The 130,312-nt window shown below is 43.9% G+C and overlaps 6 protein-coding genes across 12 annotated transcripts; 4 read left to right on the top strand and 2 right to left on the bottom strand.

The window, feature by feature from the left end:
• Positions 1-2,786: 2,786 nt before the first annotated feature.
• On the top strand, positions 2,787-10,671 carry LOC107228057 (cadherin-23). Of its 2 annotated transcripts, none has more exons than XM_046736949.1 (25): positions 2,787-3,285; positions 3,372-3,523; positions 3,600-3,980; positions 4,058-4,187; positions 4,262-4,629; positions 4,701-4,839; positions 4,924-5,179; positions 5,252-5,526; positions 5,607-5,932; positions 6,015-6,326; positions 6,408-6,681; positions 6,767-7,067; positions 7,144-7,339; positions 7,414-7,571; positions 7,653-7,834; positions 7,908-8,131; positions 8,212-8,400; positions 8,502-8,795; positions 8,874-9,113; positions 9,185-9,370; positions 9,442-9,578; positions 9,660-10,051; positions 10,112-10,244; positions 10,340-10,462; positions 10,530-10,671. In XM_046736949.1, the coding sequence occupies exons 1-25, from the start codon at positions 3,084-3,086 to the stop codon at positions 10,651-10,653; spliced, it is 5,694 nt and encodes a 1,897-aa protein (XP_046592905.1). In that variant the 5' UTR covers positions 2,787-3,083; the 3' UTR covers positions 10,654-10,671. The 2 variants fall into 2 exon arrangements, with proteins under 2 accessions (XP_046592905.1, XP_015524888.1); XM_015669402.2 differs by having other exon boundaries at positions 2,789-3,285; positions 10,325-10,462.
• A 498-nt stretch (positions 10,672-11,169) lies between these two features.
• On the bottom strand, positions 11,170-12,302 carry LOC124293966 (zinc metalloproteinase nas-14-like). Its single transcript, XM_046737102.1, has 4 exons — positions 12,105-12,302; positions 11,786-12,015; positions 11,560-11,720; positions 11,170-11,428 (listed from the first exon to the last, which is right to left on the bottom strand). The coding sequence occupies exons 1-4, from the start codon at positions 12,267-12,269 to the stop codon at positions 11,172-11,174; spliced, it is 813 nt and encodes a 270-aa protein (XP_046593058.1). The 5' UTR covers positions 12,270-12,302; the 3' UTR covers positions 11,170-11,171.
• A 2,391-nt stretch (positions 12,303-14,693) lies between these two features.
• On the top strand, positions 14,694-30,669 carry LOC124294153. Its single transcript, XM_046738308.1, has 16 exons — positions 14,694-14,815; positions 18,536-18,741; positions 18,837-19,078; positions 19,150-19,233; positions 19,317-19,442; positions 19,518-19,658; positions 19,733-19,856; positions 21,111-21,303; positions 21,376-21,619; positions 21,686-21,844; positions 21,921-22,250; positions 22,331-22,649; positions 22,720-22,939; positions 23,034-24,039; positions 24,156-24,378; positions 24,529-30,669. Exons 2-16 carry the CDS (start codon positions 18,537-18,539, stop codon positions 30,138-30,140), a joined length of 9,228 nt encoding a protein of 3,075 aa, XP_046594264.1. The 5' UTR covers positions 14,694-14,815; position 18,536; the 3' UTR covers positions 30,141-30,669.
• A 5,580-nt stretch (positions 30,670-36,249) lies between these two features.
• On the top strand, positions 36,250-44,294 carry LOC124293962 (odorant receptor 83a-like). 6 transcript variants are annotated; one of them, XR_006903823.1, is made up of 8 exons: positions 36,369-37,295; positions 37,354-37,822; positions 38,074-38,185; positions 38,249-38,356; positions 38,432-38,617; positions 38,702-39,267; positions 39,677-39,810; positions 39,925-41,207. XR_006903823.1 is itself a non-coding variant. In XM_046737066.1 (7 exons), the coding sequence occupies exons 2-7, from the start codon at positions 36,854-36,856 to the stop codon at positions 38,756-38,758; spliced, it is 1,374 nt and encodes a 457-aa protein (XP_046593022.1). In that variant the 5' UTR covers positions 36,250-36,353; positions 36,417-36,853; the 3' UTR covers positions 38,759-39,633. The 6 variants fall into 6 exon arrangements, 1 of the variants encoding a protein (XP_046593022.1); XR_006903820.1 differs by having other exon boundaries at positions 39,920-41,207; XM_046737066.1 differs by lacking the exons at positions 39,677-39,810; positions 39,925-41,207 and adding an exon at positions 36,250-36,353 and having other exon boundaries at positions 36,417-37,295; positions 38,702-39,633.
• On the bottom strand, positions 41,168-129,157 carry LOC107228056 (protein timeless homolog). The gene is made up of 27 exons (XM_015669401.2): positions 128,666-129,157; positions 128,438-128,591; positions 128,080-128,260; positions 127,852-127,986; positions 127,641-127,736; positions 127,237-127,400; positions 124,431-124,545; positions 124,008-124,270; positions 123,551-123,683; positions 123,316-123,470; positions 122,361-122,488; positions 122,115-122,271; positions 121,803-121,883; positions 117,846-117,946; positions 49,514-49,582; positions 49,289-49,376; positions 48,985-49,183; positions 48,672-48,909; positions 48,160-48,260; positions 47,124-47,223; positions 46,919-47,053; positions 42,753-42,965; positions 42,389-42,676; positions 42,176-42,295; positions 41,941-42,072; positions 41,526-41,630; positions 41,168-41,385 (listed from the first exon to the last, which is right to left on the bottom strand). The coding sequence occupies exons 1-27, from the start codon at positions 128,757-128,759 to the stop codon at positions 41,231-41,233; spliced, it is 3,900 nt and encodes a 1,299-aa protein (XP_015524887.1). The 5' UTR covers positions 128,760-129,157; the 3' UTR covers positions 41,168-41,230.
• LOC124293940 (nyctalopin-like) lies at positions 89,530-92,989 on the top strand. The gene has a single exon (XM_046736992.1). It carries the CDS (start codon positions 89,946-89,948, stop codon positions 92,349-92,351), a length of 2,406 nt encoding a protein of 801 aa, XP_046592948.1. The 5' UTR covers positions 89,530-89,945; the 3' UTR covers positions 92,352-92,989.
• Positions 129,158-130,312: the final 1,155 nt, after the last annotated feature.

Raw genomic sequence — 130,312 nt, 5'->3', positions numbered from 1 at the left:
TCGATAGCTACGCGTGTCATTGTATCCAGGTGAGAGCACCGTGCCTCGCCGTTCCCCGAGGGGCGATATTGGACACCTGCGGGCTGCAAGGCTTGCCTGTGTAGAGGAACATGCAGACATACCGCAAATCGATTTACGTACACATGCGCAGCGGCAACTGCTCATTCGCACGAAATTGAAGAGAGAAGAAGCGAATCGGAGCCGGCAGTCCTGCAAATACGGTGAAAATTAATTAAAATAAAACGGATTGGTGCTATTAGCATACGACGCAGGAGGAGGAAAAGGACGGACAATTGAGTGCGGTTGTTGAACCAACGACTGTTCCTGGAGTCCGCCTTCGGAAACGACCGTTCCTCGTCATCCGCAGCGCCGTGGAGCTCGAGCTCCCCTGCCGTTGTGGTCGAGGGAGCGCACCGAGTGGTGGTCAGTCGTCTGCAAGGCCGACGTCCGGAAGTCAGATAATTGTATAAGATTATAAACGGCATAAATTCAATGCTGGCTAATGGCCGTTCGGGCACTACAGTCATATATCTTGTTGTATGAGTATAGCAATCGACTCGTTATACGAATTCTTTCTATGCTCCATGATTCTACGTAAAAGTGAAATATTTGCATTGTATCGTTCGTTGATTTTTTCGCAATTTCTGCCCAACAAAATCTTACGAGTCGCATGGTCTCGAGCTGTATCGTCTTTTTAACTAGGTCGTGATTAAAGGAACGAGACAAAATATCATAAATTACTGCAGCTGGATTATGAGCGGTGAATGGGTTCGCAGTAGTTTTTGAAGTGCCAATTTGTAGTTGAAGGCTATATTCACGCATTCGAGTGTACGTATACCAGATAACAGATGGCTCCTTCGCACTCTTCGCAGGTCGTTCTGCTTGTGCACGAACTGTATCCGCTACGCCCTGCCTGCCTTATAACGTCGACCTTAAATTGTTCCAAACCGTTTTTGGCCACACGTATGTGTATACGTGAAAGACCTGCTTCCCCGTTCACGTCGTGAGCGTTAATTGTTTTGAGTCGCTCTCTGCTTGGAAAAACAAGCTGATTAATTAGGCAGAATTTTCGACCACGAGACGCCGTAATTACAGTACGCTCGAGGAATATTTACTCAAGGCTAATTGTAAGCAAATGATCAACCGATTATTTATCAAGGGTCGATTGTCTTTTCTCATCAGCCTTGTATTCTTATTTTTATACTTTTTTTTATACATTTGCTGTTCAACATTCTATCATGGTAATTTCAGGCAGCGTTGGATCTGCTGGACTGCGCGTGACGCATAATTACAATATAATACCGTTGATATAAAAACGTTACGTTACGCTTTTAACGTTGAACTAACCGGTCTTGACCGTAGCTTTACGGTTTGGGTTCAGCGTCGAAGTCGGAGTTGCACGCTCGTATTTCGCCTCCTCCTTAATCGTGGCGAAAGTCAGCACACCGGATTGCCAGGGTCTGAATTTTGCAAATGGGTAGTTAAGCTTGATGGACACAAGCAGGGAATGAGAGTAGCCATGGTAATTCCGGAGTGGAAATCACATCGTATCGGTATAGAAGCGTAGAAAATGTTGCGGTTTGAGGTCATACGGGGAGAGAAAGCAGACCAGATGCGTCCGTACGCGTGAGCACCAGTCCTTGAACATAAATTCAACATTCCAAATATACGTGTAACGATGTAGGAGGAAAATCCTTCCTGCAGAACTCCAACAGCAGCTTCTGCGCACGATGGTTGAGTTACACCAATATTATGTAGCTCGAGGACAGGTAACTCGCGTAACTATGGGAAGAGGATTTCTTCCTTCTCATCACTGCAAGGTGGAACTTTCACTCGCCTCATTGCTACTATGCATCGGATAGTCATTACGTCAACGTGCGACATTGTAAGTCCATCGTGTTTATTCGCCTGGTGTTTCGATGCTCGGGAGAAAGTCTCTCGTACTATATCCAAGGTCAAGGAGAGCCGAGGAAATAATGTCTCGGTGATGAACGCTGGGGAAAACGGGACGAAGACCAAGTTGGACACGCTTTTCGAGCCTGGGTGCGCGGCCACGAGCGCAGGCGTGCGCCGAGTACCAGGAGATCATGATCTTCAGAGGATCATACAGAGGGACTTAGGAACTTTGGTGCTCCATACGTCAAATGCGCTACGTGCTAAATTGTTATATACGCGGCTATTGCCCAAACGAAAAGAATAATGATAATTGATCCTGCAATATTAAGAACTGGAGTTTGTCCTACTTTCGTCAGGAATGCGCTCGAGTTATAATTCTGCTGACGCTTCACGATTATAACAGTTTTACCTAATGGCACACAGCTGACGAGTTCAGTTTGAAACATTCGGCCACTGTTAATCGTGGAATCAGCAGAAACAGACAGAATAGGTTCCATTCTGACTTCAACGTTTTCACGTAGTGTTTAGTGGTAGACTGTTTAGGTACTCTGTGCTTACATCGCGATCGTGGATAATCGCCTGGCTAAGTGAAATGTTCCGTGAAGTGAAGATGAACAGGATCGGTGACTGAAAGATTTATCTTTGTCCAATTCTAACTAGATTCTCGTATTTTTCAATCTCGGGCCCTCGCGGTAACGGAGATATTAACTTCAAGAAATAGCTATCCTTAGAGCTATAGTTTTTCAAAAGCACGTATACTCGCATCCGGTGCGATATTGAAGAAAAAATTTGATCATTTAAACGGAGCGGGTCATTTTATAATGGTTTAAGATTCGCTGAACCGAGGCGAATGATCGTGAGAATCAGTTCCGTTCCATCGGCTGCTGTGAACTAATTCATCGTCAGTTTGAAGGTGTCGGAAAAAACCGTATAGAAATTTACCGTCTCGTCTAACTTTCTTTTTCATACAATTGCAGCTTGCACAGATCCTGAGAATTTGACGGTGCTAATTGAGTTCGCGCAAAGTGGCCATTAATTCACACGAGTTGAATTCAGACTACGAATAGACATTCGAAAATAGTGAGAAAGTGATTTTCCCCGGGCCGCGTTCATGGTAGTCATCAAAGAGACGAGAGAACGGAAAGAGTTATGTCAACGAGTGATCACGGACTTGAATCTAAATCGCGATGACGACAGCCGGTGCAGTGAAAATAATTCACCCTTGCCATACATTCAAAAGAACAAGAATCAAGAGATTACGGCTACTGATCTGTACTCTGTTATTACTTTTTCCTTCGTGCTCGGCGAGCAATAATCCGCCGAGATTTCTTATCGACGGACAGACAGAAATCGTGGTGAGACTGAAGGAAGGCCCGGCAACACCGGTCGGTGAGTAGAACAATACGTCGAATAGACTGGAAAACCGCTTAACTTCTGCTAAACGAAAAAATAAATTCATCTTACACCGCGTGCAGGTAGTTTAATATACAGGCTGCGTGCGGTGGACCCGGACGGCGATGTGCTTTCTTTTGGGCTCCGCGAACAGCCGGGAAGCGATGTGATACGTGTAGAGAGGATAACTTCTAATGAGGCGAATGTGTACCTGAACAAGGAGCTCGACAGAGAGGTAAGCTATTCCCGAGGCTGTGTCCTGAGCTCGTGGTTCCAGATTCTGAATGTCGGGGTGTTGCTCTGTCTTTCAGACTAGGGATGAGTACCCTCTAGTCCTGACGTTGACTGACGGTCGGCTAGGCGATGGAAATTACATAACCCAGAGCCTGCTCCTCCTCGTCGAAGACACGAATGACAACGCGCCAATTTTTCGGCCGCATCCGACGACCCTCACCATCCGCGAGGACTCTGGACCCGGTGTTTTGACCACCGTCGAAGCAACCGACGCTGACGAAGGGGCTCACGGTCAAGTCGTCTACTACCTCCAAGAGCTTGACGGCGACGACGGCACCTTTAGTATTACGACGGTGAACGGAAAGGGAATTATTCGGCTGGTCGGCCCTCTTGACTACGAAAGGAAGTATCTGTACCAGTTGAGAATTCTCGCTGTGGATCGTGCCATAAATGAAAAGGTATGAATATTTCTCTTCTCCTTATCATTAGTTTCATGTGCGGTGAGAATAGTGCTAATCGCCGTTATTGATCATAGGTCAACACGGGGACATCGGCAATTCTGGTAAAAGTTCAGGACGTGGAAGACCAGCCTCCGGAATTCATATTCGTTCCACCAGTCACTAGAATTAGCGAAAACGTGCCTATCAGTACACCTGTTCTTCGAGGTATGCCAGAAATGTTTCACGATTAAATTCCTTTTAACTACAAATCACAAGGAAAAATGTATGCCTTTTTATAGTTCGAGCCATCGATGGTGACAGAGGTATAAACAATAAGGTTACCTACCGAATTACGAAGGGGCCCAGCCAGCTGATGGATATCGACGCTAGGTCCGGCTACGTTTTCACCAGGGCTCATTTAGATCGAGAAGCGGAGTATAACAGCCAGGGTGCTTTCATATTAGAGATCACTGCGACGGAAATTTCAAAGATCGTTCCAGCGCCGTCGGTGACTACCGAGGTCACTGTCATTCTGACGGACGTGAACGACGAGACACCGACGTTTCGCAGTACTTCGTACATGGCTGAGATAAACGAAAACGCACCTCTTAACACGCCTGTTACGATACTTGGAGAAGCGATCCCGGAAGTCTATGATCATGATTTGGTAAGATACGATCCGAATGTGATGCAGACCGAAAAAATTACAGCGCGTTTGATCCTACTTTCGCTGTGCAGGGAACCAACGGTACCTTTAAAATGTTCATCGACGATGACCAGGGGATATTCGAAGTGACACCATCTCGCGGTATTAATGAAGCGACATTTCTCGTTCGGGTCAAAGATTCCTCGAAGCTGGATTTCGAAGAACGAACAGGTCAGTCAGTCAGTCTATCGGCGAATCTCAACTTGCTTATACCATAAAGAATTCCAACGATGAATTAATGACTTTCAATTGCAGTTGTGAACTTGACCCTTGTCGCCAAAGAGGTTCTGACTTCCGGAGCCAAGTACAGCGTTGTTCCAGTGACTGTTTTCATTCGAGATCAAAACGACAACTATCCCGAGTTCACCAACGCGACTTACGAGGTCTCGGTACCGGAGAACTGTGAGGTGGGCACAACCGTTGCTTGGGTTCAAGCTATGGATCAAGATAATGGCAATTTCGGGACGAAGGGTGTCCGTTATACGAATCTAGGAGGAAGCATTGCGCATATGTAAGAACTGCTGCATTGATACCGCAATACTGCGCTGTTAGAAACTGGGCTGTTACTATAAATTTTTTCCAGGCTGACCATTAATCCCGTAACCGGTGTGATTACGGTGAAACAGACAGGTCCAAGTTTCGACCGAGAATTAGTGTCCAGACACTTTCTCACTGTGGAAGCCCGGGACGACCTCGGCAGGGGCAACAGAAACAGCGCACAACTAATAGTCAGCATAGATGATATCAACGACAACCCTCCCGTATTTCTGCAGAACAAATACGAAGCTGTGTTGCTTGAAAATGAAGATAGCTTCGAGTCTCCCCTTATCGTGGAAGCTTTTGACATTGACTTGAACGGTTAGTATTGTTCGAGATCTTTGGTGATAGAATTTTACAGGATAGAATAGCAGAAACGAACGTCTCTATACCTATTGCAGGCACGCGAAACAGCGAAATCATCTATGCCCTTGTGGCGGGCGAATTTTCATCCAATTTTACAATTGACTCGAAACGAGGAGTGATCACACCTGCGCATCCTATGGACTATGAAGCGTTGCCCATCAGCCAGGGACACCGAGAAACGGCGATACGATCTCTTCGCTTGACGGTCAGAGCCCGGGATATGGGAACTCCCAGCCTTAGTTCAGACGCTCCATTGACCGTTTATCTCAAGGACGTAAATGATAACACCCCAGCTTTCGAGAGGGCGCTCTACAAGAAAAATGTGCCGGAAGATGTGCCCGGTGGTACATCGATATTGCAGGTACTATACAGGCGACGTTATTCTAAACTGCTTCACTCATTGATGCCAAGTTATATGTCAATAACCTCTTATGACGGGATAGGTGAAGGCTTGGGATAAGGATCTCTCGGCTCCAAACAATAAGATAGTTTATCGTATCCAAAGCGGTGCTGGGGACAAATTTATAATAGGTCCCGAGAATGGGGTCATCAGTGTGGCACCAGGGTCGAATTTGGATCCGGATTTGACGTCACCGAAAACGATGCGATATACGTTAGACGTAATTGCTATTGACAGTGGAACTGAGGTTCAGCAAACCGCCGATGTTTTGGTGAACATTACAATTATTGACGTCAACAACAAGCCTCCGGTTTTTATCGACCCAGGAACTGTAATTGTTAGGGAAAACACTCAGGCAAGCGATTCAATCGAGTTATGAATATAAATAACAGTAAAATGACTCGTGACGATCCAAATATTGAATTCTTGTATACAGGTTGGTGCCTATGTGCATCGCATTGTTGCTAACGACCCAGATATTGCACCGGTTTTACGCTACCGAGTTGATCCAAACTCTTCAGAGGCCAGGAACGAGGAGGGAACTCTGATCCGTGTTCAAGAGTACGACTACTTGGCCGCCTTCGAGCTGAACGCGTTAGACGGTCTCTTGAGGGTTGTGCGAATCCTGGACAGAGAAAGAGTGGAGCTGATTCGACTCGGCCTGGTCGTGGAGGATCTGGCTTCAATAAAAGGACCGCAAACTGCTTCTGGTGAGTATTGTAAAACTGGAGTGGCATTTGGGATTATGAATCTATTCGGATCTCACTTGTCTTATAATGAAGTTTTCTTTCACAGGAACTCTAACGATTGTAATCGAGGACGAAAATGATAACAACCCGAAGTTTCGGAGACCATTCTACAGGCGATCGGTTACTGAGAACAGTAAAAACGGAGTCGGTATAGCGAATATTGTTGCCGATGATGCAGATAAGAATCGAAGTATTAGTTACTCATTAGAAGGGCCTAAAGAGATAATCGAACTAGTACACCTTGATGCTGAAACCGGAGAGGTGGTTGTAGCTAACAAAATCGACCGCGAGCTCTACTCCTGGTTAAATCTTACCGTCAAAGCTACAGACTCCGGCATACCACCAAGGTAAAGATTTCAAGATGATACCTCCGCAGTGAATATCATCTACTTGGACAGTGGTAAAACTATTTGTAATTCACAGATCTAGCCTGGCTGAAGTGTATGTTCAAGTACTAGACGAAAACGATAACAATCCTTACTTTGTGAGTGAAGTAAATAATTTGACGGTCCGTGAAGATGCGGCAGTGGGGACGGAAATTGCCGTCATTGATGCGATGGATTCAGACAGTGGAGATTTTGGCAGAGTAACATATTTGCTCGATCGCATGTCTTCACAGGTGAGCATTTTCTACCATTGAATAAATGCCTTATCATTCTGACTGGAAACTCATTTTCGGTTGTCATCGAACAGGGAAAGTTTGCTATTAACTCTGAGACTGGATCGCTCACCGTAGCCGATGCTCTGGATTGGGAAACACGGAGTTCCTATTCACTGGTGATCGAAGCCTGGGACAACTATCAATTTGGTTACACAGCCGGAGAATCTAGAAACGCCTTCAAGCAGATCCAGTAAGATTTCTTTCATTGCTGCCTGCGCAGCATCGATGTGATATCTTTTCGTATCTCGAATGAAATATACTCTTTATACAGCGTTAGTGTACTTGACGTAAACGACAATTCTCCAACCGTTGAAGTACCCGAGAGCTGCGTAAGTATCTCTGAATTTCACGAGATCCGGGATGCAGTTACCGTTATTAAAGCCAAAGACGCCGACGATCCAACGACGCCTAACGGTCGCGTGACGTTCAAGATTCTATCTGGCAACGAAATGAGTGCGTAGCTCTGAAAACCACGCTTACCGTGAACTAATTATTACAGTAATTGAGATTTCATCTTCGGCTGTAGGCTTCTTCAACTTGGAACAGACGGATTTCTGGACCGCCAGAGTTACAGCACGACGATCATTGAAGGGACGTTTTGGAAATTACAGTCTGCATCTCGAGGCACGAGACTCGGGGAGTCCAGTCAACAAGGTTGAAGCAACTCTTCACATCTGTGTTTTGGACTACAACGACAACGCCCCCGTATTCATTAATCCTCAGCATAATACCACTGTTCGAGTTGCTGAGGTAAATAGAGTTTGTCATTTCCACGTTAATATAAGCCTCATAATAGGAGTGAATATTTACGAAGCTTTCGATACTTTCAGAACGTCACCGTAGGATCGATCGTTGTCCAGGTTGAAGCAACGGACAGTGACACGGGTCTGAACGGAGAAGTGCATTATAGGTTGAAACAAGATCACGCTGGTCATTGGCGGACGTTTTTGATCGACGACAAAACCGGTGTCGTATCGTTGAGGCTTCCGCTTGATAGAGAAACCCAGAAGATTTACGAGGTACGGTAATTTTCAAAACCCCCATATGCGAAAGAATGAGATTCTCTAATTCTCAAGTGGTTTCATATTCTAAACGTTCCATTAACACAATACCTTCATAGATTCGTGTCGAAGCTTATGATCTGGGAATACCTACACCGCTCAGCTCCGATCTGGACTTAATAATCTATGTCAGGAACATCAACGATTACGAGCCACAGTTTCTGATCGATGTATTCAATGTTCATTTCACCGAGGAGATTGCTGCTGGCTCGGAAAGCGTTGTTTTACCGGAGACTATCGATAGGGATGAGGTTGACGATCTAGACGATCCCCCGAGCCAAGTCTGCTATTTCATAGTCGGCGGTAACGACGACGAAACGTTCAATCTGGATCACTATTCTCACGAATTAACAGTAGGACGGAATTGAATCTTTTATTTCCCCGTGAACATGATCGAAAGAAAAAAAAACATTTCGCTGACTGATTTACAGGCTGCTAAAAAACTTGACCGCGAAGTGCAAGAGGAGCATCTATTGCTAATCAAAGCCACAGAAGACTGTAACACGATACCCGCTAACGAGAGTTTCTTCGACGCGGCTGACGACACGTTGCTAAAAGTGGTCGTCGGGGTCAACGACATCAACGATAACCCGCCGAGATTTATCAGACGAGTTTTTACCGGCGGAGTAACAACGGAAGCAGATTTTGGAACGCAGTTTATGCAAGTCAAGGTAATTAGTAGAAGTTGATTTATTGTAAAAGTGGTACGAAGAGTGATTTAAGAACGTATTGATTTTTCCAGGCTGTAGATTTGGACGCAGGTGACAACGCAGCAGTCAGCTACTATCAGATTGGTAAAATTCAAATGACACTGTCCGAGGGTCTTGATGATGTGAAAAATCAACCTTTTTTGGTCGACAGAATCACCGGCGCAGTAAGCCTCAACTTCGATCCTCAGCGCGGGATGAAAGGATACTTTGATTTCGTGGTAATTTCATTGTGTTAATAGCACATACCGATGGAACTTATTGATTACAATAATAATTCTGTAATTGACAGGTACTAGCAAACGACACGGACGGCCTGAATGACGTAGCGCGAGTTTTCATATACTTATTAAGAGAAGATCAGCGCGTTCGATTCGTTTTACGACAGCATCCACCGGAAATTCGTCAGGGTATTGAAACATTCCGCGAGTGAGTAAATAACCAATTGTATAGATGCAAATGTCACATATGATATCGAATCATTTGAAACGGTTTGTCAATCTTCCGCAGAGTTTTGGGTAACGTGACAGGCGCCATAGTTAACGTTGACGACTACAAGATCCACGAAAACCAAGACGGGTCAGTGGATAGAACTAGAACTGATCTCTATATCCATCTGGTCAATCGTCAGGATAATTCGATTCTCGAGGTATCTGACGTCTTGGCACTGGTGGATCGCAACATTGAGAAGCTGGATAGTCTCTTCAAGGAGTTCAACGTTCTTGACACTCAGCCAGCCCAGGCGCAGGCCGTTGTACAAGTAGAACAGGCCGGAACGACGCTCTGGCTCTTGGCTTTGACTCTGTTCCTCGGGGCGTTGTTAATACTCTGCATAGCATTGTGCCTATCACAGAGAGCATCGTTCCGACGACAGCTGAAAGCAGCGAAAGCATTGCCGTTCAGTAAGTCTCTTTTCTCTGATCTGCGGTTTTTATAATGTGAATTAAAATGCTGATCTTTAGGTGCTACCGATTCCGAGTTCATCCGCGGTCCTGGACGGGTACCAAACACGAATAAGCACAGCATGGAAGGATCTAACCCGATATGGATGCACGCTTATGAAAATGAGTGGTTTAAGAATGACGAATCCTTCAGGTGAGTACGAACGCGGTCACATGATCTTGTGAGCAAGTTTTACTGACGTTGAGAAATAAAATTCTGACGCTTTATCACAGTCACATGTCCGACAGAGATTCTCTCGATGAAAACGCTCTGAACAACGAAGATATTATGAACGAATCGAACCTCAACGAAGGGCAACGGCGTGATAGCAAACCTTATTACATTCAGCCAAGGACTGGTTCTCTGGCAAGGTGAGAATAAATTCAAACATACCTAAATACTGTAAGGGAAGGTTTCTGATTGTACTTTATTTTTCAGCAGCAGCATAGACAGCGGTACCGAAGAACAGAACGACCTTAGCAGAGAACCAGGCCAATTTCGGGCCCATAACCCAGTGGTTAATAATCCGCTAGGCAAGAAATTAGAAACTACCGAATTGTAGTTTTCGTACGAAATATATTTCACGAGTATAGCGAGTGTGGCTTAACGATCGTATTTTACGGTCTTCATTGAAATTTACTATGCTTGATTATACCAAATTCTCGACGGTGTGTACGGTTAGCGATTATGGATATTTATTAATTTAAGGTTACCTACCCCAATGTAAATAGCTGGCATCGTTATATTATTACTGTTTTATTTATTTATTAGAAAGAACTGTATCTATAATTCTTTACGAACGTTTCGTACGAAATCATTACGTTTTTGTTTCTCTTTCTTTTTTACAGTTGTTACAGTAGCGCCAAAGAGAAATCCCGTTTGTTATTTTTTTAAATGTAAACCAAGTATAAGTAAAAGCCAGGTAAATTCTTTTTGTATGAATTCCGTAAAGAAAACAGCAAAAGAAAAAAAGACTTCTGTAATATGACATCGACTTTACGATTAGAATAACGAATAGCTTATACGCATCCACGTTGTAGATAATATTTTGTACTTTAAATAATGGTAATAAAAAATAAACTACGCTTCAAGCTCGTATCCCTTGTAATACCGATTATCGCATTCGTAAAGACGATTAAGTTTAGCAATATCGAGTTTACTGACTCGAAATCTTTGTCCCATATTCTCGTTCAATGGAGAATTTTTTGGGGTCAACGTCGGGCTTTCATTCTTGCTGAAGGCCTTCTTACCATAGTGCATGACGCTATTAAGGTCGTAGGGCATTCCGAGAGTGACGGTATCCTCCCACGTCCTTGGTTCGAAGTTACTTTCCGAACCTAAAAATACATTGATTGTCTAGAAACGTATTGAAGAGTCTCTCCGTATGCCCTTCTTAACTAGAGAGTGATTGAGGAAGATCTTACAGAGCAATGGAACATTATCGCAACTCCCGACGAAGGAACCTTACCCGGACGAATATTTTCCCAATGAACGGTGACATATTCATTTCTATCAGGACGAGCATGCTCGTGCCAAAAACCTAACGAATGCAACACTTCGTGTTGAATCTGCCCTCTCATCACACATCCGGGAGCTGACACGTAAATTGGCATTTCACCTCCGAGATTTCTGATGAAATAAAGGAACACGAATCATTCCGTTGATTTCGAGGTACGACGAATATGATCACTCACTTTAGGTCTGCGTAGCCGACTGCTGAGGCGCAAATCTTCGCGTAGTTCTTGAAAACAACGTAGGTAGGCTCGTTGGTTCTCTCCCGAAATGTGACGCACGTTTGAAACGCCAAATCTCGCAAAGCGGTTTCGACGTTGAACTTTTGCAGATCGTCGAAATCCTTGCTGAACGTGTAAGGGAATACTTTGTTTGGCCAGAGCTGTGACGGTTTGCGAACAAGATTCTTGGACTGGAACATGTTGTCCGCAGCAACAGGATACATTTTTAGACGCATATGTGACTGGAGAGTGATCACGTGGCAGATAGGTCAATACTTACATGGATACTTTTCAACGAGATGATGTCTCCTTCAACAAGAATTCCTTCATCAACGTGGTTACTAGTTCGAAGTCCGGCCGTCATATCCATATCCAAGTCCAAGGGTAGGCATCTAGCGAAGCCAATTATACACAGAGGTACGAAGTGCAGAACAATGGAATTCATGGCTTAGCCCGCTTGGATAACGATGTTGACCGAAAGACGAGGGATTGAGAAAAGAAGGAGAGAATAACTGACAACCTCTTTATATAAAAGGGAGCCTACTTTCCGTTCACAGCACGTTTTTCCTCCCTGCCTTCCGCATTCGATAAGCTAATTAGAGTAGATATTTACAAACGCGTTGATGAAAAACTAACGACGAATTCAAACTGCTACGATTAGTCATGTGACTTGCGTTAGCTGGTACGATATGTCACACCTACGATGTGTCGACTATAGCAGAATCATTAGTGATGAATATTGTAATACGATAGCACGTGCAAACACAACGATTGCTAATGAATTCGGAATTGAGATCATACCTTAAAAGTGGACCAAGGCGATTAGCGGCGAATGAATGTGCTGCGGTTCTCCAGCAAGGCAGAAAAAACACGTAGATACGCCTTCCAATGGCCTAGAGGCAATTCAAAAAGATTCGGGCTAATCTGCTGTTCGATATATACATATAGTCTCCGAAGTGACTACTAGGCGTCTTTCAAAACCGTTCAAAATTTAACCAAGAATCAATACAAATTAACTTTATTTTTGTAGGGATTTTTAGGGAGCGAAAGCTTTTTTCGTAGAATCGATCTTTCTTCCTTATACTAGTTGACATTTGAAAACTTGTAAACTCGCAGCCAAAATATAGTCTGATTTTTTGACAGTTAAAGAACTACAAAAAATGTACCGTTTGGCCACTGTGAATAATTCTGAACCATTGATCTGATGACTAGCTACCCAACGAGTAAGTTTCTGGATGTAAAACGACGATAAAAAGTAAAAATGGCTTGAGCCAGATCGCGGTGGAGGTAACTGGAGTGTTCAGTGGATTGCGGTACGTGGTCGAACAAAGGGATTAGCATAGTGTGCCACGCAATGCTGACGTTCAGGAAGAAGATAAGCCTTCCAACTTCTCACCCCTAACGCCAGCCTTACGTAGTTGCGAAATATTCGCCGCCCCCAGAAGCATTATTCTGAATTTATCTCGCGTCAGTTATCCTACGGCCAGAAAGAATATGCTTGCAACGGAACAGAAACAAAGCGAGCATTGGTATTTTGTGAAGTACGTGCAATTGGATATGAAGTTTTGTACAACATGTACTTAAAATTGCAGTACTAAATAAAAGATTTGATATCGAGCCTTGTATTCTGATTCCTATTTTCTGCGCAATGGCGTATCCAGAAAATAACTTATTGTTAATCTGTAAAATGTTCTTATCTTGATAATGTAGAGCTATCGTTTCTCAATCCTATTATACAGTTCGCCAGGTATATCTACTCTCTTTTCAGCGAGTCATTGGATACTACGGGGTAAGTTTTACAAATTGACTGTGCAACACAAAGAATGTCGGAACCCTACCGATTCGGGATATAGCGTCAAGTTTCATTCTATCTAATGACCCACGTTCTGACTCACCGCTCTACGCAAGCGTTTGTATTATATCGATATCTAACTTCCCACGTGTTCGGCGACCTGCGAAAGCAATAAGTTCACTAGTTTAGTCGAACGTGGTTCACGGGTCAGAAACGTCAGGCTCTGATAAGCATGTTTTTTTATTAAAAACCAAGAAACTCCTGGCACTTTAATATTTGAAGCCAAAGGATTCATGGCAATATACTCGAAGTTTAGCGTAGAAATGGTTACAGTATTTATGTGAAAATTCTAACGATCGGACGATCGATTCATAAGTTTCACGAAATACTTACTTCTTCTGACAGTTTATAAATTGAGTTTTAAAAAAGTGTGTGTAATTGAAAGTAGAGCAAACCGGCGAGCTATTATCCGATATACATCGTGACTTACGAGTTTCGGAGTGAGAGAAATAAAGCGAAACACGCTTCGATACATACAATACGTCGGTTTGCTGGGGGTAACGTACGATTGGTCAGTCGGGTAGTGTGACGTCGGTCAGAGGGATGGAGGGTTGGGTTTAGCGGGAACGTATCGGCGGGGTTGAATCCGGTGACAAGGGTTAGCGGTCTTTCACATGCCTCGGAACGGCGACCGAGGCGACTGTTCGAATACGAAAATGTCCGACCTGGACTACGGCTGACGGTGATTAGACGCGTGTGCAATTTTATCCTGTCGGGACATTGAAGAAAAAATCTCTCATGACGTGCACCAAGATCAGCACCGGTTCAACCAAAGGAGCCTGAACCCCGTGCCATCGTAACTGATAATCAAAGTGACACAAAAGTGATACTAGTTGCAATAGGCTACTTTTATAAGAGGATTTTTTAATAATAATACTATTGCACAAATTTTATGGTTAAGAAAAATTAGCCTTTTGTCTTACTTTTGTTTTTTATGAATGTATTACACCGAAAAAAGATTAACACTGAAAAAAACTTTGGCAAAGTGATCTGTACCAGCTGGATTGAGATTCTAAATTTTCGACTTCTTAATAAGTTTGAGTTTCCATGTTCGATAATGTCTACGTGTAAGGCTGTTTCTAGTAAATTTCGAATGCTGTTTACAACCGCGCTGCTGATAACGTGAAGTAACTTGTCAGGTAGGACATTATCATTTGAATATCAAATCACAACTTTAACCAACTTTCATGCCATGTGCAACATGATTATTATTATTATTATTATTATTATTGTCATTTTCGTAGACCACTTCTTTGAACTTTGTGTCCAAGGTCGTGAGCTAGCTAGACACCTGAGGCGATATAAAATTCCTAAAACAGACGAGGGATGAGGCGAATTATTCGACAGACGAGCGAACCGCCGACGCTGCCCGGCGCGATAGAAAACATAGCGAAATAACGATGACACGCCATCCCCCGTAGGTTAGATATCCGATCGCCCCACATTTCGCACTATATCGCCCTCGGTGAAAATAATGCTTCTTCGTAAAACGTGAACTTTATCAGCTGCACTCTCAGGGAATTGTTGCTAAAGTTCTACCTCTGGTTTACGGTCGTCTGATACGTGCTCCCCAACTGAAACTTTAGTTGCAGAACTTGCAGAACTACCGACAGCTCTTTCACTTTCAATTATACCTGTGCTTGCTTCGTTCGGCAACCGTATGAACACTCGGTTTTTGACTTGTTGATTTTTCGGAAGCGATTCATCGATCGCTGTTTCACAGATATGTACACAACTAAGCCGGTGATTGAACACGCTGATTAAACAACCGCAGCTCAGAGTGTCTAGCTGGCGATTCGCGGTCGCGTAAATGAACAACCGTGCAAGCAAGTAGTCGTATTTACGTCAATCAAAGGATTTGCGTTTCATTATTAAAACTCGGCTGAGGCGTATGATTGAAGAAATAATGAAAGATTATATTGTTACGATTGTTGCGTCGATCGATTTTACCTGCTAAGAAATTCAATTGAGTAGCCAGAGCCATTTAAGTAATTGGAAAATTTGCGAGGCTCGTAATTGAAGTCTGTAGGCAAAAGGCGAGGCGACGATTTGCATCCGTCTGCGAGAATCCGAGGAAAATAATCACGCTGACGTAGGAAAGCAGGGGCGTTAAAATAAGATGGTTTAAAGTGTACTGATCAATATAGGGCTAAACATTTGACCTGTTTCTTAGCTGACTTACAACTCGTAACTAACGCCCGAACAGTCACGCACTGCTTACCCTGGCTCACCGTCACTCCTGCAGTTCTGCCTCTAGTGACGGATTCAATTTTTACTCGTTTTATATTCTTTGCCACAACTTTTGAACGAACAATAATCGAGCAGCAAACTCTGTGTTCGTCATCTAGTCGATCGACATACGATCGCGAAGAGAATTCTGATGCTATGGCGGTTACCAAACATCTATTGAGCGAGCAGAACTGGACTTGTTACTAAAGATGTCAAAAGTCGAGGTTAATTACCTTGTCCTGAATAAATTACACGGCGTGTTCGAGTAAAATGTTGGTATCTGTGAAACCTCCTATGTCAAGTTCGATGACGTACGTATAAGGTCGTGCCGGCTCGTCATCGCCTAGAATATTGGATGGATATTTCGGCACCAAGAACTTTTCGGCCTCTTCGTTTATTCTTTCGAGTCACCTGGGCACAATGGGCTCAGTCGTGGGTCTGGGAAGACCTTAGATCTAGGCAGACGAGTATAGGTAGCTTTTGATCTCTAGGTGAAGGCCGACCAATCGATGCTTCGATTTGGTTGACCGAGTTTACTACAAAACGACCCCCCACAATTATAAGTGGTTTTAAGACAGAAAATCATCAACTCAAGGCTGCGGGCTGAATTATCGAAAATTGTCATTTCATACTGAAGTAACGTTGAATCTAGCCAAAAAGTATTCTTGTCTTCTTTTCGATAAACATTTTATGCCCTCAAGTCACGGACGTGGAGGTATGAGGATTTTGTTTAAGTTTGATGTACTGTTTATACATTCTCAACCAAAAGTGAGTCTCGTCGATAGTATTGAATACTTTGTGAGAAGATGAAAATCGGAAAAAAATCGACCACAGTAAAGGCGATAAGAAAATTAAATTTGAAGAATACTTGAAAAATTGGATAAACAAAACATTGTTTAACAAATTTTCAGGGAATCTGTTTTTTTACATGTGAAATGAAATTCGTTGATTTTTCTGAATAAATTATTATTATTATTCAAACTTGATTTTCTCATCGTCTTTATTGTGGTTGATTTCTTTAAGATTCTTATCTTATCATAAAGTATTCAATATTGTCGACGAGTCTCACTTTTGGTTGAGAATGAATAACCGGTACATCGTTAAGCTATATTTCACACAACTTTTGCCACCGCTCAATGAATTTTCAAGAACGAATTTTGTCTAGTTACAAATTTAGTTACGTTGTAGAATCGCCTTCAGGCTGCGTACTAAAGAGGTTCAATCTCATGCCAACAACTACAAGTTAATGTTACCGTGTTTCGCTATGATAACACAGTAAACTGCACACGTAGCAAAAATTTAAATGACGCAGGTCTGGTGAATAAGATCGAATGACTCATGAATAAATTTCCGTTCTTTCGCTACTGATGAGGAAACAAAGTGCCAAATCACCTACCCAAATTACTGTGATTATTATACATTAATTTACATTCTGACTTTGCCTTGGAAACAAAGAAAATCTAAAATAAAGTGTCGTAATCAATCTACACACCCTAATTCATTCCCTGGCTGAAGTCACAGTCCTTCATAAATTAATACAAGCGATAGGTGTATAAATGATAAGATGGACGTCAGCTGGCTCGGCAACGGTCGATATTTTTTGGAGCGAGGAGCGCTAAAATAAGGATTGATTACCACCGGACAGTCCAACAGCCTTGACATCATTTAGTCGGTGTATTGACGGACCTACGTAGCAATGTTTGTATTTTCTGATTAGATTTAGATGATATTACAGGTATACACGTAGGTACGTAAGCGTAATTGCGTGCATAAAATTTCACTAACCCCATACGCCCTGCGAGTCTGCGACATGATCAACTAATCTAGATCACCAAAATAGATATTGAAACGCCGAAAATCCGACGGCATTAGGATCCATTTGAATTAACCGACACGTGCCAGTGAAGCGTTTGCAGTTTTTAATCAATCGAGCACGAGCAGCTTGACCACGGTGAGCTAATCCGGGTTGGAACGCGTCGCGAATTGTATCATCAATAATTTCTGCCAGGCAGACTGGATTAATCAATAATTCCAAGAGTTCAATAATCCATAAAAACATCACCGGTAATAGACGTATAGGTAGGATTCGTAGAACGATTAGATATAGCGCCGAGTGTAATTGCCATTGTGCACGAGGATTACGTACGAATTCAGCAAGTATTTGACCTGTGACCTATGACCTGTAACCCGAAAAATCGTCTCGAAATGACCAGCAAGGGAGAAACGGAATATCACGCAAACACCCAAGGCGGGCAGCCGAAACGAATAAATTATTCGCACGAGCCGAAACCGGAAACGGTCGTAAGATAGGCGGCTAGAGCTGTGAGCTGAAAGTTCAGTAACCTCGAGAACCGCGGAGCGGTGCTTACGTCGTATAAAGATTCGGAGAAATAAAAGAGGACCGTTAATTAGGCATGAGAATTGATCTGCTGAGGTCAACTCAACCACTCGTCAAATTCAAGCATTGTTGCCTTCTCGTCACGCGATGCCGCGTACCAAGAAAAAGAATCTGATTATTTTTGCAGGACTTAACCGTACTTGAAATCGAAGTAATACTCGTACAAGAGAACTATCGAGGACTTGATATTTTGAAACAAGTTCAGAGAATTACAGCTCACGGTTGTTTCCAGGATGCCTTTGGCAAAAGGATGGCTAAACGCATGGATTTATTTCGGATGCATTTGGGGATTGGCAGCGGGCTCGCGTCCGCAATTTGATACTTCCACTAATATGGGTCTGGTGCTCGTCCCGGCCGACGCAGAAGTCGACTCCGTGATATTCAGACTTCGGGCAACTGATCAGGATGCAGATTTTCCACTCGTATTCGACATAACGGGTCAGTGCGAGTCTGCGTTATGTCAATTGATTGCCATTATTGGATGATCGTCAATGAGGAAATCTAGTAATCGAATAATACGATACCTACTCTAGCCGTAGTCCAGCCAATCGTTCGGATCGACAACCTGCCTTGTACTCTGTACAACAAAGTGTGCCAGGCCAATGTGATCCTGACACGGCGGCTCGTCCCTGGACGTCTCCATGATTTTGCGGTTCGGGTTAAGGACTCGAAGGGTGATTCGAACTCGATGCAGGCCACGATCTCTGTCACCAATGCGTCGACACCCCGAGACATGATCTTTCCACATGTGCCATCCATTATAATGGTCCCTGAGGTGAGCTCATCCGACGTTATAACATCGACGTGATAACACCTTAAAACCTGTCACTGATTTTTTATCGTCAGGACACCAAACCCGGCAAGGAGTTGGATTATCTACTCGTGCGTGCGAACCCGTGGCAGGGAAAACCGGTGTACATCGAGTTGTGGGTTAGTATTGTTGTTGGTATTACTGAGAAATGATCGATGATAATAGGCTTAACAATGGGTTCATAACGAATTCACCTATTCAGCAACCCAAGGAACTTTTCACCATACGGCAACGACAAACGCCGACTCAGACTCGAGGGGTTATAACGTTAATAGGAGAACTCGACTTTGAAACCCAGTCAATGTACACACTGACCATGTACGCGACGGTGAGTAGCGTCTTCTATTTTTTCTTGACCTATGTTTAGACTTGTCTATGATAGTGAAGATCATTTGCTGTCTAGGATCCTTACACAGAGCCTGGAAAAGACACGAGAAATATCGCAGGTGTCCACGTGGTTGTGATTGTTCAGGATGTCCAGGACGTACCTCCTGTCTTCACAATCGCTCCCCCCTTGACCAGGGTGAACAATTCCGTGAAGCCTGTTAGTAGAATACATAATTTAAGTCGGCTGTGATATCGAGGGACGAATTAATTATTAAGATTTACTTTCTGAAGGGGGATGTCATTTTGCGGGTCCATGCCGAGGATGGTGACAAGGGTACGCCTCGTGAGGTCACGTATGGTTTGGTCTCGGACGAAAACCCCTTAACACCGTTCTTTAACATTTCCGAATGGACTGGTGAGTTTATTCCCGGTTTTTTAATTCATTTACCCTTTCGATCCTTAAACTGACAGCGAGTAAACACTTTGGAAGACTAGTGACAATGAGTTGCCGGACCTGGACTTCACAAGGCAAATTTACCCTTCGATCTCAAATAGAAAACGGTTTTGATTGAAAAACTCAGTTTAAAGTGTTTGCAGGGTGATTTAGAATTTATTATATTTCCGTAGCTCGATGTTCCCGGTTGAATAGTCGTTCATTGCCGGCGAGGCAAGAGATCGATAAGAATTTCCTATAAAGAATAACGTGTACAGCTACAGGGAGGAGATTACATGCCTATATCACGTGATCTAGATTTTACCTCTACACGTACAAACTTGAATAAATTAAAGCTTATCCACCATCGCTAACAAAATAAGTATGTAATAGCTGTACACAGACATCTTGATTCTATAGGCTAATCACGAATGGTTTTGGCCGTTATACAGTTTCTCGCTAAAAAAATTCGCGCCAGATTTAGTCGCATGTTTCAACGACCTTAGCTTTCCTTACGCATTGCGTGTCGCTTTCGTCGTAAAGATTACGTCGAAAATAAATTACCCCTTGATCGAAAAAAGAGATTTACTTTTCTGGCGCTCAACTCACGCTGAGCTTAATTCGCTGCCAAGTTTGTATCACCCCTCGACATTGACGTCAAACGAGCCCAGAGAAAAAAGCTTTCTCTGCGGAAACTAAAACCAATCCGGGTGCAAATTAGTTATACCGTTCTATTACTATCAAAAATCCAGCCGATAGCTTAAAAATCACGAGTTTCAGAAGAAAACCTGATTCTAGCTGTAGGGGTTAGGCAAATGAGTTCGAGGAAGGAGTCGCAACGTTATTGACCGAAGTATGAGGTCAGTCTTCGCCTCGTCCTAAGTTTCGCGATGTTATCGAGACGGCAAATACGCACGCGACCGGCTACGCGGGCTTGCGGCTCACTGGCTATTATACAGTGGAATATAAAACAGACCGCAGCTTCATAATAATATATTCTGTACGCGTATGATAATGAGGCAGGGCTGGGAGAGTGTAAAGCAGCTCCAAGGGTTCAAGCTCCTGTAATAAAAACTGCGAGTTCGTTAAGAATCGTGTCAAGTTTTCACTGCTCGAAACAGAAGGCTCGTAAAATTAGCTGGATCGTAATCATGTACGACGAGCAATTATTGCCCAGCTGAAGTCTCTGCCTAGTAACGAAGATTATCCAACCGTATCGCACGTAATGCTTTACAGGAGAAATCACGTTGGCCCGACCCTTGGATGAGCTTACTCAAATTACGCACGTAGGGGCGCCAATTTTACTGACGGTGGTAGCTGAGGAGGTGCGTCGTTTAAGAGACGAACCCCCGGCGCAAGCGACTGTAGTAGAACTTGGTCTGCTCCTTGGAGAGCCGGGGAATAGCCCTCCCTACTTCGAGAGTGACAGGTGAGATAATAACAGTGAGCCATGAACCATGATATAATATGTAACGGAGATTTCAATTCGTCGAATCGTCAGCTACATGGCGTGGATGGACGAGAATGCTCCGCCTGGTACAACCGTGATGTTCGACAAACCTTACTTGACTACCGTGCGAGACGAGGACATCGGGAAAACGGGCGTATTCGCCTTGAAGCTTGGAAAGAACAACGGGACTTTTGAAGTGACGCCGACGGTGGCCGAAAGAGTGGCCGATTTCGTGGTGACAGTGCGCGACAATGCTCTGATAGACTTTGAAGCCCGAAAGACGCTCGAATTCATGGTGAGTACGGAAGAGAACCCGACAGCACCACCGAGGTCGACACTAACGTTTCGAATAACCTTACAGATAATCGCTCAGGAAGTTGGACCTGCGACAAACCTCTCGACGTCGGTACCGGTCATCGTGTTCCTGAGGGATGTTAACGACAACCCTCCGGAGTTTGAAAAAGACATATACGAGGTCACGTTGATTGAGAACGTCTCACCGAAGATGAGAGTTGTCCAGGTATAGAGCCGACTGCTTGACGAAAGAAAATTCTCCGCAATACTCGTGCGCCGATTAATTTCTAGCCTGATCGCAGGTGCACGCTACTGACAAAGACACTGGACTGTCGGGTAGCGTGCGGTACACTGGGATTATTGGACCTGGTAATGAGACCTTGACTATGGACTCGGAGACCGGGTTGATTGTCGTGGCCGATGGTTCACCGGGACTGGATCGCGAGGTGACGGCGAGTTTGCGGTTATTTGTAGAAGCTCGTGACGAGAATGGTAGGGGTCTTTCAAGCGCTGTGCCATTGATTGTCAACCTGCTCGACGTTAACGACAACGCTCCGATATTCGATAAACCGATCTATGAGTTCATCCTGAACTCGGATCAGACCAATTTCACCAGCCCAGCATTCATCAGGGTGATTTTTAACAGGGTTCCTGGTTCATTTGAGATTGTCATGGTCATACAATATTTTAAAAATGATTTTATCGTTTTTAGGCAGTCGACGCTGACGCTGAGCCTCCGAACAACGAGGTTCGGTACGAGCTGATGCATGGAAATTACGGAAACAAATTTCGTCTGAACGAAGTAACCGGCGAATTAACACTCCGAGAACCGCTGACCAAATCAAGGCGAAGGCGGAACAATGATTTCGTTACCTTTGCAACGAAATTCAAAAGCAATCTGCTGCAGACGTTAAATATGTTCCAAAAAATTGGCGGTTCTACAGAGAAACCGTTGAGGATATGGAAAAACCGTAAAAAACGAGCGGCTGAAGATGTGGTGTACACTTTAACTGTTAGAGCCTACGACTTGGGTGGGTTTCTGCAGGCTCAGGCGATTCATCTTTAAAATAGATAAGACCTGACAACTGCGATTGATTTTAGGGGTTCCGCACCTCTCGAGTACGGCAAAGGTGTATATTATCAATGCAGCGCCGATGGGCGCGCTCACGCTCATGTTGGTGGTTCCAGCGAAGGATCTTGACCCAATGCACACGGCGGAAATTTTAACAGCCATCACCGGCGGACGCGTAACCATCCAAGATATACGGCCTTACGATCAGCCCGGACGGCCGAATAACGGAATAGCTCAAGAAGAGAAGATGTCAGTATTCTTGAAATGGAATCCAAAATACACGTCAAGCACAGGAGTTAAGTTTACTGTGGAATATTGTTTAGCAAACGATTTTCTTTTCCAGGAGTATAGTTGTGGCGCGGGTCGAGCCAACTATGTCCGGTACATTTCTCGTGGATATAGAAAAAATTCACAAAAGCTTGGTTGCCAACGGCATGAATATTGTACCTGTTATCGACTCGAAGACGGATTCGTCCAAGATAGATTTTACTCCCCCTGTTGTTGGGAGTTCCGTTACAAACCCAATTGGGAACTCCGTTGGAAACTCAGCTGGAAACATTGGAGGAACAGTTAGCGGTGCGCCCAACAGAAATAATGGAATTAATGGTGGTACAGTTCAGGGAAATGCCGCTAGCAATGGCAGTGGCAGGGGGAGTGAAAACACTATTGGTGGCATCGGTGAAGGTAGCACTAATAGCGGAAAAGGGGGTGAAAATACTGTTGTTGGAACGGGTGGAGGTAGCACTGTTAACGGCAAAGGGGGTGAAAATACTGTTGTTGGCATAGGTGGAGGTAGCACTGGTAGCGGCAAAGGGGGTGAAAATACTGTTGTTGGAACGGGTGGAGGTAGCACTGGTGACGGCAAAGGGGGTGAAAATACTGTTGTTGGCATAGGTGGAGGTAGCACTGGTAGCGGCAAAGGGGGTGAAAATACTGTTGTTGGAACGGGTGGAGGTAGCACTGGTGACGGCAAAGGGGGTGAAAATACTGTTATTGGCGTGAGTGGGGGTAGCACTGGTAGCGGCAAGGGGGGTGAAAGTACTGTTGTTGGAACGGGTGGAGGTAGCACTGGCAGCGGCAAAGGGGGTGAAAATCCTGTTGTTGGAATGGGTGGAGGCAGCACTGGTAGCGGCAAAGGAGGTGATAATACTCTTGGCGGTGTGGGTGGAAGTAGTACTGGTAGCGGCAAAAGGGGTGAAAATACTATGGATGGCATCGGTGGAAGTAACGCTGGTAATACTGGAGAAGGTACAATTGGAAAAACTTCATTAGGAACGTATGAAAGTTCGGGTGGAAAATCGAATATCAACATAGTTAATAAAACGACATTGGCTTCAGAGAATGAGTATGTGAGTATGTGAGACACTGCAGTCCTAGATAGTAGATTCCTAGTAATGACAATTATTTACATGCTTGCAAGAATTTTTTCCGCCCAGATAATGAAGTACGATTATCGATATTTTAGATTGTATATAAAGCAGAAAATAAACTACTGCTTTGGCTTCTAATTCTTTTGGGGCTGCTCATGTTGCTAGCGTTGTTGGGTCTGATTCTTTGCTGCATATGCCCAGGATGTCCATTTTACATGGCACCAAGAAAGAGACGGGTACATTCGTTAGAGACTGTGAATTACGTTGAAGGAAGACCGAAGCGCCACCTTCGTAGGAAGCAGGAGAACGTCGTTAAAGGTAATTCTAGAGTCAAAATAAAATTTCGAAGCAAGCATGAGCCATTTTTTAGAGAACCACGAACACCGCTGAATCGCTGATCGCAATAACGAGCCATTGTTCCCACGTTGAATTAAAGATTAACTAATATCTGTTTTTGCACATTTCCAGCTGAATGGTCTGAAAAAAAGCAGGCCTGGAGCGCCGACCCAATGCGGCATAACTGGCAATTCAACCGGCGCAACATGAAGAACCGGGGAATCGCCTCACTGCCGGGAGACGTGGCTGAGGCGAGGACACTACAGGGTGTATCAAAGGCACCTTCCCTCCGGCTGAGAGACGGTCCTCCATCCTGGAGGGTTCAAGATATGACCCAAAAGCGTCAAGACGAGCGTCTTTACGTCGAAGACGTAGAGGCAGGGCAAACGTATGATATAGGGGACCTAGATTCGCTGCGAAGACACGAAATGGAGCGAGGTTCAGACGTTCTACGCCGCAGTTACCACCCGGCGGATGAGACACTGCAATTTCCTCGCGAACAGCAATTTTATAGAGATGGTAACGCGGAGGTCCTTCGTCTAATAACCAGAGGTCACGAAAAGGATAACGACGTATCACCGCAAGCCCAACGGCCGATTACTCTGGTTCTAGATCAACAGGTACTTGGCTATCGAAGTGACGGTAAAGACATTCTCCTCCGTCGGTTCATGGAAGATCAGAGGATACGACAACATCAGGATATTAATGGAAGTGTGCAAGAGATCTCTGTAGAAGGTTTAGAGTCCAGTCAACAGGGTAGCGGGCAGTTTCTCCAGAAACACGAAGTTCTTTTGGTACCCAACAATTTGGAACCCGATCGAAGGCAGTATATGGGAGAAAAATCACCAAGTGTTCAATGTCTAATACTCGATCACGGTGATCTTGAAGCTGAAGAAGAATTGAAGGTGCGAAAGCAGCAGATAGAAACTAAAGAGGCAGAGCTACAACAACAGAGAAAGGCAGCTGCAGCGATGCTCGTCGAAACCGCAGTTGCCAAAGCTACTGAAAACGCTGAGCAGCATGGATCCTTCCTGAATATTCCAACCTACGCCTCCCAACATGCCGAGTTGGCTAAACAGAATGCATTACTGACGCAGCTGGTGATGGACAGAGATGCAAGAAGCCTCAGGGTTTCGGGGCTAGACGCTAGTAATTATTTAGAGACTCAGAGTCTGCCGGGTCAAGTGGCAATTGCGACTCAGACTGACCGTACGGCAGCGACGCAGACCGATCCATTTACTCAGGTTCGAAGTAGAAGTGATAACGATGAGTCCGACGACGATGTTCAGTCACGGAGAAAATCAAAGTCCAAGAAGCGCTTTGGCAGCGAACTTAGGAGATCACGAAGCCTCTTAATGAGGTCACCGATCCAGGAAGAAGCTCGATCCAGTTCTGATACAAGGACAAATTTGTTGCGCCGCAAGGCTAAAGATACACGAGAAGGCAGAAGAGCAGTCCTGGAGCCAGAAGTACTTCGGGAGATATCGGATTCTCTTGACGAACATACCAGCACGCCGTCACTGGAAGAAAGACTAGTTGAAAATACAGAATCACAAGAAATGAAAAACGTAGATTATAAAAGCGAAGACCGTGCTGATGTAAATGGACAAGAATTTAGCGAAATTCCAACGCAATCGTCACCAGATGCCGTCAAGAACAAGTATCACGAACGTTCGCATGCAAATGCAGCTGTCGAAGACACGTCAAAGGCACATAAGCTGGAAATAAGCAAGACCAAAAAGCAACCCAGTCCTACTAAGTCCAAGATCAAGTTACCAAAGACTGAGATAAAGTCTGTCAGTTCGAAGAAGAGTGACAAAAAAGAAAGCGATACGACGTCAAGTACCAAAAGCATATCTAAAAGTAAATCCACGGAGTCGCAGAGCAGTAGCGGTGGAATGGAAAAAAATAAGAAAGAAAATGTGGATAAAAAAAAATCTCAAAGCAAGTCGGGTCCAAAGCCAGTAATGGTCAAAACAACGTCTGAAAAGTCTATCAGGAAGAATAAAACACGCGAACCAGAGGTCGTCCCTATCGCCAAGAAGCGAACATTGCTAAGGCAAATAAAGGCGAAGAAAATGAGTACAGAGAGTTCTGAAGTTGAGGAACCTCCTGATAGATCGCGGCACGCGAGTTTAAAGACTAAAAAATCGAAGCATGATTCAACAAAAGCTAAAGGGATGAATGTGCTGTCTGATGAACCAACATCACGAAGTTCAGAAACTGACCTAGGTCAATTACCTTCGCAACATCAACAATCCGATTCTTCTTCAAGCACTGCAACGACTGAACAAGATACTATAGCGGGCGAAAAAAAAACCTCGATCAGTTCTAAGGTGAAAGAAATGAAACAACGTGGCCAAAAAAATAAAATCGTTGAAGACTCGCAGGCTCAACAAGCTCAGCCCGAGTCAAAACCGAGGCAAGAAGTGGGAAAGGATCTCGGTTCCCCGAAAACAAGAAAAAAATTGACGCCTGGCGCGGTTCAAATAACGGAGAAGGTTTCCGATCCACATCAAATGACTGGTAAAGAACATTCTAACAAACCAAACAGCTTGAACTCAAAATTGGATTCTGATACTGTAAAATTCGGTGCAGTTTCAATAGAGACTCAACTGGAACCAACCGCTTACGACGCAGGCAAGGTGGGCGAAGGATCTCAAAGTGAATCTGGAAAGTTGAGGCCAACACTGATTTCCGAGGCATTAAAATCTGACGATAAAAAGATAATCAAAACAGAACCAGCGGAACCCTCGGCCGATGAGGGTTCGAAGACTATCGACAAGATTTTAGACAAATCCAAAGAAACTGAGGTTAAAGTTTCAAAATCTGAAGTAAATACTATCATAGAAAAACCGCTTGAGCCGAGCAGTGGAAAGTTACCAGAAAGCGATGAAAAAATTTCAGATCATTTAAGAGAAGCTGTGCCGATTATCGTTGCAAATAATTCAAAAATTGACAAAATTTCGTCACCCACAGGAAAAGAGTTCGAGCCAAGTACTACGAAACCTCAAGAAGTTGCTCACAAGACTTCAGTGAAACCTGACAACGAGAGACCTGATATATTAGAATCGACCGTAACTATTGCACCAGTAGAAAAACAATCCGATACAAGTATCAAAGATTCACTCATGACTAATGAAGATTCTGAGAAAATGACTACACATGTTTCACCAAAATCAGACTCTGAAGCTGCAGAAGCTGATATCAACACTCTCTCTAACGAGAAACCCAAATCAGTTACACAGGAAATGATAAAAATGTTTTTGGAGTCCGAAGCTGTGCACACCGCACGTGATTTAAGACAGAGTTTTATGAAAACAGAAGACAACTCGGTGTCGAGCTCAGGGAAAAGTCTGAACCCAGATATTAATGATGCTCTTGTAGTCGAGCTGTCCCAGGAGGCAAGGACCCAGCAGGATACGCCAGGCCATGCAAATTCAGCTGAGGAGACAAAAGGCAAAGGAGAAATTAGGCCAAGTGAGGCCTCTAAATCATCAGCACCTCAAATCCAGGAGAAAAATGGCGATGCAAAATCTAATTTAGTAGATTCCACCACACTTGCCGTTACTCCAAGCTCCAGTCAAATAAAAAATATTGAAGATGTAAATAAAACGACTCATGAAAATCCTGAAAAAGCGCTAAACGAAACTTCTTCGTCAAGTAACACGAACATCTCGCCACCTGACATCACACGCAGTGAAACAAAGCGTCCGGATATCACTCGACCAGAAATTGACTCACCTCAAATGGAAGAAAAGAGTGGATTAGCAAATAGAGATAAAAATGAGCACGAAAAGCTCGAGTCTGCAGATATCATAAATAAGACCTCAACTGCAGGCCTAGTGGGAAACATTGAAAGTTCGAAAACAGTCAAAGTACTTTTGCCAACAGATAAGTCAAATGATAAAAGTGGGAATGAATTGATCGCGATAAAGGAGAAGGAAAAAGAGATAGAAGTAGATCAGCACAGCTTGCCGACAGTATCTGATACCAAAGATAATGATACGAAGTCACCGAAGCAAAAGATTGCCCAAGTTTCTAACGCGATCGATATTCCGACCAGAGAATCTCCTTCGTTTTATGTCCTATCGGGTACGTCATCTCCAGAAGAACGTGATTCCAACCAAGAAATACATGGTAAAGAAATTGCGTCTGATCAATCTTCAACTGAAAAAACTGCAGCTGTACCGGTGCTAAGTATTTCTGAGTTGCCTACTGCCACCGAGAAGCGACAAAAAGCCAATGTTGAACCTAGAAAAATGCAGGGACAGCCTCTAGATGCAGCAAAGATGCAACCCGAGGATTGGTACAAACAATTACAAATCGGTGAAATATCTAGCGATTTTCCCGAGGTTACGGAACCGTATCAAACACCTCGTCATCGAACCAAAAGTAGAGACGGAAATGGAGAAGAACCTGGGAGCGTGGGAATTCCAGCAATAACGGCGCAGCTGCTGGACGAAGAAAATAATATTACTCAGGCTGAACACGCGACACGATCAACTGACAAATATCCGGACGCAAAAAAAAAAGAAACTAAAATTCAGCTGAAGGACGAAAAACCTAGTGCCTTCACAACTGAGATTCAAGACGACGAATTAACGCCAAGGTTAATTGCAGAAGAGGCGATCCGCAGCGGACTTGAAGAGCTTATCGCAAGTTCCGGTACCTTGAAAATGGAAAAACAAAGCTCAAAGCAACCGTCGTCTAAAACATCTCCAAAAAACGAACGAGCCGAGACGTCGAAGCGGAAGTCGACCAAAAACGCAGGCCAAACTCCGTCGAGCGTAGAGACTAAAAAATCAGTCAAGGAAAGACCGGAGAAGGGTTCTCAACCGATAAAGAAGACCGCCGAAACTCAGGAGACTTCGAAGGTAGGTAGACCGAAGACTGAGCCTAAAGGTGGGAGTTTGCTTGAAGGGGACACGCAACTGCAGGTGAGACCTCGTACTCAGCGGGGAAAGCCAAGCGATCCTCGTCAAGACCCGACGTTCCAACGCTCGAAGCCGCAGGAGAGACCAGGAGGTGGTCAGGTGAGACGAAACGCGGATGAAACGGAGCCCGAGGAATCGGCCCAATCGAAGCCAGCAGAGACAAAGACGGGTCACATGTCGAGGTATAAGCAGAAGCGAGAGGAGATGGAACGGAGAAGAAAGGAGCTGAAAGAGGCCGCCGAGGAAGAGCAGAGGCCTCGCTGGCAGCGGAAGCCGCAACGTGCGCCAGTCAAGGAAGCCCCGAGGATCAAGGACGTACCTCAGGAGGCCAAGACCCCGGAAGGTGCGACGCCGAGGAGCCGGCGGAAGATCAAGCCTCTGGCGAACGCGGAGTCTGAGCAACTCAGGGCGATGGTTAAGGAGGGGCGAAAGCTCCGAAAAGCCGAGGGGGGCGACAGCGACGATCCCCCGGTTGAAATATTCGCAACCGAACCGCCTCGGCGAACGTCTCCGAGCCATCGACCTTCGCGTCAGCAATCCAGCTACAAGTACGAAAAAGTACAACCCCCGTTTTACCTACATCCACCGCCGGTTCCGCATCCCTCCCCGCAAATTTCGCCGCTCCACGGGGCTCCGGACTCAAAGCGACCCGACGACGACCTCGATTCGGGAATCGCGGTTTCTTTGCAGGGGGGTACGAAGCTGCGGCATCAACAGCTCTTGGAGAAGAAGAGCGTCTTCGATATCGCGTATAGCGAGGCAGCGCCGTCTCAGCTCAGAACAGACAGCACTACACCGCCGTCGTGAATGTAATGAAAGGATATTGCAAGCGAGTGCGTGGTCGTTACGATGTCTCATCGTAATAGAAATGGAAATTTTACGGAAGATTTGAAACAGAAGTAAGGTCTACCCGTGCTGTGAAATCTGGACGAGGATTCGAAGAAGGGAACATTTTTCAAAGTGAATTTTTATACGGATCTCGTTTGTCGTAATACTCTTATAATCATATAATAGCAATGACAACTCACTGTCGGAAGAATAGTATATAAGATATTTTTATTCCCTAATATACCTGTCGTCTAGTAAAAAATCAGTTCTGTCGATATTGACTATATATATATATATATATATATACACAGATTTTCGGAAATTGTACGTACGTAAATTATAAGTACAAAAAAGGACGTCATGCAGAAGTGAAAACGGCTCGATAATTTCTTGATCGAAAGTACATATAGGCATGGGTGTTATTTAAATGACCAATTTTGTACATGACGTATAGCAAATCGTTTTCTAGTATAACGAATATTTAATGATCCCTGTAAATAAAAATGAATAAAATCACAATTATACGTTTTATTCTACTGTCTTCAACAAAATATCACCCGTCCCGTCGAATCGTGTGAATGAAATTCTACGCAATTTCGCAACAATTTATTATCTCGGTTAAACCGGCGACGGTCGAATAACTTGCGCCCACATCCTGCTCTTCTGTTACAAAAATATCGCTGCCTCTGACCTTACCCACTACAGCTTGGCTGCAGCGTACATACAGCGGCCGTTCTTACCCGACTCGACACGTCACGAGTTGGCAACAGCATCGACAATTGCGTAAGTATGAGATATCGGTAGCTGGAAACATTCGCGTCGAAGAAACTGGTTCGACATTATTCAAACCTCGATGAGTTATCTTTTGATTTGCATTACTTAAATGATCTGCCTGGACGAGTGTGGTAATTATAATATTCGAAATAATCGAGAAGCCTCATTGTCCGACGTACTGGAAAGATTATCGGTAATCAGTTTATGATTATTGTTTTTGTATTGCAGTTTAGCAAGATAAGCAGGTACGTTGCACATTTTGACGTCGAAACTTTGCGCAAGATAATTCAAGCGGCGATATTTTGTGACCTTGCAAGAGTCAAACCTATCATGCCCGTTGGATCGAGAGGCTCGTGATGTAACGGCTTACGATTAATCAAACAGTAGCGAAAGTTTCATCCTACACCGACAGTATACCGCGAAGCAAGCTTCTCGCGGTTCTGCAACTCTGTTAGAAAAATATCATCGGCCCCGACCTTACCTACGGCAATCGCGTCCCAGACTCGATAAGTTATTAACATTACCTCATCATCGGCTGAAATGCACGTCTCACTCTTATTGTCAGTAAAAATAATAATTACCGCCTCGAGTTTGGCGGAATGTTATCTATCGACTGCAGTTTGACACGCCGGGATCGTCGATGTTGCGTCACAGGTTTGAAAAGTAAGATAATACCGAGTGCATTGCAAATTAAGAAACGATTTTGGACTTGAAAGAATTGTGCAGGAAAAAATAAGGGAGCCCTTGAGACGTTTTCTAGGCAGTTTCACGGCTCCGCTGTGGTTTACTACACTTTATTTCCGGCAGGTAATCCTGCGGCTTAAACCGCAAGACAGCGGTGTTAAAGTAGAGAGAGATTGTACGATTATATGACCGCCGAGTAGGTCAAGCAGTGAAAACGTTCAGCGTCTAGCTAGACCGCGAAGGCCGACCAGCACCGACCAGCTCCCCGTTAGTTGTGCTCGCCTGGTTCCGATACTGTTTGCTTGTCGCATTTCCTTCTGGCGTTGACGCCACTATCTCGGGCTGCCGCAAGCCCAGACGGATGACGTATGCTGAACTGACGATGGAAGATCGACGGCCGTCCGCCAATATTTATTACATCATCGCGTTTCGCGATAAACGTCCCTCGGAGTTAAAACAGGTCGCGTGTTGTAGGTCAAACAATACGATAACACAGTTGGTTTCAGGTTCTAAATTTGTAACGATTCAATATTAACAAGTTCAATTGTTCGTAATCAGACCGCTTGGCATAAAAATTGTTATTTCAACTATTTGTTTCTTGTGCAAAGGGTGGTTTTAGGCGTTAGAATAACCGAGTATTCCAACGCCTGACATAATAAGTTTTGATAATTTGTCACTGCGGTGATCAATAATCGATAGTTACGATATTCTTAGTGTGAAAATTTATTCTCTATTTCCAAGATCAAATAACAGGAGAAAAAAGGGCGTAGTCTGTTATTCAATGAAATGCATTCAAAGAGTGGAATAATTATCAATTATCTAATTTCAATCCTATGTTGATCGACGATGCGAATCGTATACCCTGCGCTGGTGATTTCCCCGAAAAAATTTTTATGCGTTCGGTAACGACGCGTCTGCTTTGGCTTGGGTTCCGAAGGAGAGCAAAGCCGAAGCTCGTCGAAGAGCGAAATTATCCGATGACGAGCCCCCAGGCGAAACTACGTCGTCACCCGATTACGCGAGGGGCTGACGTCGCGCGTGACGCTCATAATGCAACTAACCTACCGTAAGCAGAAACACAATGGTGCATCAAACATAACCGAAGACCGGTAAATCTTTGTAACAGGAATTCATGTCCGTTGTGCTAGTCGCTCCTGCTTCTCCCGAGTATCGAAATCGCGCGACAGCGTCCTCCGTGTGTGCGTCGAGCTTGGCGGCGATCACGGTCTATCTGCAGCTGTGCGCGAGACGGAGAAGGTGATAGCATGCGTTGCCGACGTTCGCGAGAAGGATGGAAGTCGATCGTTGCATTCGATATTCCTTCTCTTTACCCTGAGAAGTTCAAACAAAAGCGCGAAATGCCGTCAGAATGACTGATCGATGTTAACGAGAACGAAAAAGCTCGGACAGGTTCATCACCGTTTGAATAATTGATGCGCTGCCTACACATTTCGAAAGGATTGGGTGTATGTACATAGACGAGTTCCATCAAGCTAATGGTCCAATTTATGCTCAAAGGGCTTGGGATCAAAGCAAGACTGAGAGAGAGAGAGAGAGAATTAAGCTCCATTCTTTTCGATGATGACGCAACGTCGCGATCCTCGACGACGACGGTTGGCTGCTTGCCTGGTACCAGCGGACCTCGACGGATGGCCGCCGCTTTGTACGGATCCCTCGGGACCCGGCAGCAGATAAGTATACAGACGTAGGTAAATTATTCCGCCTGGTCGGCAGGTGTTTCATGCGAGTATCCATTAATCCCGTTGGGCAATTCATTAGTAGACATCAAAGGATCTTCAGAGAGGTAATTACATCGAATTGGTAGACCCCTACTATCGATCAGATTAAAGTAACGAAACTTTTTTTCCTGATATTCAGATTGCATATCGAACTTCATTTAACGATTGATTGATGTGAAATTTGATTCTCCATCGTCTCGTCTTTTTTCATGATTGCAACTCACCAATCTGTCCTTGTCACGTCGCGAAAAGGTCTCTGAATCAGCGAATTCAACTCCCCATACTTTCCCTCGGGTGAAATTGATGGTGGCTACCTTTTTAGCGACATGGCTCCTGGGTAGGCGACGCCTGACTTCGTGCGATTTCCCTCTTCGCAATCCTCTTCGTCCTCTTCCGTTTTCGGTAGAGGTTCAGGGGCGGGAGTCTTTGCGGTATGAAAGTTAATATCCCGGAGAGAACCACCTCTAGCACAAATTGAAACGGGTTGACGAATGATATTCGGCGAAACGCTGTAGGTATGACGTATGCATGAACATGTATGAAAACTTTCCGTAACCGCTTGATGGATAGAAGAACCCGAATCTGTATCATCTTTTGCGACTGTGGGGACTATACCGATGCTATAGAATTAGTAAGGCGAATGACGTGATGAATTGAAGCTATTCCGTTGATGTCTAATCATACTTATTTAGTGTACGTTATAGGTGAACTGCTGCGATTGCCTTCAGTTATGGCAATAAACAACGAAGTTCGAGCGGCTGTACGCCCGTACGTATGCATATTATTTTAAGTTTGAAAAGGCGCGAATAAACAACGCGTGAATGTTAATTGTTGTTAATAAAGCGGCGTGCATGTTGCTGCGGAAGCGGAAAACAGCGCTGCGAAGAGGCGGCTCCAGGCGGCTCACCTGGGGGTCTCCCCCTGCGTTCCCTCCGCAGCGAGATCGACACTCTTTCACTCCTGGCGAAATTCTTGGCTTCTAAACTCGCGGGCGGGTCTCCGTTGCCGAATAGCGGTTTCGAAATCTCACTCTCGCGATAGACACCGCTGAGCGATAAAGATAGTGATCTAAGTACAGAGTGAGAGAAAGAGAAAACGTTCGCAAGCGTCGAGCTGAACAATAAAAATATGCAAAGTACAATGTACCGGATTCACTTAGGTACCACAATAATGAAAAGTATCCAACTCCGTCTGATTCGCGTAATTTTCGGTCCCTAACAACGCTGAGCTTGCGATCTTCGTGTATCGCGTACAACACATGCGTCGGCACCTGCATGTTGACAGTGAGCTTTTTTCTAAATACTAATTGAAAAGCTTCGTCTTTGAAAGACTTGCATTTGATGATAGGGCATTTTTTACAACATGGCGTACAAAAAATCGTGTTCAAATTTTGAAAAGTATCCAGTTCTACCGCTTAGCTGTTTTAATTGGTAATCGGTGGCTTGCAGTTTCAGTTTACATAGTGTTGTTGAACGAACAAGTCTGATACAAACTGGCCAAATTCTATTCTTCATCATTTGAAAAAAGTCACGTAATTTGATTTCCAACTGTCTATAATGGTGCTTTACTTGTCCAACTTGCTATTATATTCATACGGTTTTTCTCGGCGTTTATTGTTTTCACATCGGATAATCTGATTTTTCTATTAATCGTCTTAATTAATGATACTCCGAAAGATTCGAAGTCTCGACTAATCAGACCGCGTAACCGTAATAGTGGATCGATGGCCGGGAGAGGAGGAGAGGAAAATCTTCAAAGTGAGATGGGAGGATAGAACAGGTGCTCATTGCGGTTGGTCCATGAATGCCTCCTCACTTCGTGCAACGGAGAACCTCTGATATTGCTATACCGGACGTGAAGGAAAGACGGACCCAAGGAATACGACTATAAGAGACGTGCTTGGTTTATAATGAGGTATACCGTTTGCGGAGGCTCCATGTTCAGTGCCACGGACCGCGGGGCAAGTTAGCCCGCTTTAAGAACCATCAATCACTGCCGAATTTTGGCAACGCTTTGGACAACGTCGGCTTCAGGGCACCATCAGCCACGTGGAGTTCGTTCGTTGTTCGCTGCGCGGGATGACGCAAAATGCTGGCTTAGGAGGAGGAGAGAGGAAGAGGAGGGCAACGTTCGATACTCCCGAAAATCGAGTCCCCCACCAACATGGCGGATGGCTGGATCCGGCTATTCCTTACTCCTTAGCCGCGAGCTACAGGGAGCGAGGCTACCGGTGCAGCTGCACGTTAGTCGAAGAAACTGCTCGCTGACCCCTTATCTGCAGTATATACTTATTTTTCATTTATTTTTCCGCAGCAGAATGATTGTGGATCTCTGATTATTCAACGTGTACCTAGGTTCTCATGTCCATTAAATTGGCTAGGAAAAATACGCGCAAGTTTTTTAAACACGATTGAATGTCATTCGGTTCGGATTCGGTTCACTATCAAGTTGGGAAATTGCAATCCTAGTTAGCACCCACGTCAGCTGCACATTTCTGCATCGTACATGCACGCGTACTTGTTTGAAAATTCCCTAGCAAATTGATAACAGAAGCTAATTGACGATCTGCCCTTTGATTAAAGCATTCCCGTACCGCGAATACCATTCCATTTCGCTGATTCTAACATCCCGAGAGAAACTTTTACAAAGCGCGAATTGATCTGTATAATTAAATCCACTTTGTTGACGATGTGCGTTCGGAATGTGAACATAAATGCTCAGGCGAAAGAATAATGAAAGCGGCCTAGAAACTGACCCGGCAATTGCAACAACACAGTCCGATCTAAATATACTAATAAATGGCACTTGGTATTTTCTCGTTACTAATTGAACAGTTGCCATGAGTCAAAGTTGCAACGTGAACACGGTCTAATTACAGAGTACGTGTTTCGCTCGTGCATTATCTATAGCCCGTATCTCCAGGTCATGGGTGATTAAAGAATCCATTATGATAGTTCTTCGCAAAAAGCGCGGTCTAGCCAGTCTCAGAGATGCGGTAAGTACCCATCACTGAAGATGGTACAGAATATAACGCCTGACTTCGCAACACATCTATTAGTTCCAGAAGTCTGAAGTTCAAGTGAAAATCAAGTCGCTGCTTCGAACGGGTCAAGTGGCTATCGCTGCAGTCCTCGATCTTTGAAGCATCAGAGAAGAGAGATAGGGCGAGGAGGAGAGAAGAAAGCGAGGACATCCTGGCCGCGGGGTCCTCGCCCTCGACGTCTCTGTGCTCGTGTACGTAAGCCGGTACGTGGGCCAGCCAGCTCCCGTCATCGCTGCTCTCCGGGCCTGTGTACAGTCGACAATTACACGGGTTACGTCATCCCCCGGGTAGTCGCCTCCCGGACTCTCGGTACCCGCGTCTCTCACCTCTCGTCCGCAGCGCGCGACCGACACGCGAAACCCGGTTCTTCGACGCTCGGCGGCGTTTCTTTTCACCAGATACAATCACCCTGTGGATGTATCGCTCCGTTTTTTCGCACGTTCTTTGATCCGATGAAAGCTTTTACTGGAACGGAAGAATTCAACGCCGGAGGCAGGTGCGATATCCGCAATGCAATGGAAGCTGGGAGGAAAAGAGCCGAAAAGCTCGACGTGCCTTTTGGTCGATACTTTGACCACACTAAACGCTTGTTGAAATTATTCCGAATGTGGGAATTGGACGCCAACTCGTCGAAGTGGCAAAGCATGTTGATAGTTTCAAGCACGGCGGTGTTCCTGACGTGCAACTTCATGCTCGGATTTTCAGAGATGATGAAACTTCGGATAGCTCCGGATCTTGCGACTGCTGTATCCTGTGCCAGTACCTTGTGGCTTCATTTGATCGGATTCGTCAAGTGGATCTACTTGGCATGGAGAGTTCGGGATGTCATGCAGCTCGTCGGACTACTCGAGGATTGCTATCATCTCAGCCTGGGAAATAACGAAACGGACGAAGGTAAGACCGTTCGAATTCGAAGAAAGGGGATTTTCTCACTGACTCGTTCAATTTCTAGACTATTCGCAACTTCGGAAGGAAATGAATGCCGCGCGAAAGATTTCCGTGCGATTCAGTTACGTCTGGGTCATAGGTGTCACCTACGGGATCATTCACTGGTGCCTAAACCCGTTGTTCTTCAAGTGGAAACTGAGTAGAGTAGACGTCAGTTTGGCGATGAGAGACAGAACTCTGCCGTACGAGAGCTGGAGTCCGTGGGATCTGAATCGGGTCGAAGTCTATGGATACGTTTACTTGATTCAAGTTTTGGGCGGTCTTGCTTCCAGCATCGGAAGTGTCGCGTATGATATAATGTTCCTGACGTTGGTGATAATGATATGTGCCCAATTGGGCTACCTAAATTATGCATTGGTACACAAGCCGCATAGCTATCCAACCATGACATCTTCGGAGAAAAAGAAGCTGACGTGTGTCTTGCTTCGGAATAAACTAGTCCGTAGCAAGAATCATCACGATGCTATTTTGGCGTGAGTTTTTAATCTTGTATTAGAAGATACGCGGAAGAAATAAAAACATTAAATTTTAGTTCCAACATAGTCACATAGAAACAAAAGTTGTTACAACAGCTAGAATTTTGTATGATTAGCTAACGGCTTTGATACATTGGAACTCTACTTAGCTATGCTTGCAAAACTTCTGCTGTTGCAGTGAAGATTTTCGCTTCGACGGGCAAAATTGTTCGAGGTTGATTGCAGGAAATGACTTGAAATTTTTACAGATTTTTGGCTGGCTTGCAAAAAGTCACCAGCCCAGTGATGTTCGTTCAGTGTATCGGAACCATCGGCATACTTTGTTTGGTCTCCTTCGAAGTAATGACTATGAAGCTGAAGGTAAACGATTAAACAAACGGTTTCCAAGGAAGCGTTGATTATATGTTGCGATCTTTTACTCAGGGGGATGTTGCAAACGTGACAAAAATTTGGAGTATGGTGGAATATATCAGCTCTTGCTTTGCTCAGCTATTCTTTTTTTGTTACTACGCCGATCACATGACGACATTGGTATGCATTCATGCTAATCACTGCCTATCGCAACACGTACACTTCTGAGAGTAATTGGTGTTTAATTACTCCTAGGGACTGAAAATCAGCGATTCGACTTACAGCTCTGGTTGGGAATCTGTGACTGACGATGAAAAAAACTCTGCATCTGACAGAAAATCTATCGGATTTATAGTGCGTGAAATAATGGTCAGAGCTCAACGGCACGTTCAATTAACCGGTGGGCCTTTCTACGTTCTTTCGTTACGAACTTATCGTGCAGTAAGTGAATGATTGCAATCACTTTATGCTATCAAAATGCATCGCAAAGAACCAGGTTAAATTGTGATGTAACGGATATTCTAGGTGGTCGGAGCTGCATTTTCATATTCAGCGGTGCTCCGAGAAGTCGACGCGGAATAGAAAAAAGACGAAAAAAAATTCGGATCATAATCTAAGTTCGGAAAGTCTACTAGCGTATAGGTCATTATAAACCCAAAGTAAACTCGGCGTAATAGACGTAGCGCCAGATATCAGAGTGTGAATTAAGAATGGCTACGCCGTACATGTCGCTACTATTGCAAGGGAGCCAGTGAAAATCGCCAGGGTGGGTCGAGCGTAGCGGCAATAAGTGGAAGTCGAGAGTGGCTGGTCGGCCCGAAGCCAGCCCAACGGCAGCAGTGATCGCATGAGGAAAAGATAGAGGTACAAGCGCAAGCGCTCGTTCGTTTCATAGCTTACGGAACGGCTTCTCGCGTGTACTGGTATCCTGGTAAAAAGGCGACGCGCCGCAGATGACTCGCGCACCCGGTGCGCACTTGGCGTGCGTGATCACCTATTTCGACGCACCCGGATCTGCTCTGGCTTTGCCACGGCATCGGCGCCTCGCGCATCGACGCGACGGGGAACGATCCAACCTCTAATATAACCAGGTATGGTACTCGTCGTAGCGTTTGTCGGAGAAAGGGAAGTTTCAGGTGTGTAGCATGGCTTTTTACAGATCTGCCTTCCTTCGGCTAGGCTTCGAGAGTGATGTAAAACATGTACCAAGTATGAATGTAAAATAGTTACTGTATATTTATGATCACGAAAACGCACGTTTGTTGATTATTATCTGAAGCATTTTGTCCTTGGTAAAAATTATTTTAAGTTCATTGAAAAGAAATTAGCGACATGGATTAATGTAAGAGTGTAATTTGGTAAGTTTATTGGTTGAAACTTCTCAAAGCTTAAAAGAGTCCAGCATGCCTACTGACCGACTGTTGACAAAGCCTTGAAATATACGACTCACAAAATCACGTTCCTCGTTATAAAGTTAATAACTAACTTATCACCTTCCAGTCCAACTCCATCAGCGCAGGCAACCCAATCCCCGATAGATGGAGTGAAGCGGCTACAACGAAGAGTCCGAAATGGAACGTGCAGAAACGTGGAGCGTAGATTAATTGTCAAGTGTTAAAGATAGAAAATCGCGCGTATGTTACTACACATTTCATAATTACCCAAGATATAGATATAGATAGTCACGATCGAATACCGAGACGGATTTTTCTCTAAGTAATCCGAAATAATCGATTATCCTAGAACAGTTCTGGGCTCTGGCAAGCGAACATGAAGCAGACGCAAAATCGTGATGACTTGTGATTTATTTTGTTACCCGAATGGAAAGATTCTCACAATCAGACTCCCCCACGCGTCTGAATCGCTGGTCGGCCGGCCGAGGGCCACCCACAACCGTGTACGAAACCCGCGCTTTGATCAGGAGAGTATGAGTCAAGAGGGGGTCGAGCTGAGCTCCAATGCTTTGCTGAGCGCCTGATACTTTGTAGGCGACTGCCGAATGCACGTGGTTGTCTCTCGCCCGTTATTGGCGCCTACTTACCCGGTCCAGTGTCATCGTCACGCCTTTTCTCCAAGTAGATCCTCAGTGATGAGTAGATTCTACGTTACAACTCAGTATCGAAGTCGGAGTGGGGATCTACGGATGTTTAAACGCGCTGCACAACGCGACCCTAGGCAGAGGGACGAGACACGGCCAACCGTTGGGCTCCTCGAGCTTCCTAATCTCCTGATTCAGAATCCGCGGGATGCGGGCTCTCTAAGGCAGAGATCGGTATGCGTCACGTGTGAATCACGTAGAAGTTCGCCCTCCACCAAAGCGTCTTCAGCGTCATCTCCGTCGGCCCTGAGGCCTGGACTACGAGACGGTGTATCATTGACACCCGCAACGGAGCCACTCACCTGCCCATCAAAAGACGCAAAGTCATCCGCGCTGGCTAACCAAGTATCGGGCAATCATGAGGACGCAGAGTAGCCGGAGCGAGGATCGAGACGAGAGCAGCGTCGGTACCGCCTCCTGGCCGATATGTTCGCCTTGTGGGTCTTTGGCGAAATGTGGACGCCTTTCGGGAACTGTTTTTCCCTCGATACCCTTAACGGCTAAATCCAACGTACCCGGGCGAGCGGGACTCTTACGGTCACGACGTTACCCACCTGAATGAGGATCTTGTAATCTTTGACGAAAAGCACCGACCGCGATCGTACGGTGTATGGGAATAAGGGAATCACGGTACATATCTGGCGAGGCTGACACCTGTGCATCTTCATGTACTGATTGGTACTTACTTACGTACTGGCTGACTTGCTCAATTTCTCTTCACCAATATTTCATCGGGTATAGATTATCGCCCGATTTATCCCGCGGTAGCGAACATCAGCCGAGTCCACTTGCCTAGAAAAAAGTCGTAAGATGGCAGCAGCCTTCGAGGGTGAAACTCAGATGGGTTGCAATGGAAACGGGACGGCGTGCGGTCAATGGACGGGCAGGAGGGATCTGAAGAAATGAATTTTATTTAACGACCGATAGCGTTATTGAATTAACATTTTGAAACCTAACTAGTCCTCATCATCACTAATCATGATTTGCCGCTGCGGCTTTGGCTCCTGAGCCGTACCTTCGTCCATCTCGTCGTCGCTGTCCACCAAACGACGTTTTTTTACCGCAGGTGACTCCGTATCCGAATTATCGGATCTAACTCGCTTGGCTTCGTCTGACACCGGGCGAAAACATAGTCGATTATTAGTAATTGTACCACGGACGAGTAAACTGGTGATGGGAATATTGTCAGAGTTCTACTCAACTCGGTGGTTTTTCACACGAAATATTTCACATTACAAGTATAGACATTACCCGAAATGATTGTTTCTTCCCGTTCCTCGCTTACTTCAACTTCCGAATCTGAATCCAGAATCGAAGCTTTGATACGACTGTTGTTTGTTCTGTTCCACCCATCATCTGAAATTTGATTGCTTTACCGTTACGCAGAGAACGTCATCATCATTACCATCGCTGTTACAGTCGAAACAATGTGACTTGTTAGTTTAATTGCGAATGTTTAATCGACCCATCGAGGTTTATACCAGACAACTGTTCTTTACGAGCTTTTTAATTCACTCGTTAATTATCGATCGCACTGGGACTGGGTTTCTAACGAGAAAACAATCCTTCTACTGTCCTTACGAAAGATCGGCAAATGAAAAGAACGTGTCCCGGTTTCACTAAGGTAAATGCCTGACCCGAGGGTAACACTTCCAATCTTACTCACCGACCGTAGCTACGCTGTTGCTGTCGAGACTAACCACTTCCTGAGTTTCGTGTTCCTCTGGTCCCGAGACGGTCCCTTTCCTTGCTATTTTGCCTAAGTCATTCCCACTGCTATTCGGAGGCGAATCTTGTACTGCGTTGGGTACAAAGTGATTATCATTGAAAGGCATCCCATACATGCGTTGATATTTTGTTGCCTAGATACTGAAAGTGACGCTGCGTTCGGTCTGACAAACCTTCGTAACTGTTGGACTTTGGGGCAAAAAATTTTTTTACGCTCTCAAAGACGTCACCACCTTCGTCAGCGCTGTCGTCCTCTTCATTGACCGGCTCCAGAGCGACGGGTTCGGGTGTCTCTGAATAAAAAGGATGAAGATGAAAAAGTATAAAAATGTTAAAGGGGATTCACCTAGAGGTCGGCAAAAACGGTTCGGCAAACTGAAACGAACCTTCGTCGACGAGTTTACCATCCAGAGCGTCAGCAATGAGCTCGATTCGCTTTCGGATGGTGGAACTTAGCATGTTGGACGGAATGCGCCAGTAAGTTTCTTGTTCGTCGGCGGGTGGCTCGATTCCCAGGGCGCGTAGAAGCCGTTGAAAACTCGGAGAGTCCATGGCCGCGTTTGCAAAGTCGGTTACCGGTACCAACGGGACGCCTTCGTTCGATTCTTCGTCGCGATCCTCGAGAACGTCCTCAAGCGACTCTTTCAGCCACTCCAAGGCATCCTGCGTCTCGTCTAGACAAAAAAAGGAAAACGCACAACACTGTCGTATCCGTTTTCTTCGCGTGAGAAGTAACACCAGGACTCTTACTCTTCGCAATCACGTCTTTGAGGAGGCCAGTTAGCTGTGCGTTGGTGTAAACGATGTTAGGCTGCTTCTTCGATTTCGGAATTACCACGCGCTTTTTGGGTTTCGACCGGGCTGTCAGAATAACACCGTTCGTCAAGGATTCAGCGGAGTCGTCGTCATCGTCACGGTCGCTTTCCGAATCGCTTCCAGACCTTGTTCCGCCACTGGATTTACCTGGATTACATAAAGTGTTTGATGTCACGATGGCAAGAGATTTACAGGTATTTACTACTATCAAATATCACGTCAATACAGATGAGAGGTTCAAGTGTTCAACGAACGATTTAAAATCAAGGCAGCGAACCAGTATTATCAATAATATCAGTAATACGATGCATTGAAGCATAGTAACAAGTATGTACTGGATATGGGAGCGAAAAACAATATCCCTGATGTATACGAAACTCAAGACCGTGATGTAATTCGATTCGCGAATAAGTTTTTTCGAATGTATGCGTATAAGTATCAGGTGAAGGATGAGAATAGTATGCGAAATGTAACAAGGGTAATGGAGGGTAAAATATGTATATTAAAAAAACACATTTTGTGATCGCTACACTGGGTAATGGGTCGATTTCGTTGGGCAGAGTTACTTATACAATGCGTCTAGAATTAACTTGCTACACAGTAATAGAAAATTTTTCCGTCCAGAAAATTGATCCATCTATCTATCCAGTTGATTCAATCACTGTAGAGACACATGTAATGGATAAGGTCGGGGGTTCGGCAGCATTTTTTTCTGAGCGGCAAATTCCAACCACTTAAATTCCAGCTTCCATGCCTACTTGACTGATTTATCTTTATTTTGCCACGGCAGGCACGACTGTATATTATACTAAATCGAATCCGACCTCAAGATACGAAAAGAGAGAGAGAGAATATGGTTTCCAAGGTACAGTACAGGGTATCTCTTTATGATCTCTTGGAAATATCTCTGAAAGATTTAACATATAGCAGAAAGGTGGACGGGGGCTCAGAGAGATTTCTGTGTAACGTTAAATCGAGTTACTAGAATATTACGAAAGACTAAAGACGGATGCTGGTATGAACGAGATCTACCGTCTCTCTGCCCCGGGTAGAGAAGGGGAAATTTATTAGTACCAAAAATTCCAAGCGTCCTCGGTCCCGTGCAAATTCGATCCACACGAAAACATTCATTGAGAATGTACAAGAAAAAAAAACGGAGTTCCATAATTTACCACTTAACTCCAACTCTAACCATTAATATTGTACCTACCCAGTTACTCGAGTATGCCCTCTTCAGCCATAAATCATCTGCATCCCGTCAATTTCACTCACCCACTAGTTGTGGAAAACTTTCATATCGAGAATTATAAAAATTTTACAGACCGAAAATTCTCCAATCAGGATGAAAGTTCGTATCCGAAATAACGTAATTTGTAGCCTATATCGTGATAGTTGATTGATTATTGAAAAACATAGCAATACGAAATTCTGAATTTCCAAATTTGTTTCAGCTTTGGTATCCGTATACACGGCACGAGGACACGGGCATTCATTATCGCATCAAAGTTTGCCCCTCTCTCTCTCTCATGTAAAAAGTGTCATATAAAGTATTACTTCGAGGAAGAGGAAAATTCAATTACTTTTTCCCTCCCTCTCTTCCGTTCCCACTCTCTCTTTCCCACCGTAGGATAAGGGAGTCCGATGAGCACCGCGCCGATATATCGTCGCCGCACGTCAAAAGTTCACCGGTTCGATAAATAAGCCCCGAATGCCGGTTTAGATAATGGCTCGCGGTTGACGGGTGTGCAGGGTGCTCGAGATGCTCAGGGTGGGCCAGACAGCCCTTCCACGACGGTGGAAAGAGGTAAGTGGCAGCTATGACGAGAAGGAGAGGGAGATCCTCTGAGAGCTTAACCACCCGAGGGAGACCCGCGTTCGAATAGTTCAAATACCAAAGACGTAGAAATGATCTTGCTCGCTTGGAGCTATTGGCGCAACACGCGTTCACCAAGTGAAGATGAAATGAATGAATCAAATATATATATAATAAACAGTGACGTTTTCGGGAAAATTTCACGCGGGGTGTGGGGGGAAATGAACTTGGAAAAAAGGACGATCGGCAGGAAAGAAGGAAAAAAAACGAGGAAATACACAGTACTTCGAGACAAGAGCCGTGTAAACCGTGTCGAAGAAGAATGCTTGGAAGAATTTCATTTTGGCGGGTGAGGAAAAAGAAGGAATGAGAGCGTTTCGCCAACGCCATCCATGCAGCGGTTCGTCGTGGAGGATGATCGTTCGACTCTAACTGACATTTGGGCGATTAATTATATTCCCCTTATTCCGGCACGTCTCGTTTATGTCAACCTGAAAGACGAGAAGAGGGGGGAAAAAAAAGATAGAATTTAAGAAATTGAATACGTCCAGCATCTGAAACAAATCCCGAAGCTTGGATAAAAACAGTCTGGCTCTCTTAAAACCTGATCTCAATTTCTCTTGGATTCAATCGACGCTTATCGCTTCAAGGGCGGGGCAGTGTACCCTCGTTGAACAAAAGATTTGAAAGAAATTCGTCGATCACTTGCTCCAGCGATTGCAAAATCGAGGAAAACTTTCTTTATTCGTAGCTCGATAAGACTAGCTGGTAGCCACAGACGAATTACGGCCACGATAAGAAGAAACGGTTAACGGTCCGGGGTTAGAATATACAATATACATGTATACGTGCATACCCTTTGGTGGAAAAAGTTTCAATCGGATGAGAAAAATTCCGCCCGTTAAAACGAGAAAAATAAAAGGTACAATAAGTTTTAACTTAAGAGTTTGAAATTTTGCAGTTGCCTTTTAAGAAAAAAGTAAATACACAGCCAGAGAGAAACAAAGGGAGGAAAGGAAATGAAATAGAGAACTACAAATTTAGATATCGCGCAACCGAATACTCGGCTGCCGAGGGAATAACTCGATCGCATCCTAAGGCTTGAGAGGGTACATTACGAATAGCTAGGGTGCGTGTCCCCATATCCCATATAACATATTTATAGTGCGAGTATAGCTGTGCACTTAGGTGTGCCAGCGATATAACCGTCAAGGTATGGACAAAGGCATCGGAGGTGAGCATAAGAGCCATTTGCGTACGTTGTAATGAAATATTCAAATTGAGTCACTTAAGAAACGAGGCGGAGGCTGGGGGACGAAATAACACCGATCCAGAGAACGACGCGACGCAACAAGAATCGCTCCTGGAGCTGCCGCCAAGGGGTGCAAAGAGCCTCTCCGGGCAATATTCGAACAACTCTCTACCCAACTTCTCATTGCCAGATGAGTTTTATTCAAGTGCAGGCGCTTTACTTTCGATGGTTACTTTTTTTTTTCAACAATGCTCATTATTTTTCGCCTCCCCTACGGTATCGATTACAATACGGCCACGCTTCATAATTAATTAAAATATCCTACCCAAACAAGCAAAGGCAGCTGTCAAACATCGATATTTACAACGAAATGAAATTCTCCCTCCTTCTTTTCACCCGGCAAGTAGGCACGCAGTGTACACCTTGCTAGTTTTGTTTTTTCTCCATCGGGAAGCACGGAATCGAAGCACATAATGTACAGGTAAAAATTCTTCTCGACTTAAACGATTTTCGTTGGTTATCGGTACCACATAAAGCGACGGAGATTATTATTCTGCAGAAGTACGAGGAAGAGGTTATTTCCGGTAGAATAAGTGAGAAATACCGAAGAGATGCGGCCGGTAGCAGTAAGAAGCACGAGGCGCACCGGGGTGTGTATAACGGACGAGGGAACGCACCCTGCACTCCACGTCGTCTGTAAATTGATCGGCAGTGACCCCGGTTTTGTTCCCTTCCTTCTCTGTATACCTCTCCATCTTTCCTCAACACCCTTTATTCTTTTTCATCCCTGACGGAAGTTGGTTCATTCCACGCAATCCTTGACAATCAGGTTACGGGAGAATTGATTGAACAAGACAGTCGAATAGAGCCGCGACCGTGGCGCGGAAGTAAGAGACGCGAATGAAATTGAATGGAAAGAGGAGTCGGGTTGGATTTAGGATTTAGGATTTGGGCTTTAGATTGGATGCAGCAGGTTTGGTTAGGTTCGTTTTTGCTCTTCTGGGTGGGAGAAAATCAACCGTCACTTAGACTCACCGGAGACGTTTTTCAGGATGCGTTTCTTCCGTAGCTCCTTGCGATCCTTGGCCAGTCCCAACTCGAGTAGCTTATCTTTGATCTTTGACTTTGGTCGTTTCACCCTCAGCTCTGTGTATATCATATCGATCGGATCTACGGAGAGAAGAGGAGCTCGTTAATGCAATTCGCATTCGCAGACCCGCGATGTGACTGAAAAACCTACCGTTGTCGTCCTTCACCACCTCCCAGATCTCCGCAAGCTGAGCTTTCTCCTCCTCGCCCCATTCCTTTGGCAATCTCTTCTGCACTTCGTTTCGCACCGCCTGAAATATCATAGATTTTTATACTCTGGTTCGAAGTGCTTCTACAACTTTGCTTGGAGAAGTCTTTGAATATTTACAACTACGAGAAAACTGCCCCCTTAATGAAGACATCACGTGGCGAATATATCTATTCGAGGAATTTATTTCAAACGAAATTATTGCACCCTTCGAGCGAAACCCGCAGTTAGAGAAATCGATATCAATATTACAAACACGCTGGGGGCAGAAACTTGAGCCGGTAACAATAAATCATCTATATAGTATATAATATTACCGGAAGTAGGCTAACGCGTCTTTAAAAGCCCAACGCATCGTAGATATAGATATATAATATACCTATATAATTTCAATCGGAATTCTCAACCCCTAAAACTTTTTCATCGTGTAGACAGTTGATCGCCCCTCCGATGTTTTCTCCGTCGTTTTCGCGACGACATTCGACTTGGATTAGGTAAATTGTAAGAAAAAAGTGAAAGAGAACGTATAAATCCAGGGATCCCCGAACTGTCATTGTTATGTTAATTCTATTCAATTTATTTTTGACAGCGGGTGACAATTCGGAGAGAAACTGCAGCTTTGCCTGCTCCACTTATCAATTCGCGAGGAGGCGGCAAGGCCGCAATTAGCAGACGCTTGGCTGGCTCTAATGAGAGCAGGGAGCAGTAGTACCCGTGCACGTCGTTGAGGTCGGGAAGAAAAAGAACTACGGACCGAATGTTATCGCCCGGAGATGCAGATGGGATGTAAATTTTCAAAGATACTCAACAGCGCACTTTCCCAGCTCGACAGTCGAGCTTTTCGGTGAGGATAGTTGCGAGCTTAAAGACGAAAGCTTAGCCCGCTAATCGAGGTTCCCTTGTTTTCAAGCATCTCGTCGAGATCTGTGTAGTGCCTGGTCCAGGAGTTTCGAGTATAAAGACGTCGCCGTCGACTCACCTTTGAATTTACTATCAGACTCATCTCCTTCAACTTCTTGATGACTCCTCGTCTCGTGCGGTTGTCGTTGATTATGTTCTTCAACAGCCAATCGACCAGGTCTAAAGAGGAAAATCGTCGTTACAAATTTTCAAGTGTAAGAGAGAGAAAATGGAAGTGGCGGGATGACAATAGGACAGAGAGAAATGAGAGAGAACTTTTTAGCACTATCCATTAACTTTATTTTACTCTCTGGTATCGTCGTTAATCTTGTACCCGTCAACCCTTATATACATATAGAGCGAGAGGAGGAGAATAAAAACTTCGCAAATAATAAATTCTGACGAATTATTAATGAATTTTTTCTCGGGAACACCATGAGGGAGAGGGAAAAAGAGAGAGAGAAAGAGAGATTCGGGGCTTGGTTTTGTGGACTATTTGACGTTGAATTATTATTATTTCTTTTCCTTTATTCTATCTTCCTTTCTCCCTGCCGTTAGGCATTATTTTTAGATTGCGGGACGTTGGTTTACCTTCGCTATATTTCTTTGTCTGATGTTCCATGAACAGGGTACGAAGCTCATCTTCCTCGGTATCCGTCCATACCCCACGCGAGACTTTCTTGTTTTCGACCTCGACCCCGTAGCCTTCGACCATTTCGGTCGCTTCCCGGGTCGTTTTCCAAAACAATAGCTCCATGTAGGCCTTGGGATTTTTTTCCGCCACTTCGGCAAACTTTCTTACAATGAAGGTAGCGAACTTTGCCAATTCCTGAAAATAGAATTTCGCCAGACTGCGGTTGATGGAACAAAGCCCTGGGATATGACGTCGCTGATCCTCACTCACCTTGTGTTCTGGATTCTTAGACGCCAAAATCTCCTGAAATGTTCGGAATATCGATGCCTGGAATAACATCGCCGGCGTTTTACACTGTACAGCAATGCGGTGAAGAAGTTTAACCGTGCAGTGATTAACATCGGCCGTATTTTCCTTAAACTGTTTCAGGAGTATGGAACAGGATTTTACGACCTTCACGTTCACGAACCTGTTTCGGTCAAGCGGATTATTCGCCATGAAAATCCTATCGTATTCAACGAAGTTATTCCGGATGCGAAAGTAAATACTGTAAATAGAAATAAAAGCTACCCACCGATAGAGGAAGTCGGTGAAATTGAAGTTTGTCTCCTCGACGTGGGGTTGTTCGGAATCTTCATCTTCCTCGTCGTCGGGACTGTCTTCTGTAATATCAGATCAAATATCAATGCGAATGAATGAGTCGCAGAACGAAGCGACGAACGTTGAGTGTAAAATGGAGAAACACACGCAGCTTAAAAGAGAATAACTACGGAAAGCGAATGAGCAGGTGGAACCTTACCGTTCTCCGAATTCTCACGGCTGTTTCCTTGCGCGGAACGTCCCCCAAGCATCACTTCCTCCTCAGCAACTGAAGCAGAACGTGAAAGCAAGGTTGTCGTTGTAATACGCCTCGACACAGTTCAAACAATCTCAAATTTTGCCTACTACTAACTTTAACCAACTCCTTCGATTAACGTCAACCAATTTCGCAGTAGCTTAAAGCAAACTTCAATACATGCATCCGCACTTATAAACACAATGCCGCGTGTATGCGAACGCACTTATTGTTAGACTTGACTCGTTTACACGCGCGTACACGCTCCTAAGTACCTACGTTATATGTATAGGTATATGGGTACAGGTATATAAATATTAGCAGAGGTATCGCGTTGAAGCTAAACGCACGATGTATTTGTTATACGGTTGCCATTCTACCCACTTGCAAAATTCAGGCTCATTTTCTTCCGTTTATATATTCCGTTGCCGCAGCGAGCGCGCTTCGAGACAAGTTTTAAAATATCTGGTCCATTATTCGACAGTCGAAATTTGACAGTCCAAGTTTAGTTTGTAATTTATTTAGGCATCGAGGGTAGGTAAATTATGATTCTAATCAGATTCAACTGGATAAACTCGTCGGTAGCATCTGGATCTTTCGAACAAGTTATTCGATACACTTTTGGCTCTGACGTTACATGCCCTGAATAAAAATACCTTTGTACTTTTTGCTCCTCTCTCTTTCGAGTAATCCTGCCTTTGCCTTTTCTACCCGTACTTTCAAATGCACAGAGAACGAATGCTGGATTCGCGAATTCGGTAACATTAACAATTCCATACTCAACGGGTGGATAGGCTCGTAAAAGATTCAGGAGTCACGATACCGAGACGAGGGTCTGCCAACCTTATACTACAAGGGTGAACGCAAACGAGCAGGTATAGCTTGCAAAAATATTTCATACGGCAATTGTCTGCTGCAGTATTTGTTGCCATAGATTTCTGGCGCGTAGCTACGCTTCTCGTTCAAGTACCAAACGATTACTTTCGGAAGCCGGTGAAACTACGATTACGATTATGACTACGATTATTGTCGTAAGTTAATTTCGCATAAGCTGCGAATAATCTTGCAAGTTAGAACTTTTGTGGCACGGCTGTAGCCCGTCGGTATACGAGTATCGAAAGTAGAAAGAGCAGGGCTCAATCTGATTAGCTCGATAGCGAACCGAGCAGCAGAATTGGTCTGTGCGTAATGGATTGGGTCACATGAGCGAGAGAGCGACTTTTAGTCGGTTGTGGTTTGCTCGTTTGATTAGATTTATCAAAGTGATTTAATCTGGCCCGCTTTACCTTTTCTTACTTTCCTCTTTATTTCTGTCTTCGTTTCGATAATATCGACAGGATATCGGGAGAAGTGTACATGGCATATACGAAAATATCTTGTTTTCAACGAGGTTGTAATTGGTAACGTTATCGTAAAAAAAGGACTGGAAAGAATTCACTGTAGTACAATTTGCAATCCCTTTCAAGAAACTTAGATTTAAAGATTAATCGTTATAGTAACGTTACTATCTTCCAAATGTTTGTTTCCAGATAATATATCTCGATACTTTATTAGCCGCGTTGCTCGTGCGCGGAATCTGATTAATAAAGTTCGTACTGGACGCATCCGTTCAAAAAACGAAACATGAAGGTAACTATTCAACGAACTTCAAAGTCGAGACTTCATTATATCGAGCTTAAATAAATATGCGGAATAGCATACGTTGCTCAAGCTCCGCCTCCGTTGCTCTGCGTTGCTAATAAGGTCAAAGAAGCTGCATCAACGTTTCAGCAAACACAAATAACAACAACGTGAGAAATGCGAAATGCAGAATGGAAAATGAAGTATAAAGTTGGTGACGGATAACGAGGAAGAGGCGGACCGGATTTGAGAGAGAGAGAGAGAGAACGGCTGTAAAAACGACGGCTGAAGCGAGGCTGGGGGAGAGATGGATAAGAAGAAAGAAAAGGTCAGGGCGCGGAACCCTCGGCGACGTGTCCTGGTTGTCAACGGTTGGAAGGGAGGAGGGCCGAGACCACGAAGAACCGGAAAGGTAGTCGGTCCAGCAGTTTAGACGGTCCAGTTTGAATAAGTAGTTACCAGCGTAATAGTAGTGCTGGCCAGAGATGTTGGCTGAATACAAAATTTGCGCACCACCCCCGCTCCCTGACGCCCATCTTTTTTTTAGCAGCGCTGACTTGGCCGTCTTCTCGGTCGTGAGGGTTATAAATCCCCTGACCCGTAACCAGCGGGACGCGTCGACCTTTCGGTTCGCGAAAAAACAAAGTCAACCCGCTCCATACACCCATAATGCGTGTATTTGTATATTGCTGATATGTACGTACCAGGGTGGTCATTAAAAGGGTCATTTTTGAATTTCGATCGGCTCACCCTCGAAATCGGCTCGATGTAGTTCCAAAATAATTCTGTAATTTTTTCACATCTTTATCTCAACACTAACTCGTGCCCCAAAGAGGATGGATTCCATTCAACCCTTCCAGGGGCACATCAAATGTACCGAACGGATGTGGATGAAATTTCGTATTGGGGGATTCTCAAGTCGCTGATAACGAATCTGAACTCGAAATTACAAAATTCAAAATAGTAGATCCAATGTGGCAATATTAAGTGCATTTTGGGGTTATATTTTCAAGGACCGCCCTAGTACGTACCCAAGTATCCAAGCTTAGAGATGTCAAAATTTTCGATCAAGCCTTTCGTTTCAAAGGTGCCTACTAACGAGTTGTACGAAGGACCAATTTGGAAGACTAAGGGGGAAGATAGGGAAGCAGGGCGTCTTTTACACACGGTTTCTTGTCCCTCGGGTAGTTAATTGCTTTCTAAGATAAATGGACCGGAGGATCAACGGGCCGATGTTACCTTAAAAGCTTTAGCTAGTATAGGCCGAAGATTAGTCTGACGCGTTGCGATTAAAAGGGATGTCGTCGCTGAGGGTTGCGGGCATCGCTCGGTGAGCTTTACCTCGCGAAGCTCGCGTCGACCGTCGGAATAACGGAATTGAAATCATTTCGTATTCAACCGCAAGAAGTTGACAGTCCGTAATCAAGTGTTTTTCTCTGATCCTCAGCTGCAGGCAGGTGCGTACTTGAAGCGAAAATTTATACACCAGCGAGGAAATTTAACACACACTTAACCCATCCAAGTCGAATTACAACGAGACGACGAGGAAGAGCAAACTTTGCGTTTAGTCAGCCGCCAAATCGTTCCGAGTTTCACCGCGGAGAATGGAAGGAGGATAAACCATATCTAGAGGCTCTGTTTTGCTAACCCTGAGCTCTGGACGATTCAACGGCTGTCTAAACCCAAAGTTCGTTGAGCTTCTCCCGCAGGATGCGCGGGCTTTGGCTATGGTGCTTTCCGATTAGACGCTAAAACAGGCGTTAGAATCCAGCCGAAGAGAAAACTAAGACAGGGTTGACCACAAATTTTCGGGAAACAAGTTCCATTACATTTGCAGGTTTTCCAGGACCTAAAACCTAGTTTTCCCTTACATTTTCTCAGCTCTATTAAGTTACTGAAAATTTGTTTTCTCCATGACCATGAAATTAAAAATCCCCAGACAATTCCAGGTTTACCCTGCAAGACTAGGTTGAAGTGTAACCTATAAATTCTCTATAAACGTTCGAGGACAGCTGTAAAACCTGATCAAATACCATCGAAATATTCGTCTGCACGACGTTTGAAATGCCTTTATATTTTCCCCCCTTCATCCGCAAAGCACTCTGCAGGTTGCTGCATGGTAACGAGAGGGAAGAAAGCTTCCGTTTGTCTCACATAAGATCGCGTGTTTTTCGCACACCCCTAGCAATTCCCGGAGTGGCTTTTTATCCGGGTGATTTTCTCCAAGGTGGAGGACATGCGTGTATCCGGTCCCCGTTTTTTCCCGAAGCTTTGCGAGAGGCGGAAGGGATGGACGTACTCTCTGTACGGAGTACGTATTTCAGCCAACGTGCAGGCGCTATCAGCCTTCCGGCCGAGGGTCGACGCCCCGATCCAGATACCTACACGTATCATTCGAAAATACTCGTACCTATAGGTATAAGCCCGGGTAGACCATGCACGAGCGATAATTATCCGCTCACAAATTACATCGCGGACCAACGCTGCCTTTCGCCTCTGCCGACGCACAGACCCATCCCTGTCTCTCCTTCTCTCTCTATCTCTCGCTCTCTCTATGCAACGTTTATTACGCCGATAATATAACCGCATAATACCGACGCGGCAGCTCGCCGGGGGCTGTGGAGTGATAACGATGATACTTCATTTGGGGGACCTCGGGGCGGTCAAAAATCCCGTAGAAAAATTTCCCTGCTTTCACGTCGGTGTACCTGCACTTGGTGTACGTGAGTCTATAGATATATTATATTTCGATGATGCGACGAAAAGCAAAAATTGTATGCTAATTAAACTACGGGCTATAAAAAATATTACTGTTATATATAAAGTATCGGGTATCTGACAAGGATTCATTTATTTTACTTCAATTCATTGCCAAAAAAATTTAAAACACTGTGCTTATCATTTGTTTCGATTTTCGATTTTTAAGAGCGTGTATCTCAGTAGCAAATGAAGATTTTTCAGATTTTAAAAGACGTCATGAAAATTTCATTCTTCTAGTTTCAGGCAAAATAAATTTTTCGGAAATCGGTCAACGCGTTCGGATTTTATTCACGTTTCAAATCGGTCATTTTTTTTTTTCCTTTTTTTCTTATTGCCCGCCCTGTATAATACCCATGACGCTATTGTAGTAACAACAGTTCATATCTGATATTGCTACGACTAAGTAACAGAATAAGGCTGACATTTGTACAACGCTCGATAAACTTGTCAAGACTGTTGTAATAACAGTGGTAAAATAATTTACACCGTTGAAAATGACACTAAACTTTCTTGATCCTTCTTGAAGGATGACAAATTGAACGCGACCAATTCCGGCATTTCGGTGAATTTCAATTTGAAGAATTTCAACTTGACAACGCAGGACTAATTCCCCGTAATTTTTTTTTTTTTTTTTTAGCTGTCCAAATCCGGCTATTCCTACCTCAATAAAAAATGTTGTTACTCCGAAATTGTTCAACGCACCGCAATTCTGGTGAAATTTTCGCCCTCTGGCCGTCCATTTGCGATCCTTTCCCAATAAAAAAACCATCATCGAGAGTTCATTAATCGACGAACGGTTGTATGAGCCCTTCGGGTGATGGACAATGAACATGGCTGGGATACATCCCGGTTGGTTAAAACCGAGTAATTTTCATGCCGATATATTAATGCATAAGCCCCCGTCAGAAGTGGAACCTATCCCGGCTTACCACGGCCTGATTTCACCATAACTGTACACACAACAATGCGCGTTGTTAAATTACCGCGGTTTACGGAGTCGCTTCTGCCGTTGCATGTCACGTACCGAAAATGTGTGAATTTTCCCGAAACCCGTTTCTAAGCTTCCCTCGAGTGCATGTTTCGAGAATCAGCATTTTTCCCTCGGTATTTACGCTCTTGATTATCACCGCCGAGATACCAACAACGCGGAGCATTACACCGAGGCACGTTGTGTAATTTTGACTAAAATCAGGAAATGAGAGCGTGTGCAAAACAAAAATGAGAGGAAGATAAAAAGAGAAGGAAAAATACCGCAAGGGCGCAGGTTGCAGAAGTTGTAACGATCTACCGAGAGTTTGGCGTTTGGTACGGATAATTTGATTTCGGAGAGACGACGAGGGGTCGGAATGTTTCAAGAAAATGAGGAAGTCGGCGCTTATCTTTGCCTTTGCAATCTCGGCGGCATTCATAGATCGTGTCGAGTTAGCGCGGCTGGTCTGCTTTGATTTAAGCAAATCCCTACCCAGCAACAGAGATCAGCCTCAGAGGATACTAGATAGGGGCAAACACAGTTCGAGTTTCGAAAATTCGCGTCTCCCTGCGAGCGACCCTTTGCCGAGGTTCTCGGTTATGCTCCCTGTGCAGGCGCGTTTATGCGTTCAATGGGGCTTCAGTGGGGGGTCGGAATCCGGGGAGGGTGGAGAGGGTGGAGAGGGTCGAAAGCGGGTAGCAACCAGAGAGAGAGTAATTAGAAGCTAATGGCGAAGAACGCCGCCGAAATAGATCGGAGATAATTGTGCGTACATCCGGGGGAGTCGAGGGACTGCACTCTGCGAGTTTTCCGTGATGTTGTTTCATAACGAACGAAAATAAAGATAAAAATAAGAGATAATGTACCGAGACCGGGGTTGCATTGAAACGCTAATGCGACGGAAAATGTCCTGCACCATGATTGTATGCGGGAAGCAGGTTTCGAAATTTCGTCAAACTATGCGGATTTCCCGGTAGCGAGAAAGTTTCGAGGATTTTATAAAATTTTATTACAAGGGATTAGATACCGAATTCGGTCGAATGAAAATGTTACACGAAGAAAATACGGATTGCAAGTATGGAGCTTTAGGTTTGCGATAAAGGGGAATAGAGTTTTGTTATAACCGTAAAAATTGCACGAACAAGTGTATCTTTTGCCCGATTCGTAAGCCGATTGCAACTTTCAAAACCTTTCCTTTATCCGAATTATATCTTTACAATACACGTTCCTTATTCTTCGACAATCGGTCAAACCGCACATGCTTGAAATGGAAAACACTCACATTTCAAGATGGCTGGGTCGAAATAAGCCGACTAAAATGGAAACGATTTCTTGTAAAAAGTAACCTGCCCGTAAAAATTCAATAAAGTTTTACAAGAACCTGAGTAAACTGGAGGCGTGAGAGAGATTGTAAACATGGTGAGAAGCTTCAAGCCCTTTGCAAAAACCGAAAAAAGGCAAAATGAAAAATCTGAATTTCATGCTGTAGCGCAAAGTTCGCGTACGATGAATGCTGGATATAACGAGTAAAGGGGCATAGCGACCGGAACGCTGCGCATGGCGGAGGCAGAGGCGAAAAGGGCGGGGTAGCTCCAGAGCCCAGCGTTAAGCCGGACGGATCAATATCACATTACTATAAATAATTAATACGAAACGTTTCTCTGCGTATGCCTGCGTCGTTTCGAAATGGGAGGAGGTGTGGGCGATGTCGAGGGCCTTTACGCAAGGTGTTGGCGTTCGCGAGGATCAATCGATCCCCGCACGTCTGCCGCCTCGCCGGAGGTTCGGGGCAGGGACGGAAGCTTGGACGGTTCAAAACCTATTTTTAGATTTGCTTTTTTCTTTCTTTGTGTTTTTCAAGATAATAAAAACACTTGTAGCAATTTGAGTTGAGGGCTTGATTGTTTATAGTTTTAAAAACATTTTAGCTCGTGGCTAGATTCTTGAATTTGTTGATAAAATTTTTTTCAACAATTTTTTTGTGATCAGGCCGGCAAGAATGATTCTTAATTTTATTCCCTAGGCACAGCAAAATGCACTTGACGAATATCCTTAAAAAAATTTCACGCGCTTTACATTCGCATATTTTATAAATCACATGGCATGATACGGGATGATATCGGACGACCGGAATAATTCAAGGAGTATAGATAGAGGGGATGATCCGCAAGTTTAGCATACCCCGCCTTATCCGGCGGTCGGTTGGTGCTTTGTATGGTCCAGACCACCGGCTAATTTACCCTCGGAACGAATATCGCTTTCGACGGCATGTGTTGATGCCACCGAGCCGTTCGTATAGGTAAATAGAGGAGGGCGTGTAATAAATGGCCATAAAGGAGATAGGCTATTTTACGGATAATTAAGCAGAAACAATAGGCGCGGCAAGGGTGTAACCTAGTAAATAGGGCTTTACAGGGAGCTTTCGCTCGGCATTTCACAAGCGCGAGGACCGCGAAGGATCTCACATCACCCGCTTCTCGTCCATCACGCCAACTATATTATAAAGGTCATGAAAAGTTGGGCTTCGGGGCAATTTATTTTTTTCATCCTTCCGCCCACTTTCTTCCGGGTTATACGTCAATTCATGTACAAGGCACGCGAGGATGCGAAGCGCGAGTGTTTCAAATTCAGCAAACTGCTCGTGATTACCTCAATATCATCATCCCGTTATTTCGGCTGGTCACGTCAAATTTACACGACTCATAGCCACGTTCGGTTCTGATTTCACTCAGTTTACCGACAAGCTTTTCCAAGCTTTGAAAATTCGTCAAAAGTCAAATCGATCGATATTTCGAATTCAAAATTTTTCCAACCTTCGCCTATACACGGTCTGAAACTATATTTGACACTCGGTCCGGAGCTGTGGACCCTTTTCTAACCCTTCTGAAAATAACCGTAGAATGGTTGCTGATTTTCTATAGAACGATCTGAATGAAATAAATTTGAAGCAAAAAAAAAAAAAAAAATAGAAATAAAAAATTAAGCACAATAGATACAATAAATGGGTACGTAAAGGTTGAAGCCACACGTGTAGCAATGAAAACTGGAACCAGAGAGAGACATGATACGCGCAGAAAGGTGGGCAGAAAATGGTGCGAGGGTGAATTTGAAGGTCGAAGCTATTCGTAAATCCAACCGTGATTCCAAGCCGCGTTATATTTTTTTCGGCGTTCCGTCACCCTCCAAAAACGGGTTGAATTGAGAGAAAGAGGGAGGAGGAAAAAAAAAACAGATTGAACCGAGAAACCGAGTAAATATCCCTAGTCGACCGCTGCAGAAACTTGGCATAGTTCTAGAGTCTGACTGTAGCCCGGCAAAAAAGCCAACACTCGTATTCATTCCACGTGCGTCTCTCATATACTTCGAAGAGAGATTTCACCGTCACGTGGTAATAATTTCATCCGCCTTGACGGAAAGATCAGGGCAAAATCCTCGGCCCCACGTACCTAACCCGGCCAGGAGTATTATTGGACACGAAATTCTGAAAATGACGGTGATGATAATAATAAGAGATATTTTGAGATGTCGTTTCTCCCGACGGCACGTCGAGAATTGGGATAAACAGGTTCGTGCGATGGTTTGCGGCGAGGGTGAATTCCGAGGGTGATTTTAATCACATAAATAACGCAATCAGGTACGAATACTATCCCTGTACCGGAGTATTAATTATCATGCCCACAGTGACGATAACCAATCTCGTAGCGTAGCTGTACACGAAACATTGAGACAAGTGTATGTCCCAGAATCGGGTAACCCTATTCCGGGCGTATAAGCCCTAATAACTACCGCACAAACCCAATGTACCGTATAATATAATACCTTAACTTAAGTAAATCCATGAATAATTTAGCTGCTGATCCCTCCTCGGTATAACTGGGCAGCCGCACACCAACCAGCCAAACAACCATCCAGCCATCCAGCCACGGCACACCCGTTACCCACAGCATTTACGGTTTTAATTTAAGCCTCAGCCTACGGTATGAAATTCCTAATTACCGCGCGTGAATGGATTGAACTTTTGCCAACGCCGCGGGGTATTATACTCAGCATCATTGTGCCCGCGTCTATATCCCGCACGCGGTCCGGAATAGACCGCCCATTCGGCGTGCTAATCGATTCCAAGTGGAGGAAAATGGTCCGGTGTGTAAAAGTTTGTCGTACAAAGAGTGGAAAAACACGGGTACCTGCTTCTTCCAATGAACGCAAATTAAGCGAGAATCGGCAATTAAATGAAAGCAAGTTGAAAAAAAAACGTCGAGAGGCTTTTCCGTCGGTCTGCGGTGATTGCGGAAGCTATGCGAATACGCTCGAAGTTTACGTTTGAGCTTATATTCCGCGAGAGCAATTTCATACGAGGCGACAACGATCTTACTACACGTGCATACCCATCTACGCTCGGTTTTGGAAGGTTACCAAATAAACTAGGCGCTTGATAACAACGCCGTTTTTAGTCACATAAAATGGCTATTATTCTCCCGGCAGTTTGCTTCTCTCCAAGACTATACCGATAGATTCTCATCATATCAATCCCGCCCTTGTTTCGAGATATTTTCTCACCGCCAGAAAGCAGATCAACCTCGCATCAGAAATGCTCATCGTCAGCTTGCAAGCTCTGTATTGGACGAAAGGCTTGGCCTAGTCGAGAATGTAAATTTAGCAACCCGATGTCTGCGGCTGATGAGGGAAGCGATTCGGCTCTCTCAGCATCGTTAGATTCGATGGATATGAAACGAAATGGAATAATGGACGCTATCGGAAACGTCGTTTGCAGGCGAATCATCAATGCGCTGAACTGTGCAATGGCTGTACGCAAAACCTATAGAAATTCATGGAATATGTGGATGATTATCACCAAGTATCGCAGAGACAATTGTTGTTCTTCACTATACGTTCAGTTCGCGAGATGAAAAATGTTCCGTCGAATCGAATTTCGAGAAACAATGATAGGCCGTAAATTGAAAAGAAGGAAGTGCTAAGTAGCGCAGACGCCGGCGATGGCAAGTGGCAGAGAATACTTTGCGCTGCATGTATGGGGGTGATTATAGGCACGATTCCAGAACCCCGAGGTTTACGATATACAGGAGAAATTTTATTACGGGCGACGGGAATCTTGCCAGCTTTTTGGAACCTTTCCAAATAAACGGTAGGTATATAGTTAATAACTCGGCTCTTAGTGACATAAAAAAGCTATTATCAGCCATTACAATTCGGGACAAACCCCGCGGATCGAATCCGAACGATCTATTAAATTCTCCGCGTTCTGGGAGTCTCTCTTTTTTTCTTTACTAGCGTTGCCACTTATTCAGGCGTTATTCTCTTTCCCTTTTCGGTTCACACCTATAAACCACGGAGAGCGACAGACCCTTTGAAAAATTTCTCACAACATGGACGGTGAATTTCGTGAGGAAAATGAAGTTAGGGAAAATATGCAGCAGGAAAGGACAAGCAGTAGCCGTGCGAGGATTTGCCCGTGGGTGACAAAGATTCTGGGTGTTTGGTAGAGGTTGATGTTTCCAACAAAATTCCGAATTCCTCTCGAAGAACGTTGACGTCCGGACCGTGGTTCCAGGGCTGTGATAAAAGTACAAAGTTGTTTGCCTCTTTTCACCGGAACGAAGTGCTTGTTTCATTATTTTACAGTTAATATTGTGCTTGTTATGCAATTCTTAGATTCTTGATGTCCAGCTTCACAAAAGATCAGATTCAACTGTGTATTGGAGAATTTTGGGAATGTTGGAAAGAAAGTTCGTCAGATGTTTTTGCGCTATGGTGGGTAGTTTCTTTTCTATATTTTTTTCTTTTTTTTTCTGTTCTCACTCCCGGGGTAACAACTCTCTCATTTAAACCGAGCTGACTGTAAAAAATACTTCACCACAGTTGTCGCCCAGTTTTTACTGACAAAAGTTCGTCGCCGAGCTGCCCGACAGAGTATAGTGGCAGCCTCGTTGTAGCCAAATAGAGGCGAAACTTTTATGCAACGTTTTTACCGAGAGGCGAGTCGCGAGCGTTCACGTTTCACTATTGTTTCAAATAAGCTACTTCATTGTTTCACCAAAATTCTTCGGATGGACTTCAGTGAGCTGGTACTTGGCTGTTGGGAGGGAAAAAAGTGCAAACAAAATGGCAGAATGTATAGTAGATACCTACTTGAGATAGAAGACTCAACGCTATAAAAAACTGCTGCATAACAAGACTGCGTTTTTAAAATGTTCACTCTAGAGAAAGGTGTGAAAATAGAAAAAATGATTAAAAAAAATAATAAATAAACAACGAGGTTCCACTCTCAATTTTACGTGAAAATGCTTCGTTTAGGAAACCAAATGTTTTTTTTTAAAGCTTTACAGGGGTCGCACTAACTCAGTAAAACTCCTTGATGAAATTAAAAAATGCCATGTTCAACCGTTTACTGAGTCGGCGTGGAATGCCCCATGTATGTATATAGGTGCTCACTCGTCAAGAAGTAGGATAAGTTTGAGCCTGTTATTGGAGAACAGGGAATAGAAGAAAAATAGAAAGAATGAGGCAAGATGAAAGAAAAAAAAAAAAAAAAAAAACGAAGGTAAAATATAAAAGAGCAAAGGAGAGAGAAGCGAGTGAAAGAATCACGGCAATTCCAATGGAAACTACCCTGGATTCAAACAAGCCTCTTTATTGCCGTAAAAGGGCTGACGGATAAGACTATTTCAACGTCGTCGTACATCAAGAAGGCGTTCGAGAGAAAAAGGAGACGGAGGATTAGGGGATGACGCAGGTTCACGGGAGGGCGTCCTCCTCTCCCTCCTTCCTCTTCCGCTCCTCCCCACCCCTCCCCACCCCTCCTCTCGCCGAGTTATGATATTCTCTTTAGGCAGGAGCCTCGAATTCGCCTCACCTCGGCTTGCCTAGCGACGGACGGGCCACCTCCGGCCTTAGTCCTAAATTGATTTACTTCCCTGTCCTGCATCCTTCTGCTCGGCTTGCGTCGTTCCCGACTCTCGCTTAATCTTTCCGTTGCACGTGCGCCCGGCCTTCCTCCGGGACGTCCGGGACGACAGCGTCATTCTTCTTTCCTCGTTATATTCGTCCTAGGAGGAGAAACTTTGTCCCTTATGGGCCGGTCAAGATGGCGCGCGGCGCCCCGGAAGTCACGCTTGCAATCACTCGCGCCGTGATGATGGTGCCGTTCAAGTCGCGCCCTGTTACCCCTAATCATTTCAATTATGTCTCGCGCTCGAGCTTTCAAGCTTGCCAAACGAGGAGCAACGTCCGAGGGAGAAAAAGGTATAAAGGGGGAGAGAGATCGAGGAAATACGAGATAGCCGCAACCGCGGAATTACACGAGTGAGTGACGTTCGCCGTTTGTTTCAAGGCGAGACAAGCCTTGGGGGGTGCAGATTCTAATCCCCAAACATTTCACCAGGCTACGCGAACCATCTGCAGAGTTTAGTCATATTATACGAAAACAGGACGAGCCTCGGTTTTGATTAAATCCTCAGAGGGATGGAGAGAACTTTGCACAAATCATTGCTTTATCTGCTTATGGATACGTTTACTCAGTTCGAAGCTCTAATCTACGGAATCAATCTTCGCAACGGCGTGTACAAGCAGACGGGAAAATAGGTTGGAAAAAAGAAAAAAGAAAAAACGAACGAACGAACGAGGGAAAAAAATGGAAACTAAAATGATGAGGCGAACGTAGCGATCGAACGCGGCTCTTAAAGCGTCTGAAGGATAAGACGTGAGCACTAAACCGTGCCAATAAATTTATATTGGCGGATTATGATAATAAAGTAACGGTGATATCGAGGACTCGATTTGTTTTAATTTAACCGTAGTATCCTAAGTGTCGTTTTATGGTAATATGATGGAGATTCTTGAGAAAAAAAAAATAAAGAAATAAAAAATAAAGCCAACGTAGCTCTCCATAAAGTATGTAAATTTGTAAAAATTAGAGGGTAGAAAGAAAGGACACAGTACCGGCGAACATGCCTCAGCGATTACTTCGACAGCCATTGAACACGATAAATGACAAGAAGACCATTATCAGTGACCAGGAGGAATAATGACAACGGTAACAATGAACCGGATCACGAGTAAAAAGCTCACTGCGGTTGGCCTCGGGTTTCCCGACATAAGCCTGTCGGACTACAAGAAGCCTGTCCCGAAGGGGGCGGGAGGGCCGAGCGTGAAAGGACAAGGCCGCAAGACCTCCAAGACCTCCGCTCTTCGGGCGACTGGAAAGCGTGCGGCATGTGCTTCTGTGAAGTTTGATTCGCGATGGGAGGTCAGACTTCAGGGGAGGTGGCATCTCAGGAGATAGAAACTGACCGCAAGGGTGCCCGCCGTTCAACAGCAGGGGCCGGTTTGCCGAGAGATGGAGAACGGAACAAGGAGAATGGCGAAGTCGGAGCTGCGGAAGACTGACAAAGCCCGAGAGGTCCGGGCGTACCGAGTTCGAGATTGTTCTAATGCCGGGTATATTTAAACGCCCAGCTTTACCCAACAGCCGTCGTTGCGGTAAGGTAAAGTCGAGCATTGGATGAGCTTCGAGGAACTCGAAAGATCCCGGCTCGCGTTGCGGAAGATTCTAAGAGGAAGCGACGACCTGCGGCCATTGGCATCATCGGCAATGTCGAAATACCGCAGGCACCATCGACGCTCAATTTGCTCCGCTTCACCGGCAGCACAAGGTTACAACACCCGGAACACGTGACGTTGCTGCTGCATTTGCATGCAACTCTGCCTTTCCAATTAGAGCACGCACCGTGCGGCTGGCGGGTAGGTACGGTGTACGCACAATTAGCCAGCAATACCAGGCGGCACTGCACCGCTTGGCTTTTCCATATGTCATGTATTACGTTATTGAAGAGGTGCGGCGCGTAAGCAGAGCTTGCAGAACCAGCCTGAAAACTGGCGAGACTTTGTTGTTCGTTAATTGGTCGATACCCAGGCATGGATTGAGCAATTAGACTCTCCTGCGGCTATGCAAGAGGATAAATATACGGGCTGGAAGGGAATCTAGTGCAGCGAAGGACGCAATACGGACGGCGTTTCGATGAAACTTGGACAGCGATTGGTAATTCCAGGGTCGTCCCAGTAAGCCCGATGGCTTGTTACGGGAATAGAGGTAGCCGGTGCTAGTTTAGCGCCCTGCAGTGTTTAATATGCGAGAGCTCCCGCTTGCCGAGGCCTGTTCTAAATGCGACACGGGGTTGCCTCTATGACGGCGTTATCGTCGACGGGGTTCCGAAAGCTGTAACCCCAAAGCTGCGCCCTCGCTTCGCCTTCGGTCAGGAAACTGCTTTTTAACGTGGTTCCAAATTTTCTCATTCACACATTGAAATCGAGTAAATTTTGCGAAATCATACCGAGCGTTGCGTTTTCGCGAAAGAGGATCGTCGAAAGTGATCGTCTAGTTAAGTCGGAGGTAGATACAAACAGCAACTGCAGTTGGCCAGAGGCCAGCCGTCGGGGTTTCATAAACGGGTTTCTCCACCCTCCTCGAAAAGCGCAGCACGCAAGGCAGCCAAACCAAATTACCACCTGAGCTCGGATGAGATAAATTCGTATATCGTGTCGGTTTAATTCATTTATATGCTCTATTGAACCGTGTCGGGGCGACTGCTGGTTCCAGCGCTCTCTCATCCCGGACGACTCGGCGCCGAGGTTTTGCATTTTGTCCTACAGGCGAATGTACGATTCTACCAAATGTTATACCCGGTGAAAATTGGGGAAAAAACTTGCTTCAAACGATAGAGGACGAGCTTTTTTTCTATTTCGTTATCTATTTCGATTGCGGATCTGATCGTTGCTGCAGAAAAGATTTCCAAAATTTCCAAACAAACCACGCGGGACAAACTTAAAATTTTTGAGTTCAACGGAAGATGGGAAAAGTAGACGAGGTCACTTTCTCCAGTTACTAGATTTCGTTTCTCGCGGCCATTCCTCGCCGGGAAAAGTGACGACGGTGAGACTGAAATATAAGGGGATTTCACCGCCACCCTCCCGGAATTTCGGCATTCGAATGAGGTGCGCGTTCGAAGTGCGAGAGGTGAGGGTGAGCAGCGGGGAAGGGAACATTGGCCACGATGTCGCAAAGCACAACGCTTACTCCTTCCTGCTTCTTATAAATTTCGCCCTTTCGGGCTTAGAATCGGAGATCGGAAACGTCACGGCAATGGCTCTGGATTCTTCTTCGAGAGGGCATGAAAAAGCGGAAAGCCCAGGAAGAAGACGCGGACTGGAGATCTTGGAATGATTTTTCCCCATTGTCGGCAAGCGGCGGGGATTACGATATAAGTCTGGCTCAAGATTTGTTCCTTCGGCTTTGGGCACTTCGCGTCACTCGACGGTCAATCCTCTCAGCCCCTGATCTTCCCTGGAGCGGGCGTTTCTTGCGATCCGAGTGCAGCGTGGAAACAAACCGTTTACTTTATTCGTTAGGTCCGGAAGGCAGGAAACGTCCGGAAACCTTGACGGGTGTGGGGGAAGCGCAAGAGCACCGGGAAGGGAAACTACAGCAATAATGGGAAAAGTCGGAGAAGTCGCGAGGACAAAGCTTTGGCCCAAGTTGAAATCGCCCCGGAGACGTCAGCTGCAATGGCAATCATCCGTCTCGAGAAAAACGGTGTCTAGATAACCGGAGCTCGACGGCTGAACGTCGTCGTCTGCATACGCGTCACCTTAGCTAAATACCCACCGTTTTAAACCCGAAAGCGAAACGACCCGATCCATTCATCGTGATAAAAAACTACTCCCGTCCTGGGTGTAAACGCTGGTGCAAAACGTCAAGATGAGGTAAAATAAGAAAGGCGTCGAGTGCGGTACGAAAGCCCCAATTTATCACGAGAATAAAATGTCAGCCAATCGATGCTCCATCCACCAGACTTTCGAGTCTAGACGAAGCTCGAGAACCGAAGGTTTTTGCGTCGACGTGTAGATGTTGAGGATCCTTGCACCCGTGCACATTTCACTCGTTACGATTCAAAGCTGCCAAGTCCCGCGCCTCTCGGTGTAGCTTTGAATTGAGCGAGTTCGAATGCTTGAGGGAAACGCGAATCTCGCATCCGTTCGTTTTGCCTCCGATGATTGCAGGCTTCGAACAAGGAGAAAGCGAGCCGGGACTAGCCGATAAAGAGCCGAATTGATTAAGGCAACGCGCTGATTGATTATGGTAGGTCGTTTCTTCTGCCTCCCCCCCTACTTACAATATTAATACCATCACGTTCGGCACCTTTGCCGCCTTTGGTGCGCGCCTTCTACAAAGGATAGGCGCGAAATTATTCCACCAGCTCGTAAAGATGCGTCCCGGATTAATTGAAGCAATCTGATGAAGGATTTAGGTCTAATCTTATTTACGAGAGTATTGTTATTCCTGCACTCCGCCAATCGTATATTCGCGAATCAATCGTACGATACGTCAACCCGAGGAGAAAGTTGGATCGGTAGTTATGCGTAGGTATACGTATCCAGAGAATTCACATTTTTCACATTTTCGAATCTCGTCGTAATATTTTAGTGAAATAAAGAAAGCATTCGCAAAACGGAAACACGACGGATCGCTGAGTTTATAGAGATTTTTATGAGGCGAGTATAGCGGTTGAAAAAGGTGCGTAAGATTGGGTGCGGCGAGCGATGAACGACGCAGAAGTATGTTGTAAAAGTTTTCAATTTTTTTTTTTTTTTTTCTTTTTCTCTTTACATCCTTGTTCATTCCGCTTTTTCTGTCTCAATTCGGTTCATCGGATGCGTCGGATTGAAAAATTGTAGTAAAAAGAGATGGCCGAGTGTATAAGACGAGAGAGCGCGGAATGAATTGCCTCTCAGTTTTTACGACCGAGCGACGATTCCACGATGCGTGTAGCCGTGTAACATTTTATACGAGTTCACAAGCTGAAAAACGAAGGTAAGCATTTCTGTTCGGTGAATGTAAACGCTCGAGGGCAAAGACCATCGTACAATTTGTACAAGTTTTTCGATACCACGGCAATTTTGCATCTTCGATATTCCCGGTTTGCGAACCCACGAAAAATTTTGCTACCGCTTTTGTGCTCGTCGTTATCGAACGTGGGATTTTTTTCTTTATCTCGTTTTTTAATAGTAAAAAATAATAAAAAAAAAAAACTCCCAACCTGGAGAGTAAAGTTTTCGATTTCTATTGTGAAGGAGCATGGATATACGCCGGATTCAACCGCTTTGTTACCATTGATACCAGGGTTGCGGTAGCGGCGCTGAATCCCGCGAGGAAAAAGGCTTCGCTGGCATTTGTCGGGGAATCGTCTCTGTGTGATGTAAGGTATACGCATAATATCGATAAGATATAACTCGGGCACACAAAAGGGGGGATGGATGCAAAATTGAACTCTAGTTCGGAGCGTCTAAGCCCGGAAAATACCATTTTCACCGGTTCGGCTCGCGATTTCAAGGGGCTAAAATGCGTCGTTTCATTTTCGTAAGCCGATAACTATTCCAAAGTATCGCCGTATTTATATGCAAAATGCTGGTAGTCAAAGGTACGACTCGAAAAACCGCGACCGATTGCGAAACTGACAGAGTTGGCCGACACGTGTCGAACCATGGGCCGGAAATTCGTGCTCAATTTTTCTTCCGTAAATCTTGACCATTATTACCCATCTCCGTAACTTTCTCGCATTTTTATTCCACAGTTAAGCTCATTAGATAAATCGACAATATTATCGTTCTGCTTGGTAATATAGCTGGTGGTGAAACAAATCTGAAGCGATTTGTTGGGAAAAAAGACGTGTGTTGGATCGAAAATGAAGGTCCTTTAGCGTGAACAATCACCTGTAATTATAGTTTTATTTTGAATAAGGTATAAGGTTGTTCGAGATATCCGGGATATTTAACGATGAGTTCTGGAATCCTGACGAGATGAAGAGGAGAAAAGGGGCTAGGGGAGGAGGAGAAGAGGGGCTGTATCTACAAAGGTGGGATAGAAGGAAAAGCAGGCGCGGAGGAATTCTTCCCGCGCGACCTTCGCGGGTCCTTGGAATCCAGTTTTGAAATGACTGGAATCCCAGATACGTGGGGCATTCAGCTTGCACCCCGCGCTTCGTCGCGCCGCCGCCACTTCATATCGGCGATGCTCTTTATATAAATACGAATATACGTGTGCGGGAATTATACGAGCAGGAGCTCGGGGACGTGTGTCTGCGTTAGACAGTGCAGGTGGGCATATGAGGCACGCTACGTCGGATTCCAGGGAGATTACCCGTCCTTAACGAGGGCGGATCGGGACCGAATTTATATAGAAGGTACGCGAAAAGTGTCATCGCCTGATCAACGACACTCGTGCGATTCGAAAAGTAAGGTAGTAGGTGCGCTACTTATTGACTCGTTCAGACCCAATGATTGAACCTTTTATTTAAAAACAAGTTGGAAAGCATAAATTGATGGCACAAATTGTGATTTTTTCGATTATTAAGACCAATTGCCAGAGGGTTGTACGGTACAAATTTTCTTTTTTTTTTGGTAATTTTAGAACCAAGGATCAAACGGATAAAACTAATAAAGGTCAGTGATTGGGACAGGGTCCATAAGCAGGACACTCACCTCAACTGTTTTCGCCAGACATTCAGTTCGATACCGATTGTGAGCATCGCAGAACAACTTTAATTTGTATTACAGTTTGAATTTTGTGAAACGCGTGGTTGAAACCTGGAAACTTAGCCTGGTGAATTCGAACGCGGCACAGTCACCTGGTATTCGTTTTATTTTATTTCTATATTTTACTCTCTTCCAGATTATTTATAGCATCCCCGAATTCTCATCTCTGCTAAACTGGCGCCGAATCGGTTGGGTACTCGAGCGGAGTAACAACGATAAATTTTCCATTGTTGCGCCGGGAAAAGTATGAAGAGAGTCCGCCCATCGGGGCGCTCGTCTCTCTTCTCTCCTCCCTCTTTCTTTTCTTTCATCTTTCGCTGCGGACATCGAGGAGTGGAGAGAGAGCGAGAGAGAGAGAGAGAAAGAGAGGGAGAGACAGGAAGAGAGGGCTACAAAGTCGCAAGCCTGCCTACTCGATTCTTGAAGGGATAGTGCAGAGATGACGGGGGGGCTTTCGGAGTCGAATTGATGGTTTTCATTGTTCACCAGAATGGGCGGGACTTTGCCGGTGAGCAAAAGCATGCCGAATGATTATTCATCCCCGTCTAATCCCGATATTCCGATATTTCGTTATCGTTATAGTTCACTTGACAAAGGTATTTAGATCAGTCGTTAAATCATACGCCTTTCGAATGAATTATAATTAGTGTTGGGTAAGCACGAAAAACAATTTCCTTCCTAATTTCGGTGAAAAGACGGAGAGAGAAAGAAAAAACGAAGTGAATTCATCAAGTGTTATTTTTCATACACCAGTTGAGAGCATGTAAAACGATTCCATTAAAATTCTGTAGCGAGCGAATGGCTGTTCAACGTTACATAAGTTATCCAAAGTAAGAAATAGCGGAACGGTTAGAGCGAGTCACCCTAGCAATGTATTTTTCGTCTCCTGTTTTTATCGACCTTGTATATACCGAAAAAAAATACAGACACAAATACCATAGACACACACACACACACATATGCATGTATATATATCTGTATATGTATACATTTGTGTGTACATGTATCAAGGCAGCAAAACAGGGACATTTATCAGGATTGCCCGATAAAATAAATAGACGCGAGTAAAGTGACGTTTTAATTATAAGGGGAGTGATGTATGTCCGTTGAGCTCGGAAATGATCCTGCACAGGGTGGAGCTTGACGCGGAAGGATCCTCGGAACGAAATGCCGAGAGTAAAAGAGAAAAAAAAAAAAAAATCGGACGGGCAGAATAAAAAGAAAAAACAAAAAAAAATCAAGTCCGTCGATAGTCTTCGCTTCTTCGCAATGATAAAAGAAACAAATATTGAGAATCGAATCATCCATCAGACCGATACGTAAGTATATGAACAAAGTAAACTTACGAACATTTTCAAAGCTCGAGTTGCAATTTGTCTAAACAATCTTCGGACGTCGATATAATTGTTATACCTCGAATAGCATCGCTGTAGCGTCTCTATACTTAGTTTCGTAATTGAAAAATTTACAGATTCGACTTGCAGTTAATTAACTGCGGAGTAGCAAGAGTCGAGAATTTTTCTCTTGCACGAAGTAATCTTTATTAATGCGCTGCCCTTAACCGGGCGGCGAGATTTCTCCATTATTAATCTGACCCTGCGTGTAGGTTTTCACCTCGCCGCTATTAGCAAGAAGATTTCGATTATTTTCCCTAAGAGAATACATCAGGCGTTGAGTTTAGGTGGGATTAATTACTGATAATTAAACGAGAAACATCCTTTTCACATTTATGCGGATATCGGTAACTGACTCCTGTCGACTCTAACAAGGAAGGTATACCACGTCGATTTCTCCGATTCGATTTCATTTGTAATATGTTATAGTGGACTTAAAAGTCAGTGACACGTATTTTTTTTTTCTTTATGTGCCATTAAACACTTTAAGTGGGTGAAACAACCCTTCAAAGTGAGGCTTGTCAAGGGGCGATTTGACAGTTTCACCAACAAGAACATAATATTTTTCAACCAATTCAACTGGAAAAGTTTTCTCATAACGAGATATGAAAAATGTAATTCTTTCAATAAAAAAAGAAAAAAAAGAAAAAATTGCCCCTTGACGTGTCTCACTTTGGAGGGTGGTTTCATCAATTATAGAAAAAAAAGTACCTGTCACTTAGTTTTTATCAAATCGGAGATATCTTCCTTGTAAGATGCGACTAGAGTTTCACAGCTCCGCAAAGAGTATCAATTCATTATCTCTTCACGTTCGACGATCATTTCTCCGGAATGACCGCTTGAACAAGCCTTAAATATAACGATGAATTCGGTGGCGTGATGTTGGAAAAACGACACGAGTATAGGCAAACCAAAGGGATGTGACTATTCCGGTATCAGTGATAGTCGGAAAGCGAACAAGAGAAGTACCAATATTTCAACGAGCGACGTCTCTTATATCTTTGCCACGTTATAACAATCTCCTCCTGCAGTATTTATTGGATGTCGTCGGGACGTGCGATTGCAGGCTCGGCCTGTTACGCGATTGTATTGAGGAAAGCGAGATATGTGCGCGTCACATATCATGCAGGGGGGCAGCAAAAAGGTATGGTAGGAGGTGTACGTGTATGACTGGTGGTTGGTGGCTGGTGGCTATTGGGGGCCAAACGAATTATACGTTCGAAGATCGATAGCGGCGAACAACGCGGACGCTGAGAGTGCGGCCTGGAGGTTGGACGACGGCAAAAAAGCATGGCGGGAAAGGTTGGATTAGCGAATTCGCGAAGTCGAGCTACCGAACGAGGCTCGGTACAGCACTTATAACTAATTAATTATAGGAACCTCGGCTAAGCTGGAGGGTCACCGCTGACGTGGACATGCACACGCGGATGGATATTCGGAGGTTGAATCGTATCATCTCGGTTCCCTCATCTTTTTTTCACGCAGCGAAAGAAGGTTGGGGATATAGAATGTTTTTGCCTGAGGGGGGGGGGCTTAATAACTCGGATCAGAGTGAAAATTGCGGAGACGAAACGAAATCAAATATCGTATACGCTGGATGGAGGTATTCGAAGCGACATTCCGACCCTCGCGGCAGGTGAATGCTTATCCCTTTCATCTGCACGGGTGAGGCAACCGGCGTAAAATGCTTTCAAATGCAAATCCATCATTTCGCGCGGAGAAATACGCGCCGGCACGATCTAAGTTTAAATAGATTTATTTTGGAAAAAGCGATAGAGAGAAAGAAGGGGAGAAGAATTGCGAATCAACCGGTAAGGACTCGCGGCATTTTACGTGGATTGAGATTTTTTTTGGGCACAACTATTTTCGCAACGTTGGACGATCGGGCACTTTGCGTCACTGTGTGAAAAGAGAGAATGCTAGAAAAAAAATCCACCCTCGCGCAAGGCAGAAGATCTTCGGACGAATCTACCGGAGAACAGGGATCCGAAAAATTTTGTAGGAATGAAAGTCCCCGACGTTGGGGGTGCTTCTCAACCGGTATAAATCACCCTTCGCTTAAGCCAAGACTCGGTAATATTTCACATTTTTATTTACGCTGCCTTCGCAGCTCAGATTCGATTCAATACTGCAAGAGTTATGCTCTGCTGCTTACGTTGTACCGACGCAAGTATTCTGCAGGATGGTTCTCCTTTTCAAGAGCGGTATTTTCACAAATTTCAACAAACTGAAGAACAAAATATCTACCGTAGAAAATCCAAAGCGCGAGAGAAACACGTAAAAGATTAATTTTTTTCCGCGTACTCCGCAAGTAAAGCCAAAGCTTTTCGTTATACGCGGACAATTTCTACAGCCGGAATTCCGACTCCCCACGGAGATAAGAATAACCTTTGAAATTAGAAAGCGAGTGATCACCTCGAGTGTCGGAGTAGGAAAAGGAGATAAAAGGAGAAGAAAAGAAAAGAAGAGAAAAAAAAGAAAAGCAAAGAAAGGAAAGAAGGAGAGACGGACTGGCCGTGGCTGATTAGGCCTCCTCAACAAATGCAATCAGTGAGTTTTGAGGCAGAAACAGTAGAAGAGGAGGGATTCCGGCGTCGTCTCGATCTCTGCTGCTTCATGATACGGAGGAATTTCTCTGGGGGATAAATACTTGCGGAGCTGGGGGGGATATGCACGAAATAATGTCAATCCACGAAGCGGAATAATAAATAATAAAAAAAAAACCCTGGCACAATGCACTCGTAAGACAAACTGAGGTCAAAACTGAGAAGCCGCAGTGTTAGAAGAAGAAGAAGGAAGAGAAAATCCTTGCCCCTGGCTTCTCTCGTCTCTCTCTCCCTCCCGATCCGTAACTTCCCTGATTAGACACGAATCCACTTGGCGCATCGGAGGAACGTGTGGTCAATGTCCCAAACATCAAATCCGCGTGACGTCGAGCGACGTCGAAGACACCGTGTTCCTCGGGGGTAAGTAAAGTAAAGTGTTTTGCGCGATTAGGGCAGAGCGAGACGACGGGTCGGTTTCGCGACAAGTTCCGGATGCGATCCGTCTTCATTTGAATACTTCATCCCCTCCTCTCTCACCCTCGACCTTCATCGCTGGAGGTGCTGGAAGCGAAGCAAGTGGCATCGGTAGTCTGGCTGAAGGAGGATACCGGCAAACGATCTTCTCTCTCTTGTCCCTGATACTTTAAGCTAGTTTTCACGGCCCTCCCTCTCTTTTTAGTGGTTAACTTTGCGGGCAGGGTGGATCGGCGAAACGCCGAGGTAACGTAAACAGAATTCTCCGCTAGCCGGGTATATATGCAAATGAGATACGATAGGGCGGGAGAATTACAACTGAGTATAAGGGAAAAAATTGAAGTAGGCTGGTAATACATATTAGTATTCGATCCGACGCGATCTCGGGTGCAGAAAAAAAAGCTGTTAATACATAAGCCTTTTTCCCTCCTACCCCGCCCGTGAATAATTCATAAGATGTTGTTCGGAAAGTTTGTTGGAAAACTTTCCACCTTTTTTTTTTTTTTTGTTTTCCATGCTTCAGGCCGAGAGCCTTTGCTGCACGCTTGTTAAATAAACACTGCAGGGTGAATCAAGGAGAATAGCTTTCTCGACGCTTCTAATTTCAAATGGGGTTTCCTACCATTTAGGTAATTGGGAATAGGGCGAAGCTGCCTTCGCCGCTTGAGGGTTGACTGTTCGAACAAGGGCGCAGCGGCAACAGCAGCCACAGTAGCCACGATGCAATCACGCGGAAAACCCGCTCGTAGAGCGCAATAACAATTTTAGTATGGCATGCACTTTTACGGTCGTCGGTACAATAAATCCACGAAAGTGGCGAGATGTTGTTTGACAGAAAGAAAAGAGTCGAATGAACTCAACGCGCGCTCCGCGTACACTGTGAGGCGGTAAAGCAGGAGCAAAAAACATTCTTTTTTATCAGCGCGTATCTCCACACGTATAACCAAATAATCTCCCGGACCCGGCGTCCACTTACTGTTGTAAATACCGTGCGTCGATGGGGTCTCTGGGCACGTTTTCCGAAATTTTATCACCCCCGGCAATTTTCAGGAACGATCGTCGTTTTCTGGACGAAGAAAATATGCGCGATGACCGGTACAACATGAGTTTACCTTGATAAAAATGGGAAAAAATACTGGAAATACTCCGAACGATTTGCAGACCAAGAGGCAAAAGGGTCTATTGATCGTTGTCGTCGATCCCACTTATTGTTGTTATTATATTGTTTATTACATATAGTACTTATTCCCATTAGTCGAGATTACCTCGTAATTCAATTCCGTTTCAAAGGCCAGGCAGTTTTCTCCGACTCTCGAATCCGACCCTCTGAGGCCCGGGTACGCATGGATGGGGGGAGAAAAGGGCGCAGAATGCAAGAGGTTCGAAATGGCTGGGCGCGGAAGGACGGGAGAGGAGACGCGTGCAGCGTAGGCATTGCTTCGATTCACTTCGCTCGGTTCCCACACCCTATCTCGGAGTCAAAGAGACTAGATCTATTGTAACTGCCTTTCGGCACCATACGTTAGGCGAAGGGCGTTTAGAGCCCCTTATCCCGTCTCGGATTGCCTCGAAGGCCCCGCCTAGCGATGTCGAATAAAACTTCATCCCCTAAATTGTCGTTAATTGAAAATCCTGGATTGAGATTGAGATTGAGATTGGGGTCGAGAATCGGTCGTATCAAACTTTTTCAAATATATTCAACATCGTCTCTCGGCTTTGTTTGGGAGACAATTCAGCCCTACAGCTACGTTATACCTTCTATACGTGTATAATTCAGCTATTCAAACGCAAAGAGATAACGAAAGATGAATAATCTTCGCCTGTCATTAATTAAAATGTTATACACGCCACGATTCACAGACAGCGTTTGAAATTGTTCAGCGTATGATTAATTGGTGATGAAAAAGTTTCATTCATTTTTTTCATTCTTTTTTTTTTTTTGCAGTATCCGACAGCTGGCAGACATTTTTTTTGTTCCATATTAATATAAATGATCTATTAACATTAATATGCGCGTCCAACGGTATAAAGAAAAATGTTATTTTACAATCAAGGACCGGTGTTAATATCTGTAATTGTCAAATTTACATTGACAGAAAATTAACGTACGAAATATCACGAATATACCTGAGAGAAGTTTTTCCAAACCCAAATTTACACCGCTCTTATTTACTTCGGTCTCGTTTCTTCACCGCTCTATACCTGCCACATAAGGTTTGCTGCGGGATGAGATGAAACGATAGTGAGAAAAGCGGGAAAGACATTGTAAAAAACACACCAACTAATAGAGAATTCTGTCGATGGATACAAATGAAAACAGTCCGAAGGTATAATAGAGAAGCAGAGCTGAAGGGCGGACGAGACCCTTGGAAAATCGTTGCTTAGCGATGAATGAAGGGAGGAGACGACGGAGTATAGGAATAAGGAAAATCAAACAAAGAGCGAACAACTGAATTATCTAAGAGAAAGGGAATCCCGAGAGATACGCGAAACGGGGGCTCGCGGTAAAATAGCGAGATGAATTTACCTTGAATTTCTCAATCCTTCGATAATACCCGCCCTAGCTGCCACAGGATCCCAAAGGACTTTGAGTCGTCACAAAGGACTCCCGCCTCTCTTTGCAAACTCAAATTCTTTTCTCGATTATATCGCAGGACAATGCGGTAAGCAATGTACGTCTTGCACTCGCAGACATCTAATATTTTACTGAAACGTTCTTTGGGAGAAAACTTGTCCCAATCTCATTCTCTCTTTCTACATCGTCTGCGGTTGTTTTTTTTATAACAAAAGGATCCCGGGGTTCAGATTGCGCCATTTATTTTCTACTTATTCTCTGACGAGGAATCATGCACCCCTTTGCTCTGCTCTCAGCACCTGTACACGCCGTCGAAAATGATGAATCACCCTGCTTCGCTTCGAGGCAAACATGAGAACAAAAATAGAAGCAATAAAAATATGGCATTAACATCGTCAGACTTGCGCAGTTGCTACTTACGGAGAAAACATCCAGACATCGGGAGAAAAAACTATTATTGCACAATTTTAGGATTTAGGACTTTCAGAATTAGCGTATATTTTGTTGACAATGTTTTACTAAATTTCGAAAATTCCTAAAGATCGTTACGGCAACGTTACTAACTTCATCCTCATCTATTTTCCGTATAACAAGTGCAGGCTGTGCGTACAACTCGATTCGTTTCATTCAATTTATACCATCCCGCAGCTGGCGTTTCAGAAATTCGTCCACGTACACATAATTCCAGTCAATCATTTTTCCCTTTAATTGGCCGCACTTGAGCCGTTCATTCGTTTACCCGTACGATTTCAGAATAAATATGAAATCAAGTGAAAAATCGTGCATCCAGCATCGTCTGAAATCAAGATCGCGTCATACATACAGTAATAGCAAAAATAGACTTCACAAAGTGCACGCGTATTCAGAGTTCGCTTTGCCGGTCGTGGTCGATCGCCTTTGTTCTTCTATATTCGTCTCGCATAGTTAATTATTCCACGACGACGAGCAGCAATAAATTTAATTCCATTTCGCTGCATGCACCGGAATGCCGTTTCATAAAATACGGAGAAATAAATTCCAATTCAACTTTTCGGATTTCAGACAAAGCGGAGAACTCGTGGTTAAGCTGCTACGCACACGTAGAGTCCGAGTATACATATAGTTTGCAGAAAAAAAAGGGAACAGAAAAAATGAACAGGGGGATTAATTGACGCAGAGCAGAGTTTTCCGGCGCCAAAAAAAAAAAATAAAAAACATAAAAAAAGGGCGAAAAAAATACCAACGGTGTAGAAAAGAAGGGTGTATATATGGGGGGAGGGGGGCAGAATGGAGAAACGAGTATCGCGTGTTGTTACAGGCGACGATTCAATACCCTGGGTGAAACGGTTGATCCCATAATCCTTCGGGCGTTCGTTGTCTCGCTCACAGTCCACGTACAGATCTATATATATTTATATATATTATAGAACGTTGCACGCGACGCGACACACGCCGTGTTCTCTCGCTCATTCTATATACTTCGTGCATATCCATGTCAGTTTTACGGTTAGGATTTACCCGTTATACGTTATAACGTATAATTCATTATTATTCAGCGCTGAGCTTAGCAGCGACGCTAACGCGGTGAGGATATCATAGCACGGGCATTAAGCCGCGTAGTTATGCAGTGCAGCTTATAAGTATGCACGGATAAATCACCTTGAAATCTATTAATTATTTTGAAAAATTGAATGAAACGCATTATCTGCAACCCTTTATTTTCAATGCAGGAATAGAATAGAACCATGCATGCACCTCAAACCTTCGGGGCGGTAATAATCTCGAAGAATAACTTGTGAATTGGGGAGAAAACCGGAATTAATGAGAAGCATTGCAAAATTGTGCGGAATATATATTCGCAGGGCATATCAGAGGCAGGCGAACGTCGCGGAAGCCTCGTTCTGTTCTCCTAAAATAACGAGGAGTGGCTATATCGGATTTCGCGGATCACGGGTCTTGCAGGCCCAAGATTGACCGAGGGTTCGGCGCCCATCAAAGGGGCGTAGATTCGTTCGATTTAACGAGATTACAAAGCAAACGTACTCTAAAAGGGTGCGTCGAAGCTATTAGGACGGAGAGCCGCGCGGGAGACTCGGCGAACAGCCTGACCGGCATAGAAAATGGCTCGGAGGGTGTACGAAAAAACCGCATCCTCTCCCAGGACACGTTACGCCGTCGTCTACGCAACACGGCGAACCTGCGAAGATCGATTCGCGCCGAGCGGATGATTAAAGGGGGTTGCTGATCGCGGTCCGCGAATTAAAAAGACGAAAAGCAAACAACACTGTATGCGACCCTCTTCCTCGTCTGTTTTTTTCCGCCTTTTTCTCTTCGGTTCGCCCTGCATCGGATGGCAGGGTAGGTGCAGGGTGACGACGACCCCGCGAGCCTCGCAGCCAGCCACACCCTGTATTGACGATACTCCCTTTGCTCCGACACGGGCATGCCGGAAGGCCGGATTCGTTTACCGTGTTTTTTTCAGGATTCATCCACGACAATGAAGCGTTTAATGAACCCGGGACGAAAGCAATTTACCAGAGTAGCGAGAAAACGCATCGCGCGCTTTGGTAACGAGGATAAGATGAAAAATACGAGAGCTGCAACGTGATCGTTATCGCATAGTTGCGATACTTCGAAATTTCACGATTTCGGCATACGCCAAGAATCGTAGTAGAATAGCAAAGCTGGTTCTGGATACAGATTTCGTTAACGACGCTTAGCCAAATGCAAACCCTTTTATAGAATAACTTTATCATACGATTAAAGTTTGCAACGAATGTTGACCTGGTACAGATTTTCGGAATTTCGGTTATCAAATAGTTCTCAGAATCGTTCGTCAGGTTTCGAAATGATGGAAGTCAGCCAAAGTGGGGAGGTCCTTCCCACCCCCGAACATTGTAGAAATAGGTTTGTGTTTTGGCAACGTGGCGGTAACTGGATCTACATTCTACTGATCAGCTATTGAAGATAACCTCGAGGATCCGATAGCGTGTAAAGAAGTATGACTGTCAAATGTGTATCAACTACGAAATCACACCCAATAAATACCAGATCGAAAGCAATTGATAACGAAAAAGCTTTTTTTACCGCACGATTCACGGTTACTCCGTTGCTTGTCTTCACACTCGAATTTACATCTCTCCATCAACTTCCGTTCAACCCCGTCACGTAGCGGACCTTTGCATTCACTCGGGTACGCCCGAATGCGATGGTGAAAGCCTTGCAGGGGCCGAATAGTAAAGAAGAGAGAGGAAAACCGAGTGGACGCAAATGGTCCGAAGGTGGATGCACGTGTCTTTCCAACTGTGGACCGATGTTCCAATTCACAATGTGTGTCCGAGGGTGAAGAAAGGGTGAGAATTTTCAGACCCGGGGAAGGGTATCCGCCGGTCGAGAATCGGGCGAAAAGTATTTGGGAGAATCACGTTTTGGAAAGTTTTGCTACCCGAGCTCGCCTCGATCACGGTCATACAGTTCGCTTGGCAACATCAAAGGTTATGCGTTATGATATCAAGGGCATATGCACTGATCCCATTAACCAACTTCCGAATGGACGGTGGTGATCAAAGTTGGCCCAACAAGGTCCTCAGGCATTAGAGCCCAACGCGAGAGACCCACGCGGTGTGTAAATAACCAACTAATTGCTACCCCACTGGTAATTATTAGATTCGCAATTTCGGGACGAGGGATTTCGCTCTATGGCTGGACTCGTGGTAACCAGGAGAGCGTGAGGTCCGTCTCTCAAAATTAGCAACCATCCCCACATAAGTCGACTCCGTGCAAGGTGGCCGTTGGCTTAGCAAGCGGGCTGCAGCCCGGGGCTGAATGTTGGGAAGTTGTTGCTGCCGTAGTAACGATAACGTACCGAGTTAAATGAGTACGAACGAGGACCAAATGAGTTTGTTCGCCAGTTTAACTAGCGGCACCGCTGGAATGATACCGCGGCGCCTATAACTAGGGCGTAAAGTGAATTATTTCTCACACCACGACAAATTAATTACACGCATTTGTACCGACGATTTATAATCTGCGGCGCATGCTCACGCGCTGCATACGGTACGGAAATTCTTGCTGAGGCAGGATTGTTGCTCGATTGTATCGTAGGACTTTTTTCGCCGTGGATGTCGTCGCTTTTGCAACTCGACAAGAACGGTTTGTCGCGAAAATCGGCGTTCAATTGAGGTAAATGGTTCAGCACGCTCGTCGAGTCCGACAATTTCGACACCTACGCCCGTCAGACAAAGCGTCACTGATTACCGTAAAATGAGAAACGTCGAATTAGAATCTCTTGCAGGACTATTTTTCCTGTCTCGATTGAGTCCACCGTACGTCCACTCGACGTGCATTACGTAGGTACAAATCTCGCTATTTCTCGATAAATTTCAACCAACTGCACAGAACGTGTCAAACTTTCAGCGTGCTCTTTTCTTTCCTCCACATACCTAGAAACCCCGGAATAATATCCGGTCAAGGTAAAGGCGTATTCGGTGGAAGAATTGAAAGCTACACGGAAATTGAAGAGTGCGGTGTGACCCTCGAGATTCGTTCCTATGATTTCCGCTCTCGAAAAGTTGGTAAATAATCGGGGACAATTAAGGGTATCTCGGACGGCCAGGGTGATAAGGAACCTGCAAAATATGTGATCAGAGTTCTGAGAGCCTGGTGCAAATGGCGGTTGTGAAACAAGGTGAAAATGATGCTTCCAAAAATACCCTCAAGTGGAACGAAGTGTATGAAATTACATGCTGTCTGGCTGACACCTTATGCCTGAAACGCTGGAAACGATCCGCACGTACGAGCAGGACGTTAAATTTATTACTCGAAGCATCGACGTTGATGTGCTCGGGCATCATCGATGATTGGGTCAATTAATATTCATCGGACCCGAAATCAATCCGTGTCTTCCGCCGAATTTGATGCATGATGATTCTGCGTCTCTCATTTGCGTCTCTTCTATTCATTGCCAAATTTTCTTTTTCTCTTTTTTTTTTGTATAGTTCTTCGAACAAGCAGCCAGCACGATATCGCGAAGCAAATATTACCGAACGTGTCGATTCTAACTAGGCATCCCAATTTCATTTGTGACCCCAAAGGGCGGACGTGGCTGACATTTCCCTGCAGATATAACTCACCACACCTACAGAAAGTCGGGGCTTCCCCGTTGCTTCCCTTCCCCACAAACTGGGCTGGTCGTTAATTTATGTACCGTCACGTAAATGATAATTAACTTTCGGTCACTGTTACCGTATAGTATGCAGACCAAATTGGGAAAACTTTTGTAACGGCGCGGCGCAGCCGGTTCCACGCGTGTCCCGAAATTTTTAATACGCGTGTCACCGTAATTCGAAACTAAGAACCGACTGGAGTACGGTTATTTTTTCGCAGTTTTTCTGTACGTATGAATATTCACACAACGCTCGAGAGGGAATGTTTTCAAAGACCGCGAGAACGCGTCTTGAGAAACTTTTCCAATTACCCAGTTTTATATTAACCAGAGCAGTTGACTGTGGCATTTTTCACATACAGTAAAATGGCGCGTAAGAATTAAATACTTTAATCAGTAGTCGTGATAATGAAAATATTATCATTGACTTTGACGGCTTGGAGGATGAGAAACGCAGAAAATTTCATTGCTTGGTGTAAAAAATGTCATTCCACAAGTAAATTCAAAATGTTTAGTTTAGCTTGAAGCATTGAAAGAGATCAAAGGCGCAGCCAATATTCTCTACGAAATATAGAGACGAAGAGAGTATTTGACTCATCGTCGAAGAAGAATGAAAAAATATATTTTGCTGAAAACGCTAAAGACTCGGTGTGGAATCCGGGATGCGCTTTGAAAAAGCGGCCGTAAATAATGCCAAACAAATTGTACGCGGCGAAGGGTGTGGCGGGTTTTCCGCACAGCGTTGAATAGAGCAATTTGAAATTCGTGGTAACTTTGGTAATTGGTCCGTTACCTAGGTAACCCTACCCTAGCCTCGCAATTATCGAAGGGTAGTCTTCTCGATAGGCGTTAAACGCGGGAAATGGGATTGTGACGGTAGATCGGCTCCACGAAAGGCGAGAGCAAAAGCACGGTCGGGTCTGCTGATTCACGGATGCCTCGCGAATTCCTCAGAAGGACGTCGGCGAAAGGATTCAAGTGGGGAAATGACGTGCGGTTGGATTTGAGTAACAGTCGTCAGTGCCACGGTGAAATTTTTGCGAAAAATAAAGTCATTTGTTACCTCTATCTGACAACGAAGAAGAAACCGCGGACGGCGAACCCTTATTAGAGAACCGAGATGCTTTTTCAAACGAAAAGAAAAATTCCATCCCCCACGTGTCGGTTTAATGCGACCCCTCCTTAACCGCGTGCATTCATTAATCAATCTTGCGTACGAAACCTGTTGTGCAATAAATTTCCACTGCGCACCAATGAAAACATTTGATAGATACTCGTTCTTATCGCGTGACAGATGTAAGCTGATCATTTGGTATCATTTATTCGATCAAATTTCGAGGATCAACGAACCGATTGATGCAACTATTTGACAAGGACTTAATTTTGCGGATGTAGATGCCTGGTCTCAAAGAAACAAAAATTAATTAACGTACAAAAGACTGTCTCCGGTATCCATATTATTTTTGTAAACCACTTCAGGCGTCGCGTCGCGTCCCGTCGCGACGGTTCGTTTCGTCGCCTGATTTATATTCGACCGTTTTGCAGCAACGACGTAGAACGTTCTCAGCTGTCTGGATGAGAGCTCCTCCATCCTCCCGCGGCGTTGAAACCGAGCGTCGCGACGGTGTGTAACGAATGTCAAGATTTTCCTCCAAGAGGATTTCTGCGCCGAAACGAAACTAAGCGAAATGAGGTCCTGTCTTCTCTACCCTCTGTTCATTCACTGACAAGATATTTCTCTACCAAAACTAAAACGACTTCGAAAGGAAAGGAAAACAGGAAACAGGAGCGGGGGGGAAAAACCTTAAGTCTGGCACCTTCCACACCGCGAATACTCTTCCCGCAGCAGCTATTCAAACTGTCACCCGTCAGACGAAAAGCACTCCTCCAACTGTTTTTCCTCTCTCTTATTTCACCTCCGTGATTCACCGCAAGTGTTGTACGAAGATAGGCAGAATGCTGGATTGAAGCCATTTTCGTTGGAAATGATACGCAGGTACCTGCGTATTCACCTCAAGAAAGAAGGTAAACAATTGGGAGTGACGAAACAAAGCAAAAGAAAAATAAATAAATAAATAAAGAGGAGGGCGAGAGCGTCGAAGTATAAAGAGGCGCGGGGACACGGCAAGGACCGTCTGCCCGGCATGGCTTGTATAGGTACCGAAGAAATTCAGCAGGAAAGTAACCAGGTTAAGACCATCTGGCAGCCGGCATTGGGACAATGGTAATAAATGAGGCAACGGGGAGTCGTTCGAACGACGATAAACAAAGGTTAACGAGTGTTTCGGGAATCGGAGAATCGGAGAATCGAGGACCGGAAGTGCGTTCTGTCGCCATCTTTACCTAGGGGCTAATAAAATTTCCACAGATAGAAACATGGCTCCGAGTAAGCCGTGTGCTCACCGGAACGATGACATAACTCTACCGGTAAAGAACTCAGAAGCTCGAGGTGTCCTTCAACCTTTCGAGAAAAAAAAAACGCGAGACTCACGAAAAGAGAGAGAGAGAGAGAGAGAGAAAGAAAAGAATAAAACCGATCACTTCGTTAATCTTTCTCATTTGGAGAAGAGGAGCAAGCGGGTGAAAGGTTGCAGAGAAGCGAACACACCTAGACTCTGATCCCGGTCTGAACCCCGTTAATTCCTGTATACATATACGTTATACGGATGAATCTGACATCGAGATCTCTGGCGGTTCGAATCTCGGTTCTGTGATTCCGGAATAACGGCGCAGGGAACCGTCGCCGAGGCTACGACATCAAGGAGTCAGCGTGTATATTAGGCGAGATATAAGCGAGCCAATTTGCACGCGCACAAAGCAGACACCGAATGTGGCCGGGGATCGGTTGTTGTTATTATTATACGTAGCTGAATACTCCGCCCCCCTTTCACCTATGCACGAGTAGGTATAATTCGCCGGCTCTCCGCGAACCAGTCATATCCGTTATCTTACGCGTCTTTCACGGGCGATACGAGAGCTGCCAGATAAGGGCAAGATACAGGGGTCGAGTTAACTCGAGGACCTCGACGTCGCCGAGGGGAAGACACCGATTCTAATTGCAGGCGGGCGGCCCGGAGTCGTTGATTGCGGATGCGGAATATTGCAGACTGGAATTTCGCGTCGCGGTCGAAAGAGGTATGAAAGAGGCTTCGGATCGAGATAAAGTCTTCGCTCGGGTCCCAGGTGGCATTGAAAGACGATCGATGATCGAGGTTACGCGCCTGTTTTTTCCCCCCTTTTCACGGAGCGGCGTGGCACGGCGATATGAAAGTGATAAATTCTTATAGAGTCCGTTCTACCGTTGGACGGTCAACTGGCGGTGTCAACCTTTCCTCCCTACGTCCGACCCTTGGATCAGACACACTTCGAAGAGGTGAACGGTGAGGAAGACACGGATGACGGTAGGACAGAGAGCGACGAGATACATTGATGCATGGGCAAAAGGAAAACGGGGAACCGGAAGTCTCTTCAGAAGGGCCAACTTCACCCAGGAATTTTTTACCCACACCGATGATAAGATACCGCGAATATTATTACACGTGACAGATAAAAAATACGCGCTTGGACGATTTTTAGCGATCCGATCACGAAATACGAACGAATTCTTCAAGATTGAACAACGATATGATTTGTGTCATTTATTTGTTTATTTCTTTTTTTGTTTCTTTTTCTTTCGAACAGGGACGAACATCTTCGACTGATCGAGTCTTTCCTCGTTCTCCCGGATAAAAATGGTTCGAAAGCGAAAGCTTCCCGCATCCCTTCGGTCGGAAAATTGTCTCACAATTCGAGAATAGTATACGGGAAATATTTCATACGGGACAAGCAACTTTCACGCATGTGAATGATTGTCCCAGGCAAAAAGGGTCCGTCGGACTGACGTCGGATCGTGGATCACCACGTCGAGTCCGTTCGACGAGTGTCCGACGAACGATTTCAGCCGAAGGGACGGCTGGAAAAAAAACGTAACTGATCAACCGTTGAGTTTCCGCACTTTTTGTTTCGTTCGCCGGGATGAATCCGAGTGCATTGGACGCGACGAGGATCAGACGGCGCGGTTTCCAAGCTGACATAAATCTCGAGGCGTCCATTAGCGCGACACTATGTTCCCGAAAGTGAGGGGGATGATGGGGGGGGAAATGGGGGGGCGAGGGAAGCCGGGGGCTGTATATCGCACCTATCGAGGGCGAGAGTATCCACCCTGTGACACGGATCTCGCCCCGGTGGCATCGTGCCTCAGGATCCGCCCTGCAGGGGCTCCGCATTGTGCCCCCGAAGATACGGACCGAGTCCCTCGCACACACGCGGTAAACACGCATTTGTACCCGTCATTTCGACCCCGTTCGTTCATTCAGCTTCGGTACGTTCCAAGGTTAGGACGCGTATTACTTTTTTTTTTTGAGGGGAGGATTACAGCTTCGACGGTCTAAAATCGTATCTATTTTTAGAATATTCTAACCATTTTGTTATTAATTTTAGTGAAAAATTTCCAAATTATTCTTCAAACTATAAATAATTAATCTCTCAAACTCAAATTACTTTGATTGTTTTCATTTTCCTTAAAAAAAAAAAAACTCCACAAATACGTATGATTTTAGACCGTCAAAGCTGTACCCTCACCCCTTAACGAGATGCGTTGGACGCCCCTCGTTTTACCCACGCGACATCGTGTTTCACCAAGTTTTATACACAACGTCGGGGAGAAAACAAGGAACGATCTTTTCAACTTTACGGTACTAACAATTAGTCCTCCTTTCGACATCGTCGTCGGGGACACGAATCTTCCGTTGAATTAGCCCGCGATTACCGTGTTCAATGCGATTACCTATCACCTGAGTCCGGAGTTCAAGGACGCGAGGAGGAGAATTTTGAACGATGACAAAGATTCCTGCATGCGGACTGCAGCGGCCTCGAAACGGCGTCGCGTCGCCTTGAAACACACCCGATGATAAATCCCGGCTTCTATCCATGCAGCTCTGTTCCGAGAGCAATAGATCCCATTGAAAGGGTCACCCGCAGGAGATGGCGAGGGTTTTAATCGCGAAGGTGGAGAGAGGCCAGACGCGAGTCGATCGGTTATCAAAGATTCATCGCTCTGGAATTTTTAACCTTCCGCAGGGACGATAAAACCTCCCATCTCCAGAGTGGTCGAGTACTATCGCTGCGCGGCGCTTAATTCTTTTTACCGAAAGTCTTCAACACATTCTCTCGAATTACGTTTGCATGTACAGAGAGGCGAGTTATCTGCGCCTCGTTACATTCACAAGCAAGGTGTCCCAAGTCGATCTATCCGATTTTATTTCTTTTGTAATATGTTATAGTAGACTAAAAACTAAGCATTAATGGCATATGAAGACGAAAAAAAAAATACGTGTGGCTTAGTTTTTAGTCGACCGTAACATATTGGAAAAGAAATTAAATCGGATATATCGCTTTGGGATACCTTTCTTGCCGGTAGAAATATTCTTGAAAATATGAAAGTTCTCGTTTCCGCTTCAACGATGTATGTAAATTATAGGTAGGTACGGTATTATAATTACTTCCGACAATGCGAATCTCACATGCGAACAGAGAAATGTATAAATTAAAAAGAAAAATTGCATACACTGGGATGAAAAACCGTTGTTGAAACTTCGGTCGCGGAAAGTAAGATAAGAACTACAGATTTCGATATCGAATTGAACGAGCGAGAGAGGCTGACACCTACCGTTCCCTAGATATACGTGACGCAGGGTAAGGAGCTTTGAAATTCAGGAGAATGCTGACATATTTCCCCCTCCTACCTTCCCTTGATTTTCAGGGTTTTTCTTTTTCTCTTTCCTTCTACCTATTTATTTTCCATTTCGACCCTGATTGATCCACGCGTACAAGACAAGCCGTCGACCAACACGCACGTACCGCGCAGTGCGGTGATATAGTTATTTTTTACTTTGTTTTCCTGTTCTTTCCAATTTTTTATTTATTTTTTCTTCATTTCTTTGCTCACAATTCATTTTTATTTTTCGCCAGAAACACGCCGACCAAACGAAAAAAACCACTCAACTTCTGCCATGGTCCCGTCTTTTTCTACGTCACGACTCTTCGACGTTGCCAGGCGACTCTATAAAAAAAACGATTTGCAAAAAGCTTGGTTCTAGATACTGTCGATCTGATCTGACGATACCGTACCAGTCTTATTTCTTTCCACTTGCTTTGAAAACGAAATATGAACACAACGAGCTGCCAAGATGTTTCACAGCTGAATATTTTATCGATACCAATGTAAAGGCTATTGGATCATAATTTTTTGTCTCTGCAAAAAATATATGTATATGCCCGCGAGAAACTGATTACGTGATAATATCTTCATAGAGAAATGAAGAAACAGAGCTTGCAGTGTGACGGTTGCGTGTTTAATGGGTGATACTTTGATTCCCGCCGATGCACCAAAGCTATAAGGGTCCTCGCGAGAAGGGGGAGAAAAGAAAGCAAAAAAGGGAAAAAGCAGCGAGTTGAGCAAAGAAAGAAAAGACGAGTACCGTCTGAAAAAGAAGAAAAGGGGGAGGAAATAACGGAGATTTCGGAGTAGCAGGAAGCTCTCTCGGGCATCGGCGGGGCCGAGACATCGGGGACAAGGCCATTACCCACCCATTTCCCGGCATACCGATTGACTGCAATTACAACATCCCGCGACCAATCCCAGCAGAACTCTGGCAGTGTCTCCCTTTTCCTCCCATGAATTTCATCCTTCCTCGGCTACGCGCTTCAAGACGAGTACACAATAATCTCTGCGAAAGTTCCAGAAAAACATGGCGAAGTAATAGGTAGCTGCCAAAAACGTGTACAATAGCGAGAAGAGTCTTCAAACCTCGGTAAAAATTTATACCCATCTTCGGGTTTCCAAAAGACCCAAGAGACTATTTCCCGTAGCTGAAGAATATCGCTTTCGCCACAGACTTTCAAAATGATATGGGAATAGAATACGAAGAAACGGAATAAGAATGAGGCGATGTATAAAACAGTGAGAGAATAGAAACGATCGAGAGTCGACCTCGTCGCAGATGGTCGAGAAGTGAAGAAAAAGAATATCAAAAAAATAAAAAAATAAGATGGAAAAAAAGATGGAAAAATACGCGCTGCCTATGCGATGAGTATATTACTCTACCTACTACACGGTTGCTGCGATACAACCCTTATCTTTATGGCTTTTCTGGAGGCCCATTGACTGCGACGAGGCAATAACACGTTGTAGGTACTCCTCTTTGAAATGAGCATTACCCCCACGGACTCCGACGTTAAATTCATTTCGAATTTCACCCAAGACCCGGGGAGGAGATAAGGACGGGAGGAAAGCAACCTTTTAGAACTTATCTGCAGTACATCACCTCGCAACCTAACCGCGCGAATACTTGCACAGAGGAGTGAAATAAATAAAATCTCAAGAAGAATACCTGCACCCTTTAGGGCTCGAGGGGTGAAAAATACTCCGTAGAACGCTAAATTCTGGGCATATAATAATAATGCCGAGATAGGGGCAAGCAGGTTAAGACCAGGAGGACTCCGACCTTTAATCTTTATTACGAAATTCTCCTTTAGATACAAGAATAAGACAAAAAAGAAGAATGAAAAAACTCGCAAATTTGAAGACAAAAGAAAGAGAAAAGCAGGGTGGCGCGAAAACTCGACGAGATTGAGAGGATCGATTGGCGACGAACCACACGTAGATGAAATAGCATTGTTTTCGACTGCATAGGAAGCTTCGAGAATTTAAGCTCAAGGATTCGTTCGTTATTGACAAAGTCCACCAAGGGGGTGACGACGATCAACGCATATAAGGAAGCCGCAGCGAACAAGGGATGAAAAAAATAAATGGACAAGAACCGGATAAATCGGCTTTCACATTGAAAACCGTCGAAGCCCGTTCCCGCAGGATCATTTGGTCGGTACGTGCGTGCAGAATGCCGGCGAATCCGGCTCACCGTGGCTTCGGGGAATATAAGTCGGCACCCTCGTACGAAGGATAACGGAATGTGTAACTCAGAACCAGGGATCTGCAAAAACTCAAGCATCCATACCCGCCGCGGCCGCGAAGTAGGGTAAGCATAGATACGCACGTCAAAAGTATGCCCACGCAGCAAAACACTCAACAATACGAAGAGCCTACTCAGCCAACTCTGCGCTGTAATACACTTCATACATAAACATGTACTGTATACATCGAAATTTACTTCTAAAATGTCCAGAGCATTTCCAAAGAAACTGGTCGATCACCTTTACATACCCATGACGGTACAGTTTCGTATTCACGAGGAGAAATTTTCTGTACTTCCTTACTTTCTTTCTCCTGTATCTTCTCCCTCGAAAAACAAGGAGGAAAATAAAAAAAAAAAAATCCGAATACTTTTTTTATTTGAATTACAAGTCAAGTGTGGCAGTTGAATTGCTGAATGGCAAACTATTTGTTGTTGGGAAGATTTTGTGAAAATTATCTAATACAGGTGTAATATTTTTAATTCGGAGAGCTGTGTGCTGTTTCACAAAGGAGAAAAAGGATTCGACTGGTGAAACGTTTCTGACACCAACGATCCTATGTTTTCTTCTCAAGCAATAGCTGACTTGGAATAGACCGGAGTACCTGGCGATAAAATCACTGATAAATCAGTCTCTCCGATCTGCCGTTACGATTACGATTGTGATTGCCGTAACTGTTAGTGCGATTATTATGATCATCCGCGGGAGAAGCAGCGCGGAATTACGAAAATAGTGGTGGTAGTTGGCGGATTCCTCGAACTCCGTCGAAACGGACGCTGTGAATAGAGAGAGAGAGAGAGAGAGATAGAGAAGGACGAGAAGAGGGGGATGAGGGACGAAAGAACGCACGCGCACCACCTTATCGAGTCGGTGGCAGAGACACCACGGTGGTGGTCGGCACCGTCGACGGAGGTGGTGGTGGGCTCAGTTGCGCAGAGATATTCATGCCCGAAAGTCCGTCGTCATTCCGACGACCGGTTATACGGATAGTCGTATCATGTTTATACCGATCGCGTACCGCCTCACGGAGCGGAGTAACCCAAGCCGAAGGATCGTTTCGAGGGGTGACTAGGTGCGGGATATTTCGTCCGTGAAAACTTCCAAGGATACAAGAAAAAAAGAGTCGAGCAAACCGCGACAACGCGATAGGAATATACCGTAAGAGTGAAATATCCGGCGTCGAGACGCGGGGGGGTAAGATGAGGTCGGTGGAGGGAGGGTAGCGAAAAAGTGGGACATTAGCGGGAGAGCGAAATTGATACGACATGTGAAACCGGTGAGGTGCGAGCAAGAAACGAGATGTGGCGTTTCGCGCTGGTGCTGGTGGTCGTCTTTGGTTGCTGCCACGCGTGTCCCGAGTACTGCGAGTGTCACCAGCTACCGGATCCGGAAGACCTGGCTGCCCTCCTGGAGGCGACTTGCCTGGGAAATGTCCCGAGGCTGGTCGATCTCTCGTCGACGACGCGACGACTGAGGATAATCGGAGCAAACGAGACGGAGATCCTGGGCCTCCTCGAGGAACTCGCGAACGGCACGACGCCGCTACCGTACCTCGATGAATTTCACTTCACCAACTGTTCCCTGAGGGTGTTGAACTCATCGACGTGGTTCGCGGGACTCGAGAGAGCCAGGATGCTGAATATTTCGCGAAACGATTTGCCCGATCTCGAGGACATGCGAAGGACGGAGGGTGGTCAAGTGAACATGAGCAACCTCGCGGTCCTCGACGCGTCTAATAACCTAGTGAGTAACCTGAGTGCCGACACCTTCGGAACACTTCCGGTTCTCTTGCGACTGTGCCTGAAGGGAAACGGTATCGGGAGTGTCGACGCGCGAGCTTTCGCCGGTCTCGGTCTCCTCGAGGAGCTCGACCTCTCCGACAACGAGCTCACATCCATACCCGAGACTGCGCTGACGCCGCTCGAATCCCTCGAGAAGCTCGACTTGAGCGGAAACCAGCTGGAGGTGCTTGGCGCCGGGTGGTTCGAGAGCTTGGGGAGACTGCGTGAGCTCGACGTTTCGCGTAACGGTTTGTCACGCGCTGCTTCCGGCGCCCTTCAGCCGCTTCCGGGACTCTCGGTGCTGAGATTGGCGGGTAACCCGTTGCGCGAACGCGACGTTTCGCTGTTGTTGGGTACGGGTAGAAAACTGGAGACGGTCGACGCGTCGAGAACGGGGCTGATCCGGGTCCCGGCAGCGCTGACGCGGTCCGTCCGCGCTCTGAGACTGGCGGGAAACAGACTGACGTCGATACGAGACGGCGACCTGGACAGCTACCCGCTGCTCCGTCTTCTCGACATGTCGGACAACCGACTGACGGACGTCGAGGAAGACGCGTTGGGCCGACTCGAGGCCCTCCAAGTGCTCGATCTGTCCGGTAATTTATTAACCAAAGTGCCGCGTAGCCTCCCCGGAAGTTTGTCCTTTCTGAACCTCGAGCGAAACCGCATCGATACACTGAGATTCAACGACCTTCTGGGACTCTACAACGTGCGCGAATTGTCTCTAGGCAAGAACTCGATCGTCGAGATCCAGGAGGGAGCGTTCGGTCAGCTGATCGCCCTGGAGGTGCTCGACGTATCCGACAACCCGATGAACCAGCTCCCGGCGAACACTCTCAACGGTCCGACGCACCTCGGCACCCTCCGGATGTCGGGGCTGACAGCCCTCAAGTGGGACCAGCGAGACCAGGGCGACATGACGTTTCCGGTTCCGGCACCCGAGAGGCTCGTAGACCTGGACGTGTCGAGGAGCCCGGTATTGGCCGCTCAGCTCTTGGCCGACACGGCGGCCTTGTCGGCGTGCAAGAGTCTGCTCAGACTCAACCTCGAGAGCGCGAATCTGACGAGCGTCAGGTCGGACCTCGTCTACTTCGTGCCTCAGCTTCGAGTCCTGGGACTCGGCGGTAACCCGTGGAACTGTACCGATGAAATTTACTGGCTCGGTGAATGGTTGAGAAATCACGAGGAGCGTGAACCCCTGGCGAAATGCACGCGCGGAATACACGTCCGCGAGTTGCCCTCCCCACCGAAGCCGGAGGCGACGTCGTCGAGAAGCATCGCGACGCCGCAGGAGTCGAACGTAGCGACGTCTTCCCACCCCCTGACAACCGAAGCAGTAAACATCACCACGGAGTTGTTTCTGCGGTGGGAAACGGAGGGTGAAAATACAACCCTGGGAGAAGAATCGACGTCGGTCAAGGTCACGCGAAGTTCATCCTCATCGCCCGGAAGACTGAGCGCGTCCTCGATTCTCCTTAACGTTTCTCACCGGCTCGCGCCGCTCCGCAACCGAGCGCCAAGCACCCCGAGACCAACGAATACCCTGCAAATCAGAGTCGAGAAACTTCCGGCGAACGGAAGTTCGACGACGAACGCTACGCGGTATGAGGATGCGAATGAGGATGAGAAAGTGGAGGTGGAGAAGGAGGAGGAAGAGGAGCCGAGAAAGGGCGGAAGGGAGGCGAACACGGTCGCCGAGGAACTCAGCGGACGGGCGACCGACTCCGGGGCGCGAATCTCGGAGGGTTTATCGGCGGGGGCGCATCCGGGGATGCTCGTCCTGGTCGGAGCGGCTCTCGGGGCGGTTGTCGCCCTCTCGGTGGTTCTTTCGCGTCGAGCGACGGCCAGAAGAAGAGACTGCTGCTACGAGCGTCAGGAGAACATAGAGGTCCACACTCTGACACCGGTAACGGAACTCTGGTGATCCTCGTAGCGGGATGGACGATGGCCGACGACGACGACGACGACGACGAAGATGTTCGGAGATCCGTGATCGGTCATTTCTACGCCGAACGGACGGTGTGTCAATCGACAATAATGCAGTGTCGAGAACGGGGGACGATGAGGAGGTATAAGTAATAAATAACGCGCAGGGTTGGACCTCGACAAGGAGAAGGCGAAATCACGCACGGTGTTACAAGAGTTCAAATTATAATTGTGTCCGTTTGAAAAGGTACTATGTATACATTGCATGTATAATCCATACGGTATGATGACGATGGTATAGTGGAGGTTGTCGTATTTATTTGACGAATTGGTACGAATCGAGTGTTATAATAATAATAATAATAATGCGAGGGTGTATTACATGTGTGCGAATGCAACCAGAAAGATGAATCGATCGAATGAAATATAAAATTGTTTTATTACGCGTCGTGTGAGATAAGTACAAGTATAAGTTTTACTCGGAGACCAATCCTGCATAATAAATTTGGAAAAAAAAACGAAAAAAAAACAAAATAAATATTTGTACAGAAACGTTCTTGCTTCGAGGTTTTTATCCATCGTTTTTATTTTTCAAAATAAAAGACGGTTTTGCCAAACCCCCCCCTCCCCCACCAAGAAAAATGTAATGATAATGATACGAAATAAGAAAAAATAATAAAAAAAAGAAAAAAAAAAGAAATAGAATAAAGAGAAAACGAAAAAAAAAACAGAGGCTAGATATTATCTTTCTTAAAAATAACCAGTGTCAAAATACCATTATGATAATAAACCAATGTACAAAGAAAATAATATATTGTGGCTACCTAATGTTTTCTTTCATCAATCATGCACGGAGAGAAAAATGTGAGAAAAATTACCCTGCTGTTACTATAATCGTGATGTAAAAGACACCTAATGCAGTTTTTACCGTGCTGCATCAGAAAAATGCGTCGTCACATTTTAAATTTTGTGCTGCCGAAATACATAGTTTCTAAGCAAGGTAGTAATTTTTTTTCATAAAAACCCATAATTTTTGTAACATGCATCAATAAAAACTGCATTAGGTGTATTTTACATCACGATTAGTAACAGCAGGGTAATTTTTCTCAGATTTTTCTCTCCGTGTATACCGCATCCTCATCATCGCATTTCCCTTTAGCATCGTCGTTACGCTGTTACGCCAGATTCGTTTGAAGCTTTGATATTTTTCCGCCTCGTCTATACATATTGTACGCATTTGAATTGAAAAGGTCACGATCGTCCCGGGCTGATTTGATAATATATAAACATTTCTTTGATTCGTTGAAATCGGATCACGCAATCTGTCAGGCTTTATTACCATTACGCATAAGGAGATTCGAAATGTTCCTGAACCTGGCAACGTTACGTGGCGAAAGTTGTGTATGTTATACACACCGTGTACGTTGGGTCGATAAGAAAGTAAAAAAAATGTAAAGATGCCGGGTAGGACGGCGATGCTTTTCTTTCAACTTGCGCTACACGAGCCGGTTCGTTAAAAAAAACTTCTCTTTGCGGAGTCAGCAATGTTTGCAGAGTCTGACGCTGCCGAGTTACGTAAATTTTATTATGAAAATAATGACCATGCCAAGTCTTTCCCTGTACACACACAAAGAGTGGCGTTTCTTTTGCCCCGAAGTCAATCCCCTTTTACTTATTCCTCGCCTCGACTCCCCCGGCAAGTGTAGAATGAAACGTAAAATAAGCGGAAACTCCGCTGACCAGTTGCCGAATCGTCGTCGCGGTTAGAAAATTCGAGTAGAAACTGCAATAATGTTTATTCGACCGTGGAATAAAAATCTGAGGTGGTGAGCGATCAAGAGGGCGAAGAAGTGAGACGCGGAATTCTCAGCCCTGCAGTCTGGAGGCTACGAGAAGATTTCAGTTCTCAGATTAAAGGGGAAATCAAACTACGGAGTTCGGCGTTCAATGACGAAGCGTCGAGCGTCTTAGAATTTGGAAAACCCAAACGGGACACAGTTTGTCCTAATCGAATAAAATTACAGCGCCTAATTTCGACTCCCTCGTCAAAGTAGCCTCTCCAATACTCGTGTTTACCTTACGCACCGCGCAGATTACGGACTGAGTGGAGGTTGTCGTTCTCTCTCGATAATTTTCGCATCCTTTCTCGAAGCTCCGACAAACACCGGAAACAAAGTCCCCTTGTACATTTGACCCGATACCCTCGACCCAGGTTGCGTCCCTCATTAACGAGCTCGAAACCAAGAGTGCAGATCCGATTGGAGCAAGGTTTACTGGTGGTAAAAGGGTACACGATAATGGGCAAATAGGACAGGGACGAAGTTTCCCGAAAGTGTTGGCAGGACTTCAATTGACATAGCGATGGGTGAGAATAATCTTGTCTACTAATGGAAAGGTAAAAATTATGGGATGCGAGAACATAGATTGAGCATTAGAGCGGTCCTTGAAAAGGTAATTTTGGAATTTTGACCGGCCTACCATTCAAATCGGCTTCAGATAATTACAAAATAATACCCTCATTTTTTCAGATTTTTCTCTCAATTCTAACCCGTGCGGGCCTCAAAGAGGCTGAATTTCCACGTCATATCTACCGTACGGATTTAGATGAAATTTGGTATGGTTGAGTCTCTTGGGTCGCTGATTACGAGTCTGAACTCATAATTAAAAAATTCAAAATGACGGATCCAATATGGCAGACCAAAATCCCAAGTCACTTGATATTGCCACATTGGGTCCAAAATTTTGAATTTTTTAATTTTGAGTTCAGATGCGTAATCAGCGACCAAAGAAACCCGCTTTACAAAATTTCATCTAAATCCATTGGGTAGATTTGATGTGCCCCTGAAGGAGTTGAATGGAATCTACCCTCTTGGGGGCACGGGTTAAAGTTGAGATAAAAATATGAAAAAATGAGGGAATTATTTTTGAATTATTTGAGCCGAATGGGGGGCCCCACCGGTCAAAATTGAAAAATGACGTTTTTAAGGAGCATCGTTTTCCGCCCTATTGTTTTCCCAAGCGACGAGCAGTGCGGTTTAGACAACGCCTGGGTTCCTCTCTCTGGAGACACGGTGTTGGTTGAACGCGGCACCGTCGCACACGGTTTCTATATTATATAGAAGACCAGACGATCAATGCCATCCTGTCCCTATATCTGTATTCCGGGTATACACGGGGCGTGTAACTGTATGCCTTGCGACTTAGAGTTCCTCGCCTCCCGCAGCTCTAGGAGGACCGAGTTCCGTATCTAGGTATCCTACGTCGGCACAACCGGCGCCAACTCTCTGTGATGACAGGCAAAATTTACCCACCCATCCAATTCTCTCTGTGCTGAATCTCCGCCAAACGAATTCAATTTACCCCCCATTCACGCGCCACCTGACGATCATAACGCTTCTTCGTTGGTCTCCGCGAAGTTGACGGAATCTTGAATTACAGACGCATTGTCGGATAAGAAGGTATTTGCCCGACGGTTCTTTTATTCATGATCCTATTTTTTGATATGGTTTCAATCACTGATCTCTGTACTAACTGGATGGCTGACTCCTATGCTTTCAGCACACGGTAGCTTGTGCCGATTAGAAGCCCCGAAAACCGACGCTAGCGCTGCGATTCCCCGAAGTTAAACTAACTGGTCACGTGGGTGAAGGCCAATCAGAAACAGATTTAGTCACATGGTTCTGTCACCTTAACCAATGGCATACACAGTGAACAACATGATTTTGGTGTAGATTTCGTTTGCTTCCAGTCGAATCAAGCCGAGGACGTTAGTCAGCCATCCAGTATAGAGATCAGTGGTTTTGATCAATCAATTTTATCAATGTGATAATCGACGGTAAGTAGTCGAACGATAAGTTTAATGTAATTTTAATTTTGAATCGAAAGCCACATCTGGTCCCAATTTTAAGACCCTTTACTTTCGCGTCATCGATTTCAATCTACCAGATAATACGACGTTGATTTATTAAGTTGATAAGCCGAGTTATAGCAAGCCAGAAGACGCGTAGTAAAAAGATTGAGAAACCCCGTCGTTGCCGGACAACTTTCGTCACGTACCTACGTTATGATATTAAGAAAACTTGTTATTCGATCAGTGACAGCGCGGTGTATTACTTTTATTCGCGCTACGATCAGACACTCGAAAAAGTTGTCCGCAATCACAACTATATTCAGCCAGGATAGTCGAAGCTTCCAGGGTGGTTCGATTACAGAAGAAAAAAGCAACAACGTGTTTCTGAACTGGAAGAATTGTAAGAAAAAGATTGGACAAAAAGAAAAAGGGAGGCAAAGAGCTCAGATGAGATGAGATGAGACGAGATGAGTTACGAAGAATCGACCAACCTCACCGAACCAGAGACCCGACTGCCTTCCAGTCAACCGGATGACAATATTTCGTCGATATGAAAAAACAACCGAAGGGTTGAATCGCGTCTATTACATTAAATTCCCGCCTTGGAGAATGGAGATATGGATGCGGTTATATTGCGCGGCACGCGGATCGTGACTCGTGGCGTCGGGACGCCTGTATGTAGGGAGCAGCTGACGCTGGAGGGTGAATAACGGGCGAATAACGGGAATAGCTTGGGAGGCGTTGATTCTGACTGGAAGGCTCGAATACATGACGCAGCTTAATGTCTCCTGCAAATCCCGCCCGATGCCGACCGACCGTCCATATCAATCCAGGTGTACGAAGAGGGTAAACCGCGCAGCTTTGACAGTTTATGGGGATCATAACCCGAGCGAACTTTGACAAATGGGGCAAATACTGATCGACGTCACGCTGTTATAATTATTTTCGGAAACGCCAATTTCAACGATCAATCAGAAAAATTGATTAAGGCTGAAACTCGCGACACAGGACGCGTTTGCTTCGTAAACTGTGTAAAGGTGACAGACTAAAAAACCACGTTGAATAAATTGAGCCCAATGAATGAAAAGTACGACGAATATTAGCTGGATATTGTGTTCGATGAACCGGCATAACGATCTCAAGTTCGCATAAGCCTTACTCTATCTTTTTCACGCGATGCGTATACAGTTATTTATACATCTAGAAAAGTTGTTGATGTGCTTTGAACTTCGGAGGGTGTAGAGATCATCGGTAGGCTTTCAAGTTTACCGGCGCGTCGCGCGATCTTAGAAACGAGTGCGGAGAAGGGATATAGCGAGAGTAAGAGGATCCTCTCGGCGCACAAAAGCGAATAATGGGTATCTCGTCGATGGAGTTACACCTCGGAGTTTTGCCGACGAAGAAAAGAAAAGAGAGAAAAAAAAAAAAAAAAATACACACACACACACACACCAATACCAAGTTTTCAGCACCGAGTATCTTAATTTACTTTTCGTCGTTCGAGAGAAAGAGAAAACGACAAAAAGCGTGAAAAAATCTTGGAACTTAAAATAGAAGAAGAAAAAAAAACATATGCCACGAGGAAAACTCTGCAAGTCGAATTTTTCTTATTATAAGCAGCTCACGCACGCGGCTTGGCATAATCGTTAGTATAAGGTAGGCAGGGAGAAAAAGTTAGAAACACGTTTCTCGATCGTGGGGAGTTTGGAAATTCGTCAAAGCCTCGAGAAGCTCGAGTACGATACCTGCCTGCGACTCGAAGACAGGAGATGAAAATCTAATAACTAATCGAACAAAAGATAAGAAACTATATCGATAAAGTGTTACGTGCCGGGAAAGAGATTCGACTGCACAAGCACGCCGTTAATTACATTTGAATTACTGATCTCGTTATGAAATGTCAGTGTTTACGACCCCCTTGATTACCGTGCCAATTAATGCTCTCTCCATAAAAAAAAAGAATCTCATACAATATTACTTTGAAACGATTAAATATTCACTCGACATTAACAGCGAGTGGCGCGACGTTTCTCATCACGTCTTTTATACATCAATTAATATTATACATATGTAAAGTAATACATAGTATGAAAATTATATGTACAACGATGTTATTCAATTAACCAGGTTATATTGTCGTGGAAATTTTTAATATGTTCACAGCGTTCTTACGTACAGTCAAAATACGGAGCGCTGTTTCAGGCTGGAGTAATTTCATTGTCAAGAAATAAATCAGATTTGGCGTTCAGGGGTGTATTTGAGCGATGAAACACGACTGCAAATATTACAAATTTGGATAGACTCGACTGAATAATGCGTAAAAATATCAACAGCACTGTTAAACGATTTAGAATCGCGTATATTCGCCCTCATCTTTCAACACGAGAAACGAAGGTGAAAATGAAAAACAAAGTTTTATGTCCGGAATTGTTAAATAAGTTTGTTTCTTCCCTCTAATTCCCGCTTCTCGGCGAAATGCACCGACCGTCGTCAAGCAGTTCCGCTCAATTTTCCCGTTGATCAGCCAAGAGCCTCTCATACTACTTGGGAGAGTATTCCGAAAAGGCATAGAAGGAGGGGCACAGGAAAGGGATATAGCTGCACGGGCGACGAAGCGGCCAGCCTATACCCGCCTGGGCGCCGCGCGCCGGCTCAAAGACGTGTGCGCGAATCTAATGTGATTTAGTTCTGATTGAATATCTAGATGCGAACCCACCCGCAGCACTTGAGCTATACCCATGCCTAAGCAGGCTATAACACGAACAGTTCGCAAATGGAAATCGCTGGCAATTGGAGCAGGTAAGGGGCAGAGCGAAGGACGAAGGGCGAAGTCTCTCCTCTACTCGACGGTGTTCCTGGATTTATGACATAGGTAGACTGTACGCGGCGCTGTAATCAAGGTGGCGTACACGGGTATGTACATACCCATGCCCATACTCGTACAACGTAGGTTATACACAGGGTGAAGTATCAAGTTGCGGTGGAGCGGAGCGGAGCAGGTGTAACCAAGCCAGCTACTCCGGGGCATCATCGGATGGGTGAAAGAGCTTGCGGGCGCACCTTACACGGGGTGCTTTCGAGACGCGCGTTGTTCTCCAATCTACTTACCGGCAGACACTTCACCGAGCTGGTTCTTGGCGGTACGGTGACTCAAAGCCCCGTGGAAGAAGACCTCGCGAGATCTCGTGGAAAAGGAAGAGGACGAGGAGGATGAGGAGGATCCTCGGCTGTGTGCCAACCGAACCTTAAGGGTCGTCCTTTAGCAATTTACCCCGCAGCTCGCGGCGGCGCCAAAGCCCGAATCTCGAGACAGCTTTCAATTTGCCGACGCCGCCGTCCAACGACCGAGAAGCGTCTATCGAATAAGATATTTCAAAAGCGATCTGACGGGCGATGATTGACCGATGCGATAAAGGTCGAGACGAGAGAGGTACGTACCTATAACCGTCGCTTCGGAAGTAAGCTTTTCATGGGCGTGAATATAGAAAATATACATATTCAACTTTCGTCTCAAGTAAATCAAATGTCAATTTGGGAAAACGATGCAAATGGTGTAAATCACGCTGTAAGGTAAGATATATCGAAGGTATGTGAATCGATACGAATCTTGTTACGAAAAATGAATCGCTGCGCGGTGTATAGTTTATTATCGAAGAAATATCAAACCTGGTTATCGATCCCTGTGATTTCCCGTAACGAACCGAAACTTGAACGGACTAGTTACACGTGTCAGCAACCACAAAACTGCACAGGTTTTTTACACTGTTTCTTATAGATTTATCACTCACTGAAACCGGTGAAAGTACTCTAAAAGTTCCATCGCGGCAGGTTTTTTCTTGAACTCATATTTTTAGTGTCATTTAGAGCGAAGCTCTCGTTTAATTCGAAATTTGGTATCACATTCTTCGTTCTAAAAATCCTATGCAAAATTCATTTCTTATCTCCATTTAATATATATTAGAGTGAGACTCGAGAATAAATACAAACAGCGAAACAGAAAATGGAAAGCGGAAGCGTGTTCGAAAGTGTATCGAAGAGTAGAAGGAAAGGTTTCATAGGAGACAAGAATGAACACGGAACGTTAAATACATCTCATAAAGAAATTTTTTGTTCAATTTTGTAAGGAATATTATCTAGTTAATTGTAATGAAATGGTGGTTTTTTCTTTTTTCTTTCAGTATCGTTACGCTTTTTTTTAGCAAACATCTTGTATCTTGCAAGAATACTGTACGCGATGGAGGGAAGTGGAAGTCATTTTTGAATTCAGCAAGTTCGAAAACATAATATTTACCAAAACATCCCACGCAGATGAATAGAAATATTTTTTTTACAGACCTGTGTAATTGGTTTTGGTGCGATCCCATTGTTCGTGGATAAAAAGACAAGAAAAAAAGGAAAAAAAAAAAACACAAAGCTCTCCTCATCACCGCCTCCGGTATACCCAAAACTATACTTTACCGAAGGTTGTTAATTACCAGCTTTCATCCTCCTCCAAAATTGAGTAATTAGAAGGGATGCCTTATAAAAAATCTCTGCAAACTTCGTGTACCCCGCAACCCACGCACACATATACCTGTATACCTAAAACGTACCCGACACTCCACCACAGTCACGATCTCAAACTTGACACCGCAAGATAAATGAAGAATCACCGTTTATTCCTGCGTAATTACGCAGACGGCTGCAGCCACGGCAGGTTACAAGAAAGCGGAAAAATTCAGTGACGGAAGAAAGAGAAGGAGGAAAATAAAAAAAAAAATAAATAATACACAGCTCAGCTACTCCTCGAGTATCTCGCGCGTCCTCTCGAGAAGTTTAATGACAACCGCTTTGTGTCCCCCGATGCGCGGCACTTTCGTTTTCAAGCGAAAAGAAGTGGAGCCAGCTAGCGGGGTGATCTCAACTCGGCCGCAAGTGTACCTTCGCTTCGAAAATATAATAAGTGACATTAATATTTTCAACGTTCTCAAACGATAAGCTCCCTCGTGGCTCGAGTGCCTCGCGTTTGTTCCAGGGGCTTTCGGTAGCATTGTGCGACTTTCCCTACCTCGCGTCGCTTCTTCATTGTACCGAGCTTGCGACTTACGACCACGCCGGAGCTTTCGACCCCCCCCCCCCCCCCCCCCTCTGCTCGTCCTTGCGCCCCCCCAGACGGAGTCCTAATAAGGTTGCTGCGACGAGGGTGTCTCGTTTCCTTTGTTCAACAACCCTGATTCAGTCCAACTACACTACACATATGTATATGGTACACAAAGTCATAACCGACACTCTGCGGCAGGTATACGAGGCGAGGATAAGAAGGTACGGTCGGAAAAGGGCGCCATTAGACGTAGTTGCTTCGAGTTAATTTTCAATGTCTGGTATTATACGTGTTTTTAGATGGAAATCTTACACTTTGGAGGTTAAGGAAGGAGGTAGAGGTTGGACGGTATAAAATCAAACTTATTTTTAGGAGTTTTCTTCTTTCTTTTTTTTTTTAAGAAATTGAAAATACTTGGAGAAATTAAATTTTGAGGGCTTTATTATTTATAGTTTCAAGCACATTTCACGATTTTTCAATTGAAATTGATAACGAAATGGCAGCATGGTGCATATAAATAGTAAAGGACCACGTTTTAAACCCGGTGGTGCAGATTCATCGGTCAATTTCTATGCAATCGACTTGAAATTTTTACATAATCTTTGAAACTTGTTTATCGGTTTGAGCTTATGGCTAAGTTTTGAATTCGATCCCAAAATTTTTATGTACAAATTTTTTTTACAATCTATAGTACGAAAACTGAAATTTTTTGTTCATAATCGTACATATTTGAATAAAATTATATTTTTAAACACTTTGGCAACGAGCTTGAACTCAAAAAGGTGCTTTTAAGTCAAACTAATTTTTCTGTCTCTTGCAAGTTGGACAGTGATGTCAGGAGATGCGCCACCGCAAAAGCCCTCCAGTTCGAAGTCGTCGGCTACTTATAGGCGACATGCCACCATTTTGTTATTAATTTCAATGAAAATTTATTAAAATTTTCTTGAAACTATAAATAATAAAGCCTTCAAACTCAAATTGCTTCAAGTGTTTTCATTTTCTTCGAAAAAAAAAAAAAACCCTGAAAGTAGGTAAGGTTTTAGACCGTCCAAGTGGTACCCCCCTCCTAATATGAGGTTTTAAACCCTTCATCACTGTTCAACAAAACTCCTGCGTCTATAGAGAGCTTAGAGGTTTAAAAAATTTGCTGCAGGTTGCAATTCAGACGGATTCACAAACCGCGATATCGCACGAGCTGCAATTTGCATGAGAAATGGCACGTTGTTCATCTAATTGAGTGCTCGCCTCGAAAACATTCCACCTCATCCTTCCTCCTTCAATGTTATTTGCAATTATAGAAAGCTCTAGAAGCTTTGTAGCCAAAGTTGCTCGAGGAAACGGTATACAAGGAATGAATCGAAAAAAAATAGGCAAGGTATAATGAGGCAATTAGACGCGCTCTGAGGTGGAACGAAGAGCGTTGAATCTACGCTCAATGCACGCGAATAAAAAGTACATACATACGTATAGAATATAAGTGGAGCGTGGTCAAATTCATTATTAAATTAATAAACGCGAGCTCAACTCTCCTGCGTATGTGTTATACGACATAACGAGTACAATAAGTTTAATTAAAATCTTTCTCACATCTTAGTTTAATGTTCGAAGAAAGGTCCTCAACGCCGGCAGCCACCGAGCAGGCAGACAGACAGCGCAGCGGGACGATTACGAACGCAATTATCTGTCTTAAGCAGCCCCGGTGAAATTACTCCCCGAAATCGGGTGGGTATAAGATATGTATACATGTATAGAGAGTATACGTATAGGTGGGTACGTTATTCGCGTGTAACGAAAAGTTAATTAAAATCGTTTGAAATTAATTCGCAAAGTATTAGCTTCGTTAATCCCTTGCATTATTGAGACAGGTCTAAGTTAAGATTTGACAAATGGTCGGACTTGAGTGTATGCACAATATACACGAACATGCAGGTCTGTACACCAAGTTTCGATAACAACAACAGGGTGATCACAAATTATTGTAAAAATATGTCATGATTTTTCCAGGTTTTCACCAGTAAGTGACTGAGACCTAAATTGTTCAACTTGTTAACTCTATATTCGGTTCGACTTCAATTCGAGTCGAAGAAAAATATAATGGACAAAAAAGTCACTTCAAGTCATTTTGTTTTCTTGACAAAAAAAAGTAAACTAGTTACCTAAAAAAATCATTTCTAATTCCCATGATAGCAAAACTGATAGGTATTTTCAGTTTTTTTCCATGATGAAATTAAAAATACCCTGACATTTCCAGTTTTCCAAGTTTTCCAGGTGTGCGGCCACCCTGTCCAAATTCTTAATCATCGTTATCGAGTGACGATGGAGAAAAGAGAATGCGATCAAATGAGTGAAACTATCTCCACCCGCGAGCTTCTTCCTCCCCCCATTTCTCTTCGCCACCACATCCAGGTCTGATCTCATTGAATAGTCGAAAGTCGATAAGATCAGGGTGGGGCGACACCTGGCGTGAAAACGTATGTTTGCAGGTTCTCGTTTCTTTTCGAATTCCTTCAAAGCGGCCGTGATTGGGTTTCGGTCGCGCCGAAAGAGTGGAGAGGAGAGGAGAGGAAAGGGGCTTCCCCCGGGCCTCCTAAAGGGTTGCGAGGTCCCCGTCCCTCGGAGACGTTCAATTTCGCGGCGAGTAGAGAAAAAAGATGTGGCAAAAAGGACGAAGAGGGAGAAAAATACCCGTCGCCAGTCTACTCCCTGCCTTCTATCCCAGAACCTCGCAGGTTTAACCTCCGGGACCCGGACAGCCCTTCGCTGTTTATCCACCGATAAAAGAATCCTCGTACATAAACGGCGCTTCTCACCCTCGCTGGTCCGGCTTCGCAGACGTGTTTCGGTCAAACGACGCCAATTCTCGCCCACGCCGATTATCGGGAGGATCAAGCGGGATGAAAAGATATTTCGATTATCAACCACATGAATCATATCAGTCGTAAATATTACGAGCACGGCAGGTGTGAAATTCGTTTAGATTTGTGAATTGGAATTGTTGTACTCTGACAAACGATTCACGAGCGAGGTGCGAGAAGTTCAAGGGTGCAGAGATTTTCACCTAAAGTTTGCGACGGTATCGCAGGAATCTCGCCTACGTGCCGAGCGACAGCTGACGTTACACTCCGAGATATTGTAGAAACGTGGCATTATTATACCTACGCTTTCGTCATCTCGACAAGAATTATGATGATGCCTTGGTATAATATCTCGAAATAATTGCAATATGTTGCAGCGAATCGTCGGAGTAGTTTTACTCTGCCCAAAGTTTGCCGCGAGATTTAGGGTGAGGGAGTGCGGTGGTGGTACAGCTTGAACGATCTAAGCTCATACTTATTTTCAGGAGTTTCTTTAAAGAAATTGAAAACACTTGGAGCAATCTAGGTTTGAGGGCTTTATTATTCATAATTTCAAAAACATTTTAGAATCTTTTCATTGAAATTAATAACAAAATGGCGGCATGTCGCGAAATGAACAAATTCTAAAACGTTCGTCGAACTGTAAATAATAAACTCGAACTCAAATCGTTCCAAGTATCTTCATTTTCTTCGAAAAAAAAAATCCTAAAAATAGGTATGATTTTGGACCATCCAAACTGTACCACCCCCCCCCCCCCCCCCCCCCCCCCCGCCGATATTATTCAGTCCTGTAACGTCACAACTCAAAACGTCGAGATAATCAAATATAGCGTGCCGTTGAATTCTTTTAACCGTTTGGTAAAAAACGAGGAAAAGAAGGAAAAGAAATCAATCGCGAAGCATATTTCTCCGGTTCTCTTACACCGACCAACCGATTCAACCGATTCGCACCCGGCATATAGCCACAGGCGATAACTGGAAATAGGGCATTCTTATTCGCGATTTCATTCCGTACACGATCCATGAAAGTTTTACGGTCTTTCAGGGTTGTGTATATAAAGATGGAAGATAGCTTCGGTGGTTGGAGGAGGAGTAGAAACGCACCCGGGCGCAAAAGGTTTCACCCGACACGGTAATTGGGAAATGTGATACGAAATGCCCTTTTCCGCACACCGGCCGTAAATATCATCTCGATTTTTAGAACCTCCTTACATATCCCCCGATTGTCTGATTTTCTTTGTTTTTTCCTTTATTCATTTTTCCTTTTCTTTTCGATTATTATGTTTATCCATTTTGTTTACCTTTCTGTCTTTATCACGCATTCGTTCGTCCAGCAATAAGCTTTTTGTCACCTTAACCCGAGGCTACATTTTTCCCATAAAGGAAGACTGGAATTGACGGTGAAATAATTAAGTGATATCTGCTTCAACAATGAGTTTTACAATATATAAAAAATATCTAGGTACTGTTCAAGCATCGCAGAAAAGCTCTCTCAGTTTTCCTAACTAAAATTGATTGTTTAAATATTGTAAAACATCGGCAAAGTTAAGGTAAAACGGAAATTTTTTTAATGGAAACATATATATGTATGCATATATATATATATATATATATATTATTTATTTTTTTTTTTATGTTTTTGCACAATTGATTTTGAGCAAAAAAAACCTGTGAAAGTCTGTTTCTGAACTTTACGAGGAGTTGGAAAAATGTTTGGGTTGCATTTCGCTCAGAGTGAACAGAGAACGACCATAATTTGCTAATTAGTTCAGTGTGGTCTGTGATAAATGGAAGCGGGTCAAGTGATAATGGACTGATTGGTACAACGAGCTTCTCGTTCTACTCTGCCTCCACCATTATTCACTTCTAAAATAAATATACGATAAAGATGTTTGATTTTACTAAAAGTTATAAGAAAAACACAAAATAAGTAATTCGAATTTACCAAATTGTGTAGTAGATTTATTGTATTTGTAAATCGAATAAACAGTGAACGTATGGTGAATTCACTGTTCCGTATATGAATAAAACTTGGAAGACAGTATAGAAGGTTCCATATATAAATTTCTACCAGTGTTACAATATACAAAGTCTGATCAAAGAGGTTGGGTTACAAACGCGAAACGATATACAAGAAATCGTCTAGCGAACTGCATTTGGAGACAAGAGCAACAGCGGTACGGTTGGCAGTGGCAAAATGTTATGTAAATTAAAAGCACGAGGAGCGGCGGAATGAAAAAGAAGATCAAGTTCAGTGTTGCAGGGGTTGAAGGTGGGCGATGGAAGATTCCCGGCTCGCGGCCCGGGAGTAATAATTTATGTGAAATTGCCTCGCTGAAGTAGGTGTAGTAGGTGTAGTAGGTACGTAGGTTCGTCTCGCGATATCTCCTGCGGAGTAGGAAGAAGAAGAGGAAGAGGAAGAGGAAGAGGAGGGGGAAGAAGAGAGAAAGAGAAAAAGGAAAAGAAAGAAGAGGAGAGGCAATGGGTGTACCGCCAACCAGGACGCCCGACTGCCATCAACTTACACGTACTCACATACGTATGAACCTCACTGCGTGCATTTTCAGCCATGCCGTTGCACGTCTCCGCTGCGAGTACGCGATAAAACCAGCATCGTGTACTCCTTAATGTTTGTACTCACCTACTTTGTAAATACTCACAAGTATCGCGTGTATACTTGCGAATATTGCATTCATCCCTTTACTGATTGTACAACTCGATAAGGGGCGTCGCGTTTTATCTAAGTAAATGCAAAATGACTCGTTATGTAATTAATTTACTGATTCTTTATATCCTTAATGTTTTTTCTTAAGTTTCTGTACCAAGCCACGTAAAAGTAACTTAGATAACCTCTGTGGGATTTACTTAAGGGGGTTTGTCTATTGTATAAGTGTAAAAAATCGATTCAATTTTTTTCATATTATTGTGGCTAAATCTTTTAAGAATAGTTTGGCTAAGAGCCGATGTCGAATTTCCCAAAATTGAGAAAGTCACGAAATCTTTATTATACCTATACCTATCGCCTGAACTAGGATATTCTTGCTGGCTTTGGTAGCTTTTTTGTTCTACGAGCTATACAGATGTAAAAAAAAATTGCAAATTCCAAATTTTTTACTTTCAAACCTGAAGATTAAAATGCCGATTATTTTTTTGATTTGAGATGACCGAAACAGCCGGAATCATGTCTTCATTTAAGCACATTTTCTATACATACGTTCCTATCGGACAGTATACATCGGTTTATATTCAATAGTTCGACGCCAAAAAATTCACAAAGTTTGTTTAAATGTCAATTAATATAATGTGAAAATTATGAGAAATTTCATTTCAATGGTTTGTCTTAAAAAAATACCCGAAAAAAACCTTTAAAAAAACATTCTTCACTCTAGACGACCCCTTTAATAATTCTGTGATTATTATGTAAATCTTTTTGATTCGATAAGTAAATAGTTACCTTACGCAATGTCAGACACTTTGTTTTCTGCACTGATATTACGTCTACAATTGCATCAGCGTTCGTTCTCGTACGAAAGCGAATATTCAATCGGAAAGATCACGCTTCAAGAAAGAAGGAAAAAAAGAAAAAAAAGAAACAAATCTTCATTCACTTGGATCGTATCAGAGAGGAAAAATGTTTGTAACTCCCCCTGACAACTTGCTTATCTGTCACGAACGTAACGTAACAGAACGGATTCTGTCCGTTACATAAACGGTATGTCTCGGATTTGGGAAGAGACTATTTTCGCTACAATAGGCGAAGAAACGTCGCCGCTGCAGCTCGGAGAAGCATGTAGCTCTATAACAGGTGGTATAAAGAAATAATAAAGATAAAAGATAAGATATATATATATATATATATATATATATACGTAAAATAATTTTCAACCGTTCGATGCAGGCTGCTGCCGCTGCTGCTGCCGCACGTATATATAAGTACATACTTGTAGATACGTCGGAAATCGGAAAAGTCGTTTGTGCCGAGCAGCGGACGGATCCAATATAAGTCAGCGTTCGCATTCGCGTCCGCGCATGCGCACAAGTGTCGGAGTGAACGGGCATCGAGACCTACGGACGAGGCTCGGAATTTGAATAATCTTATTGGAAGGCAATTTAATGTGAACTCCTGCTCCCTCCCTCCAACCCTCCCTCCTCGTCCTCTAGCCCAAGTTCTCTATACTAACTCGAGTATTTATATATTATGTACGAAATATACCGCGATAGAGGGAGAGAAGAGAGACAGAGAGAGAGAGAGAGAGCGAGAGAGAGAGAGAGAAAGAGGGGGCGGAAGGAATCTGGGAGCGCTGATTCTGTCGTAAAGCCTCAACGACGTGATCAAAAATGGCTACTGCCTGCAGGCGAGAGGGGATCCACTTGGCATTTTGACTAGCATATATATATGGGGCATTCCACGTCAAATTAGCAGCCATGTACCTCGTCCCATTCGATTCTGATCATTTTTTTATTACGATGTTATTACCAATCTGAAAGGGTCTCGGGAATTATTTCAGATTTTCTTCAGCCGCTGACGAAATTTATACAAAATTGCAAAAGCAATTACGAAAAAGCTATTTTTTAAAATCATAAAAAATTTACACTGATTCGATGATTCAAGATACGATTTTTGAGCAACACACAAATATAGTGGGATCTCAATAATAACTATTTGAAATTGTGTTCAAAATCACATTTCGAATTATAGAATCTGTGTGAATTTTTTCCGATTATTAAAAATAGCGTTTTCAGAATTGGTTTTGCGATTTTTTTCCCAAATTTCATCGGTGGTTTAAAAGAAAACTGCAAACAATTCCGAGACCCTTTCGGATCGGTATGAACGTCATACTAGAATATGATTAAAATCTAAGCGGATGAGGTTAATGGATTGATAATTTGACGTGGAATGCCCCATATACCTACACGTGGGGTATACGTATGGAGAGTTTCACCGGTGAAAAATTCAATCTTTGAAATCGCTCGATAAAAGTTACGAGCAGCTCGGCGAACTTAATCATCTGTGAGTCGAGAAGATGAAAAAGATAAAGCCTCGTAGGCTTGTGTGCCAAACTTACGCCGTATCCAAGTACACCGTGTAGCTCGTAATTTTCGGATTCGTCTCCACGTGGCAAACGAGATATGAATTCGGAGATGAGATTCAATTTCTCCTCCATCTCTGTTTTATTTCATCAGTTTGAAAAATGAACATTTCGATTGAATCGGATATGCCTACCGCTACTGTTTTCGTCGGAGAAACGTTTTGGATGATTACACTCGTATCGATTTACGCTCGCTTTTATAAAGTAAATGTTCGATCGAAAAAAAAACCAAAATTAATGTCGATCGTTTAACTCTGTAAGTTATACGAGCCTAAAGATTGATACACCTAGGTATACATACAAATATATACCTGCTTATACCTGTATGTATACATATATATATATATATATATGTATGTAAGTATACGAATCAATTCTCGTAAACGTGCTCAAAGTATATTCATCGAGCTTATCGGCGGTACACAACCTTTTATATATACGAGGCTGGCACGCCGCGGTGAAATTCGAGGCGCTTTTCGCATCTCCGCAGAATCAATGACTCACTAGCCAATTACGTTTTTACGGTTCGAGGGTGCGTCCCGTGTGTGTGTGTGTGTGGGGGGGGGGGGGGGTTCGAGGGGTTTCGACTCGAGGGTGGATAAAGGAAGCTGTACCTCGCCCTTAGCGACGCTTTTTATGTAAATTGAAATAGGGCTATCGAGGATCGCTTAACTGTAAAATTCACCGAGAGATTCGGTTATACCCGTCGAAAGCCTCTATAACCAACTTTCGATGTGAAATTTACGCACAATTGCCAAACAACCCTCTGATGGAGATTTCGAATTGCTGGTTTTTTTTTGCTTTTCAACATCACTCAACTCTGCGGACTGAAGCCTTGCCGGCGTCAAGTTTCCGGAATAAAATACGTCATTTTGGCATCGTGCTGTGAAGACATGATAGTTAAAAAAAAAGACTAGATCTTTATTATTTATATACATATCCCGTGAGCTAGGATAATCACGATTGCTTTTGTTTTACGGGCCGAACAAATGTAAGAAAAATATAAATTTCAAATTTTTTATCGCGAAACAAAAACTCCCAAAGCAATCCCAATGATCCTAGTCCATCCTAGTTAATCCTAGGCATGCAAAGTCGGGGATCACGGATAGATGGCCGCGAGAGACGAGACGTGGATATAGTATGATAATAATGGGACTGTTTCACGCCGGCGTAGCGTGCGATGTAATTTCTTAGTAATAACATTCCGTATGTGCCTAAAACAGCCGGCATGCTCTGAGAACTGACGACGTTACAACACTCACTCCTTGCGCAGGCAGGCAGCGGCAGCCTCGGATACAATATAAATGATCCATTTGCAAGGTTACGTGTTTCACGCGGAGTTTCGCCGTTCCTCCTCTATATTCTAATTCACATAAATCTACAATCTATATTATTGAGTGTGCATAATCGGCCCGACGTACGAGATAGGTATACGTTATTTCTACTACAACCTGTTGGCAGGGAAAAACGAAAAACGCGATTCGAGACGAGTATCCACTTTTTTAGAAACACTTACTCGGTGAACACTAATAAATATATCATTCGCAGCAAACCTGGAAAATAGAATTTTTTCAGGACACAAGAAAAATTCAAAGATATTTCCAAAACATTGCCAGGACCGTTAGAAACCATGAGATAAACGGAGAAAACGGTACAAAAATGCGAAAGAGCAAAGAATCGACGAGATAAAATCCCGAAAGTCAAATTAACGACCGGTTAAAAACGTAAAAAAATCATAAATGCGAAAAGCTGTCTTGTAGAAAAATAAAATATGACAACGCAAAAATGTATAAATAAATTTAATCCGATTTTTTTTCTTTTTTTTGGTAATCGGCAAGATTACAAACCGAAAAATATTGAATTGTGAAAATACCGAAGAGTCAAAAAGTCAACGTTTCAAATGTCAGACTCGTACCGTTTCGAAAATTTACGAATCTGAATTTATATCAATAATAACTGACCAGACTCGAAAGGTGGAAATCCCGAAACCCACTATGAGAGAATGGACGAAATACCGAAAGATTGCAACCTTTGACGTCAGGATCACATTTCTTCTTTCCAACGTCATCAGTTGCTGCTTATAGATGGCGTTACGCTTGTGCAGAGACGCGAGGGCGCTGACGTGAATGTGGAACGCGATTTAATGCAGTAACGTCTCGAATAAATCGAACGAACGAGAAAAAAGATTTACTCTTCAATTGTTATTAAAAATATGTTGCCCGTTCCCTTGCGTTATTTTTTTCTTTGACGACACAGACGATTGTCGGATACAATAAGATAATCTTGATGAAACTAGCATCGAGTTGACCAATTTCACAAATTCCAAATCCTCAGGAGATTCGGCATTTCGTCATTTCGGGATTCTGCTCCTTCTGAATTTTAATTTTGAACAAATAATTTTCTTGGTTTTCTGGCTGCTCAAAGTATCAGCTGCTTATCGAAAGTCCCAATTTCGGTACACTGAAAAAACCCATCAAGTTTTGACAAATCGCTGCGGTTTAAATCTTTTCAAGTCTCCGTAGCATCCGGTTTAAAATGAACAAAAACAAAATCGGTCCATTAATTCCGACGCGCGCAAGGGTTTGACGATCGACAAAAAAAAACTGTGATCCGAAAATAACGTTGGAAAAATTCACAATACTTACAATTAGTATAGTCATTTACGTCAGTAATTTGTTCTCAAATATCCGCAAAAAATTTTACTCCAACGTTATTAGTTGCAAAGCGGTCGTGAAACGCGTTCGAGACTCTCGTGAAGAATTTATTATGGGTTTGTAGGTATCGTTGGCAAGATTTCGCAGCGGGCAGCTTCAGTCATAACCATAGCTTGTCATTAACGCGAGGAGCAGTTAAACGCAGACTGGCACACCGTCTCGATCTCAGACGTCATCTCCAGACGTTTTGCCGAGTCTAATTGCAAACCAAGCGTAATTATTCACAAACTCAACAACGTCGTAACGTCGAACGCGGGTAAAATCGCGTGCTTGACTGTATAAGCGGTTTAACATTCGTCCCTCGGTGTCTTTGATCCGAGTGTAACGACGCAGTGGGAAAAAACAAAGATTATGTCTACGCTGCGTCGAAACTATCGGTGGAAAGCTTTTTCGAATTTCTTTCAAATGTTTTCGCGTCATTCATTGCACGTGAAAATTCGATGAGAGAAAAAATGAAATACTACTATTCAATTCGGATTTCGAACTGCAAATTCAGATTCGTGATTAACGATTCAGAAGCCTTCAGCTACCATATTACATGGAATGTCCCCATTTTTTTAATTTTTTAAATTTTGCGACACTATAATGGATCCGCCACTACAAATTTTGGAAGTCTGACCTTGGATTCGTTATCGGTGACTCAAAAACTTCTCGCCTGATAATTTCTAACTAAATCCGAATATTATTAGATTTTTTTCCACCATATTGGATTCGCCATTTTGGATTTTGCAAATCTGACCTCAAATTCGTAATCAGCTACCACAAACAAACCGACGAGTACCAATTTTCATTCAAATCCATTTATCCATTCTCAAGATGTAATCATTATTATTTAATTTTTGAGAATTTTGTTACTTAAATAATTGAAAAGTTAATGAACCGATCAAAGGCAAAATCTAATCGGTTCCAAGTTTAGAAATGCCGCGTCTATTGAGACCAAAATTCTTGAAATTCAGTGACTCGTTTTCGCGATATCGTTGAACAAAAAAATTGATCGCATACAAAACTCAACTTTTCATTTTCCGGGTGATTACAACAGCTTCTTTTGTTCTATATCTATTATCACAAAAAAGTGTTTCCTTTATTCGTGCAGAATTAAAGCTACGTAACGATCACAATCATCTACTGTACGTATACAAATAGAGCATCGTAACGATGACAATATACCTATTCTCGAACAATATATTTCGCACGTGTTTTCTTCATTTGGCACCGGCTTTCGCGTATCCTGGCAAATACAAAAAGTATAGCTACAGAATCTGGAAAAGCTCGGGAATTGATATATCAATTTGCAATTTGCATCGACACGTCCACACACCCATACATACATATATACATATATATACATATACATGTATATTATATACGTACGTACGCGCGCCTTGGCGTGGGGATTTTCTTCGGTTCGAAATTGCGTCCGTGTAAGTTGCACACAGTTGTGCGACGTTGGCGTTTCGTGTAGAAAAGGGGTGAAAGGGGTGGATAGGGGAGAAACGGATAAGGGAATAAGGGGAGTCGAGTCTTCCGCGAGGTGTTTGCAAACTGTTCCATTGGCCCAGATATCCTCCTCCACCTCACCAGACGTGGGTGTACCGAAGTCTGGAAACTTCCAACTTTCTGCAAGGTCCATACACCGTACCATACCTGGACGCCGCCGCTGCAGCAGCTTAGGTGAGTGGATAGATTTTCAGGATTTCTCCAACGACACGGTCATTCGAAGGAATGAGAGACCAACCGCAATCCGATCAGCCTGCTCCGTGCAATTGCGATTTTTCCATCCACCGCAGGAGGATCATAAAATTTCTATCGATAAAAACCTGAGCTGGATTTCTTATAGGCAAGTTGGAAAAGAAATGCGGGAAATGACATAAAATCAGCACGCGTGATGGAGGATAGTTTTATGGAACTGGAACTATGCTCTCGTTATCCTGGGATGATAAAAAACAATTTTCCCACCCGTTTTCACTACGTATTCGACGAGAAAATCGATGCTTTACGGGTAAACGCGTACAGGTTAAAAATAGATAGGTACGGTACGCGGTTTCCTCTTTCTTCATCTTATCGATTGTGAGACGAGGTGAAAAAAGATACGTATCAATTAAAGGACGAGGGTTACAGCTTGGAGGTCTAAAATCGTACCTATTTTTAGGAGTTTTTTTTTTCAACGAAAACACTTGCAGCAATTTGAGTTTGAAGGATTTATTATTCATAGTTTCACGGATATTTCAAAAGTTTTTCGTTGAAATTAATAACAAAATGGCGGCATGGCGCATGTAAATAGCGAACGACCACGTCACGGATCATATTTTCTCCGATGAACTTGAAATTTTTACACAATCTTTAAAACTTGTTTATCGACTCGAGTTCAAAGTCGTTCGCTAGTTATATGCGGTATGCCACCATTTTGTTGTTAATTTCAATGAAAAAATTCTAAAATATTCTTCTCTCGAAACTACAAATAATAGAGCCTTGGAAAGAAAAAAAACTTCTGAAAGTAAGCATGATTTTAGACCGTCAAAGCTGTACTTTCCCCTTAAATATCAAAAACATTTTTCGAATGGTATAAAAAAAAGTCAGATACACCAGCTGCTAGCTTGCAGCATGATAAAAAGGATAAATTGGAGTACATATTACATGTATTTGCAGGGGACGACGGCCGCATATGTGAGGGAAGGGGGGGGTAGGAGGCGTACCTACAGGGCGGTCCCTCATTGTTTAACATTGGTTTGTGCCGGAGTGTTTGAGAGGGTTTAGTCGTCGATCTCTCTCTCTCTCTCTCTCTCCCGAGCTAATGCATAATGCAAAACAATCCAACTAAGTTATATTCCACCGCCACGTACAGATACGCCGAGCTTATCGGAGGGGCGAAAGGGGAGGGGACGGGGAGTTTGAGATTTTCACCGACGACCGCCGGAGAACCGAAATCAACGGTTAAGCTCTCCAAATATGAATTTCAACCTCTTGCAATTAACTTCAATGTACACGAGCTGAGCCTTGCCTCGCCTCGCTTTGACTCGCGTCTTAACCCCCGCCATCGCCTATACACACGTACGCGGCTTGTATATCCCGATAAGCAAACTCTCAAAGCCCCGTTTGTTACCGTGAACAAAGTTACTTCTGCATAATCCACGATTTCACGAAAACCGCTGACGTAGGTATGCATTATATACAGTCGTAGGTCTGCGCTGTGTTATAAGTATAACGAGACCAATTTGTGAGTTTTAATTATAGAATTCTTGGACGCCAATCTTCGTCGAATTGCCTGTAAAGACCGAGAGAATGAAAATACAATGTTCTATTTGCTCGAAGTGAAACGTGCGAAGGTGCGCACAGTATACACCTTATCACTTTCGGTCGCGCAATTTAGTTTTTTTCTTTTTCTTGCACGGGAGTGGAACTATACGTTCCTATGTATTTTTTGACGTTGAATGCGAATCTGTTGTCAACAATTTAATAAAACTAAAAACAACCCCTAAAATGGGGTGAAAACAGGTCGAATCATCCACATTGTTTTAGACAGTGTTCTTTAATGAGATTTATATGAATAATTATTTGAGACATTAGGATTGAATTTTGTAAACCTAATGACTATTATGAGATCTCTGTTCGTCAACCAATGAATTCCAAGCATTTTTACTCTACGTTGATTACCCAATTTCTCCGCTAACGAATTACATTCAAGAAAATACGTGTTTTTTTTTTGAATATGTTCATCCATAACAATCATAAACAATTATGGATTCACAATAAATCCAAATCGTTCTAAAATTGAGGTATTTTTTTTTTTTTTTTTTTATATATGAAAATGCAAAGAAATTCAAGATTTTGCATGGAATATAAAAAAAAATGACAAAAATAAGGTAAGAAAGAAAAGTGCCACTATAGTGGCTTATGTGACTGAAAGGGTTAACACATGTGAGATATCTGCACGCGGCATATACATTATACATAAAAATCGCATCGTGCTCGTCAAGTGGTTGAAAAATGTTTGATCATAATAGTAGGAATTTAAGAGAGAAACACGTACGTCATCCACTTTTCTCTTTCTCTCTCTATCTCTCTATCTCTTTCCGTATATACATATAGTACAAAAGGAGAGTAAAAAATGTAACGAGAATTAACATTTAACGACCATACTCGTTGAAGCATCAGCTTATACCTACATCCAGCAGCCACGAATAAGAAGGGAGCAGAAGGGAAGGGGTTTACCTACGGCTCTCGCAGGCGCGAACTAAAAGTCGAAAGGTTGGCTGCCGCAGCAGCTGTATAAAAAGCTAGTAGAAGCCCGGTATTAAAAAAACGCGAGAAGATTAATGGAATGCATATACGATGTATAATATAACTTGTATAATTTATAGGGAAAAAACAAGGTATTCGCCCCTGTTTGTCAGGAGGAAAGTCACAAGATAACGAGAAATTCACTCCATTTCGTAAGAATATCTACCTACACACATTTATACGTTCAATCTCGCGTGTAACGAACAGATCAATCCGATATCCTCGAAATAATCAACTTCCATGACAAAATTATTATTCGACAGACGATCGGTGCAAATGACAATTTATTGTGTTTATATCAAATATAATACGAGGATAAGGAATAGTAGAAGAAACTTGGCGAAAGAGACTGAAACATATTCCGATCAAAACAAAGGCTACAAACGTATGACTTTATTTTCTTCCTTCGTTAAAAAAAAAAATTTTGTCTTTGAATTTTGGGGAAAAATAGAAGAAAAAAAACGTCAGGTTTAATAGCCATGCAGGCTGAGATTCCATCATTATCGTAAAGCACGAAAAGTTGGCGTTTAGTAGAGAGAGGGAGAGAGAGAGTGAAAGAGAACGGGGAACAACACGGCTGTGAACAGCGAGCAGTTATTCATACATAAATTAGAACCATGAAACGAACGAATACCGCGTCAGGGTGTTTAATTAAATTTGCGACGTGATATACGTCGTCGCTTATTACCAGCGGCGGACCCGCAAGGAACGAACGAACCGCGGCGGCGGGTTAAATCATTGCGTGTTGGGAACTTTCTACCAATTTCTTTTTTTTCTCGCCGTTTTCACCAATTCATTCTTCGATATTTTCGCTCTGTATTCTTTTCTCGAACTAGCCAGGAGTTTCCCACGTATCGGGAGAAAGAGGTAAAATTTCAACTTACGTGTGTACGTACGAGGGAGAAAAAACCTATATACGTATGTGGCAGAGAGAGGCAAAAAAAAATGACCAAAGCAATATCTTTAAAATCTGCAAAATTCTTATATCGGACAGCAGCTGCTTGTTGAAAATTCGCGTACACCGCATACGATATACATATTTTATACATATGTATATATCGAATTTCATAAAATTCGTTGGCCGAGAATGCACAGTCGGGTTTTTTGTACGCGTTTGTAGCCGAGTATGCAAAGCGAGAGACGTCAGTTGAGGCACGTAAACAACAAACTAAATAGCTCGGAGTAGTGAGCAAACAAAAGGCGTCCCCTCTCGACTGAGGAAAAGCGACGGCATCGTCCTCGTCTTCGTCCTGGGAGTGAGTGCATGTCTCCTCGCGTCGGCCGAGCTCCCGCGAGTATTTTCGCCTGACTCGAGGAATTTAATTCAATTGATTAAAAGATTAGTGAAACCCGTAGGTCTGCGGTACGTGTAAAACTCTGCAGGCGCGATTTGTGCGTATTAATAACCACCGTAAAAATATGAAGAGGGGGGTGGAAATTGGACGCGAGAATTTCCGAAGACAGGGAAAAGTGTGGTAAAGTACAAAGCTGCGTCGGTATTGACGCGGAGGGCAGTGAGAACGTCGCATACTTGGCGAAAATTTGATAATATAACAGGATTACGGAAATCTGAAGAAGATGACGACGATGAAGAAAGAAAAAGCAAACTCGTTGCAAGTACTCACCAAGGCCCAAGTCAGCGAAATAGATTTCTCGAAGAGCGATGAATTCCTCTTCCTCCGTCATCCCTGCGTGTCCAAAGCTGTCGTTTTCCGGCCAAACCTCCCTGGAAACATGAGGATGAAGTTAGTGACGTTACAACAATGATTAGGATTGTCTGAAATCTTGGAAGCCATGATAAATAAAACACATTGATATACGTAATTCGCGGAGTCAATTCCGTGAAAGTCATTCAGAAATTGAACACTAATGATCTTTTCCCCTGACGTGATATTTACCGGCGAGAAAAGACCTTCGATCAAGGACTGAAAGATATGTTCATATAGCTTGTGTAAATATTTTAGACTGATCGGTTCGGCGCTTTCTGAAAAATCTTGCTCACCATTTTGCGAAAGCATAATTTTTCCAAAAACGCTTTCAAAGTTTCAAAAGCACTTTAAAACGCTCCAGGGCATATTTGCAAATGTGAGCGTAACTTGGAGAACACATCTCGAATCAAAATGAAATTTTTAGTGCGTATACTTGAATATACGTACATACGTTACGAAAATTACTAAAATATAAATCTTGACTGAAATCCGCCGTCGAGGCTAAGTTAGTGCACCGGCAGACTCAAGTACCGAATATTTGATCCCGCGTGATTAAATTCTCCGATTCGCCCGGCAGAGCTTTAAGGATAAGTCTCGAGTCGGCCGACGTACGGAGCTGCAACCCATGGAACAATAATTCGCTCCCAATATATCAGCGGTTGTTACGAAGGCGGAGGGGTTAATTGCCCGGCCCTCCTTTATCCCTTGGAGCCCGTGAAGCCCCCGAGTGAACCTGGAGGAGCAGGAAGGACGAGGACGCGGTCGTTCGAAGGACCGAAAGCTCTGTTCGGCGTCGGCTCGGCTCGATGGAATGCGTTTGGAATTTTCTGGACAGGGCTTTAATAACAATGGAACCGAGATGAACGGTGGGAAATTGGGTTACGCTGCTGCTGCTGATGCTGCTGCTGTTGCGGCGGTGCTTCTGATGAAGTCGAATGAAAACAGGGGAAATTGCTTCGCGGCTCGATCTCGCTCAGAATCTGATGTACAAAACCGTCGTGTGCGGACAAGTTCGCGCTTTTCAGTCACAGCGGGATTCCCAGCGTCCCATAGTAAATATTTCCGTGTCCTAGCCTTATCAAAGTTTATTTACAAACATTCAAATAATCTTTGTTACTTCGTATGATCCCGAAAAGTCTCGAGTAACAAGTTTCGCCCAGAATCAGCGAATTGTGATAGTTTTTTCGATTTTACATCCGCCATCTTGGATTTAGAAATGATCAAACTCTGAACTTCAGATTCGTGATCAGCGACCCGCAAAAACTCTCGAGTAACAAAATTCAGGCCAAAATATTGAGTTGAAAAATGTCTAAGGGTTAACCAGTTTATTATTCGTCACGGTGCTAATTACAAAAGAGCTTATACTTTCATACGCCCTTTTTGCTTTAGAGAGCTATCTAGAGCCAAAAGGGCGTATGGTTTTTTTGCATCATTGCCAATCGTTTCGGAACATATTTTCAAGCTAAATGATGAATAAAATAATTTCATAGGTCAAAAGGACGTATAAACGTATAAATCCTTCCAGCATTAGCACTGCGACGTATCCATATAGACTTTATCAGCTGAATATACGAAAACGGATGTTGAATGAGAAATTGAGAAGCTAGAAACAATGGAAATACAGGGAGAGACCGACTACCCTCGGGGTTTCGAAGGGAAAAGCACCCTGACCTAGATTACAAACGATATGCTCGATTTCTCGCGAATCCGCCCAACGAAATCCCCCGGGAAATATTTGCGAGGTTACGATTTTTCAAAACCAAAAATGTATGTAAAAATACGTTGAAAACACTTGATAATAAATTGGTGATGGATTTTCGATGCACAAACCTTCCTCGCCGATAAGCAGGAAAAGTGCGGAAAATGATTTCACCAAGGACTTCAAAGGAAGATGGACGGATCCGAGGGACGGACGTGGTTCGCTTCGATAAACCGACGGGCCTTATGTACATAGATATACATAATATATAGGTAGAGAGAATTTTCCTCCGAAGCGAGTGTCCCCTTTCAGATTTAATGAAACGTAAATATGCATACCGACGAAGGTCTGCGTATCTACTATACCTATACTCATTTACACCCGACAGGTTGTAGGTTTGATATATCGAAAAAATCCTGTACCCACAAAATATCTCGTCTTTTACTTTATCATCGGTGTTTCGAATAGGAAGATCAACTACATAAAACAAATTTCGCAATTTAATTCAATTCAATATCGAGGAAATTAAAAATTGTCCAACAAGAAAACGCGTCAGTTTCTTTCTTTCGATACGTTAACAGCGCTGGTCAACAAAATTTTCTAACAAGGAAGCTGCTTAATAATTTTTTAATACTTATCCACCTTCATTATAAAACCATATTTATTTTTATTCCAGCAGGTCTAGTTTTAGTTTATTACAGCTAATACCAGCAAAAATTGAATTTTTACCGTTTTGACTTACCTTTTTCGATTCGGGTTGTTTTGTCATTCGTTGTAACTGACTTACTGGTATTTGTTGTAAGTAACAAAACACCCTGAATCGAAAAAGGTAAGTCAAAACGATAAACATTCACTTTCACCGGTATAACACAAAAGCTAGACCTGATCGAATCAAAATAAGCATGATTTCATAACGAGGGCAGACAGGTATTTAAAACTTAGCAAGCACCTTCCTTGTTACAAAATTTTCTTTACCAGTGCAATTCCACACTTTAAAAGACATAGACTCCTACCAAGCTGCAGATAAAAAACAAGGATTAACCAAAAAAGAGGTAATTCTATTCGCGACAAACTTCCGCCACCGCCTTATACATTATGTGTACCCTACACAGGTACGGTAGAGTGGTGAAGTTACTCGCCTAGGTAGGGGTAGGTACAGAGTCTAGAAGCGTTAGACTAGACTATTTTCAGCGATAAAAGTGGATCTAAAGCAGTCGGTTCCAAGGCAGGACAACGAGCAAGCTGACTAATAGCTTTGTTATACCAGACGCTTTTGTTTGATAAAACAATGGAGGCGTTGGTCGAGGGTCCTCTGCTCCATGCGGTATAACGGAGGAAGGGGTGAGTCTTCGCCACCCACGCGTGCCGGTATAGAATAGAAAGAAAAATTAAACAAAAACAAAAAAAAAAAAAAACGCAAAAGACAATACAAACAAAACGAAACAATACAAAGCAAAAAATAAAATCAAAGAAGAAAACATTTCTCGACTCTTCTTCCTCCGCTTCTTTCGCGGTAGGTACCCGAGTAAGTACTTGACCCGGTTATAAGTACCGTGCGGATCTCGATGGCTTATCTCATCGTCGTATTTGTTCTCTTTTCTTATTTTTAAACTTTCTTTTTGATTAAGGGTGTAGAAGGAAATTCAAAGATATTTACGTCAGGCACTTTTGAAATTAGTGAAATACATTAGAAAGAAAGAAAAATCCACTTCCGGACCTGGCCTAAAATGACTGTCTTTGATCATAGAATTTTTGAGAATTTTTGATATTTTTAAAAATGACAGTCCTATTTACCTTGAAAAATATATTCTAAAAAATAACGGCACGCAAGACAAATCTGAAATAATTCAAAAGTGCTATTCAAATTCGGGACAATCGCGTTTTGTCGAGTTGGCGTGGAATACCCCTTACGTATATGTATACCACACGGATAAGGTACGTGAAACCTGCATCTGAAAAACATTGCAAACTTTGTTCGAACAATCTCGAGGTATTCATCCGTTTGTCCCTCAGACTGATTTTCGTCCACAAGAGGGATTTGAATAGGAATAAAAAATATAGGTGGGCGACGAATCAAATTCGCTGTTAATGATGATGATAGTAACAACAACAACGACGACGACGACGACGATGGAGATAATTATGAAAATAAGATGATAAATGAAGATTCTTACCTTGCCGCTCGTAGTAGGCCAATCGCCTCGTCAAATTTATTGACACGAAGAAATTTTTGCACTCGTTTCATAGCGTCGGCTCTGAAACGAGACAGCAAAGAAATATTATCAGTAACGAACAAATAATTGATAGTTTTTTCTTTGTTTTTTTGTTTCTTACACGATCTATCATGTTTGAAAATCGATTCTCTTAATTTTTTTCAACATGGACTGTAAAAAAGAAAAAAAAAAAAACTATTCGACGCAATAACAGCAATCCAAAAATTTTACGTGCAGGTGAAGAAAGAAAGAAAAAAACTGAAATGCACTCACTTCTGATCGTCGATCGGCGTATCTAGAGTCGCATCAAACGGCGCGATCTCAGGTAGGGTTGAACTTTTCATAACGGCAGCCAATTCGGGAGTTGCCTCGTCCCACCGTTGATCCAGACTTTTTGCCGTCGGCGGTTTTTCCTTAGTGCCCTTAGATTCTCGAGAAAAAGAAAAAAAAATGTCAAAATTGGCGTTGTTTTAACTTTTCCTCGAATGTACAAAATTCACTTTTAAAAATACCGCTCACTTTTTGAAGCCCTGCGTCTCTGCCTAGCCTTGATCCTTTGAACGACGATGCTTTGCCCCTGTTTGCAGAACGCCTCGAGCATTTTCAGAAACACGTGTACGGTCTGGACGAGATCGCTGAGATAATTTCTACGTGGTGTTGATAAAGAAACAGAAAAGGGTGAATAGAGCTTGGGGAAATTAAATACGTCGTTTCGAATAAACACACCTATAATGACGTAGTTTTACACAGAATCGATCAAGCGGATCAAGCTCGTTTTAGCTCGGCGTTCGACGAGGAAAAGAGACAAAGATAGAAAGATAGAGGAAGAGAGACTGTAGCGGTTTACAGTTACCGGATAATTTAACGCGTCTGCAATTGTCAGATACCGGAAGCTCTAGACGCGGGACAGGCGTGAAATATAGAAACCGTGTCAACGTCGAAAAGTTTCTAGAGCCAAGGAAGAGAGGAGGGTGGATAAAGCTAATATAGTTTGGCCGGTCGTAGACCCGCGGAATTTTCACACCCACAGATCGATAGATCGCAGACCAAGACCTGCATGTTTATTTCAGAGGGGTTCCTGCATTCCGAATACGCCAAATAACAGACTGTCCCTCCTATCTGGATAAAAGTTTAACCCGACCCCGAGAGTGATGCATTCGTCGTTGTGTTTTTCTTTATTCAAACCGCGGTGTTTGATTTTGATAAAAGGGTTGTGAAACCGTCATGAAGCTGAAGGTAGCAGCCAGAATTAGCAGCAGAAAAATGTAGTTCAATTTTATCCTCATAATTGTATAAAATTATTGAAGGTTCAAGGTATTTGAAAAAATTTTCATTCTCGCTCTTCATTATCTTATTCGAATGAAAATTATGCTGGCTTCATTGCCAGCCTCGTGAAAACGTCGTTACAAAAGAGGAAGATTGATAAGAAGATAAGGGGTGAAGCCAAGAATCGAATAATCGAACAACAACGAACCTTGACATCGTGACTTCGTTGTAGCACAGCAACTGGTTCAAAAGCGTCTCCCGATACTCGGGAACGTAAAAGACGTTGCTCTTAATGACCTTGCTCGATTTTCGAACAGCCTCCTCGGCGCATTTGTCCATCGCCGCCAAGGTGTTGAGCAGTTCCTTGAAAATCATCGCAGGCTGATTAGATGTCGCTGGCAAAGTGAATAAGCAAAATCTTAATCGTTACTTTGTCTTCTCACCTCGTAAGCCTTGAGGGCAAGGTAAAGCCGCCGCGACCACAACGGAATTTTCTTTTTGTCGGTAACCATCATCTCGTAGTAGTGCTCCAATTGTCTCTGAACGAGATGAAAGACCTCGGTGGATATAGTTTCGCTGTAAAATCGAAAGGCCGTTTCCCTTCATATTTCTTGCCTACACTATTAGAAAAACATAACTAAACGAAATGTTGCAGCAGATCCACTTTATAGTTGTGTCATTTGTTACATTTCTGTTAGTAAATATAACACTAATTATTACAATTTTAACATTTAATTTGTACTTAGTGCTGTTTTTTCTCACTTAGTAATACATTAAAAAACGGTTAAACCAACCCAAAAATCTTAGTCGACCTGCTGGGACATTTTTTTTATAACCGTGCATTTTCGCCCGACTTGCTTTTTGAATATTACCAGATTATTTTCATGGAGGGTAACTCACCTGACGTATTTCACCTCGAACTTGTAATGGCGATTGAATTCCATGAAGTACCGCAACGCCCATAAATAATAACTTTCGTCGTTAGCTTGGGCGCGATTTCCACCGGTTATGCAGGACCTCGCGTATCTCATAACCGGGTTGTAAGCTCCGTTTAAAAACTCTACACAAAACTCCTTCAAGAAAAGCCTCACGCTGAGGGCGGACAGTCGTTCCGGATTGTCGCCTCTCATCAGCAATTTATTCTTCGGTCGTTTTACCTTTGTCTGTATTTGTCAACAATGGAATAACGGAACACAAGACATACATTCGCCTTTTCTCCAGCGTTCAAATTATTTTCGTCAATAAAACGACAGAAACAGCGCCCGCAAAAATCAACACGTATCTTTACAGGCATAATGAAACGGAAAAAATAAAAGAACTTACCTTCTCTAGACCGAGTTTCAATGCTTCCGGTTCGTAAGGCTTGTGGCAAATCAAGTCATTATCACCGATCGCTTTCATGTTTCTAACGACAAAGGTACCCCCGAAACGCGAGTGTCTGTAACGAGAAAGAAACAAAAAAAACTTGGATGTAACATTTGTCGAGAACCATAAATTCTCTGTATAGGACTCCGTATGCATTTGACATTAATTACCCACATGTTTGTATTTTATACTAGTTATTATCGTTATTGATTTCATAACATTTATTATTATTATTATCATTATCATTATTATTATTATTATCATTGTTATTATTATTATTATTATTATTACACGCGAACTAAAGTTTCTACCACCAACTTTTCCAGTCATCCATAACAAACTTTCTGGATAGCAGAGGTATAATTATATACAATAAAGCCCTCTAAATCCTCCGATATGACTGCCGCTTCTACTTATTACTATAGCGAATTTCATTATTAATTGTTCGATATAAGGTAACAGTTTCTTTGTTAGCAAAAAAAAAAAAAAAAAAGAAAAACCGTTCGCCGCTGAAATTGTCGGCCGTAATTATTATACGTGAACTTGGATTAAAAAGAAAATAATAAGATACCAGAATAAAAAACAACAGATTCGTTGTGTCTGATCTTGATAGGCTCGGAAAAAATAAATAAAACAAGTTGGAGTGGTTAACTTCTTTTGTTCCAGATTTTTCTCTGATAAAATATAAGTAGTAATTTGAAAAAAAAATAAATAAATAAGTAAATGAAAAATAAAAAACATACAAATGGCAAAAACACGTAAACGGGGTCGGGAATAGTTTCGAAGAGCAAACGGTCCGCAACACGAGGGGTTGAATGGTGGGTACGCGCCATACATACCATAGGCCACCCCTGCACACCCCAACGTAATTTAGCAGACTATCTGGCAGTGACAGGTGCCTTCAATTGCATTGATTGGATTTTCAGAAGTTATGGGCAAAATTGGATTTGGATTATCTCCTCCGAGTTCCAAAGAACCGGGTGTATATACACTGCAGGTATAACACCACCCTTCGCTACGTACGCGCGGTGCATATACGAGCATGGCTAAGTTATTGAAATTTTTCTGATAATAGAATCCGTCGGTGCTATTTCGCTTCAAATATCGAAGTGAAAGAATAAAATCTAACACGTTAATCCGACCCCGCCAATCGATCGGGAACCGGCGAACGCAATTGAATCACTTATACGAATTGATCGGTTAAAATGTCGTAGAGGCGAATTATCCGCGTGCAATTTTGGGTAGAACCGACATTAAATCGTAAAGTAAAAGCCCAAAACCCTTCACCTACAAAATGAACGCGCCAAAGGGTGTCAATTAACGCAGGCTCTTAACTGAAACCGTGTTCTATCCGAATCCCCCCCATCCGACTCTTTTTGCCAGTCTGTATATAGCACCTATTCTTGACACAACGAATCGGAATACCAATTTTTGTTTTTCTTATCGCACGTTCTGCGGCGCGGTAAGGAAATAGTTGTAAAACCAAAACCTGTTATATCAGCTACACTGTCACATTTTTTATTGCAGATAAAACATAAAATGCAAAGCACGTGGAAAGGACCTGCAAATCACGGTGACTCAATGAGGATGTAATACAGTCTTCGAACATGATATGAATAAAAGTAACGAGTTAGCAGAAGGGTGCGGTGGAAACTGCAGGTCTGCGTAGTCTTATCGTTGCAAACCAGGTCATACCTATTCTCTGCCCCTACTCGACGATTACGAAGCTGCATTTCCTCGCGAATATGCAGGGGATACGTAAAATTCTACATGCATGCATACATTGTGCGCGTAGATCTACGGCAAATGTAGCTGTGTTAGTTAAAACCGCAGCCGCTCTATTCCCTCGTGTGCGCAAGCGTATGTACAGCTGTATGTATTTGTACATAGGTGTATAATACATAGTACACACGTGTCATATAAACGTGTAAACGCAACAATCCAGGGAGTGTGTATTTGAAACAGAAATAAAGACTCCTTTTTGTATGTGTGAATTGCTCGCCACCGCTTCGCCGCAATTTATAGATCCGTAATAAAATTTATGGTTGCGGGACCTGCGGCCGGTCAACGGTACGACCGGAAGTGAGACTTTAGGGGTACTAAAGTGCAAAAAACGTAAAACGGAGAAAAGTGAAATGAAATAAAAATTGCCTTTCAATGGGTAATAAAAAAAATACCCAAGCCCTCTACGTGCGGATGTGCATATTATATTTACACATGTGTATACAAATATATCATGTGTCAAAACCAAAACTGTCTCGAAAAAAAAATTATTTTAAAAATCTGATGCGCAAGAGAGTTTTCTGTCGTAACAAGAGAAAAAAGTGCGGAAAAATCAAAAAATTAAACGGTTTTTCAGAACGTCCAAAACCATTCGTGCAAGTGAAAACGAGGGGTGCGCGAATCCGCATTTTCTCCAACGTTCGCGAAACTCTTATCCAGCGTTTGCCGTTGCGTTGGCTCTCACGTAGGAACAGCGCGCGCACGGATGTCCGGCAAAAGCCTCAACGGCAATTTTTCATCATCATAATACGTTTGCCGAATCGAGGAACCCCTTTTCTGCTACCGCCCGGCTCAACCCGTCCTTTCGATAATAAACGAAACCCTCCCTCGCTTCTCTCAAGCGCGTTTTCCGCACTGCGGACAAAGGATTAATTCGCGCCAAGTTTTTTCTTTCTCGTGCATTTTGTTATGTTTTAATTCTAATTTTTGCAATTTTTTTGCTACACCAGTGACACAAGGAGAGACGAATGGGCAAGCTCACCTGGATCCAAGATACTTCCGCGTCTTCTCCATCTTCTCACGATTCTCTCTTTGACGACCTGCGAGGAGTTCGGCTTCGCCGCGTTCTTTTTCGGCTGTGCTTCGATGCAATCCTGCCGAAGCAAGTTTGCTGGCGCTCTGCTCCCGCAGCATCAGAGACACGATCTGAAATATACCAGAGGAAATTGTACAAGTGAAACGAAGAAGACGGATTAAACTTTGTTCAAGCACGGACTGTATCGAAGCGTCTCAGGCTGAGTTTGTGACCAATTTGAAAAGAGTAACAAACATTTTCAGAGACAGAAATGGTTGTTCTAAAATTGGTTCAAAATATTTCAGCAGATAGTGGATTTTCAAAAGTAACGATACATCTTATGTACACAGTAATTTTTCGTCGATACTCACCTCGAGAATATGCATCTGGTACTGTTGCTCGTCTTGGTTGCTGGCAATGAATAGGAACATGTCAACCATGCCAGATGTGTGAAGTGCAAAGAGAACCTATAAATATGTAAAAGTGATTGTACGATGAAAAGTGAGCACAATTGCGTTAGAGCTAGTCGTGTAGTTCCTCTTTCGAGACTCAACTAGTCGACAAGACGAAACCAGTTTCTACCTGATCATGCACAGTTCCCTCGCCATCGACTCTTTTCTCGTTTTCGATATCAGCTGGAATTTGCAAAACATTTCTAGCCAGAATTAAAATCCTCTCAATGACGAGGCCTCTGTCTTCGGATCGCTCGTTGTTGGGCTGGAATTTTCAACAATCAAAGAAGTAATACTCCCAAGCTGTGGAAATATCAAGTATCGGCCTGCATCACGAAGCGACAATAAAACATCTTACAATATTCAATATCATTCCGAGCTTCTCACAGAGCACCGACCAAAACCGTTCGTCGCCTAGCATAAACTTGTATCCCTGAAGATGGGCCGTGAGCTGTAGGTAACATTGGCGCTTGACCGAGTCAGTCGGCACCTCCTCGTTGTAGAGCAGAAGCGCAGGACTGGTCAAGTTGGCTAACAAACTGCGTGGGAAATTGTGTGATTCAAACAATCGCCAATGCGCCAGGGTGGTCATAAAAATTTGACTTGAACTTCCCCGCATTTGATCCCGAACTTGAACAATTAAATCTGGAGTTTTCTGCGGACATGCTAACAGAAATTTCTCAGAATCATGTGCGACAAGATTGACTTGAACTCACCGCAGATTAACTTCGAACACATCTTCCTTGTTAGAATGCTCGACAAGTATTTTGATGAGATCGGTCTGCACGATTTCCATGCGCCCGAGGTAAGACCTGATGGTGTGATTCTCATCGTCTCGTCTCAAGTACCTTATAAGATCCTTCAGCGTCTCTGCAAACAACAAAGTCTTTGGATGAGCTAAGAGTCATAGAAAGTTAACGAACCAAACAGACAGATTAACTCACCGACGCAGTCCCTCTCCAAATGATATTTCTTCCCATCGTAAAAACCGAGCGCAGCGCAGGTCGCCGCAATTTCAGCGGAAAGAAACCTGGACATTGTCGAGCAGCATTCGCTCACGCCTCAAGACCGTTCCGACCGTGTTTACGGGTCCAGATTTCGAGGTTACGAACGACACGCCGGGCGAACCGCAGCACTTGGCACTTATTCAGGCTTGACTGAATCCCCCCCCGGCCTCCCTGGTCACGCCCCGTGTCTTTGCTTCACTCGTAATTCACTGTTTCACCGAACTTAGAACGTTTATCGTTGCGAAAAACACGCGAGGCGAACCCCGCGAGCTCTCAAGCGCGGGACGCAACAAGTTGAATAACAACAAAAGCATGCCGAGCGTCACGTGACTCGCAGCCGGGACGCTGATTGGCTCATGATCGATGCTGAATTTAACAACGTAAACGTTTCTAACTTCACACCATTGCTTATTTAGGCTTATTATACCTACCTACGAATAACGAGACTCAACTGTTTGTCAACATTGCGACGTTTAGCGTTAGGCGAAGTGTTCGATTGCTAGAACCTTCTTCTCTTCGGCAATTTGTTCCACGGATAACTGCTAATAGCGTTGTACGTATGTTTGGTGCAGAAGAAAGGTCCAATTTTGATATATCAAGCAGAAGTTCGATTCAAAGACGATCTTGACGTTATCTTCGGGTTACTCGTGTCAAATTCGTTAAGTGAACCTTCGACGTCGCGTCTCATCCGCTCGGAGAGAACAAAAAGAACGGATTTGACTGAAAATTTCAGGAAATGAAAAACGCATCAAGGTTGTAGGTAAGAAATACCCATGTCACCTATTTTTTCACTATAAATGTAGCAGATTTTACTCTGGGCACGATGGTTTTCACTGTTTCAAGTATATTTTACCAACAAACCTGATGTGTGCGTCCTTTACTGCAGTTTTGAGTAAAATCTGCTCTGTTATTCTCTCCGTACATAAATAGCCAACTTCGCGTCAGTTATGCCCGATATGACAATCGCACATCTAATCGTACGTCTAATTATACTGTCGGCGTTATTCTTAGATGTGAACTGAGCGAACTGCGACTGTATTAAAATTTCAATCTTCTAACGGCATTCGCAGACTCGTGAAAAAAAATCTCTCTAAAGTTCAAAACCGCCGCAGAGTCGGCAACTTCAGGTGGAAGCGATCAGTGGCGGGTCAGAGTGAATTGCATAAAGCGCCATCGGTTTACCCTGCGGGATTTTTCACTCCGTGTTCGCAGTCGTTTATTCGTTTTGCCGAAAGCGATCTACAGAGAGAAAATTGGCAGACGCCGCGTGCCCGTATATTTATTCAACGTGTTCGCAGGTGCGTATATATGCATGTACCCCGTGTGGGAAATATTATAGGCAAGCGAGAATTAATCGACGGTGTATAACGAGCTCGTTGTCTAATTCTGAACGCGCTCTCCAGCAAATCGATAACGCCGGCCAGCGTGTTCTGTTCCATTGAACGTTCATCGAGGTATGAAACGTGTAATACTACACCTGCATGTCGTTTGCCCGATATCATTCCCAGGAGATCGATGCAGAAATTAAATATCGGATAAGTCGAGTCATTTGGAGCGCTCGCGAAGTCAGAATTTTCGCTAAAT

The sequence above is a fragment of the Neodiprion lecontei genome, chromosome 1 (assembly GCF_021901455.1).
Source record: "Neodiprion lecontei isolate iyNeoLeco1 chromosome 1, iyNeoLeco1.1, whole genome shotgun sequence".
NCBI lineage: Eukaryota > Metazoa > Arthropoda > Insecta > Hymenoptera > Diprionidae > Neodiprion > Neodiprion lecontei.
Note: the sequence above shows the minus strand (reverse complement) of the source record. Positions and strands in the feature narration are given on the sequence as shown.

Excerpts from the sequence above, each read along its gene's own strand:
- LOC124293962 (XM_046737066.1), top strand. The coding sequence starts at position 36,854 with ATGAAAGCTTTTACTGGAACGGAAGAATTCAACGCCGGAGGCAGGTGC. Across the intron at positions 38,186-38,248 it reads TAATGACTATGAAGCTGAAG|GGGGATGTTGCAAACGTGAC; the intron begins GTAAACGATTAA and ends TCTTTTACTCAG. Across the intron at positions 38,357-38,431 it reads CCGATCACATGACGACATTG|GGACTGAAAATCAGCGATTC; the intron begins GTATGCATTCAT and ends AATTACTCCTAG.
- LOC124293940 (XM_046736992.1), top strand. The coding sequence starts at position 89,946 with ATGTGGCGTTTCGCGCTGGTGCTGGTGGTCGTCTTTGGTTGCTGCCAC.
- LOC124293966 (XM_046737102.1), bottom strand. The coding sequence starts at position 12,269 with ATGAATTCCATTGTTCTGCACTTCGTACCTCTGTGTATAATTGGCTTC. Across the intron at positions 11,721-11,785 it reads GTCGGCTACGCAGACCTAAA|AAATCTCGGAGGTGAAATGC; the intron begins GTGAGTGATCAT and ends TTATTTCATCAG. Across the intron at positions 11,429-11,559 it reads TTGGGAAAATATTCGTCCGG|GTTCGGAAAGTAACTTCGAA; the intron begins GTAAGGTTCCTT and ends ATGTATTTTTAG.
- LOC107228057 (XM_015669402.2), top strand. The coding sequence starts at position 3,084 with ATGACGACAGCCGGTGCAGTGAAAATAATTCACCCTTGCCATACATTC. Across the intron at positions 5,933-6,014 it reads GTGGTACATCGATATTGCAG|GTGAAGGCTTGGGATAAGGA; the intron begins GTACTATACAGG and ends ATGACGGGATAG. Across the intron at positions 6,682-6,766 it reads AGGACCGCAAACTGCTTCTG|GAACTCTAACGATTGTAATC; the intron begins GTGAGTATTGTA and ends TTTCTTTCACAG.
- LOC107228056 (XM_015669401.2), bottom strand. The coding sequence starts at position 128,759 with ATGTCCAGGTTTCTTTCCGCTGAAATTGCGGCGACCTGCGCTGCGCTC. Across the intron at positions 42,296-42,388 it reads TGGTAAACTCGTCGACGAAG|AGACACCCGAACCCGTCGCT; the intron begins GTTCGTTTCAGT and ends CTTTTTATTCAG. Across the intron at positions 42,073-42,175 it reads AAAGTCCAACAGTTACGAAG|TACAAGATTCGCCTCCGAAT; the intron begins GTTTGTCAGACC and ends TACCCAACGCAG.
- LOC124294153 (XM_046738308.1), top strand. The coding sequence starts at position 18,537 with ATGCCTTTGGCAAAAGGATGGCTAAACGCATGGATTTATTTCGGATGC. Across the intron at positions 19,659-19,732 it reads TGAACAATTCCGTGAAGCCT|GGGGATGTCATTTTGCGGGT; the intron begins GTTAGTAGAATA and ends TACTTTCTGAAG. Across the intron at positions 24,040-24,155 it reads TGGCTTCAGAGAATGAGTAT|ATTGTATATAAAGCAGAAAA; the intron begins GTGAGTATGTGA and ends TCGATATTTTAG.